The sequence below is a fragment of the Drosophila montana genome, unplaced genomic scaffold (assembly GCF_035044405.1).
Source record: "Drosophila montana isolate Dmon_TW-CO22-7 unplaced genomic scaffold, ASM3504440v1 contig_2481_1, whole genome shotgun sequence".
Classification (NCBI taxonomy): Eukaryota; Metazoa; Arthropoda; class Insecta; order Diptera; family Drosophilidae; genus Drosophila; species Drosophila montana.
The window spans coordinates 2101547-2244297 of NW_026997351.1; the positions used below are offsets into that span (position 1 = coordinate 2101547).

A 142751-nucleotide genomic window follows, 5' to 3' on the forward strand; every position below is an offset into this window, starting at 1 on the left:
CATGGCACAAACATTATAAGATGCCTAATTAAAATGCATACAACAGGTGTACACGAGATTCCGCCAAGCTGTAAAAAGTAAATATATATATATATATATATATGTATGTGTTTGTATTTTAAAGACAAAAGGTGAGCGGACGACCCAGTTGCTGAAGTTGTCGCAACAGATCAGTTGGCGCATATATCACGGATGTGGGACGACGCTGGGCCGCTATCAGTGACACATCTGACATATGTATCAGGTACGTGACGTCGTCGTGGTCTCGGGTATTTGCCGCATTGCTCATACGCCGCATTGTCCAGTCCACACGTTTTTTCGTCCCCATCTGTTTTCTTGTTTTTTTTTTTTTTTGGTCTGTTATCGTCGTTCATAAAGTGTCGCGATATTCATAAAGATAAACTCGCCTAGTTGCCGTTTAAGCCCAAAACGTGCGTGCGTGCATCTTGGCAGCGCCCACTGCCGCATGCCCCCACGCCCCCCAACGCCGCCAACGTCCCCAACGTTCGCACGTCCAAATGGAGTTGCCAGAATTGTGTTGCGTACGCTTGTGTGATTTTTATCGCCTTTGCCTCCTTTTGTCCCATTGCGGGCAATTAAAATGCCCATTAGACTCCATTAAAGCCCTATTGACTGTTGGCCTCCAACGCGCCTAGACGCCTGGCCTGTCCGACCCATCTATTTAGCTCTCATTGATGTATCCGGCTATCTCTGCGTGTGGTCCGCCGTTGTGGCAGGCCTAATGCAATTACCAGCGTCCAGCTTGCAACAAACAACTCAATTAAAACATTACAAAAGACGCTGCCTTCGAGCAGGCTGCTCACGTCCTTAAAGCTCTCACGTTTAAAGTACTCGGCAGATGGAGTAAAAAAATAAGCTGCAATTGAAATCGATGATCAAAGATTGATTATAGATTACCTATAGATAAATTATAGATGAATTATAGGCAGTTACCACTAATTACGCTAGGTCACAGCCAAAAAAGATAAGTCTTTGTAGATTAATTTGAGATTAATAACAGTCAGTTGTCACAGCTACAAGAAGATAAGGCTGAAACCTCACTTTTTTGGTAGATTGTGGATTCCGGATATAGAAAATAATTGTGCTTTATTACTATGGTAAACTTTTTTTTAACAATTTTGAAAGCTTAGCCTTTTTTTAGAGTTTTTTTTTTGTGATTTCATGTGTGTGGTTATAGCTTACGCAAATCTTAATCGATTTGACCGATCTTTACGTTTAGACAAAGATAATTATATTTTATCTTTATTCTAACTAATTATTTTTAATGAGGCGACCTACAAGTTGTTCACATACACTTTCAAATTTTAAAGTCTGATTCAAAAGTTGTTGTATCTGTTATTTCTAAAAAAATTTTTGTATCAATTTAAAGAAAATAATTTGAGGGTACCATTTCTGCATTAATTTTGACCGAGAATAATGTTGCCAGATAAAGATGCCAAATTGATCTAGAGGTCAAACCATGAAGAAAAAGCCAAATCTCGTGAAAATCGGATGAGATTTGACCGAGTTATGGGGGTGGGCAATGCGTTAGTTAATCAGGACAAACAGTTTTATAAATAGAGTAACTGTATACCATATACCAAATACTATATGCTTCACCTCTAGACGGCATTATAACTAAAGCATATATATGTATATTCATATATATACAAGTATATTTATGTATTGCATTGTGTTATTAGTCTATTAAGGCCAATAAAAAAATCACAAATGTCGCGCCAAATACAGCTAACTTTGTATTAGTGCTATAAATGATAATAAGGTTATCATTCTTATCAGCGATTGAGCGCAGCACAGTTATTACAAACAGTTGAATGGCTTGATAAGCAATAAATGGATTGTTAATATATTGGTTGATAGTAGTCAATAATAATTTTCGCACGATGTGGATTTAATGACTTTCGCATCGAAGTTCTTGTATGCCCAAGCTTACTTTCGACCAAATGTTCCTATAGAAGCTATACGATATAGTAGACAGATTTGAATAACATATATATTGGGAGCATTGTAAAGCGAGTAATTGACGACTCAGCTGTTAATATTGATCTAGAGTTAATATACTCTATGCGGTCGGTGGCGTCTACGATGTGTTAATGATTTCATACTAAAACTTGAATAATTTCTAGAAGGCCATAAAAATGCGGAATTTTGCTTTTATAGTTATGAGGCTTGATAAGTTGATTACTTATATTAGTTATGAGGCCTGATAAGTTGATAACTTATATTAGTAATATATGTTTTTGGGGGAATATATTTCCAAAATGTGTATGCTTAGCTCGGAGATTAAATAGACAGCCAGCTGATCGTCTCGGTCCCCATTTACCTCAGCCCCTTTGTATGCATTTCATGCACATAAATGCTAATTGATGAGATTTGTTTTTTCGAATGCTGATGATCGTAGGTAAAAATGTTTTTGAAATTAATGATCCAGCTGATGTTGATGTCAACTGGCAGAAACCTTGAGCATTCTGGAGTTGCAGCGACTGTTCGTTGTTATGCAACATTGTTGCAAGGCGCCTGCAGCCCATGATCCGCGTGTTGTTGCATAATAACTAACACTCGGCAACAGCAAAAGCTAAGCCCAAGCCAAACACAAACAACCCGTGGCCAGGTATGTGTGTGTGCACAACAAGCAAACACTTTGACCCATACCCAAAACCCAGTAGCCAGAAGCAGTAGCTGACATCGAGTTGAGGCCGGAGTTGGGAATGGAGTTGGAGTTGGAGTTGGAGATAGAGTTGGAGTTGGAGATGCAGCTGAAGATGGAGAGGCTGATGCGGCAACTGTTGGCGGCGACTGTTGCAACCTGTTTCCTGAATTCGGCATGGCGCAAACACATTTACTTGCTGCCAACAGTGGCGACTCCTCTTTCAAAATGGTATTACTTAATTATATTTATTCGGCTCGGCGACAAGAAGATTTGCGGGCTGTCATTGGGTCCAAGCGAATAGCTACTAACACGGATTACATGTGCTCAAACATTCGGGCCTGAGTGCAATGCCTTAATACACTTCTGAAGGGTATTGTGATTTTCTCACGAAATGTATATATATATATATATTCTTGATCAGTATCAGTACTCAATGAAAAATAGTTTCTCTTTTGTTGCTGTTATCGCATTTGTCGAAGGTGGTCCGATCGAAGCACTATATCAGTAGCTGCCATAGGATGATCGATCTAGAGTTAAGCTCTTGGTTAAACAACTTCCTAGTTTTTCTGATTAAGGTATACTTGACTTGTCTTTTATAAGCTTTGACATAATTCTTACACATTAGCTAACTTTAATCAATATCGGAACTCTTCATTTGGCAGATCTATAGAAAGAATCGGTCGATCAGTCAGCTATTGGGAGCATTACATTTCTGATTTCCTATACATATATCTGGACCAAACTTATCTTTAAGAGTTTCGCTAGAGCTCTTACATATAAGCTTCAAATGAGCTAATCAATATCACAAAACTATATCATATAGTTCCATAGAAAGCATCGATCAGACCTAAGCTCAAATATAAGCTTTTGCCAATCAATATCAGAGCACTATATCATATAGATTAATAGGAATAATCATTCGCAGAATGGGTTTTTGTTTAAAAGACTTGGCTGTTCTTCATGATATCTCGATCACACTCGCATATTCTTAAATATCTGACAAGCCGTATCAAATCGATCTACTTTATCATATGTCTGCCAGATATACTTTGCTACAGTTCTTGCATGTATGCGAACTTTAAGCAGAATCGAAGCACTATATCTTATAGCTGCATAGGAAGGATCGATCAAGAATAAAGTTCTCGCTTAATGCCATGTGTCTACAAGAGTATTTAATGTGCGGCCTGTCGAAAAAAACCTTTCATTCTGCTTGATTTTTCCCCTTTTTTGAAACAAAGCGCGAGCGCTGGGATCGCTTAGACACTGAAAGCTGTCGTGCTTGGGTGCTGGATGCTGGATGCTGTGGGCTGTGGGCTGTCGGAGTTGAAGATGCCGCATCGGGCAACTTTGGTCGCCGAGTGTTAATGGGGAAATTGAAAATCCATTTGCTGATTAATTTCTCACAGTGGCGCAGCGCTTGCCGAATTCACATTTACGTAAATGAACTTTTTGCCTTTAATGTTTTTGTTGTTGTAGTTGTTGTTACTTTTGCCATTGTAGTTTGTTGGTAGCTGGCAAAACAGTTGGAGTAAAAGTTTGTTTGCTGTTTGTCGCCTTCGCTTTTTCAGTTGACAAAAATGTTTTCGCATGCGTTGCCAGTTTTTCAGTTTGGCTCCACATTTTTTTTGTTATTTTTTTCCACCATTTTCACAATTTACATGGGAAAATTTTATGGCAACTGCAATCGAGTGCAAGCAAAACATATTTTCAAATAGTTTGCCGTTAGGCTTCCTTTTGCCCTTTACAAGCACTAATCAAAACTTAAAGCTCTAAATAACATTAGGGCGCAGCTTTTAATTAAATTGGAGCTATCTCTACGACTTAAAGCAAGGCTTAACAGTCTTAAGCATACGAAAGCTTTTAAGTAATTTAAAGCTTTAATCTAAATAAAGACAAGCAGAATTTCAGTGAATTTGCCTTTGCTTATAATCTGAATTGCTTAAAGCTTTCATTGACCATCAATAAAATTGAAAAAGGTAAAATCTTTTAAGTATTATCTTTAAGCTGTGTACTTTCTTAAAGCTTAACAAGCCCGCACCTGCACTCATTCGAAAAATTATGCACACTTAAAGCTCTCAGCATACAGAAATGGTTACTGATATCAATTGCTTCAAATCGTTTTCTGTAACGAAAGCTTTAATGTGTAAGCTTAACTTAAGCACTTTCATTTGGCTTGCATTGCTAGCATTGGTAACTGAGTTTTTCTTCATTTCTCTAAAGATAAGAGTGTAGACTTATTCCAACTTGAATAGTACATATATTTTTGGCGAAAGCTTTAATTTCTTGCAGCAGAGCTTTAAATGGTACCCAAACTGATTGCAATTGTTAGCTAATCGACTGTGTTAAATGTTTTTAAGCTTTACTTCTAGCCTGTTATATAAATGAGCCCTGCCGAGCACTTTCTTTATTTAGTTATAAGTCTTAATAGTCTTTGCGTAAAGCTTTTAAGCTAATGTTAACAGCCCACAGTTACGATTTAATTATGGAAGTGTCTCAGCACCTTTTAGCATATCCTTTTTTTTTGCGTTAGTTCCATTTATTGGCCCAACTTTGAAAGCTAGCTATTTCGAATGGCTTAGTACTATGTGTCAGCTGTCCAAGTGCAAAGCTCTGACTGTGTTACACCGAGTTTCTCGCCAGCCTAATCAAGTGTCCAAATCAGTAGCGCCAGTGACTGTCTGCCAAGGACTTGACGCACATGCATTATTCAGGAGGCTGCGTTGTGTCTGTTCCCGAAACAGGACACGCATGATTTGAATTGTCTGCAAAAGTTTTGCAGCTGGAGCTTCAACTTCGCTTTGCACCTTATGTGACAGGAATGTGCAGACTTCTCGCAACTTGGCTTGAAAAAATATAAAATACAACCAAAAGAAAAGAAACAAAATATATAGCACAAAGCTAAATACATATACGATTGGATATCTATGGTCTGGTGTATGCAAAACGCAAAAGTTTAGCCAGTAAATCTTTGCAAGTGGCACATAAACTTTCCCAAAGAAACTTTTTTTTCTACTCTCTTCCCGTGCAGAACTCTAGAAAAAATGATACAGTGCCAAGGAATAAAAGCAGCAAAAAAATATAAAAGAAACAACAACGAAAAAAAGGAAAGTAAATAAAGGAAATGCGACGAAAAATAACAGACTCAACTGCAAAAGTATATAAGAAACTTTAACACAAAAAGCGCAGAGTGCAAAAGGCACTCAATGGCCTGCCGCTGGGAGGGGGCCGCACAAATATTGGTTTTGAAATTAGAAATATGCAAAGGATACTTGTGAAAGCCAAAGGTAACATGAGGATAAATCCACGCCGTAGACTTCAGAAATTAACATCATTTATTTATATATTAATAGCTTTTTATTCTTCTTCTGTCTCTTCTTTATCTTATTATTATTACTGTTATTTAATAAATTATTATTAATATTATTATTATTATCATTATTATTATCATTATTATTATTTTTATTATTATTATTATTATTATTATTACTATTATTATTATTATTATTATTATTATTATTATTATTAATTTACATTTTAATTTTATTATTATTATTATTATTATTATTATTATTTTTATTATTATTATTATTATTATTATTATTATTATTATTATTATTATTATTATTATTATTTTTATTATTATTATTATTATTACTATTATTATTATTATTATTATTATTATAAATATTACTATTAGTTTGAACTTTACTATTATATATTTATTACACATTTGATCTTATTTTGATTCATAATTTATTATTTATTACTATTGTAATAATTATTATTTATTACTTTTGTAATAATAATTATTAATTACTATATATTTTTATTATTATTGTTTAATTTTAGGTACAGAATAGAGCTACAAGCTCTCAATCTATGGCTTTCGTCTAAAACCCCATCCACACACCAGGCTGATAGTCGATATTTGGCTCTCTGTCCTAGGCTTACAATGACTACACATTCCAGCCCAAATACTTTTGGATATATTCAAAAATTTGGTCAACAATTTCGATCTTCAGACTACATCAGAATACAATTGAAGGCGGATTATAAAAGGGAGAAACATGTGAAAATCTTGTGTCTTACCAAAAAGTCTTGCCGAGTCGGAAAAGTCGACAGCTCAGTTAATCTCACAGTGCTTCAATGATGCAGTGCATCTGCACTGAAATATAATAGAAATAGACAACCCATCGAATAATGCCTTGCCCCCAGGCAGCCAACCAGAATTTGGCCGTTCTTTAGGTAAGTCCGAGTTTTCATTTGCACATATTCCATTTTAAATGCAGCTCTTGTTATAATTTACCAAATATTTATGTGGTAATCGAGTTGTGTCCGTTCAACAAAGGGCATTCATTTACGTGCAGTGTTTAATCAGCTAAATCATCGCATAGACAATCAACACATATAGGAGCTTCAATTAATTGTACAATTTGATTTACAGTGCAAGGCGGCGTCGACCCTATTGATGCCAGCTTGCATTGGGCAATGGGCGCTTGCTCCACAAAAAGCCATTAGACATCCCGTTAGAAAAACCCAAACAGAGTCATAATTGAGTGCTGCTTCCTCAATGATATCACAAATTGTAGCTGCATTGTTTTTGTTATTGGATCAATCAGGGCAACAAAAAGCTGAAACGAGAGATTACATAGCTGCATGCAAGTTGAACCAGCAAATGGTTAGAAAATACAGATGAACCTGCCAGCAACAGACAGACAGACAGAGCGAGACTTCAAATTATGATGGTGATGGTCGCCCTGATTTTGGATGCCTTGTAGGCTCTGTTGCAATTGCCGTGCCATGTCTATTAAATAAATTTAATTTTTCATGCACTTTTTGGTTGCAGCTCTTTGGCCGACTAGCTGATTGACCGATTGACTGATTGAATGACTGAATGATGGCGCTGCGTTGTCATTTGTCCCACTCGTTAAACATTCGTTTGAACTCCGACGATCTTAATGACAGACGCAGACCTTGATGTTGTCGACTGCGGCAGATGTGTTGCAAGCGGCTAAGTTTATTTTTGGCCCTTTTTCGTTTGCTGCCAGCACTTGGGGGCATTCGTTTGGTTTTTGGCCTAATTGCGAGCACGTTGGCCAAAGTGTTGCCACCAATTGCAACTGCAACACTTAATGGGGCATTATTTTCGCGTTGCAGCAATGCAAATGGCCTGCAGTAGCTGGTTGCCGCAGCTCACAAATCGCCATCAAAATATGAAAATAAGTACGAAATCAATCGTTTGGCGATCATGCCTAATGGAAAATTGAAAAATTTTTGTGGGCCGTTTCTTAATTAACTATTTAAATACATATTGATTAATCGGATCTTATCTATCTTATTCCACATTGCCTACATGTATTAATTTCACATTCGGCGATTCCATTATTACTTGCTTTAAATTAAATAGCTGATCGATTTTTTTAAATTTATCTACAGATAAATCGAAAAATTGTATTACATATATGTATGTTATATATGTTGGATATGTTATACATTTTGTTTCTAATGGAAAAAAGCAGAGATATCACTTTTCCATACATTTTTTCAGATAATACCTTGAACCCCGAGGGAAACTCGTAATTATTCTCTTATATTGTCGACCTTTGTTAATGAGCTTAAAATTGAAATTGAACCTTTCGTTTATACGACTTTTAACTCTTGTTTTCCATTTGTTATTTTGTTATGTTTAAAAAGGTATCATATATATCATATTAAAGGTATTTAAAGTAAAAATAAATAAGAGCTTAATAGATACTTTTGTTCATTACCCGGCAAGTGCAAGGATAATGTTTTCGCTTGACAAGTCTCATAAAGTAGCGTTAACCACGACTTCGCATTGCTTAATCATCGAATGCATTTCAACAATCGATTAATCAAGACTTACGTCCATACCTAACGCTGCGTTTTCCAGACATACAGCCTAGACTATGCGATCTATGGATTTTAAATGTGAATCGAAACAATCAACTACGCATAATTATTGTCGGGTCACAACATCGCCCCTAATTAAATAGCAAAAGTTACTTGGATAACATCTGAACTATCAACTAGTGACATATAACTATTCCAGCTCTTATCGATATAATTGCAACTCTGCTTTGCTAACAGAAATGTTAAGACAAAATTCAAAACCCTAGCCCTGAGGCAATAGATTGCTCAGTTTCCTTCTGGAGCTCAAAGAGTCAAGGCCTCATCTTTTTTATTTGCAATCTTCTTTTCAATTATTTTTCTGTCATTTTTTTTTTTTGTATTTCTTGTAACATGAATTTTTTAGTTGTTATATTTTTAATGTGCTTTTTTTTACGCGATTTGGTTTGCACGTTTTTTTATCATAAATTTTTTTTTCTTAAACATTCTGATATGATTCCTATCTCTAAGTGTCTGAGCCTGCAAGTGCATTATTCATTTAAGGATAATCGAACAATATTTTTCTTTTGATCTTCGTTGGGACTGTTTTTTAAATCAATTCTTTTAATCAATCAAATATATTTACGATTGAAATACACAAGCAAAAGTATGAAGAGAAAAACGTATTAATAGTTCTTACTTTGCAGGCGATTTGCCCGTTTATTTTCATTTTTTAAATATTGGTTGTCATATATTTATTAAAGAAGGTATCGAAAAACATGCGGACGGGCACCAATTAAGGGCAATGTGAAACACTGAGCCCGAAAGTTCAAATTTATGCTCAAAACAAAGTTTAATATCAGAAAAATAGTTTATTAAAACGGTTTAGAGAATTGCTGAATAAACTCCTAACATTTTATTTTTATTACATATATTTTTTTGTAAAAACAACTTTTTATGTTATATAAACATATCGAAGATTGAACACATCAAATATGAAGAGAAAAAAGCATCGAAAATATATCTCACTTTGCAGGCAACTTCAAGTTAATATTAATATTTGATATATTAATATTTGGTCGTCATATTTTTATTAAAGAAGGTATCGAAGAATTTGCCGGCAGGCGCTAGCCAATCTGAAACCCAGAGTTCAGAAGCTAAAATATATTAAAAGAACGTTTACTGAAGAAAGTTGAAATTAAGTTTTTATTTTTTTAACCTATTGAACTTGCCCGTCAATAATTTTGTATTAAATAATTTTTCGTCTTTATACCCTTATTAAAGAAGGTATCGAAAAGCATGCAGACAGGCAACAATCTACACTAAAGTGTTACTCGGAGCTCGAATGTTCAATTGAATAGTATTTAGAAGCTGATTAAGCGTTGGATAGTACTATAAGAAATATTTATTTTAATTATATATATAAGGTTATTTTTGCTTAATTTTTTTTATCATTTTGTCATGCCAAAAAACGTTGATCATTTTTCATTTAAAAATTGTCGGTTGTTACGCCCTCATTAAAGAAGGTATCGGAGAACAGGCCAACAGGGGCCAATCAAGGGTAGTGTGAAGTTTCGTTCTTGACAGTTAAAATATACTCCATTTGAATGAATGTGAAAGAAACATTTATACTATATTGTTTACTGAACCTATTTTGAGTAACTCCTTTTCTTCTCGCTTATTATTTCGACATAAATATATCGAAGACTCGAATAGTATATAACAGGATAGCAGATGATACTAAAGGCACTTGGCACTTAGTATTGGCTAAGGTTAGGTTAAGCGCTGACTTTAATGCCAAGAACTCCTGATGTCTAGCCCGAGGGGAATCGTCTTGATGCCATGCAACCATCGGAATTACCTGACCGTGAATTCCTGCCATTGGACAATGGAACCCCAGAAGCTGCCTGACGTAAAGGACATCGTTGTATGAAGAAGCATCAATCCCAATTTGGCACACATGTAGAATAACTTCAAATTCCTAGTCATCATTGTGCTGTATTGGAACTGGACAAAATCGCAGTCAGCATCAAGCTGACTAGGAAGAAAATGATCATTGGAATACTCCACATAAGGCCGGAATATACAAAAGTCCCCGCCATTACACTGCACTTCGCGAGGTGCAATAGGACGTTCCAACAGATGCCGAACGCACTTGGAGAGAAGAGTATCGCTCCAGGGTCTTGCTCGATATATATGTGTCGCATATTTTAACCTGGTGCTCAAGTCCTACCTGGAAGACGATATTTACATGGGGTGTGGATGCTGAATCACATATAGGCAATAAAAAAGGAAGCATGCTCCTTGTGGATGATCTCCCAGGCTTTGAACAGCTGCTAGCCGCCATTCACATCAAAGACACCGCATTCCTGGCCACGTCGACAACCGAGCCAAAGGCATCTTCCATAGTACAGGCTAATCTCGGCACCTTAGAGCCCTGGCTGCAGCGGTAAAATATTGGTGGATAGGACGCTACATTAGACGGAAGCCAGTCCCACTTAAAGCTGTGCCAACATGTCCACAAAGGTATTCCTGATTATATACGAACCGATGGCTTCAGACTGTAAAAAGTGGCGGATCTTTCAAATCAAACAGCTGAAAAATCGTTCAATTATTTGATTTCAATGTCCAAGTCCTCGCTTATCCATTCAGTTAAAAATCGAACACACTTCGTATCTAGTTTCCTTGGAGTGAAACAGACCTACAGTAGGTCTGTTATTATGAAGAATCTGGATAAGGTCTCTTTGTTTTTTAACTAAATGCGTAAACGAGAACTTTAATTTCGTAATCAAACGACTGAAATTTCTTTCAATCGATTTATTTCGAAATGGAAGCTTTCATCCAAATACTGAACGAAGTTATTGGTCTTGCCTTCCGTAGGCAACGTTATCTCTGAATACCAACTCAATTTTAAAAGTCAGCACGAAAGTCTTAGCAGTGCAATAGGATCTTCCTACAGTTGCTTAACACCATCGGAGGGAGAAGTTTTGCTTCCGAGTCTTCTCTGGCTTCCCGGTCTGCCTTACAAGTCGAAATTCCTGCCCCGGACCAAAATTCCTTGCTGGATAGTAGGCTACATTCAACGGAAACCAGTCCAACTTGATGAGATGATATTTAGACACCTCGGCTGAGGGCAGTAAGATCTTCCATAACAAGACCTACCTATTTAAACGCGTTACATCCAGCTGTGACCCGTTTTCCCAATATGGAAGCCAAGCAACGATTTAAGAACAACCTACTGCATTGGCGTGTTACCGCCCCATTTTAGGTATTCATTCACAGGGTCCTTGGGGTATCCTCCCATCGACCATCAGAATTCCCGATTTTCAGCGTTTGCCACTGCATCAGATTGGAAGACCGCAGCAATGAACTCGCATTAAGCTTGCTTGACAAAAGTCTGAAACCCACAGAAGAGGCGTCGCATCTCATGAGGAGTCATCCGCCGGATCTACTCTTTAGCCCCCCCATCGGCTCATAAATAAAATGCAACTCAAATTTACTTATACGAGTAATTTTAATTAAGAAAAAAGAGAAAAATAAAATATCTAATGTATACACTCAATCAACATCGTCAGCCGAGCCGACCTTAGATATGTCGTCCACCTATGGCGCTTGCAATTCATCGAAAGCATATTTCGCTCTTACGAGGTCGATCAATATTGACTTTCAGCTTGGGTTTTTTGACTCCATCCCGTGGCTTAGAAGACGCCAAGTATGGCGTGAATTGTTAGATGCTGGCTACCTTTCTCCTACCTTACCAGAAATGTCTCGTCGCTGTGTACAAGGTATCTTCTAGTCGGGCACTTCCGCCCAGAGCACTCTTGCTTTTCATTTTTTTTCGTGTATTACTTTTTGGTTATTTGTTGAAAATGCAGCGATAGCTTGTGATAAGCACAAATGCGAAATCTGCTGGTAGTTTATATTCCAATCAGAATCGCTTGCTGCACGATTACCCAACCCAGGGAGATTGCTGGCGGCACCTACCACTCCAAATCCGCCTGCCTTCCCCCTTCGGTCGCCATCCATACGTGCTGCAAGGCAAGTGAAGTGCATAAATCGCTTTAGCCAAACACGCGCGTTCGCATAATTTTCAATATCGTGCCAATAAAAAAGGAGTATGCATTGGGGTTGGGGCCTGAATCATGGCTCGCCCGGATCGGAGGATGGCTGCGTCGTTTGCATGTATGTGTATGTGTATGTGTATGTAGCAGAAATTACATTTAAAATTGAACAGCACACGATGCCGCTCGCACATTTCGCAGCCACTTCCGGCGGCAGTGGCTGACATTAGCACCTCGTCTCGACAAGAGGCACTTGCCAGGTGGCTAAGGGTTGTGCAGGGGCAACGGTGGGTCGGGGGCTGCGGTTGCATGGGGGAAGCTGCAAGATTTATGTGCCATGTGTGTGTATGTTCCTTTATTTTTTATTATAGCCAAATAAGCTGCTGCTGCTGCTGCTGCTGCTGCTACCGCTGCAGGAGGCAAGGCAATATGCTAAAAATTTCCCATCGCAATTTTTCATATGCATAAATGTTTGTTCGATTATATAAGTAAAATATATATGTAGCAATATTCGTGCAATTTATATATTTATATACATAAACACACACGCGGGGCGAGTGTGTGCGTGTGTATTGACTCTTTCGATTTTGTTTCCATTAGTTTCTGTTGCTGTTAAAAAGTAATCTAAGATTTTCTATGCCAGCACTGTGGGCTTCGTTTGGAATGTTGGATCAACATATTAAAGTGATCTGGAAGAATTAATAAATCATTATTCTTAGATACTGTTCAACTTTCTGCCAATTGGCAGACTATTCTACTCCCATTCTTACCAACAAAGTTTAATATTAATATAGTGTACCGTAATATCTTAAACTACATGTCTTAAGTTACTTATTACATGGATATTGAAACACGAGTTTGAAGTCAAATGGAATTAGGACAAATAGTTGGAATCCAGTTTTCACGCTAAGAAAAATAAACTTTCATTCGCATTCCCATTCATGGGGGGGTGGATTTCGCAAAAAGTGTGAAATACGTATTAGGTGAATTTACCCAAAGATATTTGATATTGAGCTTAAGGCTGAACAAATGGAAAACAAAAGAAAGTTTCATATTTTATCCACGTTTTTCCCACCTTTGCAGGTTCAGTCAGTCATAGAGAAGGTATACATATTTGTTGTGTTAATTTTAAGAGCAGCTCGATAAGATATAAATAAAATTAAATATAAATTCAAAAGTCTTTGTAGAAGATTTGTTCTCAAGTAATTCAGACAACTGAACGTGAAATGTGAGAGCTGATATGTCCGGCTAGATAAATAATATTTTGAAAAATTGTAAAGCAAGAGTGAATGTAAAGATTATAATTATTAAAGACAAAAATGAATCTGCAGCTGCTTTGCGAAATGTCATCGCAGCGTAGCTCATTTAAGTGCAGCTTACGGACTAAAAACAAATAAAAGCTTTTACTTCTTTTGTCCGAATATCTTTTGCAACTGGGAGCACACTTCATCGGATCTGCGTCCACAGCGCTCTCCAACGGCATCAAATCAATGCCAAACGCACGCACAATCGGAATGACAGTCTCGGGGCAGACGCGTTGCGACCAAATGGCCACTGCTCAACTCGGCGGATGGACAGCCCGCAGCATTCAATCAGAGCGATTCAATGGCAACGCAAAAATGAGAATAACTCAAACAAATCACTACTCAATACCACCACCCCCCTCGCCTCATTTACAGCAGCCCCTCCTCCAAAGCTGCAACTTGTCTGTGCCGCCAAACTTTTCCTTTTCCTTTTTTTTTTTTGGGGGTTTTATTTCTGAATTTTTGTTTGCAACACTTTTTGCAATGCTATACATAAACATGGTTGCAATTTATGCGCCCGTCCGCCGGTTGTGCAACCGCATTCCCATGCCGAGGAACATCGCCAGACATCTCCGCCGCTGCTCCCCCCAAAGCCCACCCACCCACGCGCTAAACAACAACTGCTGCCCTAGAAATACGCGGACTGCCAAACTAACTTCAAACTCGCAATATAAACACATAAATCCTGGGCACTGATACACACAGATTCCGTTAGACAAGAGTTGGGCGTAAAACAGGAGCGGGATTCGGAGCGGGAGTGGAGGTCGTAGGTTGGAAAGCGCCAGCAGCAACTTTTTCGTATCGACAACAACCAAAAAAGTTGCCAACAACAACAGCAACATCAACAACAACAGTTGCATTCAAAAAATATTATTGGGGCGTTTTTGTGGGCGTGTTAGCATCGGTTAGCGTGGGCAATGTTGAAAATCTGGCAAATAGGGAAGCGCTCGCAACAGCAAAAAACCTCGCACCTTTTCCCAGTTTAGGCGATGCGGTGGCTGGCTGGCTCTCAAATGATGAAACGCTTAGTTTTTTATGCATGGAACTTGTCGATGGCAAAAGTTGAATTATTGCGAATCCGACCGAGCCAGCGGTTGAGTATGGCTCATGCATTATGAATGCGCCGGGCGCTGACGAGGACCAGGATGAGCACGAAACTACAGACAACAAGCAGTTGGACTTATGTGGCTTAAGGTCTCGCCGCCAAGGTACGGTGGACGGAGGTCGGGAGGCGGCGGCAATGCCAGTGGCAGCCACAAGTTGCAGTCACCAGTGTGCCACAAATTTTGCTGCAGAGTGCTGTTAAAGTTGGGCGTGGCGAGGGGGCTACGCGGAAACGACTCACTTGTTGATCGAGTTGAAGCAGACAAAAATTGAAGCCGCATAATGTGCAAGGAGCATTGGATGAAATAGAAATCCTTTCATATGTAAGGCACAAGCTTAATTTTAGTTTCGATTTACCGCAATTAGGAATATAATTCATGCTTATATATAAAACTATTTGACTGATCCTGACTGACTGACTATTAGATGATTAACGCACAGCCCAATCCATAAGAGCTAGGAATAGTTATATGAATGAATGTTTGTATGTATGTATTAATGTATGTGTGTATGTATGTACATATGTACGTATGTACATACGTATGAACGTAAGAACGTAAGTACGTATGTACGTATGTATGTATATATGTATGTATGTATGTATGTATGTATGTATGTATGTATGGATATATGAATGCATTACCTTTGTATGTATGTATGTATGTATGTATGTATGTATATATGCATGTATATATGTATGTACGTTTGCATGTATGTATGTATGCATGTGTAAGTGTGTATGTAAATGCGTATGCATGTCTGTATGTATATTTAAAAGTATGTATATATGTATACGCGTTTTCATGTAAATACATATATAGATATGTATAAATGGGTATGTAAATATGTATTGGTTATGTTGGTATGTATTAATGTATGTCTGCCTGAATGTATGTATGTGTGCGAAGTAATGTATATTGCACGTATATATGAATGTCTGTGTGCGTGTATAAATGTATATATTAAGTATGCATTTATATGTGTAAATGTATGTATTCACAAATTTTGTATGTTTATGTGCAAGACCAAGTTTGCATCAAGGAGGGCTGCAAATTAAAAAAAACGCTTTTTAACTAATGCCCTACTACTCGATTCTCATGAATTCAAGTAAGTCTCATAGGCTTGACTTCATATTGGAGGTGACGGTGACTTATATTTTTTAGGAGACGGCAGCTTGAATATAGACGTCAGCTTCAACGTAGGAGGTGACGGAATCTTTAACAGAGGAGGAGCCGGCAGTTTTAAAATACGAGGATACGGCAGCTTCAATTTTGAAGGAAACGGCGGCTATAACATTCGAAGAGGCGGCTGCTTTTATATTGGAGGAGACGGCTACATAAGCAAAGGAGAAAGAGGCGGCTTTTATATTGGAGGAGGCGGTGGCTACGTCGGAGCTCATTGGAAAATCTGGTACGTATTATTAACAAGATTAAGTTTTATTTTATTTAAAATAATAGTAGCAACTATTACAAGCGTATGCATGCATGTTAGTTTGTATATATTTAAATACATACGTATATTTATGTATTTAAATATGTGTCTGTATGTTGACTCTAATTCAAGTAAAGTTTAAGCAATAAGCATTATCTCTGCTTTTCTGTTCTTTCAGTAATGTGTTTATAAAATAGTTCGTCTTCCGCCTACTGTTGGATGAGGATAAAATATTCGTGCGTGTGGATTTACAGGTAAGTAGGTTATTATAAATATATATTTATCTCTATATACAAAACAGTTTGTGCTGGAAAATTAAGTAAAACGTCTGTATGAAACTTTCATGTTTACCATCCGAACGATTTCAAAATCATTTCCTTAGATCTTTGGTCAAACGTAGACCCATATGAGGGGTGTCTCACACTTTTCGGAAAACCCATCCCTAACAAATGCTAATGAAAGGTTTAATGACCGAATGTTTTTTTTTTCGGGTTCAATTTCTTAACACAAGACTTACATGGGCGGAAACTTTCGGTTGCTTATTCCATGGACTTTAAAGCTTTTTTTAACTTGGACATAGACTTCAAAATAGTACGGGTTGATTTAAACTGTTTACGGGCGGGAAATGGGTGAAAAACTTAAATCTAAAACTTGAAGCACAAAACTTGCCACGAGCTAGATCGGGAGTATATATTATTTATGTTTATAATAATTTTAAGCAACGAATGTGGTTAAATACAATTAACATGGCAGCTATTAGCCTCGGCTTAGACAATACCACCTTCACAATCTAGCCTGCGCTTCAAACCCGAAATACGTGCCTTATTACTACTTTATTTTCTAATATATTCAAATTTCGAACACTCGAACAATATATGCTATATGCATTTTGGTGATAAAACTTTATTTATGGGCAATATATTCTGTTCTTTAATTGCATTTTAGAAGTCGTGTGTAGCTGTTACAATTACACAATAACTAAGCATCGTGTTGATTTTGAAAAGCCAACAACAATTTTTATACTCTTTAACAACGTGAAAAGATTTTTGTGTTGCTCTGCGTCCGTCCGAATGAACGCTGCATGAAATGTACATATATCTTCCACAATTTAAGACTTAGAATAACCAAGTTGGAAATGAAGACAACTGATGAGCTTTTCTAAAGATCAGGCGTGGCAAATTGGAATAATTGATATGTCTTTCAAGCTGTCATTGGACATATGTATGTCTAATTGTGCTCTAAGTCTAAGCGTAAATCAGACTATATTCATATACATATGCTATATCCGTCCGATTGTTGCTATTGAAGCTATGTGATGTATATATATATATAGGAACAATAATGCAATTTTGTATAAGTAATACAGTGAAGCTTCAGTTATCGGGAAAATACATTTTTGGATTAGCAATTCGATATCGATTTTGTATCGATTGCTTGGGAACGGGGCATGTTATCGATTATCGGAAAGAAACAAACGGTCACTATGAGGACTTTCGTTCATTTCAACGGACACGGCTATTGATGGCCATCAAGAATATATACATATGCTTTATGGGGTCGGAGATGCTTTCTTCTGCCTGTTACATAGATTTGCACTAAAAAACTGTGTACCCCTTTTACACATTTTCAATGGGTACAGGGTATAAAAATGAATTAACCTTAAAGTGAAACCCGAAAAAAATTCAACAGATATTTCCTTGCCGGTGTCAGCTTTTAAAGCCATTGACAAGTTTGTATAGCTTTGCTAACGATCTGCCAAGAGCAACAACAGCTCTATAAAAATAAAATATGTAGTGTACAATATATTTGAATATTTCGCAGTGCATTTCGGTGTTGGTTCGGTGTGTTGCATGGCACTAAATCAATGTTGGTATTGTGCGAAATGGTGCCACAGCGATGGGCTGGGGATGGCAATGGGAATGGGGATGGGACACCGTGTGAAAAGGCAACACTAGTGGCAGCACCCCGGGGGCATGCCGTCAATTTGGTAACCAAACCGACCATTTCGCAATGGCAACCGAAATGTAATTGACGCACGTTGCTTAGGTACGAGGCCGGGGTTCGGGCTACTGGCCAGGGTCTCTCACCTCTGTGCGGAGCCCCATGCTAGCATCATTTAAATGTTGATTGTCGGTTTGTCAGTCTTGTGGAGGCGACAAGAGCTACATTTTGCGGCATGGCCCACAAAGCAACCCGAAATTAGATTGAGAAAGCGCTGGCTGCGAGTTTCGTGTAACTGCCACTGCAACTGCAACTGCAACTGCTACGTATCGACTGACGTTGCAAATTGAAATAGATGCTACACAAGCGCTAATTTGATGACGCCATGGGGCTGCTCCCCAATGACTGCTAGGGGCTAATGCCAGTGCAGCCAGTGCAGCCAGTGCAGGTCAACTCAATGCTGTCGCTTAATTAATGGCCACCTTATGGTGTGGCAGCCGCAGGAAACAACCCTCAAAGAGCCAGCCAGGGTCACAGGGTAATACCAAATGATAATGCATATGTATATGAATGCATACATAAACATCTATATTCATATGGGCGCACAGCAACAAGCCATATTAAATGGTTCAGCGCCTTTGGCAGGACATTGCACTCGCACTCGGGCTTGGGCAGGGACACAATGGAGTCCTATTATAGAATGCACATAATTAAAATTTATGAGCACGCTTTTTCAAGAAATTGCCCCTGGTTACCTTTATGCAATAGCCATTGGCACGACTCAAAAGCGAACGCAGGACAATAAAATGTAATGCCCCCTCCTTGAATTAACATGAAACGAACAATGGACCTATGAAGCATTTGGAGAAAATGCAATACAAAAGGGCCAATAAATTACGCAAGACGAAAATGTGAAAAGTAACCATGCTCAGGTGCTCAGTGACACGAAACGGGTTGTTAGAAATTGAGATACATACATACATATGTATTAAAATTGATAAGAACAGATATTACACTTTGATCTTAGCCATAAGGCCGAGATGGAACATCAAGCTCAATGCCTCGAAGTGCCATTCGGTCAACTACACACTGAGGCCCCCTTCACCCTGGCAGAAGCGCCAAGTATCTTGGAATTGTAGTGGATAAGAGGCTTAGTTTTCGGGCGCACATCGACGGCCTTCTTAAGCAGTGCCGCTATAAGAGGGCCAAGGCCAACTGGCTTCTAAACCCCAACAGCCCATTGCCACTTCGCTGCAAACGGGCAGTTTATAACGTCGTGGTGGCACCAAGATACAACTTGGAGATACGGTATTCAGGTTTGGGGCATTGCATCTCGGACAAATCGAAGACGGATTCAGACACTTCAAAACTTGGCCTTGCGAATTACGGGTGCTGACTGGTACGTCAGAAATTCTACCTTGCACAGAGACCTCAAAATGGAGACCATAGACAACCGGTACAGCGAACGCTTGCAGCGACACTGCAGCCGGGTAGCAAGAGACCTCGCTGTGAGGTGTGTAGTCAGGAGGCTCAAGAGAAGATCGTTCAAGGACCTCCTCCAACCACGACATAGGAGACGGCTCAGAGTCCCCCGACTACCTACGTGACGATACAGCCTTACTCAAAAAAGCCGCCTTTGACGTTTGTCCACGATAAAGCCTGAGGACTCAACCAGGCTAGGCGTAATATCACCTAAGCCAACTGTGTTGTAATAAAAATGTATGCTATTTTTGATTCAATACAATAAACAACCAAAAAAAATAAAATTAAAATTGAGCATTCGTTATATTTTGAAGAATTTGTGGAATGCTTTGGTAATGATATATAATACATCAAACGTATGATGTGCATGATTTGAGGAATCTTGCGGAAATGGAACAAAGACAATTTTCAACAAAAAATATTTGGAAAGGATGTAATCGAAATTAAACGGATGAACACAAAATTGGCATTTGTGATTAATATAGTTTATACAATATATGTAGGTATATACTTGGATTTTATGCTCAACTCCATTTCATACCTTCCAGTTATTTTTATGGGTGCTAAGATTGCACATTTCCCATATAAAAATATATAATTCTTTGAACATACTTATTTTGATTATGTGCATATTAAGTATTTGAAAGGAAGAGATTATTCTTATTGACTGGCTAGATTGGGCGGCTAAAATTCTAAGATTTGATAAAACATTAGTCAAATCTACATATAATAGTGGATAAAAATGAAAATAATATAAAAGGTGCTATGAAAATATTTAAAATGCTGACTTCTTTTAACGAAATGACATATTGCTCTTAAGGCATAAATACTCGTCAAGTTTTACTAATATATGTATGTCAGAAATAAGCAGAAGTTGTTACACAACACTGCCATGCATTCGGCTTAATCGTAGCAACAACTCGTTACTTTTAAAATTTTATCAATGGATTTGCACTTCACAAGCTTACCAAGCTTTGCAACACTGTAAATATGCTAATGACAGCTACCTTTTGGACCTTTGCAGCACTGTTCCAAATTATTCGCTTCTTAAGCTTTGGAAATGAATTGGTTGTCATTCCTATGCGTTTGTCTGCGCCAAACATTGCAAACTACGTAGGTGAATGATTATGGCAATATAGTATCAAAGATTCTACCAATTCTTCTCATATTTCGCTAGACCCTGCAAACAGCATGGCGAATCGCATTGCATGCGCTGTCAGTGCCAGCGACGCCTGGACAGAGGACGTGTGTCACAGCATCTAGATGCCTACCAGGAAGCGGGAGTGTATTTTTCTTTTGAAGACGATAATTATTAAAAAGCAAATTCAATAAGAGCTCATGTGCATATATTTAAAGTGAGTAGAGTAAGCCATTCACCGCAAGGGCGTGTCTTTTTGGTAACTTTTCGCTACTCTCAGTTCCACAGCTGCCCGCTTATGGTATTATAGAAATTACTAAGAAATTATTGATCACAATGCTTGGGCAGTCTGGCAACGATATCTTATTGATTGTGGTTCTTCAAAGCGTTCCACCGTCTGGCAGCCAATTTTTGGCATCAGTTTTTGTGTGGCTAAATTTGAAAGTGGCCGCAAATAGAAAACAAAGTCACGGCCAACACAATTGCGCTCTGTTCCCCGGGAAAGTGCTACTAATTAGCCATGCCCAATCACAAGACTCTGCGCTGCCTGAGACCGCAAATGGACTGGGGAACCGGAGAGTCATTTACAAAAGCCGCTTGACAAAAGTGTCGCTCCATATGTGCGACAATAAGATGACATTTTGTTGTTGCCCCTTTGCGGGCGGAAGTCAAACTGTTGTTAAATAAATAATAAACCGTCTATAATAAATGATATTAGGCGTATAGCTGTTTGCTTTTCGTTTTGCCCATTGGGCATTGCATAAGCCTGGCCAGACAGACGCTGGAATGTGGGTGACAGGTTGCAAAAGAAACGAAAGCACGTGCTAAAAGGTTTTGCCAAGCGTGTTCATGAGACCTCTTTCGAATGACGCGTGATCAATTGAGAATAATTTCTTGATACGCTAACGTTAATAAATATTTAGATATTGATTTGTTGATTTCGAATAGATAATCCTCGATTTTGCAAATCGTCACTATTTAAATGGACTATAGTTCTACAGTTTTCATGGCTAACACATTAGATAAAAAATAATCCCAGTTTGCAAGAGGCCTTTCTGCAGCACAACTCTCCCACACTCTCTCTCTCTTTCTACCTTTGTCTCTTTTTCTCTCTCTCTCTTTCTCTTTCTTTCTACCTTTGTCTCTTTTATCCCTCTGTATGCAAGTATTATTTTTTGTATACAAATAACTGGCGCATCTTTTTTAAGAACTTTTTAAATTAACTCAAAAAAAAAACTTTTCTTTTGTGGCCAGCAATTTGGTCGTGCTGCTGAATATTAATAAAAAGCATACCTGCATTCAGTTTGCTACAGTTAGGCAGGAATAAATCCAACATTAAGTGCATTAAGCCGCAGTCAATCAGCAAGGACAATACTTTTGCTCTTTGGCCAACCAATAAAAAGTTAAAACTGCCAACCAAAAATCCCATGCACAAGCGAAATTATTTACATTTTTCTCTTCGGTTTTTTTTGTTTTTAATATTCATTTAAAAGTTTTATTTTCTTAATTGTAATTTTTTTTCTCTCATTTTCGTACTGCCAAAATAAACTACCCATGAATTTATGTATTCGAGTGAATATGCAGTGCGGAAATTTGTTGCAAGCTGCTGCAGCGGGTTTGACTCGGCGGGCGGGGCAAGCCGATTTTCACCGTTTCGACTCCAAATGAATGGCCCGCCGGATGGCGCGGGGGGCTGGGGAAAGAGAGGTAACTGACAATAAAAAGAAAAGAATAAAAGAAAATGCAAACAATGAAAATGCTCGCAATGAAATGCATTGAAAATTGAAAATCAATGAACTGTTATAATAACTTGCCGCAGAGTCAGAAGCAAGCGCCGTGCCGCCGCCGCCGTGGCAGAAACCAGCCGCATGCATATCTATCTGCAACTCAATACACGTACACGTATCTACATATGTATTTGCTGGAGTGTATGTACATATTTATAGATATGTAGATATGTAGAGAGCCTTAAATGCATATGCCTGTGCAAGCCTGAAGAGAGTCATTCAGCGGAATGCACAGGCAAAGGCTTACCAAAATACACAGAGAAAAAATACGCTAGTAAAAGAAATCTATAAAAAACAAGCGAACCCATATACCAAATCGCTAGGCTCTATCTGTAAACATGATAGGTTCCAATATTGCTGGATAGGGAGGGGGGGGGGGGGGGGTCGGTATCCAAAACGTGAAATATTTTGGATATGTATATACCATACGAATACGAACCAGCATACCAACTTCTGTAACTTTTGAGTTAAACTTCAAAAACCATGTCTCCAAATCGATATTTATTGATATAACTAAAATGGGAGAAGATATCGAAAAACGGAGCGATAAACTCGTTATGCGGATGGTAAATGAGACTATATATAGGCTCAGGCAGACGAACAGACAGGCAGACAAATCGTCCTGATCTGGAATATATATATATAAGACTTTATGGGGTCAGACATGTTTGTATTATCAACCCAAATATCGATTCATCTATCGAAAAAATATAAATTCTTTGGATGATGCGGCCTGGCTTCTCGGTCTGCCTGCCGTTGTCGCAGTGCAAATGGAAGTGGGTGCAGCAGTTGGCATGGGCATTGGGACGATGAGCTGGAGAACGGACTGCCAGGCCATGGGCAACTCGTGCGTGCAACGCTCTTCATTAAACATATGTAACGCATTGGTTTACGAGGCTGCGGCGCAGCCATCGCTAACGCAGCCAACAACAGCCTCTCCTGTAGCCAGTCTCTCCTCAATTGTGAGTCGGATGCAACGATTAAAAATTAAATGTTGTCGTATTAACAAGCAAGCTGCACCAGTTGCCAGTTGGCAGTTGCATCTTTGGCCACAGAATTGTTGCAATAAAAAAAACACATGGAGTGTAGAGTGGTGGGTGGGGCGGGGGGGGGGGGGGGGTATTGGGGGTAGACTGACTTTGGGTATTGAAGCATTTGCTGGTCTACAGCAGTTTGCCAATGCTGAAGCTGAAAATCCTTTTGTGCATGTAAAATGCATGTGGGGCTGGCGCGACGGACGCGCCACGTGTGAAATTTATGCACATATGTTGAATGCATTTAAAGCAGGAGCGAAGCGGACAGTGGATACAGTGGATGAAGTGGAGAGCCCGACTGAAGCATTAAGACTCTCGGCTAGGTGATCAAAATTCATGGAAAATCAAGCAAAGCGCGCATATATTTCGGAGTCCGGAAAAGAGAATAAAAAATAAAAAACAAAAAAAAAATAAAAATATGAAAATGAAATTGTTGGAAAATTGCAATGGCAATGGCCATGGCAATGACTATGTGTATGTGCAGAAGCACAACGGCAACGAGCATGCCGATATGAAAGAAGAAAGCCATGTAGTCAAGGCATAAGTTGGGGCAGGACGTTCAAGCGAATTAAATGAGTTGGAAATGCATTTGGCTTGCATGGCACTTGGCATGCAGCTAATGGCCAAGAGCAGCACACGCTGCATAGCTGCTGCTGCTGCTGCTGCTGCCGCTGCCGTTGCTGTTGTTGTTGGCAATCATTAAGGCTGCTCAACAATAAGGCCAAAATATGCTGGCCCCGTCCTTGTGCTGGGGCTGTTGATGAATCGCTGCCACTCGCCAAGCTTCTCAAGTTTTTTTTTTCCAATCAATTAACACCGATATTTTTTTTTCAACGCAAAACTCTTTTATTTATATATTTTCTGCCATGACCCAAAGGGCCGCCAATGCGACCCTCCAGTTGCATCATTAACGTTGAAAAAAGAAAAAAAATATTACATAAACTTAAGAGCTTCAAGTATAAATAAATAAACTGTTAAGTCATTTCATTTGGCAGCCAAATTAATAAATAAATAAACAGCCTATCGAGAAAAGCAAAATGATAATAATGCATAATTGCTCAAACAATCGAATAAATACTTGAGCTATTGACAGAATCGCATGCTATTGATAAACACATGCGTGCTGATAGTTAGCCAAGTTATGACGCTCTATTTAGCTGGCCTCTAGAGTCGTGCTTTTGCCATTTTGTCACTTTCACTGAACAAGCATTTCATTAGCCTTAATTTTTGCCGTCACATCGCTGGTTGATTGCTTGGATGGCAAATGCTAAAAGTAAAGCTTGCACGCTTCCCGAAACGCAGCAGTCAATGCTGCCCTTCACACCCCGTCATTTGTTTTTTTTTTATAATTTGCTAAGCAAACAGTAAATGAACGGCACCAACTAAATGAATGGCCCACTGTGGCACGCGGCGTATGCGCAATGTTTGTTTTTCTGTTTTTACGCCGTGTGCCTTTATGTGCACAAAATGGACCTAATAAAGTAAAGCTAATAACAGACAAGAGATGACCAGTTATGTACATGGCCATACTCAATTTTATTCATATAAGTTATACTTTGAATCGCAATTTGTGATATATGATGATTTTATATTATTTATGTATTAACATTATTGAACGTTTCCTACAGAGCATCTGCTTGTCGTTTATTCTCTGCTATAAGATTCCTATTTATCTGTTTGGCAATCAGCTTTTCTATCACGACTTCCGCAATGCTTTTGCCTCGCGTCCTTTAAAACTGCTGGTAGCTGGGATTGAATCTATTAAATTGACGATGTTTAAAGCCGAGCCATGAACACGTTCTGGCCACAGCAGGCTGCAGAAGAGGGAGTCACAAATTGATAAAAGAAGGCGGAAAGAAAACAAGCAAAGGAGTAAATCAAAGAATTTCAACAATTCAAACATTTCAAAAATAATAAATTCTTTAAAAGCCTAACAAAAATATCAAACAAGCAACAAGGTGCAATTATATTTTTAATATACCAAAATTCATATAAAACAGTTTAACCAAAATTATTGCTTTTATATGTAAATAAAATTGTCATGAATTCGTCAATTTCACATCCTTATTAAGTATGTTTGGCATGTTTGCTTGTACATGTGTATATGAGGAGGTGTGCATGTAGGTTCGCATATGCATACAAACATGTAGCTTTAATTGTATGCATGTACGTATGTATGCATGCGTGCATGTGTCGCCATATGTATGTTCATATGTCTATTTGTATGTATATGTATTTATATGAAGGTATGTATGCATGTATGTATGCATGTATGCATGTATGCATGTATGTATGTATGCATGCATGTATGTATGTATGTATAAATGTATGTATGTATGTATGTATTTATTTATTTATGTATATTTTTGTATGTATGTATATATGTATATATGCATGTATATATGTGTGCATGTACGCAAGTATGCGTGTACTTCCTAATAGAAGATGACAATACAATAATCGCGCGTCGAGTATACTGCACCTTGAAAAAATAGTTTTCATCATATGCATCGCATTAGTCTATTCAATGACATAATAAATGAATACTTGAGAACTTAAACTTAAAACTTCAACTGGATTAATAAAATATGAGTTTAAATTTCGCTTTGATTAAACTAAAGGTTAGCGGCTGCCTCCTGACGTTGACGTAGACACTTGCTGCAAGAACACATGTTGTGGGCTGTGATGGGAAAGGCGAAGGGGCATGGCTTCTCTGCCGCCATGAATGCGTCCACTGCCACCTGTTGGTTGTGGAACATAGTTTGGATTTGTTGTTTTAGTTGCTGCTCATCGCTGGTAACGGACATCAACACAGCGTCAGCTGATTTCGGCTGCACTGCATCAAAGAGTTCGACTGCGGTCGCCGCTGTCGACGGATGCTGGCTGCTCAAATGTTGAGTTAGCTCTATCTCGCCGGCAGAGTAACGCGCTGGTCGCCTTGACTTGGATGGATGCTTTCGGCGCTGCAGCTGTCTGTCTGGCGTGACATGCATTTGGGCAAAGCATTTGGCCATTTTGAGCAACTCATTGCTGTCGCCGGCAATAAGTGCCCTGGTGTCGAAATACCAAGGCATATTGGCCATGCTAAATGCCGACTCCAGTAGCATATAGTTGTGCTTTGAATCGTTCACATTTGCGGGCCGATTAATGATTAACACGCTGGCCAAGGTGCCCGGCCGCAGTTTGCCCATAAGGCGACACCAGACAACACCATTGCCCAGATCCTGTAGGCTGTGGCAGCGCGGACTGTAGACCAATCCCTTGATCCACTGCATTAGCTGTTTAGCCTCACTGCTTTCGTGGCCAGGCGATTCTGCAATAGGCATATTCACACATTTATCTTAAATCACATACTGTTCGAGTGCTAAAACGACTCACTGCTTCGCATGTTTAGGTAATTATTCCAAAATTTTTGTTAATCACTTGAAATTTTAAAGTTGTTGCAACGTGGGTTGCTATGTTCGGAATCACTCTGAGGCTCAACACTAGACGTTATCTTCATTAGCAGTTTCTCTCTCACCTTTTGCTTCCCTCCCTGCCTACCTCCCTTTCTCGCTCTCGCTCAATTAACACATTAACTTGGTCAGTGACCAATTGGCCAATAGGCCCAGCTCTGTGCAGCACTTAAGGTGATTACAATGGGTAAGTTTATCTTTTCACTGCTGGCTCCCAGCTGAAACTAAATGAATAGCATATTGTGCAAGATTTGATTTGGGTATTAATGTCACAATTAATGTTGAATCAATACACATAAGTCTGGCTGACATTTAGTCAGAAACATTTCACCAAGTTTATGTATAGCATTTATTATATTTATAATTAATTGAGGGAAGGGCAAATATAAAACAAACAAAGGGCAAAAATCGCATAAGGAACTGTGTCTTAAGAAAACTATTTAAGCGAGTCTCAAAAAGGAAACCAGCCCTGGCCAGACATATTCCTATCATTTGTAGAGTAGCACACAGAAGACGGAAAGGTAGGCACTACAATCAAGGCCGTATCATTTTCAGAGACATCTGAGAACAGAGAAGGAACAGCCAAGGCCTGATATGACATCCTGCAGATCAGCAGGATGTGAAGCTAGGCTAACACGGATGACAAAAAAAAACCACACCCAATGACTACGTGGCCCAAGGAGTGGACGACGGCGCACACCTCTCCAGAAAGCAGCTTTCCCAGCCACATTGAAAGCTGCCGTATCCATGACAACATCAGAGTGTCTGACCAATAATCTCTTTAGACTTCTGACCGACAGAGATGAAGAAAAAACATCTTGGCTGGATAATTGGAGCAAAATGCCCAAGCACTTAACCAACATTTGCTCACTTTCAATTCAATAACAACTTAGTTAATACGTGCATTCATAAGTATAAAAGTATATAATTAGCTCTCGCCTGTATTTTTTACTTTCCTTTTATTAACATTGCATTCTCCAAAGTGTCCGATTTACATTCATAAAGGTGACTTGTAAATATTCATTCAATCAATGTCTCTTCTGGCTGTGTACTCAACATACTTTTCAATCACTTTTGAATGAGTCTGAGTGCATTCACTCGCAAGCACCAATGCTCAGTTAGTTCATGAATGTGGCTAGTTATTCATTATGCAATTATTTTAGCTGGTTAGTAACTATTTAATAAATTTCCATATATTCACACTTAACAACTTATTCCTAATTCCTATTATATGAGAAGTGGTTCTCAGTTCGGCTGTTTGGAATAAGTTTCGATCCATAGTAAATAACATTTTGGAATTCCGAAATTGAATCGGTTTGGTTTGCATCTTATTCAATGGGTTTCAATACATTTTAAACTATGTCTCATAAAAATAAGAAACCTTTATTTTTTTTGTATTTTTTTTTTTTTGTATTTAACAAGTGGTTTGTAAGGACTCTTTTGCCTTATGCACCATTTGATGTCTTTTGTTAATTCGCCATGTTTTGGCGAATCTTGTCTATATTATTGCCGCGTAGCCCTGCGGATGGGTGGGCGGGTTCTCCTCCTTAACCTTCTGATGGGATGGGCACCTTGAAGGTTGCTGGCGAGCCTATTGGCGTGCGTGGCTAGCCGGTTGTTATAGAGGGCGCAGTGGGAATAAGAAAACTTCTTTTAATATAAGTTTCCTTATTTATTATAGCTTGTTTTATTTTTTCTTGAAAATTTCGACCAGTTTTAAGCTCTTTTGTGAATGCAACTGGCGTTCATTCATTTCTGCTAGCACTCATTCGGTTCGTGAATGCAGCTTGGTAACTATTTATTCATTCATTTGAAGTCATATCTATCAAAACGCACTGTGAATTCATTCCAGTGCATCCACATACAAAAACTTAGGCCTCCACACACACATACACTCAAGCAGAGCCATATCCACATTCATCTGAATAGATGAGTTAGTGTTCTGTATTCCGGCTCTTAGAATTCTCTGTTGTATATTCTTTGTGCTTCCTGTGGCTACTGTGTCTGTGGTCAAGGCGACCCCAGTCCCATTGGCGTTACCATTCGCAATGACCAACCCACCCCTCCACTCCCCCATAGTGTACATTGCCAGTTGCTGGCAGCATGCAAATGAATGTTGCCAGGATACGGCACGTGCGCTCATCGGCTTCTTTTTGGGCGGCAGTCGGAAAAGCCGTCACCTTTATGCGGCCATTTCATTTGGCCAGAGGCAGCAGGAGCAAGACTTGGACATGGCGCAGTGTTTTGTTGGAGATGGCGCCATCCTGTTGCAGGATGTGGCACGGTTACCAGCGCTTCCTAGCACACAAATAAAATGCAAACAATGCTTGTTTCATTTGCGTAATAAAATATTTATACAGGTATTTAGTTAGCCGGACTGCAAAATACAGCGAACAAGGTGCACGCGAAAAAAAAGAGCGTCGAGACCAACGAAAATTAAGCGAAATGCCATGAAAAGAAACGGAGAAAAAGAGCATGAAAAGCGCCCGGAACAAGAAAAAAAAAATTAAAAAGCCCAAGGAAATGGACAGCTGCCAGCGGATGTGGCAGCAAAAGAGGCAAACATTCATGCGACGCCTGAACTTTAATATAAAGCTAGCAATCGCTTTGATGCGGCTGCTGTGACCCATTGTTTTTGGCCGAAAACAAAAAACGTCTAGACGTCATTTCTCAGTCGAGAGCCTTCGTAGCGCTTCACCCCTCTTCGCGATTCTCACCCTCACCGCTCGCTGCTCGCGATATTCTAGATAAATCAGCACGCGCTGCGATTTGCCCAGACTTCACAGGCAGTTGCAGCCGGAGTTAACCAGGAGAATTATGGGCATAACATGGATATTGCTTTCATTTATCATGTGCCCTTGGTCCCGTATTACCCATCCTTGAAGCCTAACTGACCACAGACACCGAATGGAATAACGTCTCATATAGTTCGAAAACTGTTTTGTCGTTATTTGAAATTCACAAATACTTTCTCTATATACCAATTTTCTAACTAACCATTTTTGGAAAATACAATTGGGTTTCAGGTTGTCTGTTTTTTGGGAAACAGGCTCGGCTTAAGTTTCCAGAATTGGTAGATACCCTGTATTTGTAGACTTTTAATAAAGGAGAACATCTCAGTGGAATTTGAAGCCGTGTAGAAATTGTAACAATTGAATTGAAATGTTTGTTTTTTTGTGGCTACTGTGCGTCAAGTGAATCCCAAAGTATTTCGTAAACTCATCTGTACTAAGTGTTTGCTGCTTGTTCGCGTTTTCCTGCTAGCTTGGCTGGTTTTCCAAATGCGCCAGTTTCAGGTGGAGCCAAGTGGTTATCATGGGTATTCATGTTGGCTGTCTGAATGCGGCGACGGCGGGCGGCTTTGGCTGCAACGTGCTTTATCGCAGAGACGTTAATTAATCTGTGACGCCTTCAACTCCATTGTTGCGGCTGCTGCATCTTCGTGCAGGTCGAACTGGTGGCATGCCCCCGATGCCCCAGCCGCCTGGCACCGCTGACTGCTGCTTTGCGATGCTGTAAACATTTTTAACACGTTTTTGCGAAACGGAAATTCTTCTTATATTTTTACATAATTTTATGTGCGGCTACGTCGTCTACAACAACCAACGGCCGGAGACAGAGGCGAAGACGACCACAATGACAATTAACAAAATAAACAAAATGAGCAAAGTGTAGCAAAAAAATGTGTGAGTGACTGAGTGAGTTGTATGCTATGGAGTATATGCCACTTAAAGGAGAGAGGAGGGCAAGGCAGTCGGCAGGGGGCGTCTGGCAGCATCAGGGGTTAACATTTGTGTGGACGAAGGGGTCGGGGTCTCAGCCTGACTTGCCGTGGCACACAAACAGCGCATTTTAATGTGCGGTCAACAGTCAGGCAACGTCTAAATTTGAAATGTCAGCGTTGTCAATGGCAATTTAGTCGAAACGCAGTGACAACAGCGCCAACCAACAACAACAACAGTAATCAGAATGAATAGTTCGTTTGCGGGTTGTCGATGTTTAAATACACTTGCATAAATATTATGCTATACATATATATTAATGTAGTAAAAAGATATTTGCCGTATTTTCATTTAACATTACTATTTGAAACTCATATTTGCCTCAGTAGTTTAAATATTATCGTGGTTTCTTTAAAATGTAGATCAAATATAAATTAAATAAATAAATAAGTCTGTCACAAATCAACATTTTGGTTTTCCATAGATCAGTTACCTTCTTTTTTAGGTATATTACTTCTCATGAATGAAGAAAATAATTGTTTTTTCATGAGCTTTTCCTAATCTAAACGGTCTAACTAACTAACTAAAGCTAACTAAGGACACCTATATAAGTCGTGTCATGTTTTATATCTGAAAAATGATTGAAGAGTTATTCAAATTATTATTAAAATACTTGCAATTTTGTTAAATTTTTTTAAAAAATATATTGACTTTAAAAATGTGGCTAATATGATCAAATAATCCATCCGTCAGATTAATACCGGTTTTATAAAGCTACATTAAATAAGAAAGAAGGCATGGCTTGTTAAATTCTATGGATAAATCCAGTTCTAGAGTTCCAACCTGAAATGCCAAAAGTATTGATTTGGACAAACTCTTTATATACTATATATACTTCTAGAGGTATTCCGAATTATTTGATAATATAAACAAGTTTGTTCCAATAGCTAATACTTTGAGTATTCTTGCCAATGTCAGCTATGTACATGCTATAACGTTGCGATTTGGTCGATTTCGCCCTGCGGAAAAATCAAAAGTTTGTGCTTCAGTATATCTACAAAGCAAAGCCAAGAAGTCAGTCTAGTTTGTCTAGAAGCAGACAACACTAGGTATTTATTTGGCTATGTAGAACGAGTCTCCGATCTGGAATATGTCATATTTGATTTCGTTGAAGTACTCCATTTAGGAGAGTATTAAAATAAGCTACAACATTTTGCAAACTGTTGTTGCTGATGGCTGTTGCTTGTTGCTCTTTTCGCTTTTGTTGTTTGTGCTTGTTGCCTTTGGTTATTTTTTGCGTTGACAACAATTACACTTGTACACAAATAATGTATAATACATAATAATAATTACGAAAAGCTTTCAAATACTTTGTTTAAATGTTTTGGTCGCCGCATTTGGGCATTTGTGTTGGGGCTTTGGCACAAGTACGAAACAAGCACAAAAATGCGGCATGCGGCATGCGTCATGCGGCATGATGCATGTGGCATAAAGCATGGGCATGAGTTTGCTCAATTCACGTTGTCTGCACCTTTGGCAGCATCGCACATTGGACCCGAGGGCCTGGTGAAGGGTCGACCCGGTAGTTGTGCAATTTTCTGACTAAGCACAATCTTATTGTTATTATCTAATCATTTTTTTTTTTTTTTGCTTTTTTTTTGTTCATCTTATATTTTGGAGCTTGGTCAGACAATGGCCCCCAAATTTGTTTGGCCTTATTGAAGATTCTAAGTAAAACTTTAGGGGGCACTTAGGCAATTTAACTTTGACAAGCTTTTAAAGATGTACTTTGAGTACGAATTTCATTGTGTATGTACCAAGTACACTTTTGAGCTGAATTTAAGGTGAACATTTAGATTTAAGATAGTTTCCTGTATACAATGGCAACTTTTGATTTTATTTCTTTTTTTGAGTTGATAGTTCATTTGTATGCATTTGAAGAGCGAGGCTTTTATCGGAAAAAAAAACGTTAATTGTTTTCCATAGTCGTGTGTTGCGTCCCAGCTGTCAGGTGGGCGGCCTGGTGAAAGGTGGAACACTTCGCCCAGCGGGCAGGTGGCCACGCTTATTGCGGATGCCGGGACTAAGCAGTTGGGCAAATGTGCTCTGCCTCCTGGCTGGAGCTGGTGCTTTGTATTATAGTTCAAGAGGCAGCTGGCGTGTGCGTCTGTTAGACGTCTGTTATATTTGATGCTGTGGGTCTTAGCCTGGTCCTCGCCTGAAGCACGCTATTGCGCACGCAAAACAAAGCCGCTGTAATCCTACGCAGATCCAAGCTTTTGAGCAGATGCTATCTGATAAAGAGAAAATAAGTTCGCATTATTTAAAAATCTCTGAAAACTGACTCGCAACAAACCTAATAACAGTTAGAAGTGCTTGGGAGCCATATAATATGGAGTGTTATAAGCATAATAAAGCTCGTAATTAGTGAGATTTCTGAAAAGCAAAAAAGTTGTCTTTACTTAAACTTTTTGCTTTTGACCGATTATTTACATATTTCATTTAGCTGTTGCTCTAATGAAGGTAGCCAAGTGAAGGTCCTAAAAGCTCAGTGTCATTTAGATATCCTGATTAACCGAAGAGATTTTCATTTAAGAATAGTTGGAACTTCGACTATCCGTAATGCTCGGAGCATACGAATAATCGAATAACCTGGCTATAAATACTCATTTATAAACATTCAAAAATATTATTATTTTTATTTATTTTTACAATCAACAAATAAATGCACAAAGACATGTTGTTATTCCATTTAATACATTTATTTAAAAAATTATTTTAAGGTTGTTGTCTATGGCAGATTTTACATCTGCATTCAATCAACTACTCAGCATCCTGTTTAACAGACTTTTCTGTTTAATAGAATTTCACATAATCAACTGTACTTTACAGATTAAGCAGCAAAACTGAGAGACTTCGGGCTTGCATAGAAAAAGACAGACGGACAGATGAACTACATTGACTCGGTTGTTGAATATACATACCTTATGAGCTCGTTTACGTCTCCTTCTAAGCATATTAATAGAAATAATAAAAACATATATATGTATATATATTTTGTAGAACTATTCATGTGCAAACATTTGTCTTTTGTGCTTAAAGTCCGCACACCATTCAAGAGGCCTTCGAATGTATTCATTCGTTGTATGAGTGTCTCCATTTATATTCAAGATGTCGCACACGGAACGGTCGCGATCACAAAACTATGTGTCAAACTGAGACACACACGCACACATATATAGAGGCATACACACACACACAGGCATACCGAAAAGAAGACTCAAAAACGAAAGCAACACAAAAATTGCACAACGCGAATTAGTGACACATTTTCGAATTCGATATAAATGTTTTTTATGGGTTACTTGAGCTGAACAGAGCAAACACAAAGCCCAGTTCCCAGGGTCGTTGCTGTGGGTTGGTGGGCTGTTGGGTGGATTGGGCTGTCGTCGTCAGCCTGGTTGCTACATTGATAGTAATTGCATGCAGCATGCACAATTGCAGTCGCTTGGAGCTTACTAAAAACGAGACGCGTAATAAATCCATAATCCGAGGCGACAATTTGAATCATTGCGCTCTAAATGCAATGGCGACTGGGCGGGGGACTGGTGTAAGAAACTGTAACGGGTAACCGGCTGGAGTACAGCTTGTCGGCGGGGGTCTAAAGGTCTTGGGTCGAGGCAAACGTTTGACAGGCAACGTCGTTGTCACAGCTGCAACTGCTGCTGCTGCTGTTGCTGCTGCGCAAGGCAGCTCCAGTTCGGAGTTCGCAGTTCCCAGCTCCCAGTTACCAGTTTCCCAGTTTGCAGTTCGCATCTAAAAGACAAGACAGTCGCAGCTGCAGTCACAGTTGTAGACGCTGCTGTTGCCCTTTCTTTTTGTTTTATTGCATTTCACTTTACTGGCTTTTAGTTTTTCGTTATTGTTGTTGCTGTTGTTGTTGTTGCTGCTGTCCTGACGCCAAATTCATTTGCCCCCGAATCGACTCTTCCTTAGCCTTGCCCGTTTGCCGCTGTCAGGCATGTGAAAATTGCATTTTATGCTGCGCTACTTGCCACGCCATCCCGCCCCGTCCGTTGCCTGCTGCCTTGTGCTTAGTCGGTAGACAGGTCCTTGTGCTGTGTGTGTTTGCCTTTGCCTTGGCAGTTAAAATAATCATAATAAAAACAAAATCCAGCGCACAAATGCGGCACAGACGAGACGAAGACGTAGAATAGGATTGAGCATGAGACTGGGAATGAGCATGGCCAGAACAAGAGAAAGCGCATTAAAGGAGCAGCAGCAGAAGCAAAAGCAGCAGCAGCAGCAACAACAACAATGAATGTCAACATTTGCCAGTGCACTTTGGCAAGAAAACGGAAGCTGAGAATCAGGACATGGGCTTTGACTTGAACATGGACAGGAACGTGAATGCCTCACGTCGGCTTAGTTATCTTGATCAGAGCCAGGCAATCCATTTAATTTGCCCTTAATGAAGTTTGCAAAAGAAATGCAACAGTATAGTAGCAGTAGCAGTTGCAGGCAGTCGGAGTAGCAGTAAGTAGCAGGCAGCAGGCAGCAAGCATTCAATGGACTTTTGGGTCATCCAATCCAAAAGCTGACGCCGTTCGATTTATTCGCCTGAACTTTGTTATTGGCAGCGGATTATCCATGTTGCGGTCGGTTGGCAGCCAAGCTGGCTAGACCTACTGCCAGGATAAAATGTTAATTTGCAAATGGTTTGGTCTGCGACCATGACATAACGCTATCGCAGCAGCATCGCAGCAGTCGCAGCGTTTAGGCCAGGTCAGCAGCTATGGCTAACAGCTGCAGCTGCCGTCTGACCAATTGGCTGCCATCTTCGTGTTGCAGAAGCTCGCATTTACACAGTTCTGGTAAGTAGAGTTTCGTTTGTTATTTCTATATTTATCCATAGATCTTGGGTATATTTTGGGCAATGCATACAAATCGATCACGCTTTCAGCAAGCATTGCAGACTGCATATATCGTTATCTGTTATCGATAAGCCATTTGCCAAATAAGCAATTGACCCACTTTAAATCTGCAGCAATTTTAAAGTGTCAGCCTGTAGTTGTTCAACGCAATTAAATGACAAATTTCTTTTTCTCTTGCTGCATCTAGTTTTTCAAATATTCAACAATTTGTTGATACTCAGCAGCAATAAAATGGTCAAAAAGGGTTTAACGTGTGCTCTACAATTGAATGTTACTGAGAGAAGCTTATGGTTATTTTAAGGTTATATTGCCTTTATGGAAGACTGTATTCCAATGAGTATATTTCGCCTTTTAGGAGCCTATAAAATCAATACATCACATTTTGTTTCAGCTTAAAATGTTTATTATTATCAATTATTATTCCTATCAATCAGATTATTCAAGTTCAAAATTACTTTCTTTTGTTTTGTAATAATAATTTTCATAATGTATGTTATTTTATTTGCTTGATCATTTTATTAATATAAAATAATATAAATTAAAAAAAATAAAATTCACGTTAATGTAAACAATTTAAGTATTCTTCCGCACATCAAATGAAAATGAAGTACTGCTTGCAGGGTACATCCTAGTCGAGCATAAGCGCATGTGTTATTGTTGTTTTGCATTTGTTTCGATCTACTACTTTTTAACATTTGCATTTTGAACTCAATCAATTTCGTTGCACATGGCACATTTTACGTTGTACATTGCACGTTGCACGTCGCACGTTGCACGTCGCACGTTGCACATCGAATATTGCAAATTGCGCCCCGGGGACGTATCACGCTTGAAGTGACCGGCTGTAGAGCTGGCCTTCTCCTGGGAGCATCTTATTTAATTAATGGAACTACGAATTAGTTGAAATATTTGGCAAACATGTGTCTAAAAATTTGTGCACCAATTTCTGATTGGCATATCGTGCCAAATACACTAGCACATTGCACTTCGAACTCGGCCCAGGGCCCAGTAAAACAGTTGGGCGGTCAATCCTCAACGTGTGCCCAAAAGGTAATCACACCAACGCATGACTGACAGCTATGTCATTACTCATTTAAGAGAAGGCCTGACAGGGGCAGAGACCACCTCAATGGAGTCTCGGCCAACGACCCAATAAGCCCAATTGTCATGCATTAACAAGCTGTGTGTGTGTGTGTGTGTGCGTGCATGTGTGTGTTCTTGGTGCACATAATTAGTCGTCGCTGGAGCCATAAAGTCCTCGTGGCGCCTCGGGCAGAGGCTATTTCAATATTGCATTGGTTGCTCGACCTATAGCAACTGGTTTGTTGGGTCAATCGGTTGCTCTAATGGCTGGTCTCGATTCGTACGCAGCTCTGTTTGGTTCATGTTGCTTTGGCTCACCAGAGGTCTATCAAGTTGAGAGCCTTTGTGGTCCAGAGAGACATTCATCTGTGCCAAATTAGTAGATCAAAGATACGAAACTGAATTAAAAATGTGCATCAAAATTTGTCTTACTCCTGGGAAAGTGACAAACGATTTTCATGTGTGTCTGCATTTGTTATCTGGCTTAAAATTGCTTTTAAATGAAACTCACTTTAAAAAAGCATTTTTAAAACATTTATTTTGAAATTTTGCCAATTTTGCAGGTTTGAAATCTTTCGAATGTATATATGTACATATATACTAGCGGGTATACCCCGGCCTAGCCCGTGGTACGTATAATATAAATACACAAAGGGGCAAACCTCGTGGCAATCGGATGAGATTTGACGGAGTAATGTGGGTGGGAAATTTTGACCAATATCTATGTAGGCATATGGATATTTGAGGCAACCATTTTTATATGAACTTAGTGAAAAAATAATGTTGCCAGATTTAGAAGCCAAATTAATCCAAAGGATAAAAACCATGGATAAAAAGTAAAACCTTATGAAAATCTTTTGAGTTCTGACCGAGTTATGGGGGTGGGAAGTTTCGACCTATGTCTATATAGGATATTTACGGATAGCATTTTTACATGCATTTTGAATAAAAAAAATGTTGCCAGATTTTGATGCCAAATTGATCTAGACGTCAAACCATAAAGAAAAGGCCAAACCTTACGAAAAACAGATGAGATTTGACACAGTTGTGGGGGGTGGGATATTTTGGCCTATGTCCTTATAAGATATTTGAGAGTAGCATTTTCACACGATTTTTGACTAAAAATAATGTTGCCAGATTAAGATGCCAATTTAATCTAGAGGGCAAACCATGAACAAAAAGCCAAACTTCGTGAAAATCAGATAAGATTTGACCAAGTTATGGGGGTGGGAATTTTCGACCTATATCTATATAGGATATTTAAGGATAGCATTTTTACATGAATTTTGATTAAAAATGATTTTGCCAGATTTTGATGCCGAATTGATCCAGAGGTCAATCCATGAAGAAAAAACCAATACTTATAAAAATCGGATGAGATTTGCCCGAGTTATGGGGGTGGGTGCATGCACTTATGAATGAATGAATGAATGTGTGTATGTGTTTATGTATGTATGTGTGTGTGTGTGTGTATGTATGTGCGCATATATGTATGTATGTATGCATGTAAATTGTTTTATAAAATACCAATAGCAGACCAATGTGGCTTGTTGCGTCGCAAATTTAAATAAGAAAACGTACATATCAAAGCTGCCCTCCTCCTCGATTCTCAAAAATTTAAGTAAGCCTTGGCGCTTTTACCTATGAGTTAGGCGCTGGCGGCTTCATCGCTGGAAGCTGAGGATCCGGAGGAGCATGGCGGAGGAGCAGTAGGTATGTATTTATGTAGGTATGTAGGTATGTAGGTATGTAGGTATGTAGGTAGGTAGGTATGTAGGTATGTGGTTATGTGGGTATGGGTATGTATGTATATATGTATATATGTATGTATGTATGTATGTATGTATGTATGTATGTGTCTATGTATGTATGTATGTATGTATGTATGTATGCATGCAAGCATGCATGTTTGTATGTATGGATGTATGTATTTATGTATGTATGTTTGCATGTATGTATGAATGTATGAATGTATGAATGTATGTATGTATTTATGTATGTATGTATGTGTGTATGTATGTTTGTATGTATGTATGTATGTATGTATGTATGTATGTATGTATGTTTGTATGTATGTTTGTATGTATGTATGAATGTATGAATGTATGAATTTATGAATTTATGAATGTATGAATGTATGAATGTATGTATGTATGTATGTATGTATGTATGTGTGTATGTATGTTTGTATGTATGTATGTATCGTAGAATTGCACTTTCCACTGAGGAAGCTTAGATTCTGCGGAAAGTGTGAAACATGTCTCCAATGATTTTTCATGTAGATCCTTGGAAATGAATTTGAGCTCGAAACGTCGCCTACCAAATTTGACCCCTATTTCCACCAAGGACGAATGCATTTTTCGAAAAGTGTGGAACACTCCTCAAATTAATTTCAATAAAACTCTTTGAAACTTAGTTTGAGGCCGATCGGATGGTAAGCAAAAAAGTTACATACAAACGTTTTTCGCGATTTTTCCGCACTTGCGGGTACAATTATCACATAAGGTACCTACAGTGAAAATTTCAGCCTTTTAGCACTTACAGTATGGGCTGTGCGTTGATCACCAATCATTCAGTCAATAAGTCAGTCAGTTAGGACAAACAAAGAACAAAATCTCGTGGGAATCGGATCAGAATTGACCGAGTTATGGAAGTGGGAAATTTCAGCCTATGTCTATATATGAATCGATTTTCATGCCTGCATAATTTATTCCAGATTTAGATGATATTTTCAACTTACTTTTCTCGAATTTGGCAAAATATTTCAGGTTATTTTTAACAACTATCTTTTTGGGAATTTAGCAAAATATTTCTGGTAATAAAAAATGTTTTTAATTTTTTTTTAAAATAAGGATATTTTTATTTGAGTGTATAGAGCTTTTTGTTAAAGCTTGTGCGCTTGATTTATTTGGTATACTTTATTTTGCTACTTTATGCCGACTGGAATATTAAAAAGTGAAAATTATTTCAGATTAACAGAACTTAATAACGTATTATTGTCTAATATTCAAGATCGCGTAAATTAAGGTATTCGATTTCTGCAATACTTATTTTTACTCTTAATGCTGCCGCAGCTTTAAGCTGGTGAAGACTTGAAGCCCATTTGCAGCGCTATAAGTTACCCCCAACCCTACCGCGTATCTCTATTACTCGTTGCCGCAAATGGAAAAGCACTTTCGCGCTGAGTGTGTGTGCGTGTGTCTGTTAACCAAAATCAAGCCGACTATTTTGCATACGCAAATAAAAATAAATAAATTGAAATACGTTGGGCGTCGGGAGCGTAACTCCCACTGCCAACACTACCACCCCCCGTGAGCATATAACACGCATGTAAATCGACGTTTTACAACACAAATGCCACCTGTGGGGCTGCCAGCCGCCAGACCCGTTAGCTAGCTGTCAGGGGTGTAGTTGCCAGCTTACAGGTAAATTTGACTTTCTCCACATTTTTTTTTTTTTTTGGGGTAGTCGTTGGATGTAGCTTTGCCAATTGTTCAAATTGCATGAGGTCTGCTTTTACCTTTTTCTTTATTTTATTTTTTTTTGCAGCTTTCTGTCTGCGCCATTTTGCATATTTTCCGATTTTCAGCACGCCAAAAATGGGCGTCGTTTGTGCTTCACTTGACGTCGCTGCTCTAAACATATATATTGGATAGATGTGTATGCAGATTGATTTTCTTTCAGTCAAGCTTTTCAATCGTATGTGCATTATCAATGATTTTCTTGTTTAATTAGTTTTCTATGGTTTTCCACAACTTTGTATCTCATAACCTCATAAAGTATACATATTCTTGGTCAGCATCAATAGCCAAGAGATCTAGCCATATCCGTCTGCCTGTCCGTTCTATCGTCTGTCTGTCTCTCTTTCCATCCATCCATCCATCCATCTGTCTATCCATCCGTCCTTCCTTCCGTCCATCCATTCATCCGTCTCCCCGTCCGTCTGCCCGTATGTCCATCTGTATCAACGCAAGGATTTCAGAACCTTCAAAAGCTAGAAATTTTGAAAATCTGAACATATTTCCTCCTTGGGCCGAGGACGAGTTTGTTTCCGATAATCGATAACTTGCCCGGTTCGGGGCAATCGATGTTAATTGATTTCGAAATCCTGTTTTTTCTGAGCACATCTCTCAGGTTTTATGAGCTAGATTCACCAAACTTGTCTATTTGAGTTTATAGCTATCGCCACCCCCCGCGTCCACAGCATAGCTTAAATGAATATACCAATTTGAACTACCCATCAATTTAAGTCACAATTTTAATGCAATTGTGTGTTTGAGAATATACGAATATTCTATGGCACAATAAAATCAACTGCTGACTATTTCAGGATATTCCCTCTTCGAAAACTTACGACTACAGCCTCTTACTTGCTTTTATTAAATTTAATGTTCGGTTCATAAGTGGAACCACAGTGGAATTCCTGGCTCAGGCTGGTTCGATGCCAAGCAGATTTGCAGCCTTGGGTTACATACACACTCGCCTTGACAGGTTTCATCCGACTTTATGGAATCTTTAAAAGAACTGCACAGCGTGCATTCATACGTGTATCAAATATTTAGATCTTACTATCTGATATTTGCCATATTAGAAACTAAATATTTCTATCAAAGCAATAAAAATGGCATATCGATTAAAGTGTTTTAATCAATTCTGTAGCTGGTTTTTCCTTTTGGGCGAGGACGCAATTACAACTAATTTACTGCCACCCCCCTGCGTATGCAATAAAATGAAATTAAATGCCATAAATCAATGCCAAATATGTTTTGCTAGCTTGCCCACAACTTGGAAGCGTTCATATTTATGGCGCAGATATATACCAATACACACAGCAGAGCGTATGGCTTGGCGCCTTGACCTTTGACCAGGCCATTGCCAGCAAACGGCAAACGCAGCTGGCTTACATTTTGGAAGCTTCTGGCCATTTGGTAAGCTCAAAGACCTTTGATGCCTATGCCATAAATGAATGAAAAAATACAATCCAATTTTTTTTATATTTTTTCCTTTATTCCTGATTAAAAAATAAATAAAATTTTCAATATGTTTTCGTTCATAAAATGTTAGGCGCCAAACGATTTGAATTCAATTTGCAATAAATTTATTTGAGTTTTGATCGAATACCTGATAAAGTTAACAAATACGTACAAAATAAACATTTTTTTTTATTTTATATATATTTTATTATTAACGAGAATACAATTATCTAACCTTCAGCTTAAGCTAGTTATATGTAGGGATTAACTGCTATTTAAACGAAAGAGCACAATCTTTAATTATATTAATTATGGCTTGCCTTAATTTTAATAATCCTGTCAGGCAGTTCCTGGGGTTGGCACCATTTAAGTCTTCACTTTCTTGTCCCAGAAAGCCTAGCTTCAGTAATGGGTCACCCAACTCTTCTTCTTACAGGAGAAAAAACTAAATAGTAAATAACAATATAATAAATAAAGTTTATTTTTTGTTGTTGCTCTGGACAGAGAATGCTGTAGCATAGTTTTTTATTAATTCGTCACTTGCCATTGTGCGGGCTCCTTGAGTGGAAAAGCTTTTAAGAGCCTGAAATTCAATATGATTCGCATTGTGCGAAGCTGTTGATTAAAGTCAAAGGTAGTTAAGAGTAGGTTAATGTACATTTGACAGTTTACAGGATTCAATACCAACAACAACAATAACTCTCAAGAAATCTTTTATGGAAATGTTGCTCAATGGCCGTGTGTACAACAACAGATTGTTCAGCGAACAATGAAATAACAGCAGCAAGGCAAGAGGAAAAAAAAACGCAATCAAATTGAAGTAAAGTGGTCAACGGCTTGTGGGTGACCCGTGGTCAGCACGCCGTCGCTCCAGTGCCAATAGCCGAAACAGAAACAACAACAAAGGCACGTGGGGTGGGAAGAGGGCAAGCGTAAGCATAGGAAACCATGCGGCGGGACCACCTGACCAGATCCAGCGCCTGGCCAAACGGCCAATTCTATGCGGCAACGAAAATAGTCACAATAAAATGCCAACTGCCAATAAACGTCAATAAATCAAACAATTGAGCGGGGCCAAGTTTTGTGACGTCGTGCGCCAAATAAGTCCAACCAACGACGTGGCTCCAAACAGAGTTCCAAGCAGTTCGAATGCTCAAAAAACAAGAAGAAACCAAACGCAGAAAAGCAAAAAAACAATAACCAGGCTTTGTAAGGCAGATCAAACTGAATAGCATGATATATATATATATAGTATATCTGGTTTGCAAATTCCATACAATTTTTCGTTGGTTCGGTTCACGTTTAGATACGGTCCGGGTTTTGTTTCAAGCCTTTACTTGTCATATATTTTCCAAAATTTTAATGAAACAATTCAATTTTTATTTTATAATTGCCCGTTCTACTGAAAATATTGCAAGCCGTAGATAGTTTCATATAGAAGTTGCGGGCTAGATAAGATATCTAACCAAAATTGGCATCTACCAAATATGGTTAGATAAATCCAATGGTTGGCAATTATTTATACTTTTTATTTTAAACATAAATATGGCTCGACTCGGGTTTCAATTGGGCTTGATTTAAAGTTCAGCTTATAAGTATTCAAAAATATATTGGAATAATGGGATCGAGAACCGGTTCGGCTTTTTATAAGTTTTGAAATTAACTGATTTTTGAAAACTATGTGATTCGATTCACTTGGCCATTACGTAAAATATTTCCTAAAATTAAAGTATCTTTTTTTCCGATTTACAAAAGAGCTAGAATTATAAGAATTAAACTTAAATGAGAAATGCTTCCAGTAGTTTATAATTTATTTTCTGTATTGTTGAGTTTCTTTTAACTACTTACATATGTTCTTCACATAGAAGATTTGCTGCGATCGACATGGAATTTATAATTAACAATTTGGGCTTTATTATTGAGAATATCAACTGAAAAATTTCAAATGAACCTTGGAACTACGGTTTGGACTGAGAATTTGGTCGCCGTTATTGGGATCAGCCTTTTTGTCAGACTTTGACGATTTGGGATGTGAGTGAACATTTTCAGTTGCTGTTTAATATTGGGTGGGTATTTGCATTGTGTGAAGGACTGACATCCAAAAGGACAATATATGTGTGCTATGTCTGTAGTATTTGTTTGTTTTGGTTGGGGTATGGTTATTTTTAGTTAAAGGCGGCCATTGGCCGCACTCTAGCGCGTATAGATTGTCTTGACCAAAGATCCCTGCTTGGCCATGGTGTCCTTGTGTAGTTGATACTGCAGCACGTAGGCGCTCTCCATGCGCAGGCCATCGCGCAGCTTGCCACCGATCTCAAGGGCAGCTGCCTCATTGCCGCCATTGGCTGTCCATATGGAGATCTTATTGTTTTTGCCACGTATATTGACAACAGCGCCGCACAGCTCGTGCGAATATTCACAGCTCTCGCCGATTAAAACAAGCATTGTGTCCAGCCAGAAGTTATCCAAATCATTCTTATTCCCTTTGTTCAAAGTGATTACCCAGCGTCCGCCCTTCACATTGGCCTCATCCTCCCACATTGGGCGTATTCCTTTCTTGAACAGACAATAGTCGCTGCCCATTTTAATCTCCGATGGCGTTTTTATATGATTTATGAGGCTCCAGAAGTTCTCGACCGTATTAAAGCTGGCCACCTCGTGCAGCATTTCCTCCCAGCTCTTACTACGATCAGTTTCCAAATACCACAGCGTCCATTCACTGTTAAGAGGATGATGCGGCTCCGTTGGTAATTGTTCCGTTTCACTGCCACCAGCCACACCAAAGGTGACCGTATCCGAGACAGTTGCATCGCCGGGCGCCAATGGCGTCATATAACCACCATCTGTGGTGCATCCACTCAAATCGGAGCGTGGAGTCGATAGCGGTGAGCAAACGCTGCTGCCACCGCTGCAGCATGTTGCATTCATGACACTCTTATAGCTGGCGCTGCTGCTGCTGCCGCTGCCACTGCGTCCGCTGGCCGAGCTCGGCTTGTTGGCCTTCTTGGTAGGGGAGCAGCTTTGCACTGGCGTCGTGGAGAACTCTTCGTTGTTGGAGCACGACTTGAACATGGTCTTTGGATTGGCAAAGTTTTTCATCTTGTAAAAGTTAGACGGATACATAATGCACGCTTACGCTGAACTCTATGGAGACAAGGACAAACTGATTGAGTACACTAAACAAGATATCAATATATTGGTGGGCTTGCCTTTGCCTGCGAATAACTTGATCTCAATTGCCGTTTTTGTGTTCCTCTGTACTTTGCTCCAAATTCAAATTTGTTGCTTTTGATTTTAGGATTATCACAACATGCGAACGATGTTATTTCTGTTCTAGAAAGCAAACTGTATGACTGATTTATCAGGCGCCGCATACTCGACATTCTGAATTCCGTCGAATACCATATCAGTTCAAGCTAACAGCCAGCACGCCCTTCTCAACACTGTCCATGCGCCAACGTTCACCAAGTGCTGTAAGCTGATGCAATATGAATCTAGTCTGGGCACACTTAACAAACATTAGTTATACGAGTGCTTCATTGTTGCAACATTGAAACATTGGCGTGTTTAATAAAATGAACATGATGCCAGGGCTGGATAATGACTTCTATGGCTTTAACCTAACTGATCAAAACAATATTGTCACCTGGCAGATATTTCTCGATGACAAGGCTAAGGATGACGAGTAGAATATGGTCAAGGTTGACTCTCTCGTGGAGGATGTTCGTCTGCCAATAGCTGTGCTTAGGGCTGGCGAGTTACGAGTCGTCCATCCAAGTCTCCAGTTTTACGAGTCAAGGGTTACGTTCACGCTGAGCACGGGCAGCGGTCCCGTGCATATTTACGGCCAAACCATTAAGGATAATGTGAAACTGGTTTATATCAGAGGACGAAATAATAATCCTAGATACCAAAGTTCCCGCCACTCTAACCGAATCTAAGCAGCAATTCAGCTAGACCGGATTATTACTCGAGTTTTGAAGAACCTAAATACATTACAAAATATATATGTATATTGAGAAACTAAACGTGCATATCAAAAATAAACCAAATGTAAGTCAATTTTAAATACATTATTTACATATCTTATTGATCATCGCTGCTTAGATATACATAGACGTTGTTCGTTGAACACAAGATACTCCATTCTAATTACAGTTCCCTTAACTTATGCCAAGTGCTAGAACTGTAAAGTCCGCCCAGCCCTGCAAAACAAGTTTTGCAAAAAGTTGGCTGCGTGTTAAATATTTTAAAAGTGTAATAAGCTTTTTGCTTGATTTATATGTATCAATTTAAAAGCATGCTCAAATAATTATTCCCTAACAAAAGATGAATAAAAACAAACGTGAGCTCATTGAATGCAGCGTAAGCGCATTTTTTGTTTTGTTCAAATTGATGCTGGAAAATTGCAAAAAAAAAACCCTAACCAAGTAAAATCATACACGTAAGAGTGCTTGAGTTAAGATTGCTAAACTTGTAAATACCCTGCACGCTGCCCTGTTGCCCAATATAGAGAACATATTTGTAATTTTGAAAGTAACTCACCTTTTCCTTGGGTTAAATTTAATGAGTATTTAAATGTTGTATTTTCAAATCGAACGTTGCTGCTTCTAGTCAAATTGAAAGGGTATGAAATGGCTTGAACGAAAAGTAAAACGTGTAAATTTTCGAATTCTAAGTTGGCTATAGAGTCCTGGCCAAAGCCCAATTTCAATTCCAATCGCACGCAAAACTTGACGAGTTTCAAAATAAATATTTACACACACCCTCACGTACACACATCAGCACAACAGCCGCAACACACACAGGCGCACACACAAACACACACACACAGACACACACTCAACACACTTGGCCAACACGCTGGAGCAACACTTCACGCATTTCTTATTAGCTGCACTTCAAAAACTGTGCAAAGTTGCGCTCCAAACTTATTATGGCACTCGGTTGGACCTAAAAAAGAAACGGAAGAAAAGGCAAACGGAAGGAATTGGCCATGGGGAAGGGGATTAAGAGCGCCAACTTTAACTAATGGCAACATTTTTGTTTGCTCATGTCGAGTGTTATTGAGCCAAAGCAAAAGAGCAAACTTTCATTTGGCTCCGGCTGTCATAAGTTTAAATGGGGTTATTGGGCGAACAAGGAAAATCAACAACAACATCCAAACCAGTCGCAGCAGCAGCAGCACGAGCAGCAGCAGGATAAATGAAAAATGTCAAAGTCCAAGGCATGGCAACAAATCGTAGGACATGGCTGGCAAATATTTGTGCAATGGCCAAATGGAGAACCGAATCTAGTGATGGTAAATTTCAACATTTCGCAACTTTTTGCAGCGTTTTACCAATAAGTCAACAGCCTCATATTAAAGCATTGGCTACATTCTGGCTTACTTCAATTTATTATGCATTTAAGTTTAATATCTTTTTAAGCTTAATTAAGATTTCATGTTTACCCTGAAGACGCAACGCGGTCGCAAACAAAAGCAGCCGGAAGTCTCTATTTTGTTCCTAATTCAGTTAGAAAGTAGGGGTAGTCCCTCAGGCTGTAAAACGATTTAATTTTGTAAAAGTGTGACAGCGCTCATTTTTGTTCGGGCTGCCATCACTAACAAGTCCCATGGGTCAACGGTGCGTATTTTTCAAAAGAGGTTTTTTAAAATTTCCGATTTCAATGCAACAAAATCAGCTGTTCTTGCAAAATTCTTTGCCGTCGCTTTTGCTTTTGAAGATGTCTGCGCAAATAGCCCATAACTGTCTGGTTGGAAAACCCGGTTTGAAGTGGCCTTATCCAAAAACAATATAAATACTTGTAAATACTTACATGGCCTTATCCATTTTTGTATATTCCTATATTGCTACGAATGCCCTTGGACTTCAGTAATCCCTTTGAGAAATCGATTTCGCTTAAGCCCAAAAATAAGTTTGTGCCGAGGTCGAACTTTATGGTTTTAAATAAAACTCTAGCTCGAAGTATGAGAAATTTATAAATATTGCCCAAGAATGTTTAAGCTGCATGCCTCTAAGTATGCATTCACAAAATATCGCAGGTGTGTAAAACCATGTTGGTATTTAACCAAAAAGAAAACAGGTATCTGTCATTTAATGGAAGAAAGGTAGCTCCAATGGTTGAAGTATGACTGAAATAGTTATCAACAAAAATTGTAACACGCTTCTCACTTTATTACTCTACCTATCTCTCGCTCTCTCTCTCTCTCCGTCTCTCCCCCCGTTGACTCACAGCGTTCATGCAACAAAATAGAACATATCAAAACTGCATAAAACAAAACAACATGAGGCTGCCATGTTTTTTGTTAATTAAAATTGGCATAGCAGCAGCTAAGGCAACAACAAAAATGACCAAACTTTTGACTTAAAAAATGTTTAAAACGCATTTCCAAGTTGTTAGCAGACAGGTCGGGTTTTAAATATTACATACAAATATGCGCTCGGTTTTCGGATTAAGTTTTGGATTTCAATTTTTGCATCCATTTGGATAACGTGCGGATCAAATTGAAATATACGCTTAAATATCACAACAGTATATTCACATACACATATAGTAAAAAACATTTTATTTACACGTAAATATATATTCAATTTATATATTTTACTGAAATATATATTTGGCATACCTTCGTGCTGGTCGAACAGGTTTAATTCGCAGCTGCTCCAAAAAGTATGCTATACACAACTCTAAATTCAACTGTGCCATAGAAACAACTGCGAGACGAATCTTCGGCTCTACCTGACTGAGGTGATTGTTTCTATGTTAGAGAGAATTATTCGACTGGGTTCCGGTTATATTTTGCCGCAGGACGTAGCTAGATCTAAATCACAAGAACTCTGTTAGATTTTCCTGCACATTTTATGCTTTTGCAGTGCCAAAGGACTCACCATAGTCCTTTGGCTTTGCTCGTAATTATTCGTGTACCCATACACTATATAGTATATACATATGTATATATTGAATATCTTAAAGTAAGGCTAGCCTGCAACCATAGACAAAATACAATTTTAAGTATGTTAAGTCCTTGAAAGGAACTTCCAGTATGCCATTTACCTAGACATTGACTAATTTTTTATTTGGCAAGTGGCCACACAATTCTTGGGGAAGTTTGTCAAATGGCAGGGGGTGTGGCAACGCCAACGCCAACGCGTCGTCCATTCGAAAAGCGATTTATGTGCTGCCAATAAATTTACTCAACACTTTGGCCCCCAACTAATACAATATTTACATCAAATCGTTGTAATACATGAGCCACTTGGTTGGGGAGGGGGACGAACGTCCAAAATAAAAAATAGCAGTGCGTATTAATATACCCTGAACCCATTTACAATTTGGTAAAAAGGGTATAATGGTTTTGTGTAAATGTGTTTAACAGCATGGGGCTGCTTTTTCGATCTCTCATATCCCGCTCAGCATCAACAGCCGAACCGATCTAGCCATGTCCCTCTCTCTGTATGCCCTACCGTCCGTCCGTTCGTCCGTCTAACCATCCGTCTGTCCGTATGTATAGGCGCGTCGATCTTGGCTCTCGTTAAATATACAGAGATATACGGAAATATAGCCTTTGTTCCCTCTCTTTCTGATAGTTGTTAAAAACTCATTTAACGAGGTATGTTACAGTACACAGTATATATTTAAGCATAGCTAATTATAAAAAGAATGTCAAAGTTATTCAATAACACATTTCCTGTAGTTTGAAGTCGGGGACGAAGAAGCACATCCGCAGCGTATATGAATAGAAAAGAACTAAAACGTTTGTAATGACCGCTAGACGCTGGGTTCAGGGTATCACCTAGTCGGGCACTTCCGACTCGAGTACTCTTACTTGCTTCTTCTCCTTTGCTTGGGACTCGAAACGCGCAGGAAGAGTACCAAGGGTTCCGGCCGACAGGGGCGCCCCCTCCAAAGACTGTCATTTAAGTTAAAAGCGCATTTGTAAGTGCGCTGTTACTGTTCGAAGTGAAGGATGTGTGTATGTATGTGTATGTGTGTGCTTTGCAAGAGTATGAATGGAAAGGTCTGGGACACTAGACACTGTTGCTGGAAATTGAGGACTGGTGGGTATGTAAGACGCGGGTTGGGCTTGGGGTTCTGTGCACAGCCAGCTAGCTTTGGCCTGGGAGCCAATTTCAATCCCAGTTCGCTTTTTAAAAGCAAATCTGGCACAAGCTGCGCATTTCTTTGCGCATTTTATGTCTGTTGTGCTATGTTTTAGCATTTTTCTTGGCCCCTGGCACTTTATGACGGCGTTAAGTGTTAAACGGCAAACGGCCAAACCAGATCAAGCTCGGGCAGTCAGAAGCGATGACATATTTTGCTCCAGCCAACTGAAGCTTAATGTATATACTAAGATGTTTGGGCTCTTGCCGCTCAATGTTGCTACTAAACTTAAGGATATAATATATTTTAATAATATAATATAATATTGCACTGAAATATAACTCTTTTTATGCCCTTGTGGGGATTAATACATACTTGATAAATTGCAGACAGGATGGGTTTACTAAGCTGCCAAGAGAATGATCTTGCGCATATCAAGTTATTTACGAAAAATAGTTTGCCCAAACGCGACATTTATTATCTTTACTATGCTCCCTTCATATAAACAAAATCTTATCGACATTTGCCTACTTTATCATGGGAAAAATATCTTAAAAAAGAGTTTTGGTATAAAAAACATTTCTGTTTTTTAAGATAGCTGGATCTCAGTAATAAAGAGTTTCGCAGTTCTCTTTATATATCTGCAAGCCGCATCAAATTGGACTGCTATATGTTATGACTCCCATAGGAACAACAGGACGATAATAAAGCTTTTATATAAAATCACTTCAAAGCCTTATATACTATCTCACTCATAAAACATACTCATACCTGTTTAGTTCTATAATAATTTTATGTTCTCTCTTCGGCCTTCTGTGATATCTAGATATACACATAGCTTAACCAAATTTGACTTTACCTATTTACTGATATACCCTGTAGAACGTTGTGCAAATGTAAGAAATGTAAGAATACATTAATATAATTGAGCCAGCCATATTTGAATGTATGGCTGTAGAGGGTCGGATGTTGGGGACTCGGTCAAGTCTGTTTTTTGAAGGTACTCGGTACAGGGTATCTTCTGTTTAATCACTCTCGCTTATACTAATTGATTTTGTCTATTTACGTGCATTGTTATTTGTTATTTAAACAATGCAATTAATTAGAAGAGCAGCAATTTTTGTTATTTCAGTGCACGTATTAAATGAATACACAAAAATGCACATGCAGCAAATTGATTGAATATTACACAAAACAATATAAATATATTATAAAAATTGTTATTCAAATAGAAAGTTTGTAAAAGACTAAAGCAACAAAAAAAATAAAATAAAGAGAGATATAAAAAATATCCCATAAATTAATTACGCACACATATATTTATGTCCATTTGAATGTGTAAATTCAATTTAATTCAATTTAAAAATATTCAAAGTCCAAATACGTAGAAGCAAAAATTCGCATAGATCTGCATCAATCAGAGCTCAGATTGAAATTATTAATGCCCGATTTAAAACTCAAGTGCATGAGACTAGAGAAATTAAAAGAAGCCACCAGAGAGAAATGTATTTCTCTTAAATGGTTAAGATAGTGCGTAAAACATTATGCCCCAATTCATATTCCCGCAACATATAGTAAAAATCTGCTGAGTTTTTGTGAAAGACTTTTACATACATTCACATTCACTTTGAAGCTTTCACATGCAAACAAATCAACATGAAAACTGATAAATAATGATAAAGCGACCTTGATATGTAGATTTCAGAGCCATATAAAAAAATTATAACACTTCAGTTTCGTTGGAAACATAAAAGCATATTTTTCAGCATGTCGAAGATCGAATACTCTTGCTGGCATTATCATAGAAGCGAACGTTACAATTTCAGCTATCGATTTGGACTTAAGGCTTTGGAATTAATCAAATAGAGGAAGTTTGCTGACAAAGTCAACAGTTGTTAGTTGCACAATTCATAAGAAAATGAAAATACACTGAACAAGTGAATAGCAGCAATTTAAATGATAAGCCAATGGGCTACATCTTTTTATGCTCTGTCAATCTAAGAGACGAACGAAACTATGTTTGCAGTTTCAGCAATCTTTAGATTTGGGTTATCATGTTTAGCCAGCAATCCGCTCGTACTATCTCAACATGGTTCTGCCAAGGTTGTAGACCTCAGAGCGGCTGCATGCCACATCTGTGACACGCGACGTGCAACTGTTCAACTGTTGGCCACCCACCACTCGCAGAGCCACGCAATGACGCAACTTGTCGTTTGTTGGGCGTGCAACAGAAGCCAACAGCAGAGCCGACAACTGTTAACTAACAGGGTCACAAGTTAAGGCGTTTATTTGCCCAAATGTTTTCCATGAATTAATAGGCGCTTTAGGCGAGACTGTCCGACCGTAAGGTACACTATTTGCAATTTACATACTTGTGCTGGAATAATTACGTCTCCTACAGGTGTAAATCAATTCTACGTTCGGCAAGTATTGATCTGCTCATATATCAGAGTGCGCACTGGTGTATTTCCGTATCTTTTCATTTGAGGCGTACAAAGATAGATAGCATGTGTATGTCTTCGATTTACAGAAGTGTGGTATAAAAAACCTAGATAACAAATATGCATAAAAAACAAAATACGTGCTTAAGCAAGAATTGAGAAATTAATTGGCACAGCTGAAGACTTTGAAAAAAAATTATTGTTTAAATAGATAAATAGGGATGTTTACTTGAAGAAAAAAAAAAAACGTGCAAATAGCATTATTTCGAGAGTTTATGAATAAGAGTTTCGAACATCTACCAATTAAAGAAAAAAAAACAAGCGTCTACAAACAGATAAGTCTCAGGCTAAAACATGCAAAAATACATTCTTTACTCTTATCCAAACATACTGGGTATCCCCGATCTTTATTGATTTCAATTGTTTACCATGCTCAGTGGCTGCTACTTAGTGACAAATACTTATTTGGCAGCCTATCTTATGCCAAAAGGCCAATCAACAGAAGTGCACTTAAAATTCACAATTGGAATGGAATTGGAATGGTAATGGAAAAACTGTTTTTATCAGTGGACAAAAGAAAGCGAGAAAAAAGATATTGCAAATATCGAACAGGAGTGGAACAGGCTCTTAGGGCAAAGGTAATTGAAAGGAAAATGAACATGATATATTCATGTGTGGGATCTGGCTGAGTGCGTTCTATAAGTAAATGATAAAGCAGCAGGTAATAGTTTATAAAGACAAAGAAAAATAAGTATGAGCATATCTGTAAATGTACAGAAATGTGTTTACTTGAACCCAACAAAAACCATTTTATCAAATATGGCGTTAAGACGTGTACATCGACGTCAACGCTGCCGAAGTCGCTTTGGTTGAGAGCTAGCCGAGCAGAGAATGGAGCCGCTGGCTGCATTTTAGAAGTAGCTGTCACAAGTCAAACATCGAACGTTGAGCGGGTAGTTCTCGGCAGTTGTATATTTGAAATTGGAGCGGTGCTGCTGCATATCATCTTCACATCACTGGGGCTCTCTATAGGGCAACTGAATTCAATATGCTGGGAAATCATTCGCGTCTGATCAAGATATTCTTTGTGATAATTTCCATAAAGCTCTTCTTAATACTCGTACTCTTCGCTTACAATAATTCCAATGTGAACCGTTTTCGACCCCGTCGTATAGTTTTTATCGATGAGCTGCTGATTGACAAAAGCGCGAGTAAGTTACCTAGTTGCCTTGATTCTACTTCTATCGATTAATCCGAATTATGTGCTAGCGCCCAGCTGGCAGGAGCGGCTGAAGCTGATACGCGAGGAGATGCCCTCGTTTCCGCTCGAGGAGCTATCCCATAGACCGCCTTTCGAACCCAACTGCGGACGTGTTCCCAGTATACTGGGCATTGATTATAGCAACGATTACTGGCAGATGGCGCATGTCTCTAATCTGACTTATTATCTCTTTGGTGCGTATTACGATAACAGAGAAAAGATGACCGAGGCGCCGCTGGTGCGGGTGCTCACCATGATCAATCAATATACCAAGCGTAACGAGGGCAAGTATCCCGAAACGTTTTGTCAACTGTGGTACAAGAATCGCGTGGATCCCATTGTTGTATCTGTCACAGATCACAAGCTAATTTGGTTTTGGGGCGGTGGACCGCCACAGGTCTTTCCAACGCTTCTCAGTTGCCCTTTGCCCAAGAAAAACGGCACCATCGTGGAAGAGGTGCCCGAGATGGTGTCGCTGGTATCAGAGCGCTGTGAGAAGGCTAGGAATTTGTTGCGCGTCGTGTACGAACGGGATGGGAGCAGTACAGACATCCTGCCAACTGCTTCGCGCAAGGAGCAGGACCAAAAGGATATCCCAAAACAACCAAAAAAGCCACTTCGTTTCATGGTGTGCGTCAAGGCCATGGACTTTCTCTACGTTGACATGTCCTCGCGGCTAATTGAATGGCTCGAACTGATGCGCCTGCTCGGCGCCGGCAAGGTGGTCTTCTACGATGCTCAGATGCATCCGAATATGACGCGAGTGCTCAATGATTATGTAGAAAACAGCCCGGATTTCGTCGAGCTGCGCCCCATGTCGATGTCGCGTGGAGTGCCGCACACGGGTCGCCACTTTCATCACTACGCCATGGGTGTCGACAATTTTAATCGAATACTGAATGAGATGATACCCTACAACGACTGCTTTTATCGTAACATGTATAAATACGACTACATTGGCGTCTTTGACATCGACGAAGTCATCATGCCGCTGGGCAACGTCACCAACTGGTCCGATCTGATCGAGCTGGCGCACAAGGTGCCCGATTATCAGAGGGACTCCACGAACTGCAAGAACTGGGCGAGCTTTTGCTTTCGCAACGTCTACTTTCCCCGCTACCCGGAGCGGCCCAAGGTGTACAAGGAGCTGCCAAGCTTCTACTATATGCTGCAGCATGTGGAACGCGTGGCAGAGCACTGTGATCGGTATTCGGCAACCAAATGCCTGCACTCCACTCGGTATGTGATTGGACTGCACAATCACTTTCCCCTCTTTCATGCGGAAAACGGTGAATGCGATCCCAAATCGGTGCCAATTGAGTTTGCACAGCTGCATCATTACCGCGAGCCAGACAACAAGACGCGCCTCATCGATCCCATTATAGACGACAGCATCTGGCGGTTTCAGCCAACGCTTCAACAACGTGTCTATGCCAAATATAAGAAGTTAGGATTTTTGCCCGACATCAGCCAAGTGCTCAACGCTGAGATTCAACGCCGAAAGGACGATGAACGTAAGCTACAAGAAGCGATAGGCATGACATAGATAGTGCTATCTCGGCGTGTGCACTAAATACATTTTTTTTTTTTTTGTTAACATGCCTTTATTTGTGTTTGGATTGAGTTTCCTAAATACTAAATGCTTTTGATATTCATAAAATTTATTAGAGCCATGTTGCGCGTGATATTGTTGCTATAAGTTAATTAATTATTTGGGAAAGTACCTAAATTCCAACACCGTCAATATAACTACCTCACTCAACTCCATAATACATCCTACAAATATATATATATTTATTAAATACTTAACTCATTCTGTATTTTAATGGACAAAACTGATATCAATATTTATATATTTTTTTTAATATATATTAATTAATTAATTTATATATGTAATTAATGCCTGCAAATGGGTTGAAAAGTGGGCACTTTGCACATATGCTGGAAAATTGAACAACTCTATAAAGAGAATAATAATAATATTATGGATAGTGCATGGAACCCAAATGGACTCGGCGTCAGTCGTAATTCAGCTGTGTAACTAATTTCCAGCTATTATTGAGTCTCATCATTATTTGCGATATCAAATCGATACATTGCTGTTCAAACTTTAACCAACATATATAATAAAATTATTTTAATATTTTATAAATTATACAGGTGGGGATTTTGAACACATAATCCAAAAAAATAGGTCAATAGAGAACACTATAATAGATTTAGTGTTGCGCGTGGCATCCAAATTAACTCTACGTCAATCAAAATTCAGCTGTGCAACCTAAAATCAACCAGTCTTAGGCCTCATTAAACATGACAGTTATTTACTTGTTTGAAATTGTTATTTTAAGCTGGAATTACTCAAAATGTTTTGCTATATTTGTGTTAACCAAACAGCTATAATGAAAAAAAGCCCAAAAAGACGTCATGACAGAGACTGTGACATAGCAAGCCAAGCGGAATGTGGCATAAGTTATAAGAATGACAAACAACCGCCAAATGTGCTGTGTCCCCGGAATTGTCGGGAAGTTATGCATGGAGTCAGTCTCTTGCCTAAGGCGCTGACTTGCATTACCCGTCTGGCAATGCGATGCGCCTGGGGGTATGCAACCACCGCCACAAACCAAACGCAAACGCAACTAAACGGTAAACGAAACTAGCTTTGCTGTGTGTGCGTGTGTGTATGTGTGTATACCCAAAAGTGTGCACAAAAACGCACCTGAGCGCAAATGAATGATTGTGTTGTGCAGTCGCTGCTTTTTCTCGATGCTCCGTCCTTGCCTCATGTCCTCGCAAAAGTTGGACAATGGTCGAAACTAGGGAATTTAACAATCAGCAAGCGCTTGCTTAGCAAGTAAAAATGTAGTTGCATTTATGAACTATCCTATTATTGATAGATCGTCTACGAACTTTTGTAATTCCCATTCACGTGACCTGGCCATTTAAGCATCCAAGCCACGAGGATTTAGGCTCGAATCCCCGGCTAGTCTACGGCTGTTATCTAGTCTTAACCGAAGGTAATACAAACCTATGCTTTTTAAAAGGAAGGAAGCTCCATAATATGGAGTTATATTCCATACCATACTTCGAATTAAAATACTTTCAGTAAAATAATGCAGTGAAAACTCTCATGGGCGAAAAGCATCGAGTTTTCGCTGTAATACTAATACTTTAATTTATTTTTTAGTGAGCGGTGGATAACATAAAAATATTAATAAAAAATAATAATTATAATAATAATAACATTGAAAATCATAAAAATAATATTATTTATAATAATAGTATTATTTACACTAATGATAATTATATTACTCAAGCGCTTTTGCACTTTTCAAACGACTCCCAAAAGTATGCTATACTTTTGTCAACTTTTTTGGACTTTTTGGCGGCTGCATAAAGATTGCTGCCCACTGTACAGCTCGGCGTCGCGTTTGCTGCTTGTTGGCCAAGTGCGCATCCTTTGCTGTTGCTGCTTGTTGCATCGTTTTTTGGCTCATATGTTGCAACCTTTCGCTTAAGCAAATTGCCAGCATGTGTGTCTGTGTGTGTGTGTGAGTGTGTGTGAGTATTTTTGTGTGCCTTGATGAGTTTGCGTTTGCTGGCTGTGCGGCAGTGCCTTGTACTTGCGGCTTGCAAAAGGCGCTGAGTTATTGTGCTCGTGCAATGGATGCAGCGACAGCAGCTATCCCAAAATGGCAACGTGCAACATGGAGGTGCTCCCAATCCACACCAGCTGCGTGTGCGTGTAAATGTGTGTGTTGCATTTCACTTAAAATGCTTTTAACCAAAACATTAAGCAGCTGGTGTCACATTACATCACAATGCAGACCAGCGTTAGTTGCTACAAGCCGCAGCAGCAACAACAACAAGTACAACAAAAACATCAGAAGCAGCCGCCACAAGAGCTAGTCGAACCCTTGCACTTGCAGCAGCAGCAACAATTTTATAGCCTAAATAAGCTCCAAACGCTGCTTAAAACCCAGAAAGAGGAATTCAAAAAAATAAAAAAAAACAACGACAGGTAAGTGCGCGAATTTATACGTGTATACATTTTTTTAAATATTTCACTCCTGTGTTAGCTAATGCCAGGCAGATAGATTTTTTTATTACTTTTGTTTCAGCTATGTTTTTAACCCCAAAAATTAAGAGCCAAGAAAATACGAATGTAAAAGATCAACATATCTACATATAAATTTAATTTTATTTAGAACTATGATTCTTATATGTAGAGAACCAGGTACACAAACCAAACCTTGAGGCCTTGGTTCGAGCCGCGAGCTAACAATTTTTTAATTAGAATAAAATACTTATAGACTTAAAGTTAACGAAATTGAAGGGCCTCCTTCGGCACGCCGAAGATTTAATACCCTTGCAGACCCAACCCTTTCATAATGCTCATAGTGCTTTGCCCGTATCTAAGCACAGGGAAAATAGTAAATGCCGAGTATGGTTACGATATCTTGAAAAAGAAAAAGGTTTTCATACAACTTAATTTTCGACCGATCATAGTTCGAAAAAGTAGTCCTATGTAAATAAGATTTTGCATAAATGTAGGGAACCTAGTGAAACTATTAATGGCGAGTTTGGTGAAGATACCTTAAAAAACAAAAAAGTTTTCTTACAACAACTTAATTTTCGACCGATCGTTCCTATGGCAGCTATATGATATAGTGGTCCGATCCAGCCCGTTCCGACATATGTACTGCGTGCAACAGAAAGAGGCACTTCTGCAAAGCATCATAAAGATAGCTTTAAAACCAAGAGCCCAGTTCGCATAGAATCAGACAGACGGACAGACGGACATGGCTATATCGACTCGGCTTTTGATACTGATCAAGAATATATATGCTTTATGGGGTCGGAGATAGCGCCTTCTATGTGTTACACATTCTACGACAAAATTATAATACCATCTGCTAGGGTATACAAATTCCAAGGATCAAGAACAAATGAATTCAGACAATTTTGTTCGATTTGTTATCTTCATCATATCATGTAGCTGCCAATAAAACAATTGATGCGAAATTTACCCGTTGTATGGAGAGAGATAATAAAAGATGCACAACATAAATTTGGATATTTTGCATTTAATTAAACAAAAGCTTAAATTTGTTTACTTCAATCATTCTTGCCAATATGAATAAATACATGCTTCTTTAATCTTTTACACATTCCTTATTTTTTTTTGGTTTTGTTTTTCTCTGGCTTCCATTTTTGTTGCTGTTGGTGTGTTTATTTGCCCTCGATTCAGTTTTAATTACTGTGCATTTGTTTGTTGTTGTTTTGCGCTGCTGACTAATCAGGCCAATATTAAATTGTTAACTAACAGCCAGAGCCTGGATATTATATTCTAAATGGAATAGAGTTTTATGCCTCGCAAGCTGTTTATTATTTATTATAAAAGGGCATTTTCTTCAGCTCTTTGTTGTTGTTTTTATCGTTTTATTGGCTGCGGTCCGGTGTGTGTAGTAGAAAAACCAAAGAAAATTGAAAATAAATTGCATGGTAAAATGTTAAAGGCCATGGGCAAAGATTTTGCCAGCTTATTAGCTGAAATGCTGGCCCAGCCAGGTCGGCCATGTTCCGGTTGTGTGTTAGGTCGGATCAGGTCACTTGATTCGTGGCTGTAGTCCTTGTGCAGCTTTGCGTCAAAACAAGCTACGGCTACACCTTTCAGACGTAAACGTCAATGCCATAGACATGCACACACACACACACACACACACACACGCACGCCCACATGCAACCATGAATGAAGTGCCGTCAATCAAGCCGTTTACAGTCTTTGCTGCCAATACAAATGGTAAAGCATTATATGCACCAGCCCAGCTTAGACCTGCAATTGATTGCTTGTTTATTCAAATTAAATTTTGCATAATAAACTAATCGAAAAACTACCTCAAATTTTGTGTTGTGCTTGCCCGTAAGTGAGAGGGCCAAAACGCATTTGCTCTTTTAATAATTGATGCCAACGCACATGCAGAATTGCCCATAGATGCATTTAAAGCCATTGCCCAGCTGACCAGCAATAACAGCAACAGTTTTCGTCCAAAGTACGGAGCTGCGCATCGAGGCCTCTTTGGCACTGTGCCGTCGAGTCCATAAATCACTTTAATACCCGCACTCCATGTAGAAGGGGCCCATTTACAGTCGCCTACTGCTACAACTAAGACCAATGGCATGGGTTGAAGGGTTTGTTGGGACTCTGCCAGGAGCGAAGACAACGTGTACGGGTGTACAAAATTCAAATCGAAAGGTCTGTACTGATTTTCAGCTCACTTTCGAGAAGTGATTGATATCTTTTAAATAAACTTGGGCCAGTATTGAAACTCTTTCATTTACATGCTTATATCTTTGCTTTATACGATAGATAAATATTTATCAAGTGGCCTCCATGCGGAGAGTACTCCACAGAATACTCCCATCGAGCCGCAGAGCCACTTTATATCTTCGGAAGTTCCAAGTGTCTTTTAACTGAAACGTACACTCAATTAGCTTAAGACCAGCATCATATCCACTCAACGCAATTGCAAATATTGCTCTTAAATGTGCAAATATTGCTCCAAAATATTGACCCGAAATTACGAATAAGATTTAATAGCCGTAATTCAAGTAGCAGGCAGATTTTGACTGAAGCACTAGTTGGACTCATCTTTGGGTCCACTCTCGGCGGCTGAGTGTGTGGCAGGGCCCATTAAATGTGAGGGCAAGCAGTGTGTTGTTCTGGTTGTTCAACTGCAGCTGAATCGTCAGCATGATTAATTGATGAAAATCCCTTCTGCCATGCAGGATAATAAATTACAATACACCGACCAGCACATAGCGGCAGACGGACAAACGAGCGAACCGAACGCACGGACAGGTAGCATGTGCTTCAAATAGCTAACAGACAACCCACATATACACACACACACACACACACGTGCGCAGATGAGGTCGTGATGTGTGTTGTGGCCCCTGCATTGAATTAAACTACAGCCAGGACGAGAATGTCGACGTGTTCCGGCAAGGAAGGGAACGCCGACACGTTGGCAGTTTCCTAAATTAGCTTAATTTCATTTAAAAAAATACCGTGTTGCTGCAACAGGCACACGACCACATTCCCGCACGCTAGCAACGCCCACAAACAAGAGGAAGCGTCTCACATAAAGCGCTTATTTCCCTTACTATTAATATTTATAATTTTATTGTTATTAATGCTGTTATTAGCATTATTATTACTGCTATTGCTTTTATTATTATTCTTATTATTTTTATTATTATTATCAGTGCTTATAAATAATGCATATTAGTTAGCCTAATTGGAGTAAGTTCATAAAGTTGCCACAAAGATGTTGCCACACGCCACACAGAAGATTAAATCCAGCCCGTGCAGCTAGTGGCGACATCAACTTATGAAATTCTCAAATTTAATAACCAGCTGTGCACGGTATTTAGCTCGTTGCAAACTCACAATTAGACATGACTGTATGCTGCTCGCAGCGCCGGCAACCAGTATGCTGTTCGCTCGATGGCTGCACTGACTCGAGCTCATAACAAATCTCTAGAGTGGGCCAACACGTTGCGTATACACAACGCAAGCTATGCGCTGCTGGCGTTTCCGCGGTGTGCGGCTGCTTCCGTTTTGCCTTGCCCTAAAAGTATGCTATGTGTTTATTGTGTGCCAGCTACTAATCAGAGTTAAAGAGGGAGTGAGAGTGAGAGAGTGAGAGAGGAAGAGCGTTAGACGCATAGTGAAAGAGTGTGAGTATGAGTGTTTATGTCAGAGTGAGTGAGTGTGTTTGATGTCCAATCGTACTATAAAATTTAACAAAAACAATTCCCAACTTTAATGATTACAAGTACATAAAATTATAAGCTGATTCACATAATTATTTATTATCTACTCTTGCACGTATAAATACGATGCTCCCTCGCGAAAATAAAACGCTTTTTTCCTGGTGTGATTTTAAAGGGCAAAAAATAAATAAAATTTTCCCTTTTAAAGTTTTTAAATAAATATCCTACATTCAATGCATTTTATATTCCAATTTTAAGATTTTACATGACATACCTTACGAATTTTATAAGATTAAGTGGCATCCGTCATTTGTCAAATGTACATATATCTTATAAATTCTCTGAGAACCTTAGCAGTTTAAGAAAGTATCTTCTGTTTAGAAGTCCACACAGTCCACCAAGTTCTTAACTATGATAGTTCGAGGCAACGAAGACGCCATGACCCAGAAAATTACTTGCACAACACGGATGTCTGGCACGGCAAAGCTGCTGCGCTTTAATCCAAATGGATAGCTATTATTGAACATGCTACACTCTTTCTCAGCTACCCCAAGCCATATGAGCACAAAGTTTCCCACAGTGCGCTCCCGACTGTGCGACTGGAATGCCGGCCAAGGTATTAAATCTTCAAGACACAAGTCTCTCTACTGCTTTGGGACTTGGATGTACTTTGCCCTGAGGGGGCACAGTGCTTTGCGCTTCCCGATTTTCTATTTTCATTCATATGGGGCAATAGAGCGATAAAAGCTTATCGCAGTCATTACGTAGCAACCGCTCTGACTGTTGTTGTCGAACTTTGAACGCCAGTAAAATGTTGAATGTCGTTTAGTTTTCGCGGCGTCGGATCCAACCGGTTTCCAAGCATGAACTTGAGCTTCTGCTCTTACAGGGCTTAAGCTCAGCTCGCAGACGACACAGCGCTAGACAGATATATCTATATATATATATCTAGCCGCACATATGATGACTAAAATATGCATTTGAGATCGGCTAATTGGATTTAAGCACAACTTACAACCTACTTGATAGCTGGATGTGTGTGGGATGCGATAAAAGCCCAGCTAATGATAATAAGTGGCATAACGTAGACGACTTGAGTAATAAATTAACTATTACATTTTATTAACTGCACATTATCATCAAAAGTATCAAATTGCAACGGTATCTGTAGTAACATAAAGCTAGCTTCTGAATCGCAATAATTATTATTAAAAAAAAAAATAATTATTGCGGCAACAAATTTATATTCGCATATAACTCGCTCGGGTAAAGTAAACATTTACTTAATTCGTAGAATTAAGTTCCCCTATTATTTGTGACTATAAAAACAACTTGGCCGGGTCTAAAATGTCAGATCAGTTATATTCTCAAATTAAAGGCCGTTATAAAGCGTAATACTAAGTCTTTATAGACACATCGTTTTTTCAAGCTTCTCTCTCTTGAAACTTGTGCGTTTCTTTTTCGCACTGCGTGAAGCATTAATGGTGCTCGCTGTAAAACTATTACGAAATATATCAACCATATTAAATATCATATAAACAGCTTTAAAAACAAAAAAAAAAATATAAAAAAAAAACATATTCAGCATAAACAACCATTACAACGAAGTGTGAAACTGAAGATCAACAATTGCATGGAATTAGCTGGCTTGATTTCCACTTCAAAACCCGAATGAAAATTCCGCAAAGTCTGCAATTAAATGCTCGAGGCCGTCGTTGATGACGATGTTTCTTTTCAGCTGTCGTTGTTCATTTTGGCTTTTCGTTATTATCGGTTTGGTTTTCTAGTAGGCGGTCTTATCAATTCGCCTTAGAGCGGTTCCGTCAGTGACTCCGTTACTGTTACTAAACGGACGGACGGTCAAATACATCGATAATGCAATAAGCGTACAAATAAACATTATAGGCAACACTCAGATAAGATAGCCGTACAATTAACGGAAAACATATATGTATAAGTATATTAGGTGCGAGTAAGCATGAGCTGTTTGCATATTTACATACACACATACATAGTATGTACAGATACCATATACCCTTGAATATGGCCAGCTTTATGACGCGGTGAGCCACTACTTGCCGTACATCAATCGAGCCACCACCCAACGTCAGACAACTCTACCCTTTGCCCACTTTGTCCAATGTTGGAAAATCCTCAACGGACCAACGTAAATTATGTCATACTGTTAGTTAAAAGTGTGCAAAACGACGCCAATGATGCGGCACAGTGTGTTGTTATCATATCTCTCATAAATTGCTGATAAACAATATTTTTAGTAAAAGCGAAGTACTTAAAAAATAATTTATATATATCTTATTTATTATATATAAATGAAATCAGTCAGTTAGAACATTCTTGCAACTTGCCAAAGTAAGTATCGATAAATAAGATCCCTGATATCCATATTTGTGTGCCATGCACACACATATATATAAAAACCAATAAGATTTGCAGTTGTTTGCCCCCTCCCAATGGACAATTTACTGATAAATATATATCGGTTTGGGCCTGATACCACTGACAATCGGCAAGTTGTCACTTTTTGGCACACCGTTAACCACTGTGCGCAGCCGAGTCGGACTTGCTCGCGCTTTTGAACGACAACCGCTCTCATTCACTCGCCGCAACGCACACTGTACGGAGGCACGGAGGCCGCAATAACATAGATAGCTGACCGATCGCATACTCAAGTCGTTGGAGTCGACTCTCTGCAGAAGCCGCCATGAACAAATACGCATTGCTGGCCGTGTGCCTGTTGGCTGCCGTGGGCGCCCTGCTGCTGGAGGTGCGGGCTAGCCCCAGTCCGCAAAAATTGAGCAGCAGCCAGCTAGAAAGCGTCTCTGCAAAGTTTTTGCCACCGGAGTTTCGCAATACAAACGTCAGCATGGGTAAGTTCCTGACCCTGTGACATAATCGTAATTGATTGGAAATAAATCGTGGATCTATCGTCTATCGTTCACAGATGATATTAAGCGCGTCTATCGCGAGAAGTGCAAAAAGGTGACAGGCACGGATAACTCAACGTTGTATCAGGATATCGAGAATGCTGCCGCACAGCTGGGCTCCTGTCTCAGCGGCCTGGCCAATCTGACGGCGCTGCAGGCTGAAATGGAGGCAGCCCGGCCGATCGGTGAGCTGGATACCGTGTTCAACAAGTATTGCCAGCGTGCACCGGAGGCCGAGGAGTGCGTGCGCGCATTCAATGCGAAGATGAAACCCTGCCTAACCGCTGAGGAACTGCGACAACAGGCCACCATGATGCGCCTTGGTGCCTCACTGCTGGAATTCGCCTGCTCGCGCGGCGGTGATCAAATTGCGCTATTCGTTGCCGAACAAGGACCCGAGTGCCTTGAGGCCAACAAGGAGAGCATTAGCAGCTGCCTGAACAATTCATTCCATCAGTATATACCCAAGGATGGCCAAGTGCCCGATCTGATGAGCCGACCCGAGCTGCTCTTCTCGCCCACACACTGCGTGGACCTGCAGAGCTTCGAAGCCTGTGTGCTGCATCATCTGGAACAGTGTGCCGAGATCACGCCCGCCAACATTGTGCAGTCCATCTTCCGCTTTGTGAAGAACGAGACCGACTGCCAGGCGTGGATGAATGCACGCGCCAACGAGCGGCCCATCCTGCTGGCCAGCGCCAACAATACTGGCGGCGGCGACGGTGCCGCCACTCTGGTCACGACCCTTGGCGGCACCTTGGCCGTCACGCTGGGCGCCTTCATGCTGCGCTACTAGGCTAGCATTTAGAATTTCATACTCATAAATGCGTTAGCTTTGAAAAAATGCTTATAGTATTCCTTATTTTCATTATCATATAATTTTTTTTTTCTCCCTATCTGCAATAATGAGAGTAGTGATAACATTTCCAGCCTATTGTGCAAGTATTCGTATGTATATTATCATTTTTTTTTTTTCGTTTTTGTTTAAATACTTTTGTGCGGTACTTTGTAATTTAATGACTACTTTATTTATTGCTTATAATAAACAAACGATTACGATATGCATATGTGCCGGCAACGACCCCTCCCATGGGCAACGTGTGGTAATTCAAGGTACTCTTGTGTAGTCTGGACAGGGGATTAGCTGGGTAAGCAATTGTATGCCATATTTCAAGGAAATGTATATTTACTTAATTCTCTTTGCGGGTTATTTATATCTGTAACAAATCGAACGATTGCCTAATCATCAGGAAATATCATAAAAATATCAGGCATTCGGTACGATAAGCATAAGTACACATACATATGTAGTTTATATAAATACTTATGTATTGATATGCAACGGTTGGCAAATCTTATCAAATCTTCGTATCTATCGTATCACTTATATTTTCAGTATCAGCTTTGCTCCTTTTTGCCATGCAAACAAAGTTCAAGAACTTGGCACATAAAACAGACAGAGTCGATGATTCAGACAATACGAAATTCGATAAGGCTTCATTTGTAAGACTCTGCCTCTGAGTCACGCATGCAAGAAGGATTGCATACTTTTGCGCTGCTCGCTAATTTATTAAGGGATATATCCACTGCCGATATTCAGGCTAAGTCATTAGATAGTGAGGACCCGAACAAAAAAATTGATGGGATTTGTGACCAAACCAAGATAGACTCATTTATTCTTTGAGTGTATGCCCATACAGATAGATATACCCAATCGCATGCTTGCTGTATAGGGTAGCCGCGGTATCTGGTAAATGCCTAATATGAGCGGTAATCAGACTAACATTAGTTAGTATGTGTATAAATGCGAATAGAAATATAAATATGTCATAGATAACTGGAACGGGAAAGTACGCATTTACATGTTGAAGTGAAGAAATGAGAAATGTGTTAAATGTAAGCATTTCGTGATTAATACATTAGATCATTCTATTTCTAAACGCCATCCGAAGGAAAAGATTATAGTTTTTATATGTGAAAAGCAACAGAAAAATAATTAATTGAACAACATTTAATTATGTAAGGGCAGTAGAAGTAACCGGGAGGATTCGTTTCATATTTAAACCATATTTTGTCGGTTGCACTCTGCTCGGGAGTACTTGACTAGCAGATACCTTAAACACATCGCCAAACTGCGGTTACAACCTTTCCAGGCTCCATTTACACATATATATACAGAATATACACACACACACAAGCACGCTTCTTCTCCTGTTTAACACACACTATGGGAAATGTATTTTTGATTAACTTCGTTGTTTTCAGTCCAAGCCATATAAATATGGCACACAAATGGCGCAAGGCTCTTCATAATGGAGATGAAATAATATTTTCCTCTATTTTTAAGTGGAATTGGATCCATACAAAACACATAGCATAGCTATGTATACTATATGAGAGCCAACATAAAACATTTGCTGTCTGTAGCTCTAATGATCCCCAAAATAAGCCTACAAATCCATGTATCTGAATTGATATTTATTAATCGTATGCATTTTAGACAGCCGAACCGCCAAACTTATTAAATATTGTTTTTAACTTCCGTCAGTGCAAGATTAAATATGACTTCAGATCTTTCAAGACATTTTTAAAACATGGCGCACCTTTACAGCAACAATTGCTGTTGCAGCTATATATTGTAAAATAGTGAGCTGCTCTTGAAATCATTTCTGCACTTTTGGCAGGTTAGTTTAGTTTGGCACAACCAGATAGTTTATTCGGTCTATTCTAAGTATACTCTAGATAAATAATTCTTATAATCATTAATATTATTTATGTGCATAAGTTATAAATACGAATAACTATATATACAAGTGAAAGCCCAGGCCCTGGATTTCTAAACTATTTAACTATGGTTAAAAAAAAAAATGTACTTAAGAAGCAATAACTATTTCGTGATTTTTGCAGACCGCGCCTGCTGTAGCATTTGCTGCTGCTCTTGCGCCTGCTCTAGATCTGTTTCTTGCTCCTCCAGATCCTCTAATGCATTCTGCTCCTCCGTATCCACACTCTGCTCGAGCACATCGTCCAGATGCATCCAGACGTACTCGACTGCCGCACGCAACTCGCTGGCATATTTCCAAGCGCTGCGATCTTCAACCAGCTCGGTCAATTCATAATTTGCATCCGGCTCGCGATAGTGCTGCATGTGGGCAAGCTTCGTACTGACGGATCGCGGATTGCAGCTACCCGGCAGCCACTTGAGCGTAAAATGATTGTGCAGCGTCAGCGAGTAGCGCGTGTTGTGGAAGCACTTGGTCGCCCGATTGGGCAGAGAGTAGTTGCGATGACGCATTGTGTGCTGCAGCACATAGAGCTGGTCGGCCTCCAGCTGCTCGTGATTCTGTGCCTCGGGCACCACCTTGGTGAAGTAGGTGTTGATGAAACACATAGAGACATGGCCATTGGGACATTTAGCAATTGTTGTTTCCTGGTCCGTGTCCAGCACATCCTGCCAGCTGCGCAGCGTGCCCAGCGGCATAATCACCTCATCGACATCCACATTAACCATATAGTCGTACCGATACATATTCCTATAGAAGCAATCATTGTAGGGTATCAGCTCGTTCAGCCGCTTGACCAGACGCCGCTGCTGCAACAGCAGGTGCTGATAGTGTCGCAGCCGTGGCATGCCGTTGGCCAGCGTAAGCGGACGCAGCTCCAGGTAGCCAATGCGCTGATAGTAGTCCAGGACCCGTTGCACCGCCGGATGCACGTCGTACATGTAAGCGTAAATGCGTGAGGCGCCCATCAGGCGCTGCAGCTCGAACCATTCGATCAAACGCTCCGACAGATCTATGTATGGAAAATCAAAGCCCTTCACGCATACGCCAAAGCTGAGCTTGGCCGTTGCATTGCTGCGGGATGTGGAATTCAGGCTGGATCCGAAGCTGGGCTTCACCGTGTCATTTAAGGCTGCAGGGATATCGTAGTGGACACGAAGCGAATTGCTGGCGCGCTCACAACTTTCGGTGACCAGAGAGACGGTACGCGGCGTGGCGTATTGCAGATTGGGCGGCAAATCGGGCACCGGGCAGCTTAACAGATGAGGATAGTTGAGCAGTGGCGTATGGCCCCAGTTGCTGATCCATATGCTCAAGTATTCGCTGACCCGCGTCATAATGGGCTCATTGTGGTCCGCATACCACAGCTGGCAATGCGTCGGCGGGAACTCATTGTTGATTTGATTGGCCGTCGCCAGAACGCGCACCACGCCCTTTGGCAACTTGACGCCGGGACGCAGGTCCAGGTAGGCAGCATACAGACGGAACGTCACGTTTGCATTGATGAAAGTCTGCCAGTAAATGTTGTGCAGCTGCAGATCCAGCGGATCCGGATACAGGGCGCATGTTTTGTTCTGGCGATATTTATTTGGCTTCGCATAGCGATACCAGAAGCCATAGTCCACCTCGGGCAGTTCGTGCTCCAGCTGTTGCACCAGCTCCTCATCAACTGGCTCCTCCAGAGTCTGCACCGGTGGCGGTGTCCCCTTCACTACGCCAGCCGACGTCCTAACGTGCTGCACTTGCTCCACAAACAGTTGCTCGGCCCGCAGCTCCCGATCCGCACTGTGCAGTGCCGACAGCAGCAGCAACAGCGCAAACATCACAAGCAGCGCCAGTAGCGTCAGCTTGATAAAGCTACCTCTACCTCTTGTTGACATTGCGGCCAAACTAATCGTGGCAATCATTGCGCTAACTGCCGAACCCGGCAATCGTCCGCTTTATCTATGTGAGGTCTACGAGTCTAACAGCCACGAAGTGCCTCCTGCCGTTGGCCACATTTGCGGCCCGAACGCTTATCAATGTAGTGGCTGATATCCATTTACTAGCTAGTCAGACTGTTCGACCATAAAGCAATTGCACTGAGAAAAAATTTTATATATATAAACTCAATGAAATAAGGACACTCTGGTCACACCCAAAAAACCAACAAAAATTGCCTCAATTTTCGAAAATTGCCATATTATCAAACATTTTATTAATTTCCATTAACTTGCATGTGTTCAAGAAAATCTTATCAACAAATATCAGAAAATATTTTCTGAAACTAAGACATTTTGTTTTATTAAGCCGATTTTCTAAAATGTAGGAAAAAACTTTTTTGGTATCTAAGATAAAAATATGTGTAAGCTAAATTTTAATTTAACATATGCTTATAGCATATAGATAATACACTAAGATTAATGAATAACCACACATTTATGGAAAACTGAAAGTTATAAGTCATATCGATTTATCTATGCTTTGCTTTGCTTAATATCTATATAGTATATGCATAACATAAATGATTTTCGCTTTACTTGCAATTTGTTTTCGGAACTCTTGTATTCTCAACATGTTGTTTTTGTCAGTGTCCACAAATTTGCCAGCATAAGTCTATATATACAAATTTACTATCTGGGCAAACCCACAACTGATCTTAAGTGTGTGTCAGATTGATTTGGCTGTTTAGTTATCTTTGACTTACAGTCATAGAACTGTATTTTCCTTTTGAAGTGAAGTGTGTGCCATATTACTTATCAACTTACTGACTGGCCTAAACAAAAACAAAACTCGAATATGACTTTATTGTTTTTAATTTTTCATAGAAACATTTTGCTATGGCGCATAGTAGTGGAATTTTGGAACTACCTCGTGAAAGGTGTTAATAATTCGTTTGGCGCTCAGTATCTTGGCGGTGCGAAACATAAATTCGGTGAAGTTAATTGAAATGAATTAATAATTCCAATTTATGGGCCATTTGTGCAATCGCCTAAGATATCAATGAAATCAATCAAAAACGAATTAACATGTGCCTCTCCGCGGCTACCGACTTTTTAATACTCTATTTGAAGCTTAAAATAATGTTGCATTTAATTTGAAATGCTAAAAAATATATAATATATATTTTATTATATAAAACCTACTATTAGCCTAACCTAGCATGTGTATATAAAGGGATTTATTTTTTTGTTTGATAATTTGTTCCTGTTTCGTTTAATAAGTCTAATCCAAAATTGAATTCAATCCACAATTTCTTTCACAGCAACATTTATATATGTGTAATATACACCTGTACTACACATTTAATCTGACCTAGCTTTCCCACCCTGTCCAGTGGCAGAAATGTGTAAAGAGACATGCGCAAAAGGTTTTTCAAAAATATAAAGATAAAATATGTATTAGTTTGGCCCGTGGTCGCTGCGCTTGGAACATGACATTGCTTTTAAAAGTAATTTAAAACAAGTTTTTGTTTTGTACGCTGTAATTGAAAATGGACGCGTTGAGGTTGCATTTTGAAGTGCTCCAGTTTTGTAAATAACGCCAGCCAAAGCAGCACATTTATATATTTAAGTACTTGAACCTACTAGTTGCAATTAAATTTCCAAGATAACGTTGATAATATATTTGTTGGGCCGATTGGACAACTAATTAATGTTAATCATATAAATACGGTGTGTAGAGTCTTGGCATTTATAAGCTTTGATGTCAATACCTCGGATAAGATAAACCCTATTATCTTCCATTTAATTCCTCTAGTTGGTATTCTGATAGTTAGGTTAATCAAATGCTTAATTTGTTAATATTTTTGGAATACCCATGAATGAAGTTAAATGTTTTGTTATTTTTTTGTTTATTGTTAGGTGCCCGCCCCCCGCTTCTCTTACCCATTTACTACCCGCTAGACCGCTTGTTATGGCCAGTTGTCCATTGAAGTGTTGATAAGCAAGCGGGGCCAGATAAGAGTATAAAATAAAGAGCCAAAAAGACAGTGAAGAATTAATAGTAAGACTTGGAATGGAAGTCCCAACACTTGAATAAAATAAAATTATTCATTAAACGGGTAATTTGGCTTTATGGCATCTGAAAATCGAATATCGTTGTCTCTCACAAATTCAAGCGTAGAGCTACCAAGCTTTGTAGATAGCCCATAGAAGATCTTCTCAAATGATCGATTAAATAGTCGATATATAAAATAGGTAATCTACTCGGATTAAGCCCAACACAAATAAATACTGACTTAACAAAAAGTCATCTCTGGACCTGTTGAAGCTTTATTATACTCTGAACAGAGGATTGCGTGGAAGAATGCACCCAATGTTCGTTTTCCATTTTGTTCATTTTGTCATTCTTTATAAAAAAGAAAGGAAAAAGTGCGCATAGTTTCCACATACTTTCCTTTATAGCAGTATTCACCTTTTAGCTGCTTTCACAAGTCTAGCAAAAAAAGTGTTTGTTTTGTTCAGCAGGTGGCTCTTTCCAAAGGGTATGCACTCATTGGGCTTCTCAAAATTGTTTAAGTGCACTTAATTTTCATACCCAGTGACCAAAAAATGACCAAGTGGGGAACTGTGTTTCATAGATGTGTCTGTTTAAATAGGGTAACTAAATAATAAAATTTTCGGGTTATGTTAAATACCAAAATGATTAAATGAATAACCATGAGGGTATTTAGGGTATTTACTAGTCGCGCACCCTTGGTCAACGCCAATTCACGTCTATTTTGTTTGTATTTCTGTATTTTATTTTTTACTTTTGTCGAGCTATTATAACTTTGCGCTGCCCTATTTTTGCAAGTAATTTAAAAATAATTTGATGTTGTTGCTCCTGCTGGGGTTCGCTAGGATGGGATTAACGTTTTTGCTAGGTCCGAAGTTTGCTTTATTGACATTGTCACCAGGGCTTGTGACAATGAGCGCATACCTGCAGGACGACCACGGCGATGGGGAGTTGAGAGGACGACGAGAGTATAATAAAATTGTGAAACAACTTTTTAATGAGAAACATTTTTTGCACATTGCGCTGCCGGTGCGAAGGGGTTGCGAAGGGGGTTAGCTGCTGGCCTGCCCATAATGTGGGTGCACCAAGTTTGTAAATTGTTGCTGCTGCCACGAATGCTGATGATGATGATGCTGATGCTGATGCTGTCGCTGCCTGCGGCTGGCTCGCAGCCAGATATATTCGGGATACGAATGGCAAACGCGAGGAAACTTAAGTTACCTTCAAATGTTGCGGTTATCGCATAAATTTAATGAAAATTACGTGAATGCCTATTAAAATGCGGAATTTCTACAGGTCTTAAGTATATCAATTTAGCAACGAGCGATATAACTTTGGCACGACTATTCACCAGGGTACTCAATGGGAATTCACACCTGAAAAGCCACTTAAACCGCATAGTTGAGGTTTGCTGGCTGTGATCAAATTATTATCGTTCATTTTAGTTGGAAATACTCAATTGCGAAGTGGCAGTCTCTATTTATAGTAATCGGTTATGTTACTGCCGCTAAGTTTCTAAAAATTAAAAAAAATATATATGTATATACATATATTTAAGTACCTGCAATGTGCGTGTCGAATAACGGACTACATTCAATCGATCAATAATAATACATACTTAAATAGGTCTCAAAATTGTCCCCTAATTACCAAACAAATTTAACTAAGCATTTAAATTGAATTGCATTTCTAATTTAAAGCTTTTCAACATGTATAAATGTAAAGAGTTGTAGATAAAACCATTGTCAAATAATGGAATTCACAGCCATTCGGCGGGAAGATCAGCACAGTTAATCCAGCTAAGACTGCAGGCGTTTGGATTCAAGCTTTGGAACAGCTGGAGCTCTTGCTATATTGTAGATCTTTTGCAAGCACTTGTTGCTGCTGATGATGAGCTGCGGCTCCATTAACAACAGCCACACAATCGATTTTAGTCGCATGGAAAATACGTGCTACAAACAACACTAACTACTTGCCTGCGAGTGGAAAACTTTTGTGCCCAGACGATTGACGCGACCATTGTCACACACACACGTACACACACAGAGCCGAACACATAGCCAGGGCTAAAGCCGGATACAAAGCCTGAGCTGGATCTGTTCAGGCTTATGGGCCGCAGTCCACAGCAGTGACGCCCACAAGACTGGGCTACAATTAACTATGAAAATTTTACGCCGCACTGCAAAACTGCAAACTTTTTGCCTTAATTGCCCAGAAAAGTAACACAAATGAAACGCATCGACGCTTAATTACTTTTGCTAAATGGCAGGGACGTTGCCGTCGACTGCGTTAGGTAAACAGTGGGCGGGACGGCACTCGAGCACTTTGCTTTTATTTTGGTTCTGGCCAAGAGCAAGGGCCAACTTTGCAGCATGCGGGCGTAAAAGGTAGCTAGAGGTTGGGTTTGTGGCACACTTTGAATTTGCAGCATGGCAATTTACTGCATTCAGTTCATGGCATTGGCTAAGACTCCTTCTGTTTATACCCTTGGCTTTGGATATTACCGAATATTCCCGTGGTTTGTTCGACATATCGCAGAAATCTTTTTATTTCATTTTAAATTTAATCAATTAATATTTGACAGATTTGATTGAAATCTCTATTTACCATATATTTTCAAAATTTTAATAATCAATTTAATTCTTATTTTATAATTGCCCGTTGTACTGAAAATATTGCAAGCCGTAGATGTTTTCATAAACAAGGTAGGGCTAAATTTGATGCCTGCCCACAAAATTGGCATCTACCAAATATGGTTAGATGAATGCAATTGTTGGGATCAAAGTTATTTGTATATATAGTACGAGACTACTATATATAACCTCAATTTGTGTAACTTTTGTAGTTCCGCAAGAGCATCGTATGTTCGGCTTGATCAATATAATAAAATCGACATCTTCCTGGCTTAAGTCGGACTGATTGCTGCCAGCATGTGAGCGGCGCAGCACGATTTGACTTTTGTAGACGTCACAATTTGAGAAGTTTCGCCAGCGCTGTGGCAAACTTGGCCAAAAACTTGTCTGGCACTTGGTCTCAAGTTTTTGATTAAAAGCCTGCCACAAAACGCCATGCACGCAGTGGGGAAAACTTTTTTATACCACTCGCAGCCCGAAGATTGTTAATTGAATGCACTTTGGGTGCGCAATGTTTGCCTTTTACCCAAATGAGTGGCCATCTGTTAGCAGCTGAAATTAGTGAACGAAGTGCTCCAAAGAATAACTAAATAGCTGGCATATATATACATTCATAGATATATAGATAAATGGATAAACGATCGATACGAGGAAATTTTCGTTATGCTGAAATTGTATCTTGATAGGCTAAGTTACAGATCTGCCAAGCTGTATTTAGTTGCTAATCAGGTCTACCTCATCTTTCGATAACTATCGATAGATAGATTAAGGACTATTCCAATAAAAACATCAAAGGCATGCTAAATGATGTATAAGTTAAGTTGGCCGACATCTATTCATAGTTGCAAAGACAGACACAAAATTTGGGCAATGAATGCGTTGTCTGGCCCGGTGTTTGCATTCATCAATCACACAGGACTCCCCGCTAGGGATATGTTTATTGTATCCCCACAAATTGATATCGGCAATACGAAGCCCATTTGTTAAACTGCATTTCAGCTGTCAGTTCAGTTGCTGCTGCTGCTGAGCAGCCTGTTGCCAGCCGCATTCGTGGAGCTTGAGTTGCACATTTCATGCAGGATGAGAATACCTTAAACGACGCCCACCCCCCTCTCCTAGCTTTATGGGGCGGTCGAGACACGTTGGGCAGATGCACCCGCATCCCGTATACAGCCATAGACATCTACAGACACGCCCCACAGCTGTTGCTGGGCGTGGCGCCTTTTCACTTGAATGAAGTGCAAGCCAACGAAGTAAAAACCCGAAAATAATAGCAAAAGCATCTGCAGATATTCTATAAAAGCCGAGGCTAACGAGATTTGATGAATTGCAAGTCTTTGTGAAAGGAAGCTGCAGGAAAACTGTGCGTGAATAGCGCCTTCAACTCCAACTTCCGAAAGCCGTCCAGACCGCCTCTAAGCAAGGGAAAAAAACAAGAAAAAAAAGAAGCCATTAAGTGGTTTAAACCAGTGAAAAAGCGCACAACAAGCAACAGCAACGAAAAATGCAGTTGACATAAAAGAAACCCAACCAGCTAAAGCCAACTCCCACGCCAGGCTCAGCCTCAGCCCCCGCGCCAACGCCAGCACCAGTCTGGCAGGCAAACAGACGGACAGTTAACTAGATAGCAAGCACGTGGATACGAGCACAAAGCATCTTGACGAAATACTTGGAAGCTGTGTTGGACCAGAGCAGCGATGCTGAGACGCAGTCTTAATATTGCTGCAAAGAAATTTAATTTAACCAACCGCTTTCCCGGTATCCAGATAGGATTCATTACTTGCTTGCCGCCAGGTGCAGGCAGTTAATGCTGACAGCTATTGTACCAGTTGAAATCCAATTGGACTTATGTCATAGGCGGTGAAGTGAGCTGTAATTACGGAAATCAAGTTTTTATAGATCTCAATGAAATATCTGAGGTATTACACTTTGCATGCGTACCGCTTGTTAGACATTAATCGAAAGCTTTTACATGCGATGCAATCGTCACGATTTCAATTTCCAGCTTGTAAATTAACTGACTTGTAAATATTGGTGGTCCGAATTTTAAAGTTGGTGTCAACTTTGCCCACAGACAGCATAGAGTAGAATTACCGTTGTAAAAGCTTTTCATTGAGACACCACAAAGTATGCAATGTGCGCGATCTAAGCTCCAATTCGGAGCGAGTTGGAGCTTTAAGCGAATCACAGATATTGATCTTTGCTGCACCATTGTTAAAAATGAAAGTAAACAGTCGACTAATCAAACTGGACGGTGCCATGTTTACTGCACGAAATGAGGAAAAACTATGCCTTGACTTTAAAGCCAGTTAAACTTGAATTTGCTGATTTTTTACATGTGTCTAGTATTATGTATAGATCCGTAAATTCAATCAAAATTCAAACCGAGGGGTACACTCAACACACAGGCAGACAGAAAGAGGGAGAGAGAGACTGAGTGAGCAGGAGGGAGCAAGAGGGAGCAAGTAAGGAGGAGGCACAAACAGAGTGCACATCTCTGGCTGACAAATGGTGCATTAGAGTTTTACATAGACTGCACGATCCGGACATGGAGCGACTCTCGTTTTCAGCACTGAGCATGGCCATATTGCTGCACTCGGTCATGGGCATCTCATACTACTTTCTGATGGCCCGGTGCTCCCCGGCGCCCCTGCTAGGCAGCTGGCTGTTCGTCGCCTGCATTGGAGCCGTGCTGCAGGTGGTGCACATATTTCCGCAGTGGTGCCGCAACTGTTCGTCCCTATGCCGCCTGACCATGGAGATGGCCGTGTGCTGCTTCACGCTGGACCTGATGCTGACCAAGCTGTGGTGTCGCATTGAGTCGCTGTGCCACTGTGCCATCGTCGGCATCCTGCAGCTGTTCGTTACGGAGGACCGTACCTTTGCTTCCTGCGAGTACTGGATGCTCGGTGTGACCACCAGCGTGATAGGCGCCTGCCTGCTCTGGTTCACACTGTGGGCCACCGCGTTCCCCAGCAGGCTACGTCTGGACTATACCAATTGGCAAAAAAACGTCTCACGTTCTTTTAAACAAAATATTCGCCATTTGGCTTTTGGGCCGTCGAATCTGCAGTGCGCCACCTCCCCGCGCTTGGAGGAAAGCGAGCAGAGCTTTGCCAGTTGAGCCAGTCGCAGGACAACAGGTATTAATAACTGGAAAAAATAAGTTCAAAGTTGAAGGTGGGTCAGGCCGCAATGACATTTACCATGCACCACAACCTGTTTTAGAACTAAGCCAAACAAACTTGACAAATTGCAAAAAAAAACATTCAGCAGTCCCCTAATTCTGCGTTTCCCCAAACAAATGTGACTTGCAGCAAGCAATGATGTGTGCCCTAAACCCATTCCTTGGAAGTTTGTGGAAATTTCAAATAAAATGTTATATAAAGTATATCAATCTTAAGCTGGCTGACTAAAGGCTGACCAATGCTTGTTATTATTATTTTTAAGTAGAAAACAGACGAGTTGCTCGCTGTGCACTAATCCGTTGCTTCACGCGTTACAATTCGCAACCAGTTTAAGCAACAAAAGCGGGACGAGGTATTTCCCCCAAACTACAATCCTAGATACTTTTTATAGCTTCCTGAAGAAAGAGCTTAGAATTTATGTTAGGCAGCAGGGTTTTATCTGGCATTAGTGAAACAATTTTCTTACGACCTTGCAATGTTTTCCTACTATCGAACAAGCAGCAAATAAACCAAATTGGAAAAGCATCTTGTTTTTTTTTGTAGCTTTTAGCCAACCGGCGCACCGGTGCAGCCACAGAGAAACCCGTTTGAGCGAGTCATGGCCATGAGGCAATGCGGAAAACATCCGCTGCACGCGCCTAATTGTGGGCTGGTGCACTCCTCCTCTTGTTGCGTTTCGGAAGACGGAACCAAAAACCAAAAAAAAACGAATGCAGCAGTCGGGAATACTGGACTATAATACACCCTTTACGCGGCTTTAAGTGCAGCTGAAGCTTGAACGAAAGTCATGTGATACCAAAGAAGTGCCATCAAATGGTATGCATATATGTTTCTGATATTTCATGACTTTTGAAAGGCTCGTCGATCACATTATTAATAATGCAAACTAAATATAGTCCATGTGTATATTTGGTAAGGGTATTCAAATTGCCTAGCGCTGTGTGGTTGGAGTTGCGCTCGTGTCAAACTTGAACTTGAAACATGACTTAAACTGAACGATGATGCACATGCAACAATGTGCACAGAATGTGCAACACCGAAGACACGCAAGCGCCTTATTTTGTTTTTTGTTTTTAAACACTTGTAAGTAGCTAACAGCTTTTGGCTGCAACTTGTGGCATGCTACAGTTAAACTGCTTTTAATGGCAATTGAGGAAAATTGGCAGCTACGTCGGCTGCGTCCCCAGCTGCAGCTCTGGTGCCGGTTGGTCGGCCTGGCTGGCGCTAGCTGCAGCGCCTGGTCGGTCGGTATATAAGCAGGTCCGCTGGCGTCACTGGCGTTAATCAAATCGCGTCGCTAGACAGTCTTAGGCTGCACTAAAAAGTGCAAGTGTTTTGCCAACAACAGCAGCAACAAACTATTTATAAACAAACGCGCGCAAAACGTTTTCGCCCCCAAACCAAACAAGCAAACTGTTAACCATAGCAGAGGTGAAGCTTTTTGTGTTTTATTTTCTTCTTTTTTTTTCCTTCCCATTTTCTTTACTTTGTTATTGTTTTAAGCAAATATTTGCGCTTATGTATAAGCATAATTGTTATAAAACTACAAATTAAAAAAAAAAAAAATGAAAAGAAACAACACTGCGCAGCTAGTGAAAGTGAACTTTAAATAAGATTGTTGCCGCCCATTCATGGAATTTTGTTAAGCAATTTATGGTGCTTATGTTTTTGACATGTGTGCTACATGGCAATTAACAAAGACAATCCCTCAGCAGAACAAGACACTTAACTACTTCATAGCCCTCACTGGGCGTGTGACTTGCAACAGACTCAAAATAAATCAATTTATTAATATATATTAATATATATATCTATTTAAACAAAATATAACAGAAATATTATTAATAAATACCCTGTTGAAGAGCTTAAAATTAAATTAATATAATAATTATAGTTAAAGGCTGTCTGCAAATTTTAGACATCACCTTTAACAACCATTTCTCGCCCGTGGGAAAATTAAAATTTACTACCGTATAAGTCCAACCAGCGAAGTGAACTTATTAGCAATCGGCGAAAACGAATTCCAAATGTTTATTTACAAAGCTCAAAGTCAGTCGAATGAAAAACAAAAAATTCGAATCAACAGCTATCCGCCTGTCAGCTATACAAAATCGCTGAGACACGTATTTATTACTTCTGAATAAGTTTAAGGGCAACTAAACTTTGTCCAATTGCCACTTCTACATTTTCCACCTAGGAGGCTGGATTTGCCATAATTTATAAAACACACCTTGAATAAATAAACACCGAAATCTTTGGAGAGAAGCTTGAACCAATTTGTGAACCAAAATAGTAATCAATTTGTCAAGTTTGCGTTTGACATTTTTCAAAACCCTCTAAATATATATATATTACCTAGAGTGACAGTTTGAATAAGTCTCTAACCCATTCATTTAATCTAATTTAAAACACTGTAAAGAGTATCGCGCTGTCGGTTGCACCCGAATGTGACGTTTTAAATACATACATACGTATTATAAAATATTGTACAGAGTTTGACTGTTAACTCCCTGTCATGAAAAATTATTTATTTTAGCTTGTGGCTACATCCGCTTTATTTTCGATCCCACATTTCAGATGCTGTGCCAAGGATATTTCCATTGCCTGCTGCTGATTGCCCAGCTGCTTGTGCTCCCATTGTTGCATGCCTCGCCAGTATCAAGCCCAGAAATATCCAACAAATCGAACAAGTCGCCAAACAGCGTCCTTGCGCAACAGCAGCAACAGCAGCAACAGCAACAACAGCAACAACAGCAACAACAGCAACAACAGCAGCAGCAACTACTCAAGTCGAATCCCAATGCCCAGGAAGCGCATCTAAACTCGCTGAGCGCGTTTGCCACGAGCTACGGTAACTTGGGCACGGCTCAAGCACAGATGCAGCCGCCGACTGAAGCAGGATTCAAGCCCTCCTATAAAATGCCCGAAATGGAGACGAACTTTACGCCCATGCAAAGTGGAGGTCTTGGCGAGAGCACCAGCATTGCCAGCCTGCCCAGTACACCCATGCTGATGCAGTATCTGCCGGCGCAGACGCTTCAGGATGGCAGTGGGACCGTCCAGTATCTGCAGCTGATACCAACGCGTCCCATCATTGTGCCCATCAGTCCATATTTGACCACAGCGGCCACTGGCGGCGTACAGGCGCCGGTGCCCGCCCTAACACCTAATGTGGCTCCAACACCCGATTATGGTGCAAGCGGAGTCCAGCTAAGTGCACTACCCGCTAATACGGGCATCACCGGCCTACACTATTCTGCTGCCGGTCTGCAGGGCTATGCCAATGGGGTCTCTCCCGTCGCCGCCTATCGCAGCAGCTACCGCATCAATCGCGAGGCGAAGGAGAAAAACTTTCCGCCCACATTTAGCCTGAATCTCAACGAGTATCTGCCGGCGGCAGCGAGTGGTCACGATGCATCGGTTTCGGGAACAGCTTCGCATCCGCATACCCAACTGTATATCAGAGCCAGGCCATAGATTGCAATCCCGACATTCACTGCAAATCCAAGTTTGTTGCTTAAGTCATTTGTTTTTGTTTTTTTTTTTAACTTTTTTTTTTTGTATATTTTGTTGTTATACTTAGCTTATAAGCTCCACAATTGTTACTATCATAAGCCGAATAAAGCCCTTCAGTAAAACGATACTGGGAAGAAATTATGGTCAAGAGTGCTCGACTAACAAGTCTGGAAATAAGTTTAAAGTACCCCAAATCTGTTATGCATGGTCATAACTTTTGTAGTTGTCTAGCGGCCGATTACATTTTTGAATTTTAATTCCAAATTAGAATATAGTTTAATATGATTTGGCAGAGTTATTATACACTAACAATTAGCTCTGTAGCGCTCATATAATACAACATAAAATGTTTAAATATTTCTTTCCCATGTCTTCATTCAAGCTTACAATAATATTTGCACCTCCCAGCCCTAATATACATAAATGTAGCATTATAAATATTACAGGGCGTATTAAAACAGCCCTAGCTTGTTCGAAACACGCAAAATAAACAAACAAACTAGTGAACATGGCTTGAAGCAAGGTCGTCTTGAGCCAACAGCCTAACAGAATGAATTGCCATTGTCTCTGGGTCGCTTTAAGTGAAAGTAAACAACAATTTCACGCCCGCCGCGGAACAGTCAACACTGTTAACATGGATAATACTTGCACTTGTGCACACGCATGTGTCAGCGCCCATTACGTTGCCAACCTTGAGGTTGCGTCAGTCAGTCCGGCCTAACGCAGTCCGGCCCTTGCCTGCTGTCATCTGTCTAATTGTCGCGTCTTGACAAATCCATTTTGAGACTTTAGCATGCCCGAGGCTTTCATTACTGCTCCATCTTTCGCTTAATTACAGTGATCGATAAAAAATAAGAAAAACCTTCTTTCACTTGCGGCATTATGTGGAGCGAATGCCGACAGTCATTCAAAGTTTTATGGGGCACCCTTAAATACTCTATCTTTAAATAATATATTATATATTAATACAATTGAACCAGTTTTGGGTTAATATTGTTACAATTGCTATTATTCTTTTTAATAATTATTATTTTGTTATTGTTTTCAAATAATATTTAAAAATTAAGTATGGATTTTTCCTATTAATATTAATACAAACTTAGAATTTCCTCTACTCATTTACGAAAACCGGAGTTTTCTCGAGATGGAAACCCAAAAGCTGAAAGGTAGAACACATTTTTATTCATTTTGATTTGTAAACTTTAATCATATTTGTAACCATTTAAGTAGCTATATAGTTTTGAATTCGATATAGTTATTTTTTATCTCAGCTGATGCATTTTTCAGAGGATCGACATGGTTGGAGCACAGAGCTGACAACGGCTTGGGGTATACCCAGAGTGATATTGAGTGTGGCACAAAATATATAAGCATTACATGCCACATCGATGTACATATTGCCACAATTCACTTTCGAGCTCTAATGGCGATGACGACGCCCCACGGCTTGCCCAGCGCTGTGCCGCACGTCTTGTGAGTCCATCATAATGAATATTTTGTGCTGTACCCAGCACATGGATGGAACTGATTAGGCCCACTTGGTCGACGAGTGCTGCGTCTGCTCTTCTGGGGCGGAAGTGAACGGTTAAGTGTTGGTCAAGCACAGCAACAAATACAAATCTATATAAATACACTTGAATATAGTTCAATTAATGGTCATGTTCGAGCTGCTCTGCCTGCCATGTCCCAGAGGGGTAGATAAAGAGGGGGGTGTGTGAGTGCCGCCCATGGCTGCTTTGCATGTTGCTGTAGCTGTTATAACACTCGTAAATGCGTAAATTAGCTTTGATGGCTTGACTTTGCATATTGTTTTTTTTTTTTTTTTTGTTGGGCGGTATTTGAATTTGAAATGATTTCAATTTTTAATTTCCAAGCTTTGGCTGCTTACCCGCACTTTCCATTTCAATTAATTGCGCGCACTTGGCGCTTTTAGCTGCTTTTGTTTCGCATTTCGGGGCTTGTCTCAGTTTCAATTGCAATCCTTCAGCGCCGTCGCGACTCGCATCTGCATTGCCAGACAGCGTATCTCAAAAATGTATAGGTCGCTCTCGCTCTCTCTTTTCCTCTGCCTCTCTCGCGCTCTTGGCCAACTAGCAACAATGCGTCCACTTGTTGGGCTTGTGGCTGGTGGCCTGCAGAACTGCACGGCTGTTTCTGTGTTAGCCAAGCTGCCTCTTGGTATAAAACGCACCGTTAGCGCTTCGCTCTGTCGCAGTCGCAATTGCTTCGTTGCTGGGTTTCGGCTTCGTATAAACTTGGCCAAGTTTTGCCACATTTTTGTTTTTGTTTTTTTGTGGTTACTGTGTGAATTTTGATTGTGCGCCAGAAATTTAATTTCAGTTGTTAAGGAACATCCGCTTTAAAATACTACAAAGTGAACGCCGAAGTTTGTTAAAAACAATTCTATTACAATAAGTTCAACGAATTGGCTAAATCGAGTACTTTAACGTGTGCAAAGTGAAGAAATGGTGCGTAAAGAACAGATGCCCTCTTTAATCTTAGGGGACTTATTGGATTATGCCGTTGACATATGTCAATTAAATATACTCATTAAAAATACTGGCAATTTACAAATCAAATCCTAATCAAATTGAAAAACAGATTCATAGCATATTATACTAAGAATAGCCTATAATATAGTACAATTATCTCACCAGATACAAAAATGCTGTTGAAAACTAAATTGAGACCTAAACTATGCCATTTCAAAAAGTAAAATTATTTATAAGGCAAGAATCATTTCTTATAGATCTTACCAAGGTTAAGATTCTTTTGACAGCGGCTGACAGCGCCCAAAAGCTACCCAATGAATGAAGTGTCAACAAGGAGTTCTAGGCGAGAGGGGGCGTCGAAGAGGCTGTAAAAGCAATTTAAATATCAAATGAATGCATTGATATAAAAAGAAGCTCCAAGCTATTAGATAAACACAAACAAATATATGTCATTTAACACAGCCCTACTTTGAAAAGCCCTGCAAAAGATAAACTCCAATTAGCTGGTTATCTAACAGCTTATTTTTGTCCGATCGAAAGCCCCTTCCCCTGCGAGAAGAGCTATTGCTTTAGTGCAATCACGTGTTCTTAGACCGCCCAGTAGCCAGCTGACATTTGTGAATGACACACGGTCACATGATTGATTGGCATGGCCCTAACAGCGCGATTCTTTCTATGCGCTAGTTTGTGTCCCAAGTCTTTTGTTTATGGCCAGGGGCAAAACAATAGCGCGCAAATTACGCACCTTAACGACGACAATTGGCAGTCCATCAGTACCATTAGCCAGCATGTCATTAATCAAGCTGCATTTGCATCCGAGCGCGAGCATGTGACCTGGCCGATCATTACCAAGTGCCGTGGCCAAAATAATTAGAGAGCAGCGTCAAACTGGCGCACGCATCTATGATGATGATGATGATGATGATGGTTACGTTGGCAACTGGCGCTGTGAATGCTGTGCAACAGTCTGGCCAAAAATTGCAACTAGTTTTTTCAAGTTTTATAGATTTATATGTTGTTTTTTTTTTAACCATTTTTTGAATGTGGCATCATTGGGCATTGCACAAAATGCAATTTTTAGACGGCGAGACGAGTGCAGTTTTCGGTTCAATTTTAACTCGCCGCAAGTTGAATCTTGAATGCTGCAGAAATGTTGCAATCGCGGCAGCTTCGAATTGTTGCGTGTGTGTTTGTCGTGACAAATGGCCGTTAGCTTTGGCCAACATTTTTAGAAAGGTGCCGCTTATCAGTCGTGGCCTTGTGCCTTTTGGCAGCTGGTCAGCCACCCACTAGCTCGGCATTTCCTCTGCTCTGCTCTGTTCGGGGAACGGCGCCAAGCATGGCTGACCGCGAGATTCATATTTAAACTATTAATTATTGTTTTCTGTCAAGCAAAGCATTTTCAGCTAAATAACAAACTCAATTAAATGCATCACTGGACGCAGGTGGGCGTGGCAGCGACCACATTTGGCGAAAGGCAGCAAGTTAAGCGTAAACCTTTCACCGCCAACACATAAATTTCAACTGCAAATAGCTTAGACCAGTATCGCGCCATCGCCGCTGGGTGAATCCCCTTCTAAACATCTTCATCCATCTCCTTTTGCAGCAGCAACTTCCTCTGCTCTTGGCTCTGCTGGCAGCGCTGCCAGCGACGAGAGCAGCGCTGACGCCGCCAAACGGCTATGATGATGACAATACGCCGCTTCAACTTAGTCTGGAGGATCTGGAGCGGGAACAGGAGCAACATTTCGACCTCAATCGCCCGCCGCTGCTGCCCACGCATTACGAGTGGCATCCGAGCATAGCCGCCAGCGTGCCGCCCAGCTACGTGCACGATGCCGCCCAGCTGGAGCAAGCGGAACGTTTACGCCAGCTGCACCAGCAGCATCAGCAGCTGAGCGCTGGCTACGCGCTGCCCGGCCAGCTGCCGGATGGCCTACTGCTATTAACCGATGGCAATCTGTAAGTATGCAACAAAAACACACTTGGAGCTTTCACCAAAGCTTGACCTCAGGTGCAAACACAAACCCTTGCAAGCTTAAGCCATTTTACCTTAGACTTCAACAGTTCGAAGCTTTTGTAACTTTTACTTCAATGCACAAGCTTTTCAAGAGCTTGCAGCTTATTTAACGGTTTTATTTGAAGACATTTGGATACATTAAAATCGGGCTGCAAGCCCATAAAAAAGTTCGGAGCAGAGTTGGGGTACTCGCTGCCTTTGCATTGAACTCGATTTATATTTTCAAAATTTTAATAAAACAATTCAATTTCTAATTGATATATGCCCATTCTACTGAAAATATTGAAAGATTTAGATATTTTCATACAGAAATTGCGGGCTAGATTTGATTTCAATCCAAAACTGGCATCTACCAAATATGGCTAGATAAATCCAATGTTTGGTGTTAAGTTTTTTATGGGTTGGTTTAAGGTTTTCTTTATAATAGTAATAAATAAATTGGATTAACGGGCCCGTACCGGTTCTTTTCAAATGTAGTTTGCTTTGATTTAAATGTTTTCGGAGTCCAAAAAGCATTTTGGAAATACCCAACTATTATTATACTCGTCCACAAAGTGAAAAGGGTGTATTTGTTTTATGCAATATACGTCTTGCTTTCCTTCTGTCTGTCTATCTGAACGGAATTTTGTCGGCCAAATTGCCGTTAGACTTGAAATATAGATCCGTGTACATAGTTTTATATTTGTAGTTTTATGCATTCTATTTAACTATCAGAGGGAAGCATCTCCAAAACAGTCAAGTATATGTATTTTGGATGAGGACTGTACAAACAGGTCGATCGCATAAACTATAAGGTCCAGGCACTTAGATTTTATCTATTTTCGATATCTGAGGACATTTACAAATATATCGATACATATCGGTTTTTGAGACATTGATTTTTAAGCAAAGATTAGTGACTATATGAGATTTACAACATTTTGTATTCAGGCCATTATATAAGTAGTACACAGATTACAAAGACTTCACTTTTTGGATTATTTTCATAGTCTGCGAGTTGTGTTCGAAAATTGATTCTGAAAATCGATCCGTTTGATTTTGCAAAAACAGGAAAATTTCAGGTTTTCTGAGCGGTAACCAGCTATGTTCCATCATAATCTAAGTAATCTAAGGAGCATATAGAAATGTTCCAAAAACAATTTAGGTAAATCTGAACATCTTAAATCAGCATTTAAGAGCCTTCAATTAGGGAGGACCGTAATTACTATAGGCCTTTCAATTCATTACCATGAACAAGGTTTGAGTTCCGCGGGCATCTTTTAAAACACTTGATAAGCTTTAAGAAGGAAATGAGCAACACGAGTGGCCAATGGATTACTATTGTTAGCAGGAAAATTGTTAAGGGGCATGCATTTGTCAATTGAATTGGCGAATTGGCTGAAAATGAATGGAAATTACTGGGTTAATCAAATGCCCTTAGAGATAAATTTGGGCAAATCCCGGTATTCGACCGAATCTAATGCCAGGCTAATTTCTGTTACTGATAGACAACTGTTGGCTTTTGGGTGGGTGTTGAAACGGCCGGTTTCACTCACGACTGTTGCCGCCGTTGGCTTCCGACAAATGGCAGCAACGATTGCCATAATAAATAGCAAAGATTAGATAAAAGCAGCTCGTTAAGTCACGTCTCACATTCTCTCTATTAAACGCTCTCTCACTTTCTCTATACCTCTCTTGCTCTCTCTCGCACTCCCTCTCTCTTCCTTTATCTCTGGCCGTCTCAGCTCACCCACGCCGTCATCGACTCCCACAACAGCAACAACACAGACGCGAACACGACTGCTTCAACCCATTGTGCCCTTTGATCTGGACTTGCAGCTGCAACTGAATGGCGTGCAATATTTGAGTGGAAACGCGCTGCCTGGTGGCGCAGCGCAACTGCCACGTCCCATACCAAGACCTTTGGTACGCCCACAGCGACCACCCTACGCCTTTCTGCAGCAGCAGCCGCCATTGCTGCGACCCGGTCTCGGTCCGCATCCTAGCCCAGCAACACATCCTCTTCTGCTGCAGCAGTCCAAGCAGTTTGCCTATGCGCCAGTGCCGCAGCGAAACTATGCGCCCGCTCCCCGCATACCGCTGCCCTATCCGCCCAGCTTTGTCAGCATTACGACAAGAAGTCCAGCGTCCGGCCACTCCGCCAGTCATTCGAAGCCCTTCCGACCCTCGCAGCCGGACCTGACGCCGGATCTGTTCGCCGGACGTGACTCCAAATCGCTGCTGGACTCGTATATACCCAGCTGGGAGGTGCTGCGCCTGTACCAGCAACACCAGTCGCCGCGTCCTTTCCAGCGCCACACCTTGGCCTATGCTGTGCCCAGTCTGAGAGTCTTTAAGCGCGACTCCAAGCTGGACAGATCGTCCGAACGCAGCAGGATCGTCAAGAAGTCCTTGGATAAGCAGCTGAAGCTTCGTTAGATAGCCAAATTGGCCAAATGGATTTAGTTTGTACTTAGCGATTGCATTTTTACACACTTTGCATTTACATATTTGTATTGTACATATATATATATATTTTTTTTTTTGTATTATTGTTATAATATATTTATTTTATTAAAGTTCAATTTTATTATTTTTATATTTAATTATATAATTATTTTTAACTAAACAAATAGACAGAAGTGCTTGGCTCTATGGACGTAACATAATAAATATTTATATTTATATACATGTACATCAAATGATTGGAATTTTTTACTCGTGAGAAAACTCGTTCATGCTTTTTAACATTTATATTAAACAAGCCACCAGTTGGCCATAAAATAAAGTCAAATGATGCACAAGTCTAGGAACTTATGAATACACAATTATTTTGTACGAAGGCATATAAGTATTATCTATGTGTGTGTGTGTGTGTATGAATGTGTGGGCGTGTGTGTGTTAGTGTATGCATACATGTATGTTTGTATTTATGTATATATGTATGCATGCATGTTTCTTTTCTAATACCAAACGTAGACCAAGCTTATTTATCGCTGTTCTGCAAATTTAAATAAAACGAATTTCTACCAAGTGCTCTCCTCCTCGATTCTCAAGAATTCAAGTGGGCTCTGCAGTTTTTCATGCTTTGCTAGTAGTGCAGTGTTTTTTTTTTGGTATTTTTGTTGTTTTTTTTTGGTATTTTTGTTGTTTTTTTTTGTTTTTTTTCTTTTTGATTTGTATTTATGTACATTTATATATATGAACGCGTGTACGTATGTACATATGTATGCACATATATATAAATATAATTATGTATGTGCATACTTATGTATGTACATATGTGTGTATATTCATATGTATGTATGTACGTATGTATGTATGTGCATATGTATGTATATACATATGTATTTTTGTACATATGTATGTATGTACATATGTATGTATGTGCACATGTATGTATGAACATTTGTATGTATTTACATATGTATTTATGTACGTATGTATATATGTACATATATATGTATGTACATATGTATGTATGTACCTATGTATTTATATAAATATGTATGTATGTACATATGTATGTATGTACATATGTATGTATGTGCACATGTATGTATGTGCACATGTATGTATGTACATTTGTATGTATTTACATATGTATTTTTGTACATATGTATGAATGTACATATGTATGTATGTACATATGTATGTATGTACATATGTATGTATGTGCACATGTATGTATGTACATTTGTATGTATTTACATATGTATTTATGTACGTATGTATATATGTACATATGTATGTATGTACATATGCATGTATGTACATATTTATTTATGTACACAGCTATTTATGTACATATGTATGTATGTATACATGTTTTTATGTACATATGTATGTATGATTTTTCATATAGTACCTTGGAAATCAATTTGAGCGCAAATCGTCACCCACCAAATCTTTGGCCTCCATTGCCACCAAGGAGGAATGCATTTTTCGAAAAGTGTGAAACACTCATCAAATGAATTTGAGCAAAGATCTGGAAAATGAGCTTGAGGCCGATCGGATGGGAAATAAAGAAGTTTTTACGCGATTTTTCCGCACATGCGGGTGGAATTTCCCGAGACCCCGTCTTAACGTGCACCTCCATCACATAAGGTAACTACATTGCAAATTTCAGCTTCGTAGCTCTAACGGCTTGGGCTGTGCGTTGATCACCAATCATTCAGTGTAAATCAGTCAGTTTTATGTAAAGAGATTAAACAAGCTTTTTTTTAAATCAATAATCTTTAATTTGAACAAATATTTAACTATAAGTGTTAATTCTATAATAACTTATTTCGAAAGTGACTTAGTTTTGTAAAGAAAGTTGAAATTTATTGCGCAAACCGAATATTAAATACCCTTGCAAACATTTAGTTGGGATAATAATGAAGCTCGTAATTGCTGAACAAAAATTTAGATTTTTATGACAAAATTATAATACCCTATGCAAGAGTATAAAACGAGAATTTGGCTTACAGCCCAAATGCTCTTAAATATTGTTTGCTAGAATCTCTACACTTTATTTAATTTCTTATGAATTATATATTAAATATTATTTAATATTTTTATTATGTTGTATTTTATATATTATATACTGTTTATTATTATTATAGTTAAGGTAAATTTGTTTAAAATCAAAGATCACATTTTCAACTTCGATATAAAGTCTGAGGATAGTTAGTATACATGCGAATGCTTATTATTCATGTGAACATATTTAATGACAAATGTATGTATATATGTCTAACACTCACTAATATGTCAAAACTTATCCCGAAGAGCGAGTGCGGTTGTTTGCGCCGTGCTCACATAACAGGCCATGTCCCATGTCCAGGCCATTTAAAGCGAGGCAAAGCCAATCGAATCAAGCGACAATCCGTATGGAAGATGTGACTTTAGCGTTTAAGTCTATGCGCCCGCTGCTGATGTAATCGCGTCCATAAACCGAAGAGCTACCAATAACAAACAATTACACCGGCCGCATCAACAGACGCCAAAGCAAAGCTGCCAAGTGGCATAGCTGCACCCAAGTCGCAGTCGCCGCAGCAGTCGACGTCGCGTCGCGTCGCATCTTCGCGCAGCGATGCTGCAAAATTATGATTTGTGTGGCAGTGTGTTTGTTGTATCGGATTGTATATTCGAAAGTCCGACACCGTACAATTTATGCAAGTAGGAAGCGTTGCACAGTCGCTGCCGACTGCAGCAGCATCAGCAGCAGCAGCAGCAACTGCAACTGCAGCAACAATAACGAACTGTGGCATCAAGAGGTCGCATTTTGGCTGTTAATGAAGTTGCCACAATGCTGGCTGCGGGGCATTGTCTGCTGTGGTTTGCTTGCCATCAATTAATTCCAAAAAGTCGTATGTGAAAAAGAGGATGTTCAAACTGCCCAGTTTCCGCTCATCTTCACCTAACGTTGGCTAAAGACCATGATTATACTAAGTGGGCTGTCTATTAGACTGTTTGTATTGCTCGCATTTCCTTCTTGTCCAACACTTAACTTATCGATATGTTTATCGATAAAGCAAGATAATTACATGCCTCAAAAAAAGGTATCTACTCACAAGCCCATGTGCATACAAATTTTATTAACTTTTTGGCCTCACAGACTGACTGAATGCCTAACCAACTCACTGACCGATTGATTGGTCAATCAGCATAAAAAATTAATTTTATATCTCTACAAACAAAATAATTCAAGGGTTTTCAAAAATCCAATCCCTAGGCCGGTTAGCCCACGAAAAAGTGTTGTATGAGTCTATCATGTTTTTTACTAATTAAACTATTTTGTTATTTATTTATTAGATAGTATATTTACTATTGCCCTCCTATGCGATTCTCATGAATTCAAGAAGCTCTTGTTATTTGCAATGTTTTGATTATATGTGTTATAGTGACCCTGCTTGATTTAATTCTAAAGTTTAACTAGTTAAATTATAGCTTTAAGAACAGGTTGTGAGTTATTTTAGCTTTGTAATTGCATATAACACACACAATTATAAAAATTGGCTGGGACTCAACCCGGTTGTACGACACGTAGACCAGCATGCTGAGCATGTGTGTCTTCTTAAAATGTAAATTAACTTTCCAAAAAAGTGATATAACTAATCCTCACTATAAGCAAAAAATGTTTTATCTACCATCTAGCTTGCCCAGTTTCAACAAGCCAAAAGGAGTGCTAAGAGACAAGAGTAAACGGGTTTTGTAGCGCAACTATCCCATTATCTTTTCAAAACCTTACTCATTTGCAGTTAATTGAAATACTTATTTTACAAATTGTTCAACATTTAGTGAAATTAACTGATTTAATTAGATTCCAATTTACATATTTCACTTTAATAACGTTGAGTAAGTAGAGCTCGTTTGCTGATTTCGTTGTTCGCAATCGTTTTTATTTACATTTAGGATGTACGAAATCGGGTTTTTTCTTCAAACATCGACTTGGTCCGTATACCAGAAGTTAGTAATCTTTAGTTATCTTTTGAATCGCATTCCGATTTTCGATGCTTTTTGCCAAACTTGGCCCGACCAAAGCCTGGTAAAACTTGCTATATAGAATCTCTTATACCAACCGTAAGCTAAGTTTGCTATAATTTCGTGTGAATTACATTCTTATGCACATATTCATACACACATATATATTCATTTTGCATGCACATATACATACACACATACATATATGCATGTGAATGAGCTTATTTTCTGTTAGCCCAAACGCAGACCTACTTTAGTTTAGTTTTTTATAACTTCCTCCGCTGTTCTGCAAATTAAAAACCAAAAACATTTTTTATTATGTCGCCCTACTATGCGATTCTCATGAATTTAAGTACGTTTTGCAGGCTTACATGCTTTGATGATAGGTGTGGCATCTTTATGTGCAAGTATATGTATGTAAGTACGCATTACACACTGACCACGAGTTAACTCCTAGTTAAAAGTCTAAAATGTGAATGCTCTATCTATTTATTCAGCAGCTGACTTAATCAAGGCTTGCTGACAGATATGCAAACGCCCCCGGACAAAATGAACAATTGCTAAGACCACCGATGCCGTTTACATTTTGACCTTGTGAGGCCCAAGGGCTCGCTCCAGATGCTCCATAGTATTTAAATGCATGCACCTCAGCATAAAAGGGAAATCACCTTCGAAACGAATCGAATGCAGGCCGATTGTTGTCGTTGTACAATAAAAAGTTTTTTTTCCTTTTTTATTTTTCTTAAAATGCTATTTTGTGTTGTTTATTTGCTTAACTCTATCGATGGGGCACATATGCAATGGCATCAGTTAAGACTCATGCTATAAATTAACTAGAGTTTTTTTTAATAATCCACTTTTGGAAAAACTTATACGAAAAGTGCATTTAATGCAAGCTTACATAAAAATATGTGTACACATATACATAGTACGCTTCACTTTTCTGAGGCAGCGTATTGACTGGTCGGTGTTTTGCATGCGACTTCCTTCAGCTGCTGACAAGCATTATAAGCGGCATGGACAAAGCCCACGTTAACCTTCTGCAAATGGGCGAGTAAGCTGCATTATCATTGCCGATTATTATGATATTTCATATTATATGGGACCAACGACTTTACGCATCTTCAGCATATATGTAAAAGCATTATAAATAATAATAATAATAATAGCAGTGACGTCTAATAGTAGCTGACCGACTGACATTGTTGAAATGATGACTTGGCCGCTTGGTACTCAGCCAGGGCGGGCCTGTGAGTGGGGTGTACGGCATTGGGCAACAGGGCAGCCCACTGGCCGGTCAACATCTCAATTGCTGTTTATTCGCCTATCGATGCGATCAAAGCGAATTTGTTAATAAATAAATAAAAAACAGACAAACCCAAATAACTAAAACAAACTTTCAAACAATGCAACCGATTGCCGATTGTTGATTGCGACGGGGCGCGTGATATTCGTATTTCTTTTAAATTTATTTTATATTTTCTCTTTCTCTCTGCCCTTTTCAAATATTTTATTGCCATTATCGTTATCGCGCCAAGCTCGTGTTGCTGCCGATGTTTTCGGATTACAAAACTGACGAAAACAGTTGACCGTTTGCATTTAGCCGCCTTTGTTATGCCATTTCTTTTTTCACACAAGCCCAGGCGCCAACCCAAATCCAAATGGCCAAAATATCAAAATCTCAAAATCTGAAAAATCCCAAAACCCGATTAATGCGCCAATTAAATTGCCACCACTTGCGGAGTCGCGCGTGAAGATCGCGTTGGCTCTGCAATTGTTTTTATGCAAATTCCGTTTCGATTGGTTCGGGCTTTGTGACTAGTCGCTGGTCGCTGGTCTGGCTTTGTGCAAGCTATAGAGATCGTTATGGCCATAATAATAAGCATAAAATGTATTCATCTAAAATGAAAGGTATCCCAGATTGAATCTCGTGCAGCTCTGTGTGACTTGTGGACCACGCCAAGCATTGCGCCAGTTTTTTATGACTTTGAACTTGAACTGGGCGAACAAAGGTGTTTATTCTTCTAAAAAAGAAATTTCGTAAAATGAAAGGAATCAAATCAATATCAATAATAGGCAAGGTCATTCATTGAATTCCAATTGTATTATATATTTTATGCCGCCTCAGAATTCGTTACCAAATGATGTTCAATATCAACAAATTAAGTTTTAGTTTTATTGATTTATTTAAAACATATTGTTTATTTCATATATATTTTTTACCTTACCAAAAATTCAATTTTTGGGCGCTTAATAATCACACACTTTCTCAAAGCCAGCATCTGAAGATAAGTAAACTTTACTAGGAAATAACTATATGCTCATATAGTATTCCCCGTAATCCCGTAAGAAGCCAATCAATTTTATAGTCCTTATTTTGTATGATTTTTTACATTTTATATTACATTTAGCATGAGTCCGTTTTAGTAAGTCCTAGGAAATGCACATGTTCAGTCTTCCCTTCAGCTTCTACGAGAATTTGTTCGCCTGGTTAAAAGGGAAACTAGAGCATATTAAGGGAACTAATCTGCAAGTCTTATACTTTTTACCATTTACCAAGGCGCATTGCAGATTCTTTTGCGATTCATCAAGCAATTCACATATTTCCATACGGCCAAACAAATATGTATCTAGCAAGTATCACAGATTCACAAATTCGATGTAAACAAAAGCTGAATAGCTTTGGCCGCGTTAAGTGCCAGCAAGTCAACAATTTAGTTTTTCGTATGGTAATGATATAGTATATGTTGCTATATGTTGGCTTTTTGTAACTAAAGAACTAAAGCAAAAAAAAAAGTTAAACAAGTATTTTAGCATTGAAACGAATCTGAATTACCTGAATAATTGCATTTGTTTATTGTTGCAGCAGTGTCTGGCAACCTACACCTTCAGCCACGCATAAACACAGGCACACACACGGACATGCACACACACACACACATACACACACGTGAGGTGTCATTGCATGTGAACTCGTCCATTGCTCGTTCCGCACGCTCCCGCTGGCTGACTGACTGGCCAAGTGACTTGGACTTGCCGCAACGAAGAAGCTGCTCGCTGCGACTGTTGCGGCTGCTATTGCTGCTGTTGCGGCTGCTGCTGCTGCTGCTGCTGCTGCTTTTGCGGCTGTCGTCGTTGGCATAAAAACCAAGCGCACCGCCAGCGCCAGCCACAGTAAGTCGCGCGACTTTTGAACGCCGCAACGACCGTCGAGCGTTGGCACGATCAGCGATCAAGTTTCCCACAATTTTCCAGCATCTTGTTTATAAACAATTTTCGTTTTTTTTTTCTGTTTTGTTTGAAAGTGTGCATTAATTTCGTTGTTGTTGTTGCATTTAGCAAATGTAACTGTGCGAAAAAGTTATTAAAGTGAAGCAGCAACTCAATAGAAAGAAATACAATCCATAAGATACGTACTGATATACACATTCGTCTCAGCGAGTGTTCGTGTATGTGTGAAAATTAATATTTAAATGTGCATTGTCTGAAGCCCGTCGCCTGCAGCAAATACGAGCAAAAGCATCTTTGGGAACAATGAGATTAGTATTGATATTGGTATGTATCACACGAGCAGGAAGCACTAACCTATTAGCATTTACATAATCGAGCCCAACCCAACGCGGAAGAGCCGCCCAGGCAATATCAGCCATTGGCAAGCCCCAAATTAGACGAACAAGCCCATCTTTAGCTGTGACCTTTCAACTGTTTGAACCAATTTTATTGCCACAAATTAGTTGCACATCCATGCGCCTATCTTGAGACATTTTTACTCATCCAATCAGAAGTTTTCTTATTGCCAATTTTGTGGCCTGCCCGCCGAAAAGTTGCACGCAATTGCAATTTGTGCGATTTGAAAGTGTAGTTGTAGGCGTGTCTGACGCCCACCAGAAATGCTTCCTACTACGCCTGTGCCGTCATCCGTTGGCTGCTCAATTAATTTGCATTGCAGCCGCTGAGCTGCTGAGCCGCTGAGCCACTGAGCCGCTCAGCCGGCTTGGCCAGCTGCAAGATGTGTTTCACTTTTGTTTAACAAGGGGTGCGGGGAGCTATGGCAATGCCACGTAATGCCTGTCATAGAAAGTGCTCACAGTGGGAGTTTGCAGCTGTATGTGTGATTGTCTGTGTGTATGTGTGTGGCCAGTTCGTGGCGCTTAGCTTAGCCGGTCTTTGACAGCAGTTCACTGATCCTGACGCTGATGCCACACGCCCCACTACATACATAATTTTCCTGTTAAATTTCTTTTTGTTTTCAGACCCCAACAAAATAACACTGCACCAAGCTCTGCCATTAGATATGTATACCAACTTTCATATCAACTTAAGATCTATGTATAAAAGTGTTTACAATTCCTCTGCCTGCGCAAATCTCTTTTTCATATTTCACTTGAATTTTGAAACTTAAGCGAACTGTAAACGAATTAAAAAAGAAAGATTTATCTATCTGAAATGGCAAACGTAGGCCAAAAGACTATACAATACTCTGAAACATCAAACTATAATTACATTATTCATCTATTTTCTCCACGGCAGCTATATGATGCTGTCTTTCGCCAAGAAAAATAAAGATAGTTTTTGTTCAATAATTTGTATCGGTCTTACATTGCAAAGAACCATGGCTATACTTAAAGACTCGTGACAGCATCATAAGACCCTCGCTGCTAAAGGGTATAACAGCCATAACAACAACCGCTCAATTTGCAACTGGCAAAAGAAACAAGATTTTAATCGCATCGCATGGCTGATCTCTCAACTCAACGCGAGCTGCTATGCGCCTACCCGTTGGCTAGGCCGCCCTTGCCCTTGTCTCTGCATGTAAATTTCGGCTAAAGCGCCTGCGGTTCTGGCCTCGTCAAACAAGCAAAAACAACAACAACAAGAAATAAACCAAAGTCCGCCACACGCCACAAAGCTCAATATATCAGTTAGTTCCAGTTCCAGTTCCAGTTCCAGTCAAGCCTATATCTTAACGCTAATTGGCCAGCTGGCTATCGCGATTTATTAGGCAGATCTCCTAACGGGATGGGATTGCCAAACAGATTTAGCCGCAAAATGTATTTACGCAAATGCGGTGACGTTTCGTGACGGCTTGTTGCACTGAGAACTCGTTTGCCACCGCGGTTACAGCGTGCTGCGGTATGTCCTATGTGTAAGCTGTTATATAAAGCAATAACAGCTGATTTAGCAGGAGGTTTGTGCGGGGTGGAGGCTTTCGAGCTGGCACAGGACCAAGCATTGAAGTCTCTTTAGGCTGTTTAACATCTTGGCTTTGTTATTGTTTAATTTGCATTTTATTGTTATGGTTTTTTTTCTATTTTATTATTATTATTATAATTTTTTGTTGCATCATTCACTGAGGCACAGCAAACGGCAAAAAAACAACAACAAACAACTACAAACAAGATGACGCAGCTACAACTAATTTGCACGCGTTGCGTGGCTCCAGCAGCAATAATTTCTTTTTTTTCTCTTGGCCTGGGTTTTTGTAGAGATGCACGCGTGTCGTGCCGCAAATGGCCCACGAGTCACGACTCACACGTTGCTTAGGAATGGGCATTTAAAATGTGTTATGCGGGAAATTAATTGTTAAATTTTTGCAACATTTTTTGCACCTGCCACAATTTAATTGGCCTTGCGACATGTGAGACAGCGGTGGGGAGGGGGTGGTAGTGTTTGCGCTTCGCAATGTTCTGCCTGAGCTGCTTGACAATTTTACTGTCACATTCTGCAAAGTGAAAGGCAACAACAACAACAACAACAATTTAATTAAATTATTACACAAAGTATGTGCGCTTTTTTTTGCTGCTTGCCACCAAAAATAAATCAATGCTAGCCAGGCTGACAGGCGGCAAGTGTTGGGTAGAGGGGGAGGAGGGGTGGAGGGGGTACAACTGCTGGACGCATTATATAAAGCGGGTAACATAACAACAAAGATCACATAAATTCGCATGTTAGCGAAACTCGTCGACTTCCTCGGCACCAAGCGCCCGCCCCCTCCAGCTATAAAAATGCCCCCGACCAAAATGCCAGCATTTGACAGAAATTATTTCTGCTAGTTTTTTTTTGTTTTTTGAGCATTTTTGTTTTCGAGACGCAGGTGCGCCCGTGCAGCAGGTGAACGAAAGTCTACCAAATAGTCTTCCTGCTTAAAGCAGCAACAACACACACACACAGTCACACACACACACACACGCACGCTGCTGTACAAACAATTGCAAAATGAGCAGTAAAACGCACGGCGCTCTATTAAATTATATATGTTGAGTCTGGAGTCTAAGTTGACTTGACACACTGTCCCAGTTTCGTATTTATCGTCGCTGTAATTGAGTGACAAAATGCAATTAAAAAATGTTGCTCTTATAGCGGACTGGCTGTGAGATAGTTAACGCGCAACTAAGCACATGCAAAATGTTGAAATATTCAACAAAGCAGGTGACCGAAACATTTTCCAAGAATAAGCAAAAGTTTGATAACATAATATTGGGATTGTGTTGAGATGAAACAACTGAAACACACAGTCAAGCTAGAAATTAGTGTTGGTTCGACTTATAACGAAAACCCAAATTAAAAAATCAAATAATATTTTATTTAAGTAAACAAAAAGTATGTAAGGAATTCGACGTGGGGAAACCTCTGCGAAAAGCTCGATGCTATGAAAAATAACGGAAAATAAATTTGTCGAAGGTTAAACTTATTATTTCACACAACATTTCCGGACTGAATGTACACATTATCCTTCGAGGAAACCTAACCCTCCTTTACAGAAGGTGCCAATTGTCACTTCAAAAAATTAGTTATATAAACCGAATGTGTGTATCATTTTAAAAACAAAAGACTGAGGACACGAACTTGACAATATATTGCAACTGAGCACAGTTTTTACAAATCATCAGCTACCTATTCTGAGATGTATTATTTTGAAATTATCCTTTGTTAACCGAACAATATAAGTTATATAAATCGAATGTGTGCATCATATTATAAGCCGAATGTGTTTATCATTTAAATATCCAAAAAGACTGAGGACACCAACCTGACAAAATATTACAACTAGGCGTAATTTTTCTAATTATCAGCAGCCTACTCACTGATGTATGCTTTTTAAATTATCAGCTATACATTTTACAACATTAATTATATCAGCCGAAAGCATATATCATATGTAAATCAAAAGACTGAGGACACAAACTTGACCAAATATTGGGATTGGGCATGTTTTTTTTTCTAATTATATTGTTGATGTAGCCCAAATATACATATTTTGAAAACAAAAGACTTAGGACACGAGATCGACGTAATGTTTTCCCCACACGAACTGCTACCATAAATGCAATAAAAAAACAACATTACAACATCCAGACTGCAGTCCGACTGCTTCTGCACATTCACTTTATTTATTTACTTTATTCGATCGATATAGACGAAATGTCAAATGTGAAATATACATGCATCTGTGCATGTTTGTGTGTGTGTGTGTGTGTTTATGCGAGCTGTAAAAGTGTTTGATTTTATTATTGGTGCTTTACGAGTCGTTTCGATCTTTAATGATTTTGTTTGGTTGGTTGGGTTTTTGTATCGAGACCATTCGATAGCCAAGAGCACAAAAACAAAAGAGCTTTTGGCGCAATCGCCGCAACGTTCGATTGTCTGCGCTGGCGCCTCACCTTGAGCCCAAAGCTGAGACAAAGGTGCCAGCAAACAAAGCATCAGCGCGTCTCTATATATATTTACACGACCACTTACGTGCATCCATCTATACATGGGCACTGATCAAATCTCTAACATTTTTGCATCCTTCTGTTTCAATTGCAGTGCACTCTCTGCGCGGCGCTGTGCTTGTCCAGCGCTTTGGGCCAGCCCGATGCGCCAACAAAATCATCGGCCAGTGGCTATCCCAAAAAGGTGACCACACTGAAGAAGCGACCGACTAAAACGCCCAGCACGACAGCGATCACCTCGTCTTCCCCAGCTGGCGCTAGCCCGGCCACAACGAAGCCCAGCAAACCACGCATCAAAATTTCCAGCGCCAGCGCCAGCAAAAAGACTACGACAAAGGCGCCTTCGCTGGCCGCCAGCTTTGGCAATTTGCCCGCCGATGATCTGGAGTTCATTAAGGAGCTGGACAAACAGTTTAAGCTACACGGCAACAAGATCAAAATTAAGGTGGAGCGTGAGAATACGACCAGCAGCAACGGCGGCGGCAGCGGCAAAAACAACAAGCGCACCATCGACGGCGAACTGGGGTCAGTGACTTCTCTAGTGTATCCATAGTTAGGTGGCGCTGCTTGGAACCAGTTCGCAAAGACCCCAAACTTGCTACCGTTTGGCGCCAGGCAAATTGTTTTGTGGCCGCAAAACACGCGGGTTACTATCAGTATGAAAGAAATGGTCACAGTGTGAAAAACTACGTCAGATTTATGATGTTTAGCATACTCTTTGATTTCTATTAGAAAGATCTATTAGATAGAGAAAAATCTATTAGAGAGATAGATTGAAGGGGACACATAGTTTTATCTGCAATTTTAAGTTGTCTTGGTCTTTGTTTCCTGTTGTTGCTTTACATAGATAGGGATCTATATACACACATATCTTTAAGCTTTTCTTCTATGCTTTTGAATTCGAAGAACACTTATCCCACAAAATCTTTAGATCTATGCCAAAATATGGGTACTTATTCAAGTTTATGCGACTTCTCTCATTTGTCCTTCGTATTTATCCTTCATTTATAGAAGTCAGATTAGTTCAATTGAACAGAGACTTTCGGTTTACATTCCCTTGAAAATAACTGACTTAAAATTAACATATAATTGGAAAAGAATAGCAAAAGCAATAATTAAAAAGAATGGAATAATAGAGCTGTTGTCATAATATTGATCTATAAATAGAAATGAATGCAATTAAGCTTATGATTAACTGCGATTCAAGTCGCATTCCCATTTCCGTGGCCTGACATTTACAAGCTGAGTGCCAAGTTTATGAGAAAAGAGAATGGAAACCGGTAAATAAATTGCCTTTCAAGAACTCGTGTCAAAAGGGAAAACTGAACCGGGCTCCAGTACTTTTGAATTGTCTTGCTGTCATGCAAAATACTTACGTTCCGCCTCTTTACAGCTATGGCTATGCGCATCAGGGCTACGACTATACACCGCCAAAGTATATGTTCTATCCGTACTCGCAGCATGATATACCCGCAACGGAATCGCCCGATGTCTATGCGGGCTACTCGCCGGCTGACTATGAGCAGCCGGGCACGACACAGGACCAACAGCAGCCGATTCAGCATCAGCAGGTGACCAGCGTGACCATTGAACCCTCCTATTCGTACGAGCTGAAGCCACAAACCAGTTACGAGACACAACAGCCGGCGGCTGAGCAGCATGCGCATGCGGAGCAGCCGCAAATCGATTTGCCACAGCCGCATCATGAGTCAAGCGGAGCGGGCGGTGACGCCGCCGGCTACCAGGAACCCGTCATAGTGCTCAGAATACCCGGTCCGGCCAAGTATGCGGCGCACTTGCAAACGCTGCTGCAGCAGTATCTTGAAATACGTGCCGCCCAGTATCTGCAGCTGCTGCAAGAAGCCGAACAGCGCAAACAGCATCAAAGCGAGGAGCTCCCCCCACAGGCATATGCCACGCCCGAGCAGCACGAGCAGGCGCACTATCATCCTGATGTTACCTATGCCCATCAGGTGGCTCCGACGCCGCCGCCCATACAGTACGCGTCCATTGACGATGTCTATCAGACCTACAAGGGTCGCCATCAGCAGTCCCAGGCACCGCAATACGAGCAGCCAGCTGCTGAAGCCTATTATGCGCCCACCGGCTACCAGCAGCAGCAGCAGCAGCAGCCGCAGTTCTACTACGCCCAGCCGCAGCAGCAGACCCAATACGAGAGCAGCTACCAGCCACAGCTCTATCTGATTGCCATGTCACCGCATGCACAATACGCTGAGCCGTCGGATGCTGTGCATCATCATCATCATCATCAGCAGCAGCAGGAGCAGGAGCAGCAGCAACATCAACAGCCAATTTATGTGCCAGAGCAGGAGCCGCCCACAGCACCGGAAGCGGAGCCAGCTGGCCACGATCATGAGCTGCCCATTACCGAGAACAATCCGCGACCCACACACACCAAGGTCATCTTCAATTCACAGAGCAACGGTGCCCCCGACTATGCCTCCAGTATGTACGACCTGCCCTCCATACGGCCCTATGCGGAGCAGCAGCATCAGCAACAGCAGCAGCAGCACCAGCAGCAGCAAGCGGAGAGTGGCCACACGGATGTGGCAGCCACAGCCGCCGACTACCAGCCATCTCATGAGCCCGCCGAGGCCATGGCCATCACGCAACCGCCCTACAACTATCACGCCCACGGGCTGAAGATGTCACGCCAGCAGCGTCAGGGCAAGCGGGCGGCCAAGGCGGAGCATGCGGCCGACCAGCAGCTGCAGCAGATTCGCGAATATGTCCGGGAGAAGCTCGGCGCCGAGATGGGCTCGGCGGTGGAGTACAAGACGTCGCAGCTGCTGGAGGGTTGAGAGCGGCTGCAGCCGCTGCTATTGTTAATATTATTGTATGTATGTGCTACCATCGCTCTCATTTATGTTTGTTGTTGTCCAATGTTGGCTGACAAAAAATGAAAGAAAATATCATTAGTATTTATTCTGTTGTGGGAATTAGGATTGGGAAAGCCAACAAGAGCAGCGGCTGCACGGAGCACTCTTTCCCGATTTTCATTAAATTCGAATTCATCTCGTGTTGTTTTTCACATCATTTTCACGCTCATGCCAGTTGTTTTATTTTTGTAATCTCATTTGATAAAGCATTTTTTTTTGTTTTTTTGTTTTTTGTTTTGCTAACAACAACAAATCGTGTTAAATATGTGCAATAATTAGTTTGTAACAAAATGTGCTTTGGAATTTATATATTTTTGCACAAATAAAAAATGTGAAATTTATGAAAGCTGCTTCAGTTTGTGTAACTCCCCGAAACGAATTGAGTGAGAGGTATTTTGTGGAGCTGCAGAAATATATATAAACTAGCGGGTATTTCCCGGCCTTGCCCGTGGCAAGTTTTTTGCCTTTTATTTTGGGTATAACTTTTTCACCCAATTCCTGCCCGTCGTTAAAATTAATATTTATCAGTTCATCTCATGAAATATTTAGCAAAAATATAATAAAGCTGACATTGAAATCCATCGAATAAAGAACTGCGAGTTGGAATCAACATTTTCCGCACAGTTTAGTAGCGTAGTGTGAAGCTTGAAGCCGAAAAAACAAAATTTTGAACCTATGAACCCGCATTTTCCTGAGGGCTGCATTTTACGAAAATTTTCTTATAAGGATATGAGCTTCTGAACGGACATTTCCACCAAAAAAGTATGGTTTTTGCGAAAAGTGTGAAACACATCTTACAGAGACATTTAGAAATGCGAACAGCACAGTTTCTTTTAGTATACTCCTAAGGTTAAGGTTTAATATCTATCTGGCATATACATATATTTTAATATTTTATAAGGTAAATATATAAAAGAGGTAGAAATGCAGTCGCTGGCAGTCGACTGCGCGATTCTCTGTTTCCAATGTAATAACAGCCTATCAATAGATCGAAAAGGAACTCTCTGGTTAAAAAAAAATATTTTTGTAGCTTAAGATATCTTCATTGTTTTGTCCCTTCCATTTCTAGAATTTCTTCATAAATTCTATGTGTATTAGCCTTAATGTTCAATATTATCTACTTAACTTTGCTGCTTTTGATTGCATTTAAACTAGCTGCCTAAAAGCATGCAACATGCTTCAACTGCGCTTTGAAGTGCTGCATGTGGCAGGTAGATTGCGAGCATATTTAACACATGTTAAATGCGGAATATCCAACGGAAAAGTGCGAGTGTCTTATGCAATTTGCAACGATCACCCGGAAATCATGCATAAAACCAATAAAGCTAAGCACATAACAATATCAATTGAAAACAAGAAAGAACGCCTTGCTTTGGCACGCCGAATATTAGATACCCTTGTAGCGAATTGTTTCTACAGGTGCCACACGTCATATAGTCGGTCGATTTCATACGTTTTTGCATATATTTCAGGAGCATATTGAAACTAATTGATGATAAATATTAAATCAAAAGCAGTTTACATGGAAAACCTAATCTTTCTAGCGATTCTTCATATAGAGCTGTTTCTAAGTATAGTACAAAGATGCTGATAAGATTTTGCTTATAATAAGTGCCAAGTTTGGACAAGATATCTTGTACTATCAAAAGTGTATTATTACAAGAACCTAACGAACCAAAAATTCCTATGGCAGCTATACGATCCAATCGGCCTAGTCTGTCACATGTGCCGACCATAGATACACTTTATGGAGTAGGACATGCCTGCTTCTATCCGTTACACACTTCCTAAAAGTATGATAGTACCCCCTACAAGGGTATCGTAATTTAGGCATTTCACCTGGCATATTTTATTTGCATTGCTTTGGTGTTAAATTGCAGAGATTTTTAAATATACATTACACAAAAAATACAAAATTCACATTTAAATAACAACTTGCGAATAATCACGCAAAACTGCTGCAAGAAATAAAAAAAAAAAAAAACAGGAAATAAAAAATGCCGAAAGCGGCAACGAAATTCAATTAACGTACAAATCAACTTTGGGCATGCGTTTTAGCCAGAGTTTTCGTATGCAGTTTAATTGTATTTAAGAGTGCCCGTATTTAGAGTGGCGCTTTTAAATGTGACCAGAGTTCACAATGTTCGCTTTGCAATGTGGCTGTAGTTGTATGCATAGATCCGTGTTTTGTGAGCCGTTACTTAAGTGTGGCTGTTTTATTCGATCGCAAATCTTTTGGTTGTATTTAAATATGGCCAAATTTTCGCAAGTAGTCAGATTGTTTTTAGGTTTAACAGTGGCTTTTAAATGTTCGTATTGTTCGTATTTAGTGAGCCGTTACTTAAATGTGACCGTTTTACAGTTCGATCATATTATTATGGCTGTATTTAAATGTACTCGAATGCGGTGTGATTATTATGCCATTACATACAGTCTGAGATTTCTGCCAAAGTTTCCTTTAACTAATCAGAATTCCTCCTCTAGGAAATAGGATTTATTCAATATTTGATGGAATGAGGTGTTTAGATACACATTTTTAGACATTTTAGCTCATAAGTTTGATATTAACTTGATAGTTTTTAAAATGTATTACTTTTAATCTGATAGTTATTAAATTTTATTATTTTGTAGCTGATAGCTTGTCTAATTCCTGGACATTTGGCAGCCATAACTCTGCGACAACTAAATTGTCCTTTTCTAGATATATCTTGCATTCAATCTGTTTTGCTTTTGAATCCCTTTCATAACCTTGCCGCAGCTAAATCTATTTGCAAGCGAAAAGCCTTTTATTGCATAGATTGATGGGCACCTAAAGATCCTCCTTTGTTAACAATGTTTAATTTTTGTTTAGCTTGTCAACTTTCACCTACTTCAGGTAGGTATTTCGGGAGCGTTGTTCGCATTGCCTGTTTAGCCTGTTGCCACACCGCTAAAATGAGTTTACGTAAAACTCAAGTATGCAAGCAAACAATTAGCATAATCAGCTGCCGTAATGGACGGCAAATTGTACCAATTTTTATAATTTTTCCTATTCAAATGCGGCAGTGGCAGCGTCTGTGGCTGGTGCTGTTGCTTTGGCTGCATCTCGGCTTTTTAGTCGAAAACATTATTAAAACATACATACAAAATATGCAACATTTGCAACAAGAGGCGACACCAACTTCCGCGCACGCGAAATTAGTTGCACATCCAGATTTCTATCTGGCAGATGCAACTGCATTTCCAATTGGCATCTGGATGCGGCCTTTTTGGCCTCTCTTAGCATGCCAACACGGTGCGCTGCACGAAAGCAATAAAAATTGAAAGTTTTATTCCCAAAGTGGATCGATTGTCCATTGTTGTCACGTTGGGCTAGCTTGGGCAGTGCACGGGCAGACAGCCAAGAAATCGGGCGCTGCCCTGCCCAGCCCTGCCTTGCCCAGCCGGTGGTCCGCTCGATTTTCTCGCATGCAATAATTGCCAACGGAAAGAAGCTAAAACAACTTTTAACTGAACGTTGGGTCTCATCGTGCTGTATTATCAGCACTAAACATACTAATTATAAGCACTTCCTTGCAGCCTGGCGACACTACAGACCCCAACAGCAAAATGGAAAAGAAAAGAAATTAAAAAAGTAGAAAAACTAATGTAAAGAAACAATAATAAGCCTGTGGAGCCCATAAAATGTATAATGATCTAAATGCTGCCATAACAATGGACCCATAAAACACCGCAGTACCAACAACAATTCACTCACTCGCTCGTCAGCAGCAACAAATTAATAACTTAAGCGTCAGGCCGAAACACGTAACATTTTCCAACATTGTCCAAGCGTTGCAAACGCCGTTGTTGCACAGTGGTTCAAAATGCAGGCAAATGTGCTGAAATGATAGCGTTGCCAACCACTCGAATGTGTGCCTAACCACTTTATAAACTACATTTTAAAAGCATTTAAAGCTTTTACAAAAACAACCTAAAGCTTGATTAAACATAGCAAATAAAATTAATCTTACATTTGAGCTTTGCATTGCTTAAAAAGCTTTGCAAGTTAATTAAAGCTGCAATAGTGTAATTCTCGTTAACTAACGAAAATTTCATTTTGGTAAGAGTTCAGCTTTCAAAGCTCATGAAAGCATTAAAAAACAATGAATGCTTAGTAATATGTGAAAAGTTCACAAGTTGATAATTAAATCCTTACGTTACACGTTTTACAGTATCGTAGCCCTTAAAAGCTTGTTGAAAGCTCATTAAAGCTTCTTGTGGTATTGGGTGTCCGAAATTGCATTTTTTGCATATCTTATTGAATTCTACAAAAGAAAAGCAAACTAGCTTAAATGGATTTATCCACTGTGCACCGTAGCCAACATCGTCGCCGGCCGTTGCCGTCGATGCAGCTCTTGTTGTTATTGCTGTGGCTTTTGGCCATATAACGCGCATGCATCGCATTCACGTATTCGCATTGGCAAGGTTGTTGATCTTCACATGTGGCATGTGCCCAGTTCCAGTCCCGTTTCAGTTGCCGACATGCGAATTTTGTTATTGTTTTGCCTGGATTGGATTATATTGTTTAAGTTTCTACCAATTGCCCATTATCGCCGTTAAGTGGGGCAAATGCGTTTGCCAGAATATAAATATAAATATAAATCATAACAAACTGTCGGCTGGCTATAATCTAAAATGCACAATGAACCCCATTGCAGGCAAAGCAAAATTAATTAGCCAGCTGATTTATATTGGCCACAATCGAAATTGAAATCTTATTTACAATGCCATTTCACAGATGCATCGCAATTTTGTTTTGTTGGTAAGAAGAGCAGCTGCTGTTGCGGCTGTCCAAGCAGTCTGATAAAAATCCTCATAAATTTTGTGCAACTCTTTTCTCTCCGTTAATTACAATGCACTTAATCAGTGACCATGAAGTAACCGAAACCTTAAAGCGCATAGACGAAACAATAATAAAACACAAAGAAAATATACTTTTTGCCCAGCCACTCGTTGTGCTGTGGCTGTTGTGGTTGAGATGTGCTGCTGAGAGATGATCGCGCCCGAGTCCATTGCAACTGCGAAAGTCTTTAGAGCCAAGCTAAGCTGAGAGCCATGCGCAGTACAGAGTTTTTAAAACAACATCTTGATTTATTTAGAATAACCAGAAGATTAATAGATATCTTTAGTTAAATTAATGAGTTTAATTAGACGTATATTAACTACGCGTCTGGTCTGGGCTGCAAGTCCAAATAAAATTGTCAGAGGTTTGGTTTACGGTTTGAACCAAATTCGTGCTTTAATTCCGGATATCTTAAAATCAGATTTAAGTTCAATGCATGGATAATAATGTAATTTTGAAAATTGTATTGCTTTTTTAAAAGATTATGAGTATAACAAATTCATAATCTTATAAAAAGGCTAATATCATAAATATAGTTAGATAAATCCAATACGCTTTGTGACTGAGTCTTCCTCAAAAGTTTTTTATTTTGAACTTGCCAATTGTTGAAAGGAAATATAGTTTTGGTTTCGTCTGTCCTGGCGAAATTGGTTGGACTTAAATTTGGTGCATGGTAAACAAATGTAGTCAAATGCGGGTTCGACACAGTTTGGTTCGAATCCAAATCCATTTTAGACCAACATTCGATGGCGGAACTTGTTCATAAGAACAAAACAATTGAAGCCATATTAAAATTTGGGCCTGCAATGTGCCCACCTTTAAGCTTTACATACTGTACGGGTGAAACAAAACATATTTCAATCAAATAGCGCATTTTGGGCAAATTTCAAATTATACAACCACGTTTAAAACAAAAGTAATTATTATTATTGAACGCTTGAGTGTGTCACCTTTCAAGACGCCGCCTACCCTGTTCAATCCCTCTCTCTCTCTCTCTTGCTCGCTGTGCCGCTCGCCTGTGGGGCGCTAACAATGACAGGCGTAATCATTTCATTGAACTGCATTTTCACTGTCGTGTTGCAGCTTATGGCTTAATTGGCCAAAACGAAATCGAAATTGCAGGCTGGAACCAGTTCAGCATTTGACATTTGATTTGTGTTCGGCAGCTGCGCTGGCCACAAGTTCGTGTGCGCGTCCCACCTGGCGTATGCGTTACGGCTCATTATGATAGCCGAACATATCACGCATACGCAGTGCGTTAAGTAGCCGTTACAATTTGAATGTGCATCGGATGATGGCGTTGAAGTTGCCGCTGCTTTTGCCTTGAAAGCGAATGTCTCCGTATCTGCACATCTCCCCCCCCCTCCTTTCTCTCTCTCTCTCTCTCACTCTCTCTCCCCCTGTCTTTCCCTCGGGCGTGCAATCTTTCTCTTTCGCATGTGTTTGCTGTGTGTGCAATTCGCTAGTTTTCTTTGGCTCGCACATTCGCATAAATTTTCCGCTGCACCGGCAACGTCATTATAAAAGCCCCGCCATGCCAGCTCGCCGCAAACAATTCAAATCCAGTAACAGACGCGAAATGATCTTCGCAATGGCAACGCGTTGTCGGTCCACCAAGAGCCTGCACCTGCGCCTGAATCGGTGGCTCTGCCTTGCCGCGCTAATGCTAATTGTAAGTAGTGCAATTGCTGGCTCCCAGCTCCCAAGTGCCAGCTGAGCCTGTCAACCAAGGATTTGTCAATTTTTACATCATTATTTTTTTTATTGTGTGTGCGCGCCTCAAGTTTCAAATGAAAAGTGCTTCTCGTATCATGAAAATACCCCTGTGAAATACGATATAAAAAATTAAACGAAGTTGCCGATGGATCTGACATTTACTTTAAACAGATTGTAAAACACGTTGCGGAAAACTACGACTCTTTTAGGCTAAATCATAACTTTAGCAGATTTCAAAGACACCGTATTTTAGAGTCCCTGCCAGAGCTATAGAGAATATTTTAAATTTGAACAAAAACATTTAGATACATTTAACTCAAACTAATACTAGGCGTCTAATGGAGGAGTATATAGATTAGTTGGGAAAACATTTAAGAAAAATTGTTTAACATTTTGAGATTTTCCTTTGGGCTTACGCATTAGAATATTTGAAATTTGATGCAAATGTTCAATTTAAGTAAGACCCAACAGAATTTTGTGTATAGTAAGACTTTAATTAGATTGCGACGATATTTTTGTAGATATCTCTGTATCGGAATCGTAAGAGATCCCGATAGTCTGCATAAGAAACCGTCACAAACTAATTTTTAGTAAATACTTGTCTATACTTTAGCAATGTATATGGGTAGTGATTATTTATATATAAAACATAGGAGCATATTTTTTGTTTGATACTTTGTTTAAGCTTAAACCTATTTCAAAAAAGTTTTAGTCATTTGCGAAGTTTTCAAGGCTGGAATAATTTTTTTTATGTAATTTACTTATTGACACCAAAGTTCTTAAGATCTTAATTCGTCAAAATATTTGAGGTTTCTAAAAAATGTCTAAGTTTGAAATATTTGGTTATGTATGGGGCTGACTTAGTCCCCACATGATCATTTAACGGTGGAGATTCTATATGAAATGACGACCTTACTTTTTTCAAAAAGCAAATCAAGCGAAAGCCCCAATTAGACCCAGGATCGATTAACGTATAGTAACTCAATGTTCACTGAAGCCGTCTGGCTTGCATTTAACATCCACTTTGAGATGGCATTAATCGCCGCCAGGCACTAAGCAGTCGGCAATTGGAAATTGGCTTCAATCACAACAAAGTTGCGTGCCGAAAACATTTCATGTTGGGGCGTTAAGAGGCCCCTCTCCAAACGCCAAACTCGAGTGCTCAATCGCTACCGCTAACAACATCCATATGCACGGGCCAATGAACTTGCAGCGGACGCAGCTCAAGCGCCACGTCGATCAGCGCCGTGGAGACGGTTGGCGGAGGCAGCGCCATCAACTGGCAAATGGCCCGTTCCCGATGCGAAAAAAACGAAAAAAAAACATTTGCCTCCCCCTCCACCGTCGAAAGCGAAAGCGAATTGGTTAACTTTAATTAGTTTAATTATGAAATATATATATATTTATATGTGCGTCCAACTATCTGTAAACAAAAGCAAATGGCCAACTAAATGTGCGCTTTGCATTCACATGGCCGCCAATCGGCTTCAAACGACATCGAGCGGCAAAACAATTACCATTTAATTGCTCCACTTTGCTGCTCTCTTTCTCTCTTTCTCTTTCCCTCTCTCACTCCCTCTATCTCTTACTCTGCCTGCCTTTCTCCCTCTCTTACTAACTGTACACACCCACTTCCATTTACAGTTCATCATGCAGCTGTCCCGTTGTGAAGCACAGTCGCAGCCCCGCATGAGCCGTCGACCGGCTGGAAAGACCAATGTGGAGGAGACCAGCGAGAGAGGATCCGTGCCGGATCAGCTGGCGCTGGCCGCAAGTCGCTCTGATGGACATGGGCGCAACTATCCGCGACGGGGCGGTGCATTACAGGCAAGGACCAAGGAGGCGACTCCAGGTGAGCTTTAAACTGAATCTTTTAATTGAAAGCTTCGAATGTTACCGGAGCTTGTGGCCGAAAGTAAGCTTTACAATTAAGTAGAAACTTTTAACTGAAACTTTCAGTGAGCTTCATGATTAAATGCATATCAGTAAACTAAATTTAAATTAAAACTTCAAACAAGTACTTTTGAGCTTGTAGCTGAAAGTATTGGATGATGCTTTTAACTGAAACGTTTGAATAAAAGCTTTGAATATTACAAGTACAGTTTAAATGGCGAGCTTTGCGATTAAGTACCAGTAAAATGTTTTAACTGAAACTTTCGAATAATACTGGAACAACTTCTAAGCTCAGCCATAGGCGGGAGCTTTTGCATAGTAACACAACAGCGATACAAAAGTAAATTGAAAGCTCATTAAAGCTTAAACGAAGTGGTGCACAATAAAATCGAATGGGATTAGACAAATTTTAACAGACTTAAAAGTAATATACGTCCACAATAGTTGCACTTATCATAGGCATTTAGCGAAAAGTCACTGTACTCATGCTCCGCTAAAAAGCTGCCTAGAAGTTGGGATTCTGAGTTCAAACAACTGCCATATTTATTAGCTAATAAACTGCTTTCCAAATTAATTGCGATTGTTGGCGATAAAATAACAGCCTGTGCCAAAAGAGTCTTTGTTCCAAATGAGCTTTAGCGAAAATGCAAGCTCGCCGAAGCTTAAGCAATGTTCAAAAATTGGGAGCAGCTCATCAGCTTGCAGGGCAAGTCGACATTAACAGACGCCTTTAGCGCGTATTCACTGTACTCGTGGAAAGCTGGAAGGCTGCTTATCAGCTGTGTGTTTAGCTAATGAAGTTTTGGAATTCAGTGAAATTCTGAATGCTTCATAAATGAACAACTGCCACAAATATAGCCTAATGCCAATTACTAATCTCTAACCCTCTCTCTCGCTCTCTATTTTCTTTTCTTTTTTTTATTTGCACCCTTAGACTATAGCTACGGGCAGCTGGAGCTGAATCTAATAAGGCCCGAGCACGAGACGTCTTCATTGTCGCCGCACGGCAAGATCAGTGCTTACTACGGCGGCGGCATGAGCACAACAGCCGAATCCGTTGGAGCTGCTGTTGGTGATCTGAGTCACGAGAAGACTGTCATACTGGAGGACTCGGAGACAGCGGAAGAGTACGTGTCCAACGCTATGAAAATGGCCTATAGCACACGGCACAAGGAGTCACAGGCGCCGCTGCGCATTGTGGCCAACACACAGCGGCCCTTCATTCCCAACTCCAGTTCCAGCTCCAGTTCCGAGCAGCAGGCACATGCGCAAGTCCAGCAACAGCAGCAGCATCATCATCATCAGCAGCAGCAGCAGCAGCAGCAGCAGCTGGAGCTGGAGCAGGCTAAGCATGCCAAGGCGCAGGCGCAGGCACAGGCAGCGCTGCTGGAGGCACAAATGCAGGCAGAGTTGCAGGCCCAGCTTGTGCAGCAGCAGGCGCTGCTCCTGGCCGAGCAGCAGCGACAGCAGCAGCAACAAGAACAAAAGCAACATCAGCAGCATCAGCAGCAACAGCAGCAGCAGCATCAGCATCAGCAGCAGCAGCATCAGCAGCAGCAGCATCAGCAGCAGCAGCATCAGCAGCAGCATCAGCAGCAGCAGCAGCACTCAGTTGAGTCCACATCCAGTGAATCGTCCCTGCCCGCTCCAGCGCCCGTCTATGAGAAGGAGTCGGTGCCGCGCAGCTATGAGCTGTATGACACGCCCGCCCAGACCGAGCCCGTTGGCGGCGACATTGAACGTCTCTATCGCACGAAATACTATAGCTATCCGGCATCGCAGTCGCAGCCACAATTGTATCGCAACATCGAGGACGAGGCGGAGGAGAAGGTGCGCGTCTCTGCATCGACGGAAATACCCAAGGCAGAAATAATGAAACAAATCGAAAAGTCTGTCATCAAGTATATGAAGGAGCTGGAAGCCGAGGGCAAGATAATTACCACCCCACAGGAGCTGGCGCCACCAGCCACCAAAACCTACTACAAGCTGCTGTCGCTGCCCAGTTCCGGCGGTGCCGGTGGCTCAGTTTCTAGCGAGGAGAAACGCTATAGCAGCAGCACGGTGCGTCCCAAATACAGCAGTCCGCCGGCAGCTGGCCAGGGGCGTCAGCCCGGCCCGTCCATTCAGCAGCATGGCCAATACCATGGACAGCATCATCAGCTGAGCAAGCAGAATTCGCATGCGCTGACCAAGCCGCAACGATACCAATCCGAAACGGAAACCGCATACCAGGCACCGGACATTTCCGCAGACGCACTGGCACCCAATGTGGAGTTCATCTATAAGATTAAGACGCGTGCGCCGCTCCAAACGGCCACTGTGAAGACCGTATCGAAGCCATATACCTTGCCGCTGAAGACGAGCGCCGAGCACTTTGATCATGGCGCTGCCCTGAAGAACATCGAGGAGTTCGACTTGTCCCATGTGGTAACGACGGCGGAGCGCGAACAGGAGGAGCAGCGGGTGACGAGCAAGCCGCAAAAGCTGTATTTCAACTCAGATATCTATCATGACATTAACTCATTGCCCTACAAGGCGGAGAAGCTGCGCGGCGCCAGCGGCAGTGCCAGCAACATCCATTCGGTGCAGGGTCAGGAGTACAGGCACAAGCTAAAGGCAGCCGCCGATCTGCATCCGGACTATAAAGGCTATTCCGGCTATTTTGCGGAGCCGGCGTCTAGCAGCATGGAGCTGGCCGAGAAGCAGCAGCCGAGCGGCATTGGCAATGATGGCAGTGAGGAGGGCTATCCGCTGCCTTATCAATATGTCCTGAAGAAGGAGCCGCTATCCGCTAAGTACGAGGAGGAGCGTGAAAGCTGGGAGCAGTCGATGCGCCTGGCACATGCCAAGCCCGCTGGCGGTGGCTACAAGACTGCTGCATCCACCAGCCTGGAATACGACAGCTACAGTCCCAAGTTTAACAACAATCCCGAAGGCTATGGCTATCAGCACACCTACAAGACGCAGCTGCTCCGAGGCGCTGGCGGCGGCGGCGGTGGCGGCGGCAACGGTCCCAACTCTGGCAACAGCGCCGGTGGCAAGCGCGGCAAGCGAGGCGGTGCTCCGCATCCTGCCGCTGGTGGTGCGCCCGGCAAGAAGCTGTTGCGCAGCAACGTCGGTCCTTCAGGCCTCGGTGGCGCAGCTGGCGTTGGCGGCAAGCTGGCCAAGGATCTGGAGGCCAACCTGGCACTGCGACCACCGCCCAAGAAATAGTCTGTTATATAGCTTATTATATGAAAAATTTTGTTAATACCAGAATCTTATGTTGTTTTTTTTTTGATTTTTTTTTTTGTTAGTTACTATAGTTTGCTATTACTAATTATTTATTTTTTATAGCCAGTTGCTATTCGCGACCGGGGGGTGGAGAGCGCCAGTTGCAACAACAGTTGTTACTCAACGAGCCGGCAAAGTAGTAAACGGAAAAAAGAATTATACGCGCTAGAAAAGAAATCAATTTGTGGTACATAATAAAAACAAAAATATTTAAAAAACAACCAAGGATAAAGCTCGAAGTAAACTAGTAATAAATGTTCTAAACGTGCACAAATTTGTAAAAGCTCTTCACTGTGGATCGCTATAAATTGTTGTTTGTACTGAAAAGGCAATTTTGTTGACTAGCTTAAAGCTCTTCACTTCAGATTATGCTATCAAAGCTCTCAAAGCGCTCAAAAGATATTACTTAAAGCTCTAAGCGGTTAGCTTTGTTGACTAACTATACTCAAAGCTTTTCGTTGCGGGTTTCTTCAAATTATTCTTTGTTTTCACAAGCTCAAGAAGCTTTCAAGTTTTAATTTAACTAGCTTACACACTTACACACAACTTGGTTGACTTACTGTAACTAAAACGCTTCGCTGCATATACTAAAAAGCTTTTCTTTGTGGTTAAAAGCTTAAAAAATTCACATGAGCTGTCAAGTGGAAATTCAATTAGCGTCCACACTAAAAGCTGTAGAAAGGCATTTTTCTTGATTCATATTACTTAAAGCTCTACAAATTGTTGTTTGTGCTCTAAAGCAAGCATAAGCTTTCATGTGGAAACTCGATCAGCGTACACACTTAAAGCTCTAAACAAATTGGTTGACTAACTGTACCTGCAGCTCTGACCAGCAGCTGTTTAAGGGCAGTAGCTTAAGCTTAAAAGCTCTTAAAGCGAACCTGAGTTGTCAAGTTGAAATTCGACTAGCGTGTACACTTAAAGCTCTAGAAAGGCAACTTTGTTGGCTAACTGTACCCTTAAAGCTTGTACAGCTAATATGCTCAAAAAATTACAGCTTAACTTAAGCTCTGGTAAGGTTATTCAGCTAGGGTATGAAAGTGGATGACATTGCCCACAGCTATCGCAGTTCCAAAAAAAAAAAAACTTGAGCAATGCAAAAATATCGGAATACATATGTATATCGTTTAGGTCATTAAGTCGTTAAAAACTTACCAAAAAAAAACCCCAACTTACAAATCTCTAGAAATAGTGCAAAACTCTCTTACTCAGGTTTTGGAACCCAACCGATTTTGGCATATGAGAATCTTAGCAATCAATTTTGTTCAATATGCTTATAAATTTAAATAATTCATGATTAGCTCCTCTTCATTTTTATTTATGCTATCATTATCTCATAATACTCTGCTGTCAAAAATAATACTCGCTTGTTTTTTTTTTAATAATACTCTGGGCAAAATTTTATTTCACAAAAAAAAACAAAGCCTTAAACTTAGGTACATATTTAAGAAACAGACTCTCATCTGATATGAGAAAATATTAAAAATTATTTGGCAAAATGGGTTAGGGAGAATTGGGTCTAAAAGGGCCCCAGCTACGCCTATTCGTGGTGCGCATAATGCTCGTAGTGCTCGGAATGATGCACTGGCTCCTCGTAGTGTCCATGCTCGTGCAAATGCGACTCGCTGTGGTTCTCCAGCACAAGTCCATGATTGTGATTGTGTTCAGTTTTGGGGTGCAATATCTTCAACTTCTGCTTGGTGCCGCCAATCTCGATGGGCTTCTTGACCAGATGCTGATCCTCGTGCTTAATGTAGACGGGCACGGCATGATAGTGATGGAATTTAACGCTCTGATGCGATGTGGCGTGCTTGTGATCCACCTCATGATGCACCTCGGTCTCCTCATGTTCCGGCTCGTACTTGGCGTGCTCCTCATGCTCGTACTCGTGAATTTTCAACGCGCTGCTCAGTGCCAACAGCGCCAGACACGGAAGCTAAGTCAACAGAAAAAAAAAACACACAGACACAAAACAAAAATATATTAACATAATAGAAATTGAGCACAAGGATTAGTTGAATGCAGGATTTGTTTGAAATTTAAATTTTTCAATTCTTAGTTAATTTATTTCTTCAAACTTTGCTTGGCCGGCATTTAAGTTTTCTTTTTTTTTTGTACTAAAATGTATTTTGCTTACAAAAAATTTCAGCATTTTGTTTAGTTTTCGGCTTAACACAAACACGCACAAAAAATAACTCAAAGAAAAAAAAATGTATTTGAATAACTTTTCAAAAGAAAAAGAAATGTTTGTTTAGGAGTTTTGGCTGGCTGTGGACTCCTTGACGTTGCTGGACTGAATGTGGCTTGGCGTTTGGGACCAGATTCGATTTATACCCGAAAAAATGATGTGTGCGAGCCGATGCGAACAGGCTACGAGCAAGTGAAATGTGCAACACAAGCAACACAAGCAACAACATCAACAACAACAACAACAACAATTGAGTAGCTGCGGCAACGAACTTCAAAATGGGCAACAACAACAATCGAAATCGAAGTCATAGTCGAAGTCGAAGTCGTTAGCGGCATATAAGAGAAGTTGTCGCTAGCTTTGTTTGTTGTTATTGTTGCACACACACACACACACACACACACTCGCACGCACACTCATACACTCTCTTGCTGCGTGTGAAACTCGTACAATTAAAAATTATTACGTATACGCCCGCCTGGCCGTCACTTGAGGCAGGCGCTTTTCCATTGAAAACCCGTTGCCAATTGTTGCTGTTGTTGCTGTTGTTGTTGCTGCTGTTGTTGTTGTTTTGTGTGGCAGCCACCACACGCGGGTTAACCACCGCCGCCACCACTAACCGGTCGAGCGGTGCACAAATATGTAATGCAAGTGCAAGGTAATTGCACAAAAAATAAACATATTAAAAAAAATACACACTCATATATAACGGTCAGGCAAAAGAAAACAATCAAAGAAACACATATCAAATTACGTTAATAAATAACATTCAGTTTGATTAGTTGAAAAGCGCAGGAATTACGCCAATTAGCCATTTGGTGACATTTTTTCATTTTATGAAAATTTAAATCTCTTTAGGGGGTTTTCCCCCATTTGGGAAACGAGTGCGTGCAAGCTGACCGATAGATAATCTTCCTGTTTTGCATGAGCTAATTAAAAATGTGTTTTTTTTTTAATAATTATCAGCTACGCTGCGATAACAATTGTGTCGCAAGACTCGTTGCTACGCTTCCTCGTTCCAAGCCGCGCCCCAAAAAATAAATATAACAACAACAACAAATATGTAAATGTAAGATTTATGAATGCTTTAGAAATTGCTGGCACGAATGATGGATCGACAGCCCTAATTATGAGGTGAGGGCTTTGCCAACGCTCGATGTTCGCATAGGTAAAACAAAGAGCTTGCAGCATGCTGCAATTTACGGTGTAGCGCAAGGGTTTGGCAGTGAAAGGTTCGAAAACGTTTAACGATTATAAATGCTCATAAATGTATAGATGTTTGCGTAAATACTTTCCCAATCTTCTCGTGCCGCCAGCTAATTGACTTATAATCGAACTATCAAGCGTTTAAATCGGTTTCCTAGTGCTCCAATTAGCATTTAAATGCACATAAATAAAAGTGTTAGCAATTAAAATGCAGTGCGATTAGATAATCATGCAGTGAATGTCTGTATTTGGCTCAGGAAGCTTTAAGTTGCAAAAATTTCCCAAAAATAAAAATGTAGATTCGAGCCGAAGCTTAAAGCCGCTGCAAACAGTTTAAACTGTCTGCCAAATGTTGTTGTTGCTGCTGCTGCTGCTGCTGCTTTTTACTGTTAGAGTACCGTTGTGTGCGCAATCGATTGAATTTCTTTGGGTTAGTATGCTTCCATCGGCAGCGCGAGTGCAGTCCAAAAGTAAAAGTAAACTACTTTTCTGCACGGTGACGACGAAATTTGCATAACAAGCCGTTGCCGCTGTGAAAAACGCGCCTGCCACAACAACCATTTTAATTAATTCATTTAATAAGCGCTAAGACGTTTACATAATATCAATCCTCTTCCCATATCGCAGGAAGTCGACAAACACCGTTAAACTTACAAATTTAAATTCATAGCCGTCACGTAGCCGGTAGCCAGAGCTGCCACCTGTTGTTAGCGCAAGCGATTGTCCGATTACAATTGCCGACTCCTCAAACAGCTGAGATGGAAGAAGAAGCACATCAGTCATTGCGTGGATCAGGCTTAAAAGCCAAAAGTTACTCATAGTAATTTTTTCTTTTTACTTATCTAAGAATCACTTACTGATGTATTCTATCGAAAATTTCGTGCTATATTGCAAATCGGGAAATACTCCACGCGGAACTGATTCACATAACTCCAATCAGAAGGAGAGAAACAGAAACAAAATCTGACTCCTCTGGACGAGTCGGTTGGCATAATGCTTACCTGTTCGCTGGCAGCTACTGATGAGGAGCAATTAATGCTTAAAAGAAGGAAACTCTACCTAGCTTTGAATAAAATACAAGAATAGAAATCTATTGGACCCTTTATTTTTATGATTTTGTAACAACGATATCAAAAAAGTTCAAACATTCCGGGTTTTATAGAAGATAAATCGAAAAAAAGTGAATCGATTCGATAAAAATGATGCTTGTTCTATCGATATTGCGCGCGACGCATGAAATGTAACTGTTTACCTGTCGTCTTGCAAAGCCTGTGCCATGGATCTGGGTGATGCCAATCTTCGCACTGTTCGCATACTGGGCCAAGGCACCTTTGGACGTGTCTTCTTGTGCCTGCAGCGCGAGGGTCGCAATGACCGAAAAGTTTGCGTGAAGCGCATTATTATGCGCAATCCGAAGAGTGAGCTGGCCCTAATCAAGGAGGAGGTAATGCAGCACCTGAATATGCTTATCGATGGGCCAACTAACTGCGCTTCTTAGATCTACATCATCTCACAGCTGCGGCATCCGCATATCGTGCAATTCATACGCTACTTCATGCACTCCGGCACGGTTAACATTGTGATGGAGTATGCGTCAAACGGCACCATGCGCGATGTCATCCAACGGACTAGCCAAAATGCAAATGGGTTGCTGGACAAAGCGCGGCTGCTGCGTTTCTTTAGTGACATGATCCTGGGCCTGGAATATCTGCACATACGCCACGTAATACATCGCGACATCAAGCCGGAGAACATGCTGCTCGATGCGAACGATCGCGTCAAGTACGCCGACTTTGGCATATCCAATGTACATGCGCCGGACAAGCAGCAGCCGTGGCAGGTGCTCGGCACACCACTATACATGGCGCCAGAGATAATGTGTGGCGCCAAATGTGACTTTAAGTCGGACATCTGGTCGCTGGGCCTGGTGCTCTACGAGCTGTGCATCGGTCGCAATCCCTTTCAAGCGCTGCTCCGGCCGACCGATCCCTTTGGCCAGGTGCGCAGTGTTGTCAAGGCCATGGCTCAGCCCAGACTGGACTGTCAGGTGATGCGGCGACGCTACGAACCCATTTGGGCGCGTCTCTGTGAATCGATGGTTGTCTACAAGCCGGAGCAACGCATTTGCCTGCCCGACCTGATCTGCATCGATCCCTACATCACGCAAAGCATCTACGGGCGCTACTTCAAGTATGACTATTAGTCAGAAATAATTATTAGTTGTAAGTTGTGAACCCCTCCCTGGCTTCTCATCTCTTGTAATTTGTAATATTAATTATAAGCATTGTTAGCATTGCCCGCCTTGTTCCCCATAAGACTATGACTATTTGTGATTAATACTATAATTGTTAGATTGTCAGCTGTTTCATGTGATCCTAAACATTGTTAGCTTTATTTCTAGTTATATTATACATGATGTAAGCCATAAATTGTTAATGTCGTCTAACTACGCCTTGCGCTGTTGAATCTTCATCTTTAGACTCTTAACCAGCGCGTTCTGCTCCAGCTGCTGCTTGGATCGCTTCTTTGCCGGCTGCTCAACCTCATCCTCCTGCTGCTGCTGCTCGTTCTGGTGCTGGCGCCGCTTCAACTTCTCGCTTATTAGCTGCTGCATGCCCTTGGTGGGCTTGTAGTGGGAGTGCGTGGGATCAATGTTATACTCGTGCGACTTGTAGACGGCATTGAAGCGCTCATCGTTTAGATCCACCTGGAAGTTGTCCTCATCCTGCGGCTTGCTCTCGCTGTTTTTCGACTTCTTTAGCTGCTTGCGACGCTTGCGCTTGCTGCTGCTGCTGCTTGCCTGCTCCTCCTTAAGTATTTTTGCCAGGCTGAAGTGCTGCTTGGGCTGCTGTTTCACGTCGTCGTCATCGTCCAGCAGCAGCGCCAGCTGCGCCTCCGCCTCGTCATCGGCAGGCGTTGCTTTGATGTGCTTTTGCTTCTTCGATTTGGCCTTTTTACTCAGCTTGGGCTGCTCATAGTCGCCGCTGGCAAACTCCTCGGCGAAGTAGGAGTCGTTCATGTCGATGCCGTCAGGTATGGATTCGTTGTCGCTGTCGTGCGCCGCATCGGGATCAATGCCCTGAAGTTCCAGTTGCTTGCGACGACGCTGCTCCTTGCGCAGCTTGTTCTTCTCGCTGCGCTTTTGCAGCACCTTCTCGATGGGCGTCAGTTGAGATGTGTTGCTGGCTGGTTCTTTGGTGTCGCTCGCCTCGGGCGCATCAATATTCCAGGACATTTCCATTTCATAGTCTTTCTCCTTGGACTTCAGCTCCTGTGCATTGATCTCGGCCAGCAGATTTTTGTACTTTTCAATGCGTTCTTTTTCTTTGAGACGTTTAGCTGACTGCTTTGGGGCTGCTTCTGCCGCTTGCTTCGCTGGCTTCTTTGTATTTTTCTGTACAGCATCAGCCTCTTCCTCTTGCTCTTCCTGCGCCTGTTCCTGCTCTTCCTCGTCCTCGTCTTCGTCCTCATCGCTGCTGTAGGCAACAATCTGGCGCAGTTCCTTGTCGTTTAGCTGATCCACCTTGCCGCTGGACAGCTTGTCGCCCAGTTCTCGCCTGTCCAAAGCCGTCTCGTCCCAAGTCAGATCCACCTTCGCCTGCTGCAGCGCCGTTGTGGTAAACTGTCGCGGCTTGTAGTTGCTCGCATCCGGCAACTCGTAGCACTCGTCCGTGGGCATGTCCTCAGAGAAGCTGGTGTCATCTGGTACGAAGCGCAGATCCACACGCGTCGCAGAGCTCTCGTACTCGATGCCATCACACTCATTGTACACCTTCTCCGCTGTGGCGGGGCTGTCGCACTCGACGACGGCGTAGTAATAGCGCAAGCGATTCAGCTGATACTGGCGTAGCTTCTCCATGTGGTAGTCGTCGCCCTCCTCTGCATCGCTGTCCTGCTCACGTACTAGCTCTTCGTCGGAGTCCGGCTCGCTCTCGGGCTGGGCGGTGACCAGCTCGGTGGGGCCATGCACATCCTCCTCTGCCATGCGCGCCTTGCCGTAATCAGAGGGATAGATTTTGACGCTCAGAACGCTGCCACCGGGCGGCAGGAAAGAGCTGAGCAACACCATCAAGTCCTGGGCACGTATGCGATCCCAGTCCATGTTGCACACAGCTAGACGACGTGTGGCTTCCTCCGTGCACTCCGCATCCATATCCAGCTCCCCCCAGACATGATCGATTTGCAGCTCTGGACCGTCCTCATCATCGGTACTCTCCTCATCCGACGAGGAGTCGGTCATTAGGCGTCCCTCGCCTCGTGCATAATCGATATTCGGATTCGTTAGACGCGCGCGCAAGTTCTCGGGCACTTCGGTGCCATCTTCATCACTGTCCAGCTGCAGAACATCTTTGGCCTGGTCATCTTGTGTGATGGCCAGCTCCTCGGCCCGACGCTCTTCATCCTCATTGTCATTCGTCGGCTTTTTCTGCTCCCCATCCTCGTCCGAACTCTCGTTCTCATCGAGCTCGTAAAACTTGCGCAGATCCTCGGCGTTTGTTTTATTCACAGGCCTGCCGTACTTGTCCACGGTGTACTTGACTTTGAACTTTTCATCGTCGAACATGCCCTGGAAGCGCTTGTCGATCTTCACCTTACGCTGTACCTTGGGCACGCCGCGAAAGCGCGGATCGGCCAGCAAATGCTGAAAGCGCTCATCCTTCCAAATGCCACTCGCTTCAGAACCACCATTTTGGGCTTGGGCTGAAGTCGTAGGATTCTCTTGCTTCGAAGGTTTATCCTGCTTTGTTGGCTTTGCTTTCGGCTTTACCGATTTATCCGGCTTTTTGGCCATGTTCTTACTGTTTAAATAAGCCAACAATACAGCAACACGTGCATAGAGATGTTCACAACATATCGATACCAAAACATCTGTCTGAGCACCACTGATGACATCGATGTGAGTATAAATTGAATTTTCTAAAGTTATCGTGTTAATCTTTTATTTCCCAACGTCCAAAAAGGCTGAGCGCTCTGTCTGTTACACTTTTCTGTAAGAAGGATTTCATTTCCAGAGGCGGGCCTTAACATTACTGTGAAGTTTGTAAAATATAAGTTTCTTAAAGTGGCCGATTTTCGAATTTCGTGCAGCAACGATATCGCTGTACGATGAATATTTGATAGTTTGAAACTATCGCCAACGCTTCGCAATTAGCACTTGAGAGGTGCTAACTATCGATAACGATTCATTTTAAATATCGAATTTCTGAGTTGGTGCAAGAAGTTTATATATATTATATATATGTTTATATAGAATACATCAAATTTTGATTTTGTCTATAAATATGTTTATATAAAAACATTAATGTCGCACTGCACCTAACTTGAAAAGTATAACAACTAGAAAATAATACATTTAAATATTATTCAAATCTGCAGGGAGGGATTAAAATAATTTAATAAGGTTCGATTTTATCAGTAATAACTTTATATGTATATATTCCCTTTAAAGTTGTGTATTCAACATTAATAAGTTACTTCATTGAGATTAGGAGGGATTTTAAATTTCCGGTTAGGCGGGAACAATTGGCAAGCAGTGGCAGCACTAAGGCTAGTGTTGCCAGACATTGCGAGCCCTTGAATTCCAAATTTGCCAATATGTTGAGCAATATTGTGATTTTGAAGTCACTGCGACTGCAGCTAATCGATGCTTATATAAACCTCACAGCTAAAAAAAAATATTTACACAATATGTTTAAAAGTTGATTTCATGAAATCGAGCATGCAGTGCTCATTATACAAAGAAGCGACTGTATATCTGTATACCTGTGCATACTCGCAAAAGTAACTGGTGCGTAGGGGTAGTGCATCACTAAGATCATGAATATAAATAAATTATTTTGCTTTGCAAGTTAATATAGGATAATGCGATTAGTAACAATATTGCATTAAGATCAATTTAATTTGCACTAATTGTTTAATTTAATATGCTTATACGTCTCACCTCGATGACAGGCAAGAAGCAACGCTGCGCGCATGTGTAGAGCGAGAGCGAGCAACGCTGGTTTGCATAGCTCTCCGTGGACAGCTGCGAGCGCTCCGTTTGGAGGGGGGACTTGCAAATTTTTATTTATTACTCATCCAGCGAGTATGATGCAGTCATCGAAAGATTTATAAAAACCAGGTCCAGTTGCAGGTCCAAGTTCGAGCTCGTTGCATATGCGCATAATTTGTTTAACAGATGTGCAATTTGCTGTGGGCGACGCAAAAGATAAAGTGAATGCGAATTCAATACACCAACAGTGCGTCTGTGTGTGTGTGTGTGCGTGCGTGTATGTGTTTATTTAAAGCCAAGTGAACCCCCTGCCCCCTGTACATAGATAATTGGCACCACAACGCACAACGCCAGCTGCTGAGCGAAGTTGAATCGGGAGTGCAACAACGCTCGATGCCCGGCTTCCATCTCAATGAAATGGGCGAAATGGTCTTGGACGCCATCGATGACATTGGCGTGGTCGATGTCTACGATCTGGCATCGGATATTGGCAAGGAGTATGAGCGGATCATGGATCGCTATGGCACCGATGCGGTAAGCGGTCTAATGCCCAAGATAATCAATACGCTGGAGCTGCTAGAGGCATTGGCAACTAAAAATGAGCGCGAGAACTCTACCATACAGGAGTTGCGCGAGAAGATCGCACAGCTGGAGAGCGAAAAGCTGGAGAAGGCAGAGTTTCGGCGTCGCTTCGAAAAGGAATTGGAGCTAATTGAGGAGCAGTGGCGCAGCGAGACCAATGAGCTGGTTGATTTGGTTTCCTCGCTGCAGGATGAAAACAAGCGGTTGGTAAAGCAAACCCAAGACCTGCAATCGTCATCTGCACAAAGCTCCGGCTTGGGCGCCAGCCTAACCGAGAGCATCATCAGCATGACCAACAATGAGCTGCACAGCGCGCTTTCCGATACGCAGGTTCTGCAGCGGCTTAAGGAGCAGATCTATAAGCAGCGCGACGAGCTGAAGCAACGTGAACGCGAACTCCAGGACAAGTACAGTGAGCTTGAGCATGTAAGTAACTGCCTTCGGATGATGAGCCTCCAATTGATGTATTTCTCTTTTCGTTTTATACAGGTCAACATTCAGGCGGAGCGCCTAAAGGCCTCGGAAAGGGACACGCGACGACGCCATAAGCTGATGCAGGCTCAGGTGAAGACGCTGTGCGAGGAGCGTGCCGATTTTCTAGCCCAGCTGCAGGACCAGTGCCGCGAGATCAATCAGCTGCGCAAGCGTTTGGGCCTCGCCGAAAAGGAGAACGAGGATCTGGTGCAGTCGTACGATGATGATCAAAATGATCCAAATAGGCCACGCTATACGACGCGAGAGCTCAAGGAGCTAATCAGCGAGCGCGACGAGCTGCTCACCACCATTGACAACCTCAACCAGCAGCTGGCAGAGCTGAAGCCGGCGACCAGTGCCAAACGTACGCGTCAAATATCCAGCTCTGATGACAGCGACGACGATGACGACAACGAGGCCGATGACGGTGTTGAGGCTGATGTCGACGATGACAATGTGGCTGGCGAAACGTGCGTATACACACACATTAAAATGTAATTACAATTTCTAATGATTATGTACACCATTTTTATTGTCAGGCCACCTGGACACGATGCGCCCGTGCAGGGACCGCTGCCCTATGAGCCAGACGATGCGCCCTGGAAGAAAAGCTCCGAGTCGGGCATACGCAAGTTGTGAGTGTGAAAACAGTTTTTGAAATTGATGCTCGTTTAAATTTACGCACGTTCGACTAATTAAATTGTTTTGCGTGTTAACAGCTTTCGTAAACTTTTCTCGGATCCAGCGGATGGCAGCAATACATTCCCGAAACGTTCCTTGGCCACACTCTCGAAGATGGCGCTCTCGGCCACGCCCGGCAGCGGCAGCCAGCCGAAGTAAATGCCTTTTAGCCTAAGCGACAAGTGCATAATTCCAAAAAATTCTAATTATGTGGTTTGATTTTGTTTTATGTATTATTATTTTTTGTTCTTTTTATTTATTTATTTTTAGTCCCTGTCTGTCCCTTGCTATGTTTTATATGCTCGCTAAGTATTTACCATTTTCTTATTTTATGTACATAATTTACATATTCGATTGCTGTGCTCTCATAATCTTAAGTTGTTATTTCTTTTTTACGTGATTGTTTAATATGTAACTTTATTTTTTATTTTTTGACGTTCTACTGACTTTAATATGCCAACTTTTGCGCAAAATGCTTTCATTTACTTACATATAGTATGTAATTGTACTACCCAATAATATGTATACTAACTAATCTAATCTATGACCAAAATGCAAGGAACTATTCTATGCTTGACTAGCAGGCACAACGGGCAACGGACTCCTTTCGAGACCGAACCGAATACATATACACACACACGCAATATATATAGATATATATACATATACATATACATTTTACTATACATAATACATATTTACATAGCTACTTATCTAACCATTTAGACATACATACATACCCTATACATATGCAATGTTCCAAAGAACAAAATGTATGCGCAAGTTTTTCAAAGTTTGCAGGCCAGTGAGTGAGTTTTGAAAGAATTTAACCAATTAGAGAACCATAATGAATACAATATGAATACCTAGTAATTGTAGCGAGTTTTTAAACAGTATATTAAAACGTATTTAAACATTTGCATAACACGTATTCCAAAGTTGTGTATTTTTCGAGTCTATTCTACTTACTGCTCGATACAGTTTTAATATTAACAAAATTAATTAATTAGAAAACAATCCTTGAAAAAGCATTAACAATTGTTGCCTCTGTTGCAAATCTTAGCCGAAGACTAGAATTCCTGTTAACAAATTATTCTAAGCAAATATTTGCAATATTTATATGGAAAATATATATTTAGAAATTTTATATATTTACTGCAATTAGCAATATAGGCAAGCTGTAATCTATGTATAACTATAACTCTCTCTCTCTCTCTCTCTCTCTCTTCCACTCTCACTCTTTCTCACATAATGTATCTGTATCTCGCTCTAACCCTGTAGCCATCTCTTTATAGCGAATTGAGCCTTTTTGTAGCAGTTGCCCCAAGCGGCCTTATATTAAAAGAAAATATGATGAACATGATCAAAATAACATAGCAAATGCATATTATAATTAATCATAATTAGCCAGCGTTGAATTGTAGCTGATTGTTTGTTGACAAATTAATTTTAATTAGAGATAAAACGAACAAAAATTAACAAAATTGAATCAAAATCAAAAGCATAAAAACGTTTTTTAGCCGCAAATTTTAACCAGATAAAAAAGAAAAGAATACAAGTTCCACAAAATATGACTAGAATTGTTTGTTAGAAATTAATTGAAAACCAAGTACCAATTTATATAGCTTAACAGTTTTCGTGTGTGCACCACAATTTGTTGCATTTGCCACAGTTGAAACATAGATAAAAGATATCATTATTTGATTATATTCGAACAGGTTGCATTTTGTTTCCCGCTTCTTCTGGCTGTCCATATCTATAAGCTTCTCGCTTCGCTCCTAACTTCGCTTAACATGCGGTTGTTTCGTAATTATGTACAGATATACAACTCATCGTATCAGGTCCAAGCATAAAGTACATATCAGTTTTTTTATTAAATTGAAAAGCCGTTAAAAACTCATTTTGGTTTTGGTTTTGAACGAATATTGCAAGCAACGAGAAATGTGCCAAAGACTAAAACGGAATTCAGCGGTTGCCATTGATCCCAGATCCAAACATTTTACACATAATCCAAACCATGTTAATTCCTACATTTACAATTACAAACTAATTATTTTTCCTTGGCAACTGAATTTTACACACAACAAAAAAATTATAAATAATAAAAGAAGCAACGGCAAACTGCAGCTGAACAAAAAAAGAAAACGAAATTAAAGACATGCGAGTATTTGTCTGAAGTATTAAAGCTATTAATTTATACTTTATTAAATTAATTCGTTGTGCCACAGAAATCTCAAGAACTATAAATTGCGTGCATAAATCTGACTGAATCGATTTCGTATTTCTTTATTTTCAGTATTTTTTTTTAAAAACATTTCAGCAATTTGAAGATTTTTGATTTCTGTGACACAGCGCAAAATATGGAAATGAATTATACAAGTACATATACATATATTCAATAAATTAATGTTAACTAAATTTATATATACATATACATATTATATACATACAATATATATTAACCAAATAACGCAAATTATTTAAAAAAATTATATACATTATACAAAACATGGCCAGTTCTCGAGTATGCGACAGAGTTAATGGACCGCTCCAACAATATCATAGTACATGCTCGCAGCACACATTTTATGCATTTTATGGATGCGGCAAATAAAAGTTATGGCAAGAAAAAACAATCAAATCAATTTTACTTAATTTCAGTGACGCAATTTAGCGAAGAGCTTATCTACCTTTAAATACTTACATAGAAGCAATTGACATATTCTATCAAATGTTTGTTAAGAAAATATAATAAATGCAATGGTACAAATATAAATATTTGATGAACAAATTTTATAAATATTTGTACAAATATGAATATTTACTTAACACATTATGTGAGTATTTGTTTAACAAATTTTACAAATATTTGTATGATTCATGTAAATATTTATACAAGTATAAGTGTTATAAATATTTGATTAACAAGTATTATATATATTAAATGACTCAGTATTATAAACATTAAATGACTCGGTATATTTGATTTTGAATAATCAAACAGTTGATGAATATATTTTTAAATAATTGATGAACAAAGCTTAAAGATAAACATTAAATATTTGAACAAATATAAAAACTTTAAGCAAATATTAATAATTGATGAGCAAAATATTTGATTAACAAAGATTATAAATATTTAAACAAATTATAAATACTTGATAAACAATAATGAATATTTGATGAAAAAAAATACATTTGAAAATAGAATCCCATAAGTCAGAAGAAACATGGCCCTCCAGTTTAAAGCGGGCTGCGTCATAATGTTCAACTTTTCGTTCGGTTTTCTTCGGCCGATGTAAAATTATGAATGTTATATACAAATTTATAACAAATACCGAAGTTGTAACTAATCCTGTAAACAGTTCAAACCAGGCTGCGTTGAAAACTTTCGGCCTTGCGGCCCGTTTTCTTCGGATCGATGGATAGAACAGTTTGTGACTTGATTTCCGAAATTTCCATTATAAAGTATGCATGTACATATAAGACATAGAAAGGAAATCGTTATAAATGTGTGAGTATACCATTCAGTATAATGCTGACAAGCCGAGCGTGCCCGACTAGTAAATACTCTGCACTTGTTTCAGAATTGCGCAATTCAATTTTAAGGGAGTTTAAGTTTAAACATTTCTTTACGCCCAGCTGCGATGTATCCAAAAATTGAAAAATACGAACATTATAAAAGAACCTTCACGTCAAATTCTATAGTTCGAGCTAAATAATTTAAGGAAGCCAGCTGAAAGAAAGTACATTCCAGATTATGTATCGACGCCCCCATCCAGAGATAGGAACAGACGGGTTGGACACATCTTTAACGATTCTTCCGTAAGTGATATGAAGAACTAACATGATAAACTTTGTACTATCCAAGTTGCCTCCTTCCGAAATACTTTCTAGAGCGCTACTTAAATGGATCCATGGGGCATCAGTACTTACCATCCCGGTGGTCAGTTGTTGTTTGGCCTTCATTTGGCCACATTGCTCCTGCAGCTGGTCACATTTGGTCTGTAAGTGCTCCATCCTGTCCCGATCTTGTTCAATCTTTCTGTGCATAACACTCATGCGATGCAAATAGTTTGCCCTCTCTAGTATCAGGTCCTCGTTGGAGAAGCGCAGATCTGACAGGTCCTTCTTTAATTTGGCCAACTTGGCCTCCAGGCTCCTCACATTGCGGCGAGTATTATACTCACGCTGAGCTATCCCCCGGCCCTCCGATTGCAGCTTGCCAAGGCGAATATCTAGGTGGCTGATCACCAAATTCTGGCGCAATCGCAGGGTGTTCAGCTCCTGAAGCGTACTGTCCAGCTTCTTCTGGGCCACGTTGTGGATTTCACGTTCGGTGGCCATTTGTTTTTTGTATTCCGCAAGCGAATCCTCAGTTTCACAGAGTTGCTGCAGCAGCTCGGTCGAGTGCAACTTCTGCAGATGAAGTGCCCCGTTGAGGTCGCCCACTTGCTGGGTCAGGCCCAATATTTCATTATTGGTGAGGGCCAGCTTCGATTGCAGGCTGTGCAGCTCGGACTGGGCTATGTGGAGCGATTTCTCTAGACGCTTTATATCGCATATAGATGCCGTGTATTCCTCCATGGAGCGCGCGTGTTGCTGCCGAAATGCAGTTAGCTCCTGCTCGGCACATCTCGCTTGTTCCTTGTAGGCTTTCACATCCTTCTGCAGCGTGTTCTTCTCTTGGCGTAGTGCGAACAGCTGCTCCTTGTGCTTGACTAGAGCACGCCTGGCCTGGGCCAAATCGTGCGTGCTGCTGATCGACTCCGGCGGCTGCTCGGCTCTTCTTTCGAAGGCGCTGATCTGAGCTTTTTGCGCTTCCACCTGGAAGTCCTTTAGCTCTAGTTTCTTTTGTAGCTTAACAATCTCTAGCTGTATTTCCGCACGCTTCTCCTCCACCAGCTTTGTTTGGCCCTCCGCCAGAGCTAAATATTTCTCGTGCTCCGCTCTTAGCTGCTTCTGCAAACATGTTCTCTCCAGTTGGAGTGCGTCGTACTCTTGGACAATATACTCTATGCGCTGCAGCTTTTGTTCAGCCTCTACAAGCTTTTTCAGCGGCTTCTCCAGCCTCTTCTCGGCCTCATCTAGCTTCTCCACAGTCTCCGCTTGCACTTGCTGCGCGTGGCCTAACTCCTGCTGAACCTTATCGAATTGTTTTCTAATGTCATCCAATTGCTCCAACGTCAGCAGCTGCAGCTGCTGCAAATCGTGTAGCTGACCATATGCGATTGCCGTCTCCTGCTTTGAATTATCCAATTTCTTGTGCAGATCCAGCTGCTGCGCCTGCATTGCTCCTATACGCTCCTGGGCGTGTTTCAGGTCATCTTGTGCTTTGGCCTTCATCGCTTGAGCCCTTTCCACCTGTTCCTGCATGCTCTCAAGCCGCATTTTGTAATTCCCGAGCTTCTCGCTCAGCTTCAGCTGTGCGCAGTCCTGGTCGTGCATGTGCCTGCGGGCGATTGCCAGCTGCCTAACGAGTCCATCCTTGTCTTCGCCCTCCGATGCACTACCTCCTCTGCTGCTCCTAGCATCCTTTAATTGTTTTTTCGAGCGATCAATCCTTTCCTGGTAATTGGCAATTTGTTGGGCGAGCTCCTTTTGGTGGGACTCGTGGCCAATTATTTCGTGGAAGGCACCATTTAGTTCGTCTTCTAGTCCAGATTGATCCATGGTCACAATTTTGGGCTTCTCCCTCAGTTTCTCAATTTTCTTTGCCTGCTGCTCGGCATCCTTAAGTTGGGCCTCCCGCTCCCTTATCTGCTGCTCTAGATTTTTAACACGCTTTTTATAGCTAGCCAGATTTTTCTCAAGCCAATCCTGATGTGCGGCGCTCAATCGAGCTTCCCTTTGGAATGCATTCGTTTCGCGTCTTCGCATCTCCCCCATCTGTTCCTGCAGGAGTTCCGCATGATCTCGGTAATACCTGGCCGTCTTAACCAGCTTGTGATTTACGACCTTCAGTTTCTCCACTTCCTCACGTGCGATTATCAGCTTCTCGACCAATTTCTGTTCGTGCTGACTTGGGCAGTTGTGACGCTGGGATATGGTCAGCTGTTCCTGTAAATTTGCCGTCTGCTCTTGATAGCTAAGGAGCTCGCGGCCTAGCTGCATATTCGCGCAGTTGGCATCTTGCAGCTCCTGCATCACCATCTCTAGCTGATCTACCAGCCCCAAGGTCAGTTTGCCGTTCTTAGCACGTTCCAGTTGGCGCTGTAGATGCTCCACCCTCTGTTGGTACCGGGTGACAGTTCTGGCCAGCCTCTGGCGCTCCCGTTTTTGCACCTCGATCTCCTTATGCGCCTCGACCAGCTGGCATTCCATCTGCCAATCCTGATTGGATGGTTGCTCGATCCGTTGCTGCAATTCTTCCATCTGCTGTTGGCAATCGGTTAGCTTTTCAGCTAGTCTCTGGCGTTCGCTTAGCCCCTTCTGCAGGTCCACTTGTGCGGCTTGCAGCTGCTCTTCCCTCTCCTTTAGCTGGCGCTGTAGGCCTTCCAGCTGCTGGCTCAGCCCGCTCACGACGCTTGACGCCGGCTGTTGGAGCCTCCGTCTGGAGCCGCCACTAAGCTGATCAAGCAGCAGTCCCGACTGCCATTGGTGCTCCCTTCGTGCCTGGCTTTGCTTCAGCTGGCTTTGTAAGCTGTCAACCTGTACCCGACACACCTCCAGCTTTTCGCACAGCTGCTGATTGGCAGAATCTCGCGCATCCAGCTCTATTGCGGCGGCCTTCTGTTGCTCCAGTAACCGCACTTGCAGCTCCGATTGTTTGTTAGTGCTTAGTTCTTGGCTTATTACCAGCTCCTGCTCCAAGTATTCCACATGCTGCTGCAGCTCTGCGAAATCGCGGTCCTGCCCAACGTGCACCGATGAATTATCTGCCATAGGACATGCCTGCTTGACGCGTCGATCCATATTTGTTAGCGATACTTTCAGCTCGTTGAACATATTGGTCAAGTGTTCTAGTTCGCGATCCCGATCGTTAACCAAATCGAATGCCTCATTGAGTTTCGCCTCAAGCTCCGATGAATATTGCTTGTAAGTCTCCAGCCGCTTCTCCCATCCCTTTGATTCGCCAGCACGCCTGGACACCAAGAGTCTATGGCTCAGCTGCAGATTCTCGTTTTTCATATCGTTCAGCTCGTTGCGTGTGGTCCTCAGCTCCTGTTTGAGCACCGAATACTTGTCCTGCTGAATGGCCGACTGTAGCTCCTGCTCCAGCTGTTCATTTTTAGCCTTGGCTGCGCTTAGCTTTTGCTGCAGTTCATCCAGCAACGTCTTTTGATCCTGATCCTCCTCGTCGGTTTGCTGCTGCTCGTCCCTGGGCAGTTTGTAGTCCGAGACTATTCGGGCAACTTGTGCGATGTGATCCATTACGTTGTTTTTTATTTCCTCCGTCAATAAGGTCAGTCGGCGCTGGTGCACGACAACCATTTGATTATCTATGACCAGTGGCATGTTGAGATTCACATTTAGGCGGACCATACCTGAGACGTAACTAATCATCTTCTCTTTGAGCCGACCCAGCACTGAACCCACTTTCTGGTGGTACTCGTGGAGCTGCTGCTCGTCTGAAATCTCCGATATGTTTTGCTCCGACTCCAGTTTGTTGATGTATGCGATCTGGTGCGTTAGCTCCTGCCCGAACCAGTTGCATTCGCTAGTTTTGTAATCCAACTGTTCCTCCAGATGCTTTATATAGTCGTCCAACTTTAAGCGATCTGCGTGCTCCATTTGCATGTTTTGCTGCTGATCGGTGTACTGCTTCAGGCAGCTCCTGTACTCGCTGGTCAAGTGGGCGCTGCTCGCCTCCAGCCCCTTGAAATCAGACATAAATTGCTCTATCTGCAGGCGCAGCTGCTCCAAGGCATTCATGCCAGTCTCTTGGCTCATTGACGGCACATTGTAGATACTTTCCACTTCCAGCAGCATCTTCCGGATGTTCGCTTCGTGAGCACTCAATGCGTCCAGGGTCGCAGGCACTGTGATTTGCGATTGCGTGTTAAGCGTATCTAGATATCTGTAGTTGGCCACAAATTGGCTGAGTTGTTTGCGTAACTGATGGAACACGGCACCTGGCTCATCGTCTGGCTCATCGTCTGGCTCGACGGCTAGGTTGTTGCACTCGGCTAATATTTGGAGCATTTCGGCGGCGAACGCGTCCTGGGCTTGTATTTGTTGCAGGTACAGAACCAATTTTTCTTCATGATCCAGTTGCACCAAGCGCCCTTCGAGCGCCGGCTGATCTTCCTGCTGATTATGCGAGTCCTCCAAGCTTGCGGCTTGCTCCACGTTCAGCTGTTGATAGTAAAGGTGGACAGGATTAGGTAAGGCCAGCTTTTTCCTACTAGCTAACACAGACTTGCAGCCTGTGCCCACTTGTCGATTATCACGTACCGTTTCATTGGCTGGCAAAGTCTGGTTGTGCGATTCGTACTTTGCGGCCATCTGGTCCATTGTATACTCAATAAGACCGAAGAGCGTTGGTAGCGAATCATCTTGCGGAGGCAGTTCCGGCAACTCCGCGTTGTGTGAGCGAATAAGCCGCAAAATTTTTTGCTTAAATCTCATGCGTTCATTCTCCGCAGAAGCCGCAGATGCCTCCGGCGAATCATTTCGCTTCTCTGCGCTTCCACGCAATTGGTTCTCTACCGATTGGGTCTTCTCTTCCGAGCTAACACCAATATCGTCCGTAGTGTCATTCAGTGCAAAACTGCCTCTGCGCAGGCGCATCTTTAGCGCTTCGCAGTCTGAGCGTAGATCTTCCAGCGTACGCTCCCTGTCCATCACGATCCCGTCCGCACTTGCCACGAGGTCCTCCAATTCATGTATGCGTTGCATGCACGACTGTGACTTCAAATCGGACACTTGCACCTAAATGAAAAACGAGATTCCATTAGTCCATCCGGAATAAGCGCAATGGAAGATCTTCGTAGTAGGATATCGAAGTGAAAGGAATATTGGCTTACCTTTTTGGTTAGCTCGTCGTTATTAATTTGTAAGGCTCTCATATGATCTTGGAGCAGTTCAATGAGCGTGTCCTTGTCTACGCTCCCATTGACCATTGCCAATTGTAGCTGATTGGATGAGTGTTAGAATGATATTCTGCAATTGGGTTAATATATTTTATTTTGCCTACTATTTCATTTTTGATGGACTCCCCTGCATACTCGTCCCCGCTGCGATATGTTGTACTGGAAGAATTTCCCAGTTCCTTTTCCTCCGACTGCAGCACGGCATTGGTTGCTTTGGCTCCAAGCTGTTCTTCCTTTGGAGCGAGCTACACGAGTTATCAAAGAAGTGGATGGGTTCTAGTTATAAAGAGAAACTCACGTTGTAATTATCGCCATCGCCTTTCCCTTTCTCGCTAGATCGCAAGGAATCTGTATCGATGGTGGTCAACGTGTAGATATTATAAAGACTGCTCAGCTCCAATTGAGCATTTGCTGAATTTTTTGAACAAACACTGGAAACTTTTTCGCGGAACAGAGCAACCCTAGACTTGGAATACGTTTTCGCCGGCACCTTTTTATTTGCGTGGCTATCAATCCAAAGCTGACTTTCCGATCCGTTGCTGGAAGGCGGAGAATTGCTTATGCCATTGTTGCTACCGAGCAGATTCTTGTTATCCATCTCGTTATCCATCCAACAGTATTTCTCTTCGGAGTCGACACCTGAACTGCTGCTGGCGGGCAGATAAGGGACGTCAGCATTGTTGGCGAAGATGCGCCATGAACGGCTGCGTTTACGCAGAAGCCTGGTCGGGGTCCAAGAATTGTTTTCTGCTAAATTGCATTCATGGATGCTTTCCTTGTAAGCAGGCTCTTCGACAGCTTTGTTATCCATGTCATCGGGTTCTTTGCCAGCCTCGTTTTCAGAGCAATCTCGTCCTCCGGCGGCTTCGTTTAACAAGTTATCGGGTTCTTCTCTTGCCTCATTATCAGGATTGCGCTCTTCTGTGGCTACGTTCTCGATATGATCGGGCTCATTTTCTTCGTTCTCGGTATAATCGAGAACATTTTCAAAATTATCTTCTTCAGTTCTAGATTTCTTTGGTTCAGGTGCCTCGTACAGAATATTGGGTTCATTTTCATTTTCTTCGGCGTCCTCTTCGATATAATCCGATTCCTCTTCAGCGCCATCCGAGTAGTATTCCTCAACGGTTTCGTTCAGTTTATAATCGGGACTATTCAAGTATTCGGCTTCCTCGTCGGCCTCACTATCAGAGTTACTTTCATCGGCGGTACAGGCCTCTACATAATCTTTTCCACTTTCATATTCTTCGACGGCTTCTTCTTCAAAGTATTCGGATTCTTCGTCGGCCTCATCAGAATCGAGTTCTTCGGAAGATTCGTTCTCTGCATAATCGGGCACATTTTCATTTTCCGCGACAGCTTCTTTCACAATATATTCAGACCCTTGGCGGGGCTCATCAGAGTTGCGTTCTTCCCCAATATAACCGGGCTCATTTTCTTCGACGGGTTCTACCTCAATGTATTCGGATTCTTCGCCGGCCTCATCAGAGTTCCCTTCCGCGATGGCTTCGTCCTCCATATAATCGGGTTCGTTTTCATCAGCGGCCTGGCTTACACATTCTTCACCCATCACATATTCGCAGCCGCAACCAGACGAATCGCTATTGCCATTATGGTCAGGAGAATCGTCTTGAAGACCCGAGGGCATCCGGGCGATGCAATCGTGCAATATAACTCTCGATAGATTGGACATATCTGGGATGTATCGAGTGAAGATATCAATGCAATTTTCAATATAATTATCTTGGAAGACACCGTCAGGAATATAGTCGATGCCACCGTTATCGCTGGCGTATCGCCATAGAAGAGAATATACATAGGCGTAATCGCTGGCAGCGATGCCGCCATTTTGTTCTAATTGGGGCTCAAAATTGGGGAAATTCTCTGCAAATCGGATATTATTTTTATTAGAGACTAATGCCTAATAATGCCCGTACGTGCGCACCTTCCAAAAAATAAAGCAATGGCCTATTTGCAGCCTCTGGATTGGAAGGCAAATATTTCACGCGCTCTGCGTATGGCGGAAAGAATATTTCGGGCTCTAGATCATCCAAACACACTGGAGTTGGTTCTATGAGCTCGCAGTCCCTAACCTGCAAAGTATTTCTGAAATTTGTGACACACTTAGAAAACCAAAAGAGTACACTTGCCCATTTCAAGAGGACTTTCTTCCACGTAGAAAGCTCCATTACACATTAAGAAATTCAGACAAAACCCAAAATGTACTTCATTAGGTTTTGATTGCCTTCTACTTTAATTTCCACATATATTGCAACCTTTTGGGAGATAATCCAATTTAATATTCTGTGTGTTACTCACTTGATGTGCACATTCACAATGATAGAGAATCTCCTGCTGTCGAGTTAGCTAAGGAATTGTGATGAAGTTCATTGCGGTGCCTATTTTGTTTTCCGCAAAGAGTGTTGGGTAACGTGTGCAGGAAGCGTCAAGGCTAAGCGGTGTTGGAATCGGTGAATATTATTTGTAAGTAAACTAAGGCTTGTTATTAAAATTAATTGTTTTGTTTGTACACATACAAACAGATTGATTATATCTGCTTGCGAATTATAATTGAAACAGCATTTATTTTGTTTGTACATGTTTCTGAACTGAATATTATGTGGAGTGTTGACAATATTGTCATGGAGAATATGTATATAATCGAGGGATGTGACAATAATGTTGTGATGTAAAAATAATGTCAAGATGTGAACTTTTTTTCAGGTGTATTTTTTTCATTTATTTGGTTTTCGATCTACTTGTTTATAATCATTGCATACATAGTATTTTATTGATTAATATTAGATACAAAATATAATTATGATACAATTGTTGTATTTACATAGATTCTTATTAATCGTTTTCCTTTTCAAATATTCGTTATTCGCTGCATTGGAAAAGCGAGCACGAGCTTTTGCTGGTTAAGTTTAAACCTCTCCATCTCTTTCTTCTGCTGGGTGCGCTTTTAAGCTACCGTAAACTTGCGTTGAATTGCAGGCCAAGGACACGCGAGTCCTTGCACATTGGCGCCTCGCAGCTTCCAGCTGAGCATATTGCCATATCCTGAACAGAGTCCTGGCGCTCGTCGGCTGCCGCTTGCTGTGCGCCTGCTGCGCTGGCTGAGTTTGAGGCGTATCTAGGCGTGGTGTCTACTCCGTGCGCGACCTTGAGAGCGCCCGGATGCTGGCTGCTGGCTGCTGAATTGAGAGGCGGTTCGCTCGCCGCATCCGCTTAATTGCTCGGACCGACCCGGCCCGGCACAGGCACGTGCGAATGGAACAGCAAGCGAGCAGCGATAAGGGCGTAGCCAGGTCTATGCCCACCAATGGCTGGGCGAGCACGGCCTGGCTGACGGACGAGCCGAGGCGAGGCTGGTCTGGGCGTCCTTCGGCGTTGTCGTCTGCGCGATTCCAATTAAGCAATTAAAAATGCGCCGGGAATGAGCTAAATGGTGTTCCGGCCGCGTCTGGGGCAAACGTTGTCAGCTTTTTAATTAAGACGATGCCGGCGTAATAGGATAGAAGAAGATGCGCTGCAAAAAGCGTAGGTCGAAATGTGTGCAGCTAATGAAGAGGATGGCCAATGTGGCGGGGAGCAACATTTTTCACTAATTGGCTGAGCTGTTAGGCCGGCCAGGGCATGACGGAGTGTGGGGGGAGGCTTTGGGTTGTGGGGGTGGGAGTAGGCTGGGTGGCTGTCTCTGCTCTGTTTTGCTGTGTTCTGTGCTGTGCCGCCTGCCTGCCAGCCTGCCTGCTATTAATTAAAAACAACATTTAATGAATTCGCAGCGCGCAACATAAACTGCATTTAACGGCAGACGGGGCGGCGCTCAAGTTCAAGTCTTTGTTGTCGCTGTCGCTGCCGCTGCTGACGCCGCAACTGTTGCTGCTTGCTGTCAACGAAGTCGTTCGGGCAACTGCCCGATGCTTGCCATCGCGTGTGCGTACGATTTCAGGGGCCTTCAGTCAGTCGATTTTTTAACAGGCGTGCAGCAAGCCACTGAAGCAGCAGCAAACTACCAACTCCCCCAACAGAGCAAAAAGAAACAGAAACACACACACACACACATGCATACAAACGTATACACATTATTGTTGCATGCTGCTGGCTGGAACAGTCAGCGGGTTTTTTTTCAGCTAAGGAAAAATAAAAGCTAAAAGCTGTAAGCGCAAGAGCTAGCGAGCGCAAGCAAGAGAGAAAGTGAGTGAGAGAGCGAGCGAGCGAGAGCGTGAGCGTAGCAGCAACAACAAACCAAGCGATGTTTTATTTTCTTGCTGCTGCTGCTGCTGCTGCTGGTTGTCGCACACTGTGCGCCTGTGCACAAAAACTGTTTTTTATACAAGGACATTGCCATCGCATGACATTTCATGAGTGCAAACATATAACAGCATAATATATGTATGCATACACGTGCATACAATATATAAAATGTACATGCGAGTGTGTGTGTGTGTGCGAATTAAAACGTCGCGCAATTGTACGCTCTCGTATGAGTGAGTGTGCTAAAGCGAGCAACATGTACGCAGAGAGCGCAACGAGCGAGACAACTAGCTTATGCACTGATTCAGCTGTATGACGCTCTCTCTGTCTAGACCGCATAACGTTTGCATGTGTGTAGCTCTTTCATTGTGCGAGGGGGCCTGTTGCTTGGCAACGCGCTGCTGTTGTACGCTGGGCGCCTATTTAGCGGCCAGCGTTTGGTTGGAACAAGAAAACGAAAGTGTTGTGTTAAAAGCGAGCGTGTTGTGTGTGGAGCTCGTGGAGCCCACTGTCGGCAAACGCATTGGCATTGGCCGTATGTGGAGTCCGTTGCGCCGCGCGGCCATATGTGATTGGGCATCCTGGCCCGTGCCCGGCCATGGGCTGTCTTCGATGGTGTTTCGGCGGCATCTATTGGCATCTCGTTGGGTAGGGTGTCTGGCGTGTTGTCTCTGGCCGCCTGCTGAAATTGCGACGCGCATGACGCGATTTTGACTACGCCACAAACATGTTGGGACGCCCCCCAACACCCCATTAGTTCGTCAGCCGTAGCAGCTATACGCATCAAATGCTGGGCGCCTATTGAGTTCGGGTGAATTCTACGAATTCGCCTGCAAACAATTTTTATCATTTTCGCGATGTTGCAATGGCTTATTGGAATGAACATTCTAGGAACTTGCCCTAGATGCGGCAACAGGCGACCAGCAAACAGCAGCACAGCGACGACCTAAATAGTGTTTGCGCACAATTCACTTGCCTCTCTCTCTCCCTCTCTCACTCTTTTCACACATTGCTGCTGCTTTTTCTTTTATATGCATGTTCGCACGTATACATAAGCCGAAGCAAGACGATGGCAATTTATATGCCGATTGCAATCATGTACAGCGAGTGGAGCGTGCTAGAAGAGGACGGCAACAGTTGTGGGTGCGGTTAAGAGATTTTGACAGCGCATTGGTTGCTGAAATGGCTAAGCTTTAAGCTTTCGATTTGTGTGCAAGTGCTAAGCTGACAAATTACAGCTTTTGCGTGTTGCTTTCGTTGTTCTTGTTATATACCCTGCAGTGTGTGCATAGAGGTGTATTCGGCATATGCATATTGCAGCTTTTAATAGCTGCGCTTGACAATTGAATAACAACATAATTTCTAAGCTGGCAAGTAAATCATTTGATTGATGAGAATCTCTAATAAGTATCTAATCATGGCAGTCATTAGTCAAAATAAAAGAAAACAGTTTATAGGGCAACCGTGAGTCGACTTGCTGGACCAGTGTGTGCATACACGTATTTGTCTGTGTGTATTTGACAGCAGCAAGAGTAAGAAAAAAGAACAACATTGCAAGTACAGCCCGGCTGCTGGCAGTCCGTCTCTCATAAAATGCGTTTTTTGTTGGTACAATAAATGCTCCAATTTTGCCAGGCGAACATAATGGGCCACATAGCGACCAAGCTGCCAAGCAGACTGGGATCCAATGCAGACAGACGCAAGTACAAACACACACACACACACAGGTGCTAGTAACACACACTTGCACTTGCACTTGCGTCCAATGAGAGAATTCTGGTTTATTCTTGCTTTCTGTTGTTGTTGTTGCTGCTGCTGCCGTTGTTATTGTTTTTATTTTTATGCATAATGTTTGCTTTACCTTTTGTATCGCCGGTTGTTGCTGTTGTTGCTTTAACAGCCAATAGGAACAATAGGAGCATAACCGACCAGTGCTGATAAAAACTATACAAAGTGAAACCCACTCGTAAAACAGTTTCATTGCCCGCAGCGCAAAACTTGAAAGCGAATGTTATGCGCTTGAATAAGCAAACCCGCCGCTCATTAGCATCCAGTATGCGGGCGGAGCAGGGGGAGGGGGGAAGGGGCATACGGGGAATTCGATATAACTAGCTGCCACAGACAGTTTCCATGGAATCTGTGGTTATATATGGTTTAAATATAAATTATATCTTTTGTCCGTACTTTAGACAGTTTTATTTCTTTGAATTCAAAAAATATGAAAAAAATAACCAATACTAATCACAATAATACTAATACTATTCTAAGAAGTCTATCTAGTCATAATACTAATAATAATGATCATGTTAATAATAAGAATAATAATATTAATAATAATAATAATAAAACTAACCAAGACTTATCACAGTTATACCAATACTAATCTATTACTATTCTAATATTAATAATAATATTAATAATAATAATTTTAATAATAATAATATTAATAAAACCTATGCAAATACTGATCATAATACTTATAATATAAAATTATACATAAGTTTCATCCTTATAGAGGTCATTTTAACAAATAACTTATAAAATAGGAAGGGCACATGGGAGTACTTTGGGCATATCTAGTATATATATATGTATATGTATATAATAAGGTGTCTTATATAATCGAATCTTAATTGTTTGTGGCCTGAGACATGTGTTTCACACTATTACCCGATGAGGATCTTTGAATTCCCTAACTTTAACGATTAAAGTCATAATATCCAAATTCCTTGACATGAATTCTGTTTCAGACGGCAGATAATCGATAGTTTCTTTGGATACTTGGACAGTTTTTGGACAGAACATTGGCCACTAGTAAAGCTGGCCCTCGAAAATATCTATTATCATTTGCACAAGCACCTTTCAAGTAAACTGCAGCTGTTTCAAAGCTAACTAATCTTAATTAACAGAAACGCACCTAGAGTAATGTAACCCAATCTAATCATAATCTATCTATCAGTTGAATAGGAAGGATTAACGAATGTTATCTATTGTTAATAATGCTCGATTTGTAGAGTATAAAGCAAAGTCCAAAATGGTCGGCGCTTCAGCTTACATTTCGAACCGATCTCCAGCCTTTAAGTTAGCTTTGTGAACCTGGTTTGGCACATAAGCCCAGATCTGGTTCAAATCTTTGTCGCTTGTCATATATTTACAAAATTATACAAGTAATAATGATCCCATTGAAATTTTAATTGATGATTGCCCGTTCTACTGAAAATATTGGAAAACTTATATATTTTCATACAGAAATAGCGGGCTACATATGATCTCTACCCAAAATTGGCAATTACCCAAAATATGGTACATTAATCCAATGTTTGGGGCCCAAGCTATTTATGCCTTGGGTCTGAGTCTTCTTCAAAAGTTTTTGACCTTAAATCAAATCAATTTTGAATTCTTTAGTTCGGTTCATATTAAATGAAATAAATTGGAATTTCGGTTTCGAACTTTTTTTAGTCCTTGTATACTTAATAGTGCGAGTCGTTATTTATTGCCCCGCTGTCGCAGCGAGTTGTACTTGTTTCTTTGTTTGCCTTGTCAGAGCCTTTCCCAAAATAAAACGAAACATGAGCGTTAGCGACAATTTTCTTGTAACTGGTCACACTTAAAGTCCTTTGGCATTTGCATAAACGGGCAGGTGTGTTGCCGTTGACATTGCCGTAAGGACGTGCAGCCATAAAGTGTCGCATGTGTGGAACGCAATTAACATGAAGAACAAGAAACAGCGCCGAAAATTTCAACTGCTGCGACCGACCGCGTGGCATGGCACAGTAAGGACATGAAGGACACTCGGAGTGTCAAGTGTTGATATTGATGGGTCGCAGCAGGCAGCAGGCAGCAGACGGGGCAAGGCAATTGAAATCCGGTCAGCAGTGTTGCAAAGTTCCCTCTTTCTTCTGTTTTTTTTCGTATAGCGGTCAGCAATGAAAATATGGCAACTGCATTGCAGCTGGGCGCCCGGGGGCGGCAAATGCTAGACGAACAAAAGAGATGTCCGCCAGAAGTTTAAGCTTCTCCCAAGTACAAAATCATATGCATACATACATACATGCATATATAGTATGTGTGTGTGTGTGTGTGTGGCTGATTGTTTGTCTGCCGAGAATTGCTGAGCTGTGCGAGACGGCCTCCCATTGAAATGTGCTTTGCCTGCGGCTCAGTGTTGTGCGACGCTGTGTGGCGCCCCCTATCGGTCCCTTTTGGGCACTTGCTTTGAATAGCCAGCTAAAGCGCAAAGAACTATGCAACACTCGTCCTCTCTTTCGCCCTTGCTACCTCTTTTTCCCAGCTGCCATTCGACAAGCGGAAGTGGCATTTAAGCGGATTTCGTCGACTGCTTAGCGCACCATGCGATCAAAAAAAAAAATAAAGTGTCAACTGTTTTTGCTGCTTTTGGTCCTGGGTAGCACACGCCCC

At 40.8% G+C, this 142751-nt stretch overlaps 15 protein-coding genes, 1 long non-coding RNA gene and 1 other non-coding gene across 20 annotated transcripts; 10 read left to right on the plus strand and 7 right to left on the minus strand.

The window, feature by feature from the left end:
* The first annotated feature begins 6761 nt into the window (after nucleotides 1–6761).
* On the plus strand, nucleotides 6762–80596 carry LOC135428513 (transcription factor btd). Of its 2 annotated transcripts, none has more exons than XM_064682563.1 (2): nucleotides 6762–6916; nucleotides 79656–80596. In XM_064682563.1, exon 2 carries the CDS (start codon nucleotides 79656–79658, stop codon nucleotides 80553–80555), a length of 900 nt encoding a protein of 299 aa, XP_064538633.1. In that variant the 5' UTR covers nucleotides 6762–6916; the 3' UTR covers nucleotides 80556–80596. The 2 variants fall into 2 exon arrangements, with proteins under 2 accessions (XP_064538633.1, XP_064538632.1); XM_064682562.1 differs by lacking the exon at nucleotides 6762–6916 and adding an exon at nucleotides 77660–77894.
* Nucleotides 19308–19406, minus strand: LOC135428555 (U2 spliceosomal RNA). The gene has a single exon (XR_010436271.1). It is a non-coding gene; the product is annotated as a U2 spliceosomal RNA (small nuclear RNA).
* On the plus strand, nucleotides 20676–25446 carry LOC135428456 (uncharacterized). 2 transcript variants are annotated; one of them, XR_010436256.1, is made up of 3 exons: nucleotides 20676–20954; nucleotides 21019–21196; nucleotides 25429–25446. It is a non-coding gene; the product is annotated as an uncharacterized LOC135428456 (long non-coding RNA). The 2 variants fall into 2 exon arrangements; XR_010436255.1 differs by lacking the exon at nucleotides 25429–25446 and adding an exon at nucleotides 21260–21673 and having other exon boundaries at nucleotides 20680–20954.
* Nucleotides 26307–27331, minus strand: LOC135428418 (uncharacterized). Its single transcript, XM_064682388.1, has 2 exons — nucleotides 27179–27331; nucleotides 26307–27113 (listed from the first exon to the last, which is right to left on the minus strand). The coding sequence occupies exons 1-2, from the start codon at nucleotides 27186–27188 to the stop codon at nucleotides 26416–26418; spliced, it is 708 nt and encodes a 235-aa protein (XP_064538458.1). The 5' UTR covers nucleotides 27189–27331; the 3' UTR covers nucleotides 26307–26415.
* Nucleotides 43746–45110, minus strand: eIF4E7 (eukaryotic translation initiation factor 4E7). The gene is made up of 2 exons (XM_064682519.1): nucleotides 45104–45110; nucleotides 43746–45042 (listed from the first exon to the last, which is right to left on the minus strand). The coding sequence occupies exon 2, from the start codon at nucleotides 45037–45039 to the stop codon at nucleotides 44161–44163; it is 879 nt and encodes a 292-aa protein (XP_064538589.1). The 5' UTR covers nucleotides 45040–45042; nucleotides 45104–45110; the 3' UTR covers nucleotides 43746–44160.
* On the plus strand, nucleotides 53554–55321 carry LOC135428499 (uncharacterized). The gene is made up of 2 exons (XM_064682547.1): nucleotides 53554–53725; nucleotides 53784–55321. The coding sequence occupies exons 1-2, from the start codon at nucleotides 53563–53565 to the stop codon at nucleotides 55319–55321; spliced, it is 1701 nt and encodes a 566-aa protein (XP_064538617.1). The 5' UTR covers nucleotides 53554–53562.
* Nucleotides 64128–65612, plus strand: LOC135428459 (27 kDa hemolymph protein). Its single transcript, XM_064682453.1, has 2 exons — nucleotides 64128–64439; nucleotides 64514–65612. Exons 1-2 carry the CDS (start codon nucleotides 64274–64276, stop codon nucleotides 65290–65292), a joined length of 945 nt encoding a protein of 314 aa, XP_064538523.1. The 5' UTR covers nucleotides 64128–64273; the 3' UTR covers nucleotides 65293–65612.
* Nucleotides 67199–69197, minus strand: LOC135428485 (uncharacterized). Its single transcript, XM_064682528.1, has one exon. The coding sequence runs from the start codon at nucleotides 69184–69186 to the stop codon at nucleotides 67384–67386; it is 1803 nt and encodes a 600-aa protein (XP_064538598.1). The 5' UTR covers nucleotides 69187–69197; the 3' UTR covers nucleotides 67199–67383.
* Nucleotides 76200–77293, plus strand: LOC135428516 (uncharacterized). Its single transcript, XM_064682566.1, has one exon. It carries the CDS (start codon nucleotides 76439–76441, stop codon nucleotides 77012–77014), a length of 576 nt encoding a protein of 191 aa, XP_064538636.1. The 5' UTR covers nucleotides 76200–76438; the 3' UTR covers nucleotides 77015–77293.
* Nucleotides 80597–84513: 3917 nt separating the features above from the next.
* Nucleotides 84514–87569, plus strand: LOC135428500 (uncharacterized). The gene is made up of 3 exons (XM_064682548.1): nucleotides 84514–84531; nucleotides 84621–85048; nucleotides 86831–87569. Exons 1-3 carry the CDS (start codon nucleotides 84514–84516, stop codon nucleotides 87522–87524), a joined length of 1140 nt encoding a protein of 379 aa, XP_064538618.1. The 3' UTR covers nucleotides 87525–87569.
* Nucleotides 87570–94764: 7195 nt separating this feature from the next.
* On the plus strand, nucleotides 94765–102514 carry LOC135428508 (putative mediator of RNA polymerase II transcription subunit 26). The gene is made up of 3 exons (XM_064682555.1): nucleotides 94765–95108; nucleotides 99363–99793; nucleotides 100662–102514. The coding sequence occupies exons 1-3, from the start codon at nucleotides 95088–95090 to the stop codon at nucleotides 102088–102090; spliced, it is 1881 nt and encodes a 626-aa protein (XP_064538625.1). The 5' UTR covers nucleotides 94765–95087; the 3' UTR covers nucleotides 102091–102514.
* A 6083-nt stretch (nucleotides 102515–108597) lies between these two features.
* On the plus strand, nucleotides 108598–113899 carry LOC135428483 (J domain-containing protein DDB_G0295729). Its single transcript, XM_064682525.1, has 3 exons — nucleotides 108598–108704; nucleotides 110393–110600; nucleotides 111576–113899. Exons 1-3 carry the CDS (start codon nucleotides 108612–108614, stop codon nucleotides 113852–113854), a joined length of 2580 nt encoding a protein of 859 aa, XP_064538595.1. The 5' UTR covers nucleotides 108598–108611; the 3' UTR covers nucleotides 113855–113899.
* Nucleotides 113900–115356: 1457 nt separating this feature from the next.
* On the minus strand, nucleotides 115357–116192 carry LOC135428391 (histidine-rich glycoprotein). Its single transcript, XM_064682356.1, has 2 exons — nucleotides 116052–116192; nucleotides 115357–115850 (listed from the first exon to the last, which is right to left on the minus strand). Exons 1-2 carry the CDS (start codon nucleotides 116064–116066, stop codon nucleotides 115455–115457), a joined length of 411 nt encoding a protein of 136 aa, XP_064538426.1. The 5' UTR covers nucleotides 116067–116192; the 3' UTR covers nucleotides 115357–115454.
* A 2352-nt stretch (nucleotides 116193–118544) lies between these two features.
* Nucleotides 118545–119757, plus strand: png (pan gu). The gene is made up of 2 exons (XM_064682381.1): nucleotides 118545–118752; nucleotides 118807–119757. Exons 1-2 carry the CDS (start codon nucleotides 118585–118587, stop codon nucleotides 119509–119511), a joined length of 873 nt encoding a protein of 290 aa, XP_064538451.1. The 5' UTR covers nucleotides 118545–118584; the 3' UTR covers nucleotides 119512–119757.
* On the minus strand, nucleotides 119654–122164 carry LOC135428408 (ESF1 homolog). The gene has a single exon (XM_064682380.1). The coding sequence runs from the start codon at nucleotides 122098–122100 to the stop codon at nucleotides 119755–119757; it is 2346 nt and encodes a 781-aa protein (XP_064538450.1). The 5' UTR covers nucleotides 122101–122164; the 3' UTR covers nucleotides 119654–119754.
* Nucleotides 122165–123207: 1043 nt separating this feature from the next.
* Nucleotides 123208–127312, plus strand: Rilpl (Rab interacting lysosomal protein like). The gene is made up of 5 exons (XM_064682355.1): nucleotides 123208–124308; nucleotides 124372–124826; nucleotides 124896–124991; nucleotides 125076–125192; nucleotides 126756–127312. Exons 1-5 carry the CDS (start codon nucleotides 123694–123696, stop codon nucleotides 126817–126819), a joined length of 1347 nt encoding a protein of 448 aa, XP_064538425.1. The 5' UTR covers nucleotides 123208–123693; the 3' UTR covers nucleotides 126820–127312.
* Nucleotides 127313–128228: 916 nt separating this feature from the next.
* On the minus strand, nucleotides 128229–136681 carry LOC135428388 (golgin subfamily A member 4-like). Of its 2 annotated transcripts, none has more exons than XM_064682354.1 (7): nucleotides 136018–136681; nucleotides 134371–135956; nucleotides 134177–134305; nucleotides 134007–134114; nucleotides 133435–133911; nucleotides 128974–133335; nucleotides 128229–128478 (listed from the first exon to the last, which is right to left on the minus strand). In XM_064682354.1, exons 1-7 carry the CDS (start codon nucleotides 136259–136261, stop codon nucleotides 128404–128406), a joined length of 6981 nt encoding a protein of 2326 aa, XP_064538424.1. In that variant the 5' UTR covers nucleotides 136262–136681; the 3' UTR covers nucleotides 128229–128403. The 2 variants fall into 2 exon arrangements, with proteins under 2 accessions (XP_064538424.1, XP_064538423.1); XM_064682353.1 differs by having other exon boundaries at nucleotides 134177–134317.
* Nucleotides 136682–142751: the final 6070 nt, after the last annotated feature.

Coding starts and splice junctions, on each gene's coding strand:
- LOC135428485 (XM_064682528.1), bottom strand. CDS start 69,186: ATGATTGCCACGATTAGTTTGGCCGCAATGTCAACAAGAGGTAGAGGT.
- LOC135428388 (XM_064682353.1), bottom strand. CDS start 136,261: ATGGAGCTTTCTACGTGGAAGAAAGTCCTCTTGAAATGGGCAAGTGTA. Junction 134,318..134,370: donor GCGATGGCGATAATTACAAC/GTGAGTTTCTCT, acceptor TAACTCGTGTAG/CTCGCTCCAAAGGAAGAACA. Junction 133,912..134,006: donor ACGACGAGCTAACCAAAAAG/GTAAGCCAATAT, acceptor TTTTTCATTTAG/GTGCAAGTGTCCGATTTGAA.
- LOC135428408 (XM_064682380.1), bottom strand. CDS start 122,100: ATGGCCAAAAAGCCGGATAAATCGGTAAAGCCGAAAGCAAAGCCAACA.
- png (XM_064682381.1), top strand. CDS start 118,585: ATGGATCTGGGTGATGCCAATCTTCGCACTGTTCGCATACTGGGCCAA. Junction 118,753..118,806: donor TGGCCCTAATCAAGGAGGAG/GTAATGCAGCAC, acceptor TGCGCTTCTTAG/ATCTACATCATCTCACAGCT.
- LOC135428500 (XM_064682548.1), top strand. Junction 85,049..86,830: donor CTATTAACCGATGGCAATCT/GTAAGTATGCAA, acceptor TGGCCGTCTCAG/CTCACCCACGCCGTCATCGA.
- LOC135428508 (XM_064682555.1), top strand. CDS start 95,088: ATGAGATTAGTATTGATATTG. Junction 95,109..99,362: donor TGAGATTAGTATTGATATTG/GTATGTATCACA, acceptor TTTCAATTGCAG/TGCACTCTCTGCGCGGCGCT. Junction 99,794..100,661: donor ACCATCGACGGCGAACTGGG/GTCAGTGACTTC, acceptor GCCTCTTTACAG/CTATGGCTATGCGCATCAGG.
- LOC135428483 (XM_064682525.1), top strand. CDS start 108,612: ATGATCTTCGCAATGGCAACGCGTTGTCGGTCCACCAAGAGCCTGCAC. Junction 108,705..110,392: donor TTGCCGCGCTAATGCTAATT/GTAAGTAGTGCA, acceptor TTCCATTTACAG/TTCATCATGCAGCTGTCCCG. Junction 110,601..111,575: donor GACCAAGGAGGCGACTCCAG/GTGAGCTTTAAA, acceptor TTGCACCCTTAG/ACTATAGCTACGGGCAGCTG.
- LOC135428499 (XM_064682547.1), top strand. CDS start 53,563: ATGCTGGGAAATCATTCGCGTCTGATCAAGATATTCTTTGTGATAATT. Junction 53,726..53,783: donor GCTGATTGACAAAAGCGCGA/GTAAGTTACCTA, acceptor ATTATGTGCTAG/CGCCCAGCTGGCAGGAGCGG.
- LOC135428459 (XM_064682453.1), top strand. CDS start 64,274: ATGAACAAATACGCATTGCTGGCCGTGTGCCTGTTGGCTGCCGTGGGC. Junction 64,440..64,513: donor CAATACAAACGTCAGCATGG/GTAAGTTCCTGA, acceptor TATCGTTCACAG/ATGATATTAAGCGCGTCTAT.
- Rilpl (XM_064682355.1), top strand. CDS start 123,694: ATGCCCGGCTTCCATCTCAATGAAATGGGCGAAATGGTCTTGGACGCC. Junction 124,827..124,895: donor GACAATGTGGCTGGCGAAAC/GTGCGTATACAC, acceptor TTTTATTGTCAG/GCCACCTGGACACGATGCGC. Junction 125,193..126,755: donor GGCAGCGGCAGCCAGCCGAA/GTAAATGCCTTT, acceptor ATATTCGAACAG/GTTGCATTTTGTTTCCCGCT.
- LOC135428516 (XM_064682566.1), top strand. CDS start 76,439: ATGGAGCGACTCTCGTTTTCAGCACTGAGCATGGCCATATTGCTGCAC.
- eIF4E7 (XM_064682519.1), bottom strand. CDS start 45,039: ATGTTCAAGTCGTGCTCCAACAACGAAGAGTTCTCCACGACGCCAGTG.